The sequence below is a fragment of the Globicephala melas genome, chromosome 6, assembly GCF_963455315.2.
Source record: "Globicephala melas chromosome 6, mGloMel1.2, whole genome shotgun sequence".
Taxonomy (NCBI): domain Eukaryota; kingdom Metazoa; phylum Chordata; class Mammalia; order Artiodactyla; family Delphinidae; genus Globicephala; species Globicephala melas.
This window is the reverse complement of record NC_083319.1, coordinates 87,525,509-87,668,390: the sequence shown is the minus strand read 5'-3', so window position 1 is coordinate 87,668,390 and position 142,882 is coordinate 87,525,509. Positions and strand designations below refer to the sequence as shown.

The following is a 142,882-nucleotide window of genomic DNA, read 5'->3' as shown; positions in this document are numbered from 1 at the left end:
AATAAATGCCATTATTGTTTAAACTAGTCTTAGTTGTACTTGTTTCTTGCATCAAAAGCATTCTGTTACAGCATCTTGCTCAGATACATCAGTACCAACTTTTACTTTCCTTTAATAGCAAATGGAAAAGGAGCCCTTAATCTTAACTGTTGCCAGGTCTGTGTTTTATTCACTTATTCAACTTTCTGTCATTCCCGAGGAGGAGAACAGGGATGATGTCTGTCTTATTCATTATTACAACATATTCCCAGTGCTTAGCATTCTAGGTAGCTGTACCGTAGGTTCTCAGTAAATATTCGTTGAATGAAGATTTTAAGATATCTGGTCTTCTCCTTCTTGGAGTCAACAGAGGCTTATGATCAAAAGCCTATACTTGGGCTTCCCTGGTGGCACAGTGGTTGAGAGTCTGCCTGCCGATGCAGGGGACACGGGTTCGTGCCCGGGTTCGGGAAGATCCCACATGCCGCAGAGTGGCTGGGCCCGTGAGCCATGGCCGCTGAGCCTGCGCGTCCGGAGCCTGTGCTCCGCAACGGGAGAGGCCACAACAGTGAGAGGCCCGCGTACCGCAAAAAAAAAATAATAATAATAAGCCTATACTTTTTATCCAAAAGAATTGAGAGCAGGTGTTCAGACAAAAACTTGTACCTGAGTGTTTATAGCAGCACTACTCGCAAGAGCCAAAAGGTAGAAACCACCAAATGCACATCAGCTGATGAATGGATAAACAAAATGGGGTGCAATGGATTAATATTTGGTCAGAAAAGGGAATGAAGTACTAATACCTGCTACAACGTGGATGAACCTTGAAAACATTATGCAAAGTGGAAGAAACCAGACACAAAGGGTCACAAATTGTATGACTTCATTTACATGAAATGTCCAGAATTGGCAAATCCATAGAGATAGAAAGCAGATTAGTGGTTGCCAGGGGCTCAGGGGAGAAAGAATGGGGATTGACTGCTTAAAGGGCATGAGGTTGCCTTTTAGAGTGATGAAATTTTTCTGGAACTAAATAGTGGTGACGGTTAAATACCACTGAATTGTAAAATGGCGAAAATAGTAAACTTTATGTGTATTTGGCCACAACTTTTTTAAAGCTTATATTTTGGAGTTAGACCATGATTTGAATCCTGGCTATGCCACTAACTGACTTTGTAACCTTGGACATATTCCTTATTCTTGTGCTTCAGTTTTCTCATCTGTAAAACAGAGAAAATAATGGTACCTGCTTCAGAGGGTTATTGTGAGAACTGGGTCCAATAATGCATATGAAGTGTTCATCACCATACCTGGCACAGAGTAGATCCTCAGTAAAAGCTATTTGATAGTAATTATGATACCAAAGAGAAAAAAACCAAAACATGCACACAACCATACAACTCAGAAAATAAAGCATACCCAAAAAGCAGTGAAGTGTGGATGCTGAACGATACTACCGGCCCTTCCATAGCAGTTACTTATTGGCACCAGTGGAAATGCAGGGAAGTTTAACTACATACAAAATGTAAATTGCCTTGAGTTAATTAATAGGCAAATTCCACTAGGAATCATAAAATAAAATATACTAAAATCTTCCAGATTGACTTAAAATTCACAGAAAGAGAATTTACAAGCATGTAGCTTTGTTACCTTTGATTACATGCAAAGAGCAACACCTGGGTGAGGGCCAAGGCGGAGGGATCAGTCAGGCTATAAAGGGTGTGAGTTTTTGTGAATCATCATTCCATATACTCTGTTTTGCCACTGAATTATTACTCCCTCTTTGCTTACCTTTCTCCTCTGTAAAACTAGGATGATTAAAATTGGTCCTGTGTTCCGCATATGGTTGATGGGAAGATAAAACGAAAGAAGTAAATTTTAAAAGGTTAAAAAATTTCACATTATTTTACAGTTGTTTCTACTTGAATAATATATGCAAGAACAAAAATATTTTTCCCAACTCTAAGAGGATCTCATCTGTCTTTTGTGCCAGTTGAGTCAATTGTGATAAGATCAGTGAAATTATAGGTCCTGGTTTAGTTGTTACCAGGTGGAAGTGAATTTAAATTCAGTTTCCCACAGCAAATGAATAAAGCAACTACACAGTCTCAAAGTTAGGGGTTATAGAACCATAAATCATTAACAATCAGGATGCTGCAGGAGAACTTCCAGCAAGCCACATTCCATTTATGACGACCAGAAACAGAATATTTAAACCAGGAAAGGACCTGCACCCAGCCTACTAATATTTGTATTCTTGTTGTCACTGAGGTTCTTTCCAGCTTTTTTTTAAATTTCTTTATTTTTGGCTGCATTGGGTCTTTGTTTCTGCGCGCGGGCTTTCTCTAGTTGTAGCCAGCAGGGACTACGTTTCATTGTGGAGCACGGGCTTCTCCTTGTGGTGGCTTCTCCTTGCAGTGGCTTCTCCTGTTGTGGAGCATGGGCTCTAGGGCACGTGGGCTTCAGCAGTTGTGGCGCGCAGGCTTAGTTGCTCCGCGGCATGTGGGATCTTCCCAGACCAGAGATCGAACCCGTGTCCCCTGCATTGGCAGGAGGATTCTTATCCATTGCGCCACCAGGGAAGTCCTCTTTCCAGCTTTCTTATGTCAAGGTGTTACTGGCTACCACAGTGCTTTATATCCTCAAGGCACTCATGCCAATAGAAGAGTTTTTTATTCTCTCAAAATTCCTACTATTAAAATGTTGGTCTTGGTTGTAACGTTAATCAAGCCTGAATAAAATAATTTATTTTAGAACTTTTAAATTCTACATTTATTCTGGATCCTTCCAGTTGTGAGCAACAGAAAACCTAAAATTAAAACAAAGGATTTGTTGGCTCAAGAAAAAAGTCCGTGATTGAATCAGGCATAGCTGGGTCAGGGATAAACCATACCAGGACCTCATCTCTCTCTCTGCCCCTTGCCATCTCTTTGCTATATTTTCTTCTGTCTTGGCTTCCCTTTTATCAGTTTCACTTTGTAGATGGTCCCAGTAGTACCATATTTAAGCCCTTATAGTTGTAAGGCCAGCAGGAAAAGAAAGGGCCTTTCTGGCAACGTTAGCATAGGAATCCCAGAATTGAATCATTGCCTTTCTTGGGTCATGAGTACACCTTTGAACCAGTTGCTATAGCGAAGGGCATTTGATTCTCTGATCAGCCGGCCTAGTTCACCAGGTCATGCTGGAGTCAGCCCCCTCAACCGGGGCTGAGTGGAGGGAGCAGGTCCCCAAGGAAGATAAGGTTTCCAATACCAGCAGATAGGAATGGATGGCCGGGTAGGTAACAAACAGAATTCCCCACAGGTGATGATTAGCATGAACATGTTATTGGCACCCCTCTTGTAGTACTGGATTTGCTGTGCCCTGCATTATAATTCTTTCTCCTTACTTCTCCTCCCTAAGACCAGAAGTCATATCTAATTCATTTTTCCGTCCCCTCCTTCCCTTCTTTTTGGCTTCATCTTCAGTGCCTGCAAAAGTGCTTTTCATCCAGGAGATATTTGTTGTGTGAATAAATGAGTTTCTTCTTTGTATGCATGTGCTCCTGAAAATTTTGCATGTGTTACAAACAAAGTAAAAATGCAACAAACGAATTAATGTGTGTAAGTTAATTAATACATTTACATGATTAAATGGATGTGATACTGTTTCTTTTTTCTGAAAGATTCATTATTCCTCACATTTGCTAATAATCATAGCTGAATTTTATATAGGGCTTACTAGGTGCTAGCCATCATTCTAAGCATTTTCTGTTTGTTTAGTCCTTACAACAGCCTGAAGAGGTAGATGCTTCTACTGTCCCCGTGTTACAGTGCCATGAGGTGAGTGCCTCAGTAAGTGGTAGAGCTGGGATCATGAACTTGAGTCTACACTCCTAACCATAATGCCTTCCTGCTAAGTATTGAACTAACAGCTTTGGTGTGAGCAGGACATGGCTTCTCTCCTTAAAGAGCTATGCAAGGTGGGGGCAGACATTGTGCACATAAGGCACAGTTCTCAGAAGAGACCTAAGGGTCTGTAATTATATCACCAATAGAATTATGTTAGGGAGTGCTAACTGAGACCCTAGTGGGGGAAGTGGTATATTTAGATCCCTAAAAATATAATTTTGTGGAATGAAAGCTATAGTGTGTTCGTGCTAAGTTTGAATTGACTAAGATGTTGAAATAGGGCTGCTCTTCTGCTTAGATTATATTTCAGAAATGTTTTAAAAATAAGCTCACATCTAACTCTCTAAGGATGATCTGTGGGCCAGCAACTGCAAATCACCCAGGAGCTTTTTAGAAATGCACAATCTCGGGCCCACCACAGAGCTACTGAATCTGAATCTGCATTTTACAATATCCCTAAGAAGTGTCTGTGCACAGTAGAATTTGGGAAGCACTAAGCTAAAGTAAAAATACAAAGCCAGCAATGGGATCTGTTAGTACCACCTGATGGAAGCCTGGTCATCACTTGTTGTTGACTAGTTTAGTCTTATCTGGCAGCTGGTGAGTTTGAGGTGCTCAGCCTGGGACCCAGGCACCCAATGAAAAAGAGTCTGACCACCAAGGAAGGACAGAGATCCTGCACCAGCAGAGGCTCGGACCACCTCTTCCACTGCAAAGTCCTCTAGCTACATGTCCTTTGATGAACTTAATGCCTTAACACAAGGTTAAGGGGAATGAATTGGGAAAGGCTCTAGAAAGGAGGGCTTTGATGAATGATTAAGCCATTCCAGGGAGAATTACATGTGCAAACACCCATAGGTATAAAATTGGGAGCTTTGGATTAACTAGAATTTCTGTGTAGAATGGTAAAATATGAGGCTATACCAACAAGAGGGGGCCATACCCTGAATTACTTTATGTGCCGTGGTAAGGAGTTTGGACTTTATCTTTTAAATTTAGGGTGTATCACCAGAGTTTTCTGAGGATTGGGAGAAATAAACTTTATTGCTTGTGTGAAATTATACATGCTCACTGAAAGAAATTAAAACTATGAAAAGCACAAAGAAAGTAAAACTCATCTGAAATACCACCACCCACAAATTATCACTGCTCACATTTTCTAAGCATCCTTCTAGTCTTCTTCATGTATGTAAACATACATATAATTTTACATATCTGCTTCTTTCACTCCACAATGTCAGAGACGTAGTTCTGTGTCAATAAATACACAATGTCATCATTTTTTTTTTTTTTTTTTGCAGTACACAGGCGTCTCACTGTTGTGGCCTCTCCCATTGCGGAGCACAGGCTCTGGACTTGCAGGCTCAGCGGCCATGGCTCATGGGCCCAGCCGCTCCGCGGCATGTGGGATCTTCCCGGACCGGGGCATGAACCCACGTCCCCTGCATCGGCAGGCGGACTCTCAACCACTGCCCCACCAGGGAAGCCCCTCAATGTCATCATTTTAATGGCCATAAAATATTACACTGTATGTGATCTGGGTCCAATCAAAAGACAGAAACACGCAGTAATTTAAACAGGGAAGCTTAACATAAAGAATTATTAACTTATGATAGGAGAGTAACTATAAGGTTAGAAAAAGAATTCTAAAAGGTACCCTAGGACTGAGGAAGGGTATCCAAGGAAGGATAAAGTTGGAAGGGAGTTCAGACGTCACTGAGGAAGGTGTCGGTTATAGCCCATTGGATGGTTGAGAAGTTTTCTGGGTCATAGATGGTCCACAATCACTGGGAAAGCAGGAGCAGCACCCCAGGGCCTAGGTGACTAAAGGCTTATGGGGTAGGGGGGTGCATAAAGGGAGTCAAGTGCCACTGTTGACACTGCTGGAACCAGAAGCTGGGGCAATCACACTCTGTAGGAACCCAGCACACTCCTGTGTATCGCTTGGGATGAGGAGACTCTGGACACTGCATGGAACAAAGTTTGGCTGACTGGCCCATTAGTTGGCTAGCCTTTTGGGGCTCTAGTGTGTACACACAGGAGGCAGAGAAGAGGGTGCCAGGAGCAGTCACCTGGGCTGAGACACAGGCCCACGCATTCTGAGGCTCCTGGCTAACTGTCCATGTTGACAGCTGGGAAGAGCAGAAGCCCCGCAAACAGTACAGAAAAAAACACTTGGAGTTAGTGGAGAAAGAAGCATGCTCTGCAGGAGCCTGGTGACAATGTACCGCAGAACAAGGAAAAGAAAAGCTCTTTCTCTTCCAGTGTCCTTTCAGCACCTGCTACTACCAGAGTCTGACACCTTCCACTGGCAAAGGAAAATGATTTAAAGGACCTAGATCCATTTTTGTGGAGCAGGCAATGAAGGATGAATTGGCAGATGTGAGATAATAAATCAATAACTAGCATACTACAGTGTACTGAACCAGTTTTCTATTCATGGGTATTTTGGTGTTTCCTATGCTTCACCGTTTTCAATAATGCTGGCATGTAAGACTCTAGATACACATATTCTCACATTCAAGTAATTATTAGAAGAGAGTTTTAAATTGAGGAGTTGGACATGAGCTTTACATCCCATTCTTGGATTAGTCAATCAAAGCTACAGTTGGCTTATGGAAATGCTGTGGAAATCAGCTGCTGCCTGGATCACTCAGAGGTGATGAGGGGCTTCCTCTGGAGTTGGCACAGCTACTTTTCTAAGCATCACTATAGCTACCAGAGAGAACTATTTAAGAAGTCTTCATACACCGAAGCCTCATCTCCCATCTCTAAATTGTCATCCAAGCCCAAGCTCTGAGCCATTGAGGCCTCTCCCAGTGTAACAGACCTCTGTCCTGCCACCCCTAGGACCACCAGAGCTCTTTCAGCTCCTTCTTTTTCTTTAATTTTTTTTTAAAGAAGTGATTTTTTGTTTTTTTATTAATTTATTAATTTTATTTATTTATTTGTGGCTGTGTTGGGTCTTCATTGCTGCATGTGGGCTTTCTTTAGTTGCGGCGTGTGGGGGTTACTCTTTGTTGTAGTGAGCAGGCTTCTCATTGCAGTGGCTTCTCTTGTTGTGGAGCATGGACTCTAGGCGTGTGTGCTTCAGCAGTTGTGGCACACGGGCTCAGTAGTTGTGGCTCCCGGGCTCTAGAGTGCAGGTTCAGTAGTTGTGGCACTCGGGCTTAGTTGCTCCGCGGCACATAGGATCTTCCCAGACCAGGGCTCGAACCCGTGTCCCCTGCTTTGGCAGGCGGATTCTTAACCACTGTACCACCAGGGAAGCCCTCAGCTCCTTCTTTACTTGGCACCTGAGGAGTCCATTTTTCCCTCTTAGGAGATTAGCTTATTCTCCTTGGGAATATTTTTAAATTTGTTGTATTAGACTCCACATTTATAGATGTTTATAAATAGAACTAAAAACCCTCTAGGACCCAGTCTACTACATGGAAGGCTTGTCCTAATTTCCCCCACCCCCTGTACCCCCCAGTTCCTACTTAGAAATCCCTCAAATTCACCCTGTTGGTGTTCACTTCTTGTAGACATACTTCAATACATTAATCAGCTGAGCAATCATATTATGACTGGGAATCCTTAGAAGGATCTTGAAAGATAGGTGTTATTATCACCATTTTAACCATGAGGAAATTATAGTGAAAAAACTAAAAGGTCTGTCTGATGTCACAGAGGTAACAAGTCATAAAGCTGGAATTTGAAACCAGCCCTCAAGTCCAAGTCCAAGCTGCTTTCATATTTTAGAAAAAATATAATTACCCCAAAGGGAAAAAGCCCAGTAGGTTTGCTATCTTCTATATTGGCTCAAAGAGGCTCACCCTACCTCATGGTTTCCCAAGACCCTAACAGAAGTCCCTGCCCTGCCTGTTCTGGCCCTGGTGGCTGGCTGTCCTCCAGAGGCTCTTCCTGTGGATATCTGAACACCTTTCCATACACCCGCAGAGGTCTTTGCTTCTCAAAGTCACCGTCCTCTCTTTTGGAGTTCTCAGTCCTAGCCAGGGGTTACTGGCAAAGGGGCAGTGGTTCTTTCTGAGAGGATGGGCACTTCCCTTGTAGAGTATTTCCCAGAGACTTTATGCTGCCTGAGACTATTAACGAGCAGTGAATAGTTGACCAGCTTTTACTGAGCATCATCTGTGTGTCAGGCCTGCCATGAGACAGAAGTGCAGGGTGTGGATTCTGCCACCTTTGTCTTTGATTATTCATCCCAAAGATTTTGGCCATCCTTTATTTTTGTTTTTCATACATACTTTTTTCTGGTTATAAATTTATGGACACAGAAAATTTATAAAACTCAAACATCACCAAAATATGTGACAAAAATTCTCATAATTTGTCCATCAACCTCCCACCCTTTTCCAAAAAAATTCGTTATTAGATGTATGTAAGTCAAATTATTATGCTGTACACCTTAAACTTATACAGTGCTGTATGTCAATTATATCTCAATAAAACTGGAAAAAAATTTAAAAACATGAAAAGGGAGTTCCCTGGTGGCCTAATGGTTAGGATTCCAGGGTTTCACAGTCATGGCCCAGGTTTAGTGCCTGGCTGGGGAACTGAGATCCCATGTGCCATGCAGCACAGCCAAAACAATAATTTTTTTTATGGTAATAAATAAAGAGTGCAGGAAGAAACTTTTGGAGGTGATGGGTATATTAATGGCATAGATGTGGTGATGGAGTCATGGGTGTATACTTCTCTCTGAACTCATCACATTTTTATATTAAATCTGTACAACTTTTTCTATGTCGATCATACCTCAAAAAATGGTTTAACAAGTGAAATAAAATGAGTGGGAAAAAATCACTATTAACAGTTCAGCATTTGTTTGTATTTTAAAAAATTTTAGTAGACAGTTTTTTTCATATGGTTTTTATTCTTCAATTTGTTAATATGGTGTATCACATCGATTGATTTGCATATATTGAAGAATCCTTGCATCCCTGGGATAAATTCCACGTGATCATGGTGTATGATCCTTTTAATGTGCTGTTGGATTCCGTTTGCTAGTATTTTGTTGAGGATTTTTGCATCTGTATTCATGAGTGGTATTGGTCTGTAATTTTCTTTTTTTGTTGTATCTTTGTCTGGTTTTGGTATCAGGGTGATGGTGGCCTCATAGAATGAGTTTGGGAGTGTTCCTCCCTCTGCTGTATTTTGGAAGAGTTTGAGAAGGATAGGTGTTAGCTCTTCTCTAAATGTTTGATAGAATTCACCTGTGAAGCCATCTGGTCCTGGACTTTTGTTTGCTGGAAGAGTTTTCATCACAGTTTCAATTTCATTACTTGTGATTGGTATGTTCATATTTTCTATTTCTTTCTGGTTCAGTCTTGGAAGGTTATACCTTTCTAAGAATTTGTCCATTTCTTCCAGGTTGTCCATTTTATTGGCAGAGAGTTGCTTGTAGTAGTCTCTTAGGATGCTTTGTATTTCTGTGGTGTCTGTTGTGACTTCTCCTTTTTCATTTCTAATTTTATTGATTTGAGTCCTCTCACTCTTTTTCTTAATGAGTCTGACTAATGGTTTATCGATTTTGTTTATCTTCTCAAAGAACCAGCTTTTAGTTTTACTGATCTTTGCTATTGTTTTCTTTGTTTCTATTACATTTATTTCTGCTCTGATCTTTATGATTTCTTTCCTTCTACTAACTTTGGGTTTTGTATGTTCTTCTTTCTCTAGTTCCTTTAGGTGTAAGGTTAGATTGTTTATTTGAGATTTTTCTTATTTCTTGAGGTAGGCTTGTATTGCTATAAACTTCCCTCTTAGAACTGCTTTTGTTGCATCCCATAGGTTTTGGAACGTCGTGTTTTCACTGTAATTTGTCTCTAGGTTTTGGTTTTTGTTTTTGTTTTGGCTCAGTTGGATCTTTGTTGCTGCACGTGGGATTTCTCTAGTTGCAGTGAGTGGGGGCTACTCTTTGTTGTGGTGTGCGGGCTTCTCATTGTTGTGGCTTCTCTTGTTGCGGAGCACAGACTCCAGGTGTGCAGGCTTCAGTAGTTGTGGCTCACGGCCACTAGAGAGCAGGCTCAGTAGTTGCGGCTCACGGGCTTAGTTGCTCTGCAGCATGTGGGATCTTTCCGGACCAGGGCTCAAACCCATGTTCCCTGCATTGGCAGGCGGATCCTTAACCACTGTGCCAGCAGGGAAGCCCCTCTAGGTATTTTTTGATTTCCTCTTTGATTTCTTCAGGGATCTCTTGGTTATTTAGTAACGTATTGTTTAACCTCCATGTGTTTGTGTTTTTTCCCTTTTTTCCCCTGTAATTGATTTCTAATCTCATAGCATTGTGGTCAGAAAAGATGCTTGATATGATTTCAATTTTCTTAAATTTACTGAGGCTTGATTTGTGACACAAGATGTGATTTATCCTGGAGAATGTTGTGTGTGCTTGAGAAGAAAGTGTAATCTGCTGTTTGGATGGAATGTCCTATAAATATCAATTAAATCTATCTGGTCTATTGTGTCATTTAAAGCTTGTGTTTCCTTATTAATTTTCTGTTTGGATGATCTGTCCATTGGTGTAAGTGAGGTGTTAAAGTCCCCCACTATTACTGTGTTACTGTCGATTTCCTCTTTTAGAGCTGTTAGCAGTTGCCTTATGTATTGAGGTGCTCCTATGTTGGGTGCATATATATTTATAATTGTTATATCTTCTTCTTGGATTGATCCCTTGATCATTATGTAGTGTCCTTCCTTGTCTCTTGTAACATTCTTTTTTTTAAAGTCTATTTTATGTGATATGAGTATTGCTCCTCCAGCTTCCTTTTGATTTCCATTTGCATGGAATATCTTTTTCCATCCCCTCACTTTCATTCTGTATGTTTCCCTAGGTCTGAAGTGGGTCTCTTGTAGACAGCATATATACGGGTCTTGTTTTTGTATCCATTCAGCGAGCCTGTGTCTTTTGGTTGGAGCACTTAATCCATTCACGTTTAAGGTAATTATCGATATGTATGCTCCTATGACCATTTTCTTAATTGTTTTGGGTTTGTTTTTGTAGGTCCTTTTCTTCTCTTGTGTCTCCCACTTAGAGAAGTTCCTTTAGCATTTGTTGTAGAGCTGGTTTGTCTGTAAAACTTTTGATTTCTCCATCGAATCTGAATGAGATCCTTGATGGGTAAAGTAATCTTGGTTGTAGTTTCTTCCCTTTCATCACTTTAAATATATCCTGCCACTCCCTTCTGGCTTGTAGAGTTTCTGCTGAGAAATCAGCTTTTAACCTATGGGAGTTTCCTTATATGTTATTTGGCGTTTTTCCCTTGTTGCTTTCAATAATTTTTCTTTGTCTTTAATTTTTGCCAATTTGATTACTATGTGTCTCAGCATGTTTCTCCTTGGGTTTATCCTGCCTGGGACTCTCTGCACTTCCTGGACTTAGGTGGCTATTTCCTTTCCCATGTTAGGGACGTTTTCGACCATAATCTCTTCAAATGTTTTCTCAGGTCCTTTCTCTCTCTCTTCTTCTGGGACCCCTATAATGCAAATGTTGTTGCATTTAATGTTGTCCCAGAGGTCTCTTAGGCTGTCTTCATTTCTTTTCATTCTTTTGTCTTTATTCTTTTCCGTGGCAGTGAATTCCACCATTCTGTCTTCCAGGTCACTTATCCGTTCTTCTGCCTCAGTTATTCTGCTATTGATTCCTTCTAGTGTAGTTTTCATTTCAGTTATTGTATTGTTCATCTCTGTTTGTTTGTTCTTTAATTCTTCTGGGTGTTTGTTCTTTAATTCTTCTAGGTCTTTGTTAAACATTTCTTGCATCTTCTCAGTCTTTGCCTCCATTCTTTTTCCGAGGTCCTGGATCATCTTCATTATCATTATTCTGAATTCTTTTTCTGGAAGGTTGCCTATCTCAACTTCATTTAGTTATTTATCTGGGTTTTATCTTGTTCCTTCATCTGGTATATAGCCCTCTGCCTTTTCATCTTGTCTGTCTTTCTGTGAATGTGGTTTTTGTTTCACAGGCTGCAGGATTGTAGTTCTTCTTGCTTCTGCCGTCTGCCGTCTCAGTAGACAATTTTTTATAGCAATTTTAGATTCACAGCAAAATTGAGCAGAAGGTACAGAGATTTCCCATATACTCCCTCCCCCAACCAAGCACAACCTCCGCTACTGTCAAGATCCCCCATTAGAGTGTTTTATTTGTTACACTATAAATGCAGTGTACAAAATGTAGTCTATGAATCAGTGAACCTACATTGACACATCATTATCTCCCAAAGTCCATAGTTTACATTAGGTTCACTCTTGATGGTGTAAATTTTATGTATTCACACAAATGTATAATGACTTCATCATACTGAATAGTTTCACTGCTCTAAAAATCCTCTGTTCTCCACCTATTCATCCCTCCTTCCCCCTTAACCCATGACAACTACTGATCTTTTTACACTCTTCTTTTCAGAATGTCAGATAGTTGGAATCATACAGTATGTAACCTTTTCAAACTGACATATTTTTTTAGATTGTTTTCCCTTTGTACACAATATTATTTGCTTGCTTACTTATTAATTAATTAAATAAATAAGGATAATAACATATTGTTTATCATTTAGCAACTTTCTTCAGGTAACACTATGCCTTCAGTATATTTTATTATCAGTGTATATAAAAGATAACGATAGTAGTAACAATAATAGTTAAGTTTATTGAATATTAACTATGTGCTATGTATTGTTCCACTGTAAATGTTTCCTTCTGTATTATGGGCTGAATTGTGTCCCCCCCATATTCATTTCTTGAAGTCCTAAGACCTCAGAATGTTACTGTATTTGGAGATAGGTCCTTTAAAGGGGTAATTAAGTTAAAATGAGGTCATTAGGGTTGGCCCTAATCCAATATGACTGGTGTTCTTGTAAGAAGAAGAGATTAGGACATAGACATGCATGGAGGGAAGACCTTGTGAAGACAGAGGGAACAGACAGCCATCACAAGCCAAGGAGACAGGCCTTGGAAGAACCTAATCCTGCCCACACCTTGATCTTGGACTTCCAGCCTCATACTTCCAGAAGTATGAGAAGAGAAATTTGTGTTGTGTAAGTTTACTCAGACTGTGGTACTTCGTTATGGCAGCTCTAGCAAAGTAATACAATGTGTAACTCACTTATTCTCTTCATAACCTGGAGAGGTAGTATTATTATCCTCATTTATAGGAAGAAACTAAGGCACAGGGAAGCTAAATAAATTGCCCAAGATCACCCATGGTACAATATCAGGATAGAGCAAGATGTTTTGTGGTGACAAATAATCCCCGAATCTCAGCAGTGTAACACAACAAAGATTTACTTCTCACTCACACTTCAAGTCCAACAAGGTTTGGGGACAAAGCACTTGTTCTTCCTAGGTACTCGGGGGCCCAGGCAGATGGAGCCTCCATCTCAACACGTGTTTCCACAGTTCCTGAGGTGGGAGAAGGGGTATGTGATGAATCTCACATTGACTTCTAAAGCTTCTGCCTGCTCACCACTTCCACTTGCATTTCTTCAACTAAGGCAAGTCATAAGGCCATACCTATCTTCAAAGGGGGTAAGGAAGCACAATCCCACATTGTGTCCAGAAAGAGAAGCGAACCAATATATATTTATAAATAGTGCACGACAATGACAACCACATGGGGCAGACAAACCTTGGCAAACATGTATTCCAAAGTACAGATAGTGTAGTGTGTGCTGAGGAATTAACTTTCCCCGAAGAGAGGTCTGGCCTCTGACTTGCTTGGAGGTTCTCCCTGGAATGTCCTGCCTGATAAGTGTCTTTGTTTGCCTGTGAGCTTTGCCCATCAGACAATCTAATAATGTGATAAATGGTGAGGTGCTTTGGACAGGCCATATCAGTTCTGACCTCCAGAGGAGTTGGAGACTACAGGTCAGCCACACAAGTAGTATGTGATCAAGCCCCAGTAAAACTCTGGACACCAAGGCTCAGGTGAGCTTCCTGGGTTGACAGTATTCCATGTGTATTGCCACACGGTGATGCCAGGAGGGTAACATGTTCCTGAGGATATGGAAGCTTCACGTTTTGATCCTCCTTCTCCACAGATTCTGTTCTACGAGTCTCTTCCTTTGACTGGTTCTAATTTGTATCCTTTCACTATAATAAAACTCTAATGATAAATGAAGCATTTTCCTGAGCTCAGTGAGTCATTCTAGTGAGTTATCAAGCCTGAGTGTGGTTGTGAGAACCCCCAAATTTGTAGTCAGGTAGTCTGAAAGGAGGATGGCCCTGAAGACCTCCAAACTTGTGGCCAGTGTCTGAAGTGAAGGCAGTCTTGTGGGGACTGTTTCCTCTGACTTTGCACTTTGGCAAACTCATTGCAGTTGGTGTCAGAGATGGGCAGACTTGGCAGTCTGGAGATGCCCTTAAACTCCTTAAAACTTGGCTAACTCATTTGCAGGTAGAACCTATACTTTCTTGATCAAACTCCAGCTTTCCTCTCCATTTTTTTCCTGCCACCTCCTGTACCTTCTCGTATGCTCCTTAACGTATTTTGTTCCCCAAACATCCCTGGCTTCTTCATGCATCAGTGACCTCACACGTGCTATTTCCTCTGCCTAATCTGCCCTACCTGAGCTGCTCAAGGAGACCATTCATCATTCAACATTTAGCTTTGAAGTCTCCTTTCTTTCAAGGTTGTTTATTCCCTACCAGAAAGCATTGGTCATTCCTTTTTCTGTGATTGTATAACACTTTGTACTGCCATATCTTATAGCCTTTCTATTTGGTTATCTAACAGAAGTAAACACACAGAATGATAATGCAGGATGAGAAGGTGTTATAACTAGTCTCCAAAGATGGCTCTCAATGAACATCACTTGCCAGTATTCACGCACTTGCACAGCCACCTCCCTTATTGAATCTGGACTGGCTGTGACTATTAGGTAACAGAATACAGTAGAACTAATGCTGTGCCAATTCTGGGCCTAGCCATTAAGAAGAATGGCAGCTTCCATTTCCTTCTTGGAACTCTCCTTCTTGGAATCTAGCTGCCATGCTGTGAGGAAGCCCAAGCAACCATGTGGAAAAGCCACATGGATAAGAGAAGCCCTAAGACCAGATGGAGAAGGAGGAAAACTCAGCCATTCCTGCATCACCAGCAAGCTTCCAGATGACTTTAACCCCACCTACTATGTGACTGCAACTGCCTGAGATACATCAGACAAGACCAGCAGAACTGCCCAATTGAGTTCAGTCAACCCACAGAATCATAAGATAATAACATGGTTGTTGTTTTAAGTCATTGAGTTTTGAGCTTGGAGATCATTAGACTGTGAGTTCAGTAACACAAAGATACCAAATATCCTAGATATTTCCCTAGCATAGAGAAAAATATAAGAGGAAGGTACATAAGCATCCTGAGCAAGAAGTGTGGTTTTTGTAACACAAAGGGCAGTTCAGCACAACAAATGTCCACATAAAAAGACACCTCTTCTGGTTGTTTTCCCAGGTCAACTAAAATTTTCAAAAGCCTCATGATGTATAGCTTACATAAGCTCTTTAGGTAAAAATGCAATTTTTTAGGAAACAAAGACTAAAGACAGTGTCTATGTGGTGAAGACATGAAGATAAAAATAGATGAATAAATAAAATGGTCAGTATTTTCTTTTTTAAAATACTTGACATTGTTTAGGCAACAGAGACTTAGGTTTTACTATTTATTAATTTTTTATTTTAAATACAAGACACTGTTTGTACTAATTCTCCAACCATGGGGAAAAATTTGAGTTCTGAAGGCCCTCTATGGATCATTTAGGGAGGAGAGAATTAGTTCTCTCTTCTACATGTTTAAGAATGACAGAGAACCTTACACCCATCAGAATGGCTATCATCAAAAAGAACACAAATAACAAATGTTGGTGAAGATGTGGAGAAAAGGGAACTCTTGTACACTGTTGCTGGGAATGTAAACTAGTGTAGCCACTATGGAAAACAGTATGGAAGTTTCTCAAAAAACTAAAAATAAAAGTATCACATAATCCAGCAAATTCCACTCCTGGCTATATATATATCTGAAAAAAAAAGAAAACACTAATTCAAAAAGATACATACATCCCAATGTTCATGCAGCATTGTTTATAACTGACAAGACATAGAAGCAGCCTGTATCCATCAACAGAAGAATGGATAAAGAAGCTGTGGTATATACATATACATAATGGAATACTACTCAGTCATAAAAAGGGATAAAATTTTGCCATTCACAACAACATGGATGGACTTGGAGGGTCCATGCTAAGTGAAATGTCAGACAGGCAAAAACATATACTGTATAGTATCATTTACATGTGGAATCTAAAAAATAAAACATATTAGTGAATATAGCAAAAAAGAAATAGACTCACAGATATAGAGAACAAACTAGTGGTTACCAGTGGAGAGAGGAAAGGAAGGAGGGGCAAGATATGGGTAGGGGGGATTAAGAGATACAATTATGTATAAAATAAATAAGCTACAAGGAGGTATTGTACAGCACAAGGAATATAGCCAGTATTTTGTAACAACTATAAATGGAATATAACCTCTAAAAATAGTGAATCACTATGTTGCACACCTGTAACTTATGAAATATTGCACATTAACTATATTTCAATTAAAAATTGAAATAGAAAAGAATGACAGAATTTCCTCTCCTGCTCTAGGGCCTTTCTGTTTGGAGCTGTTTCTCCAGTAAGACTCACTCCATAAATTCTTTTACATCCCTGCTCAGACGTCTTCATATCAGAGACACTTTCCCTGACCAGCCCATTCTAAGCCCCATTTCCCACTGTATATTCCTCCACATCATCTTCCACAGTACATTCATTTGCTTGTTGTCCTTCTCCCTCCACTAGAGTGTGAGCTCTGAGAACAGAGACTTTGTTTTCTCCACTGCGTATCCTCATTGCTGAGAACTGGGATTGACACTCAATAAATATTTGTTGAATGAATTGGAGTGGAATGTCTAAAAACGTACTTTCAGCTAAATAGAAATGCTAAGCAATACAGTGTACTTGATTCCTTTGCTTAACATCAAAGATTATTGCTGCCATTGTAGAAAGTCTTTTAAAATGGCTGGGTTTCCTAAGTCACTATATAATTACCCTCTTAAGTCTGAGTGAGCATTTAAAAACACAATTGCTAAATTGTTTTGCCTACATAACATTGCTGTTTGTGACATCATTTAGCAAGCACTGAGATGGGGCATACCATTAAAACACAGCGTAGGAGAAGTCAGGCTGTGATGAGCACTGCAGCGTAAAGAGAAGAGGAGTGAAATTGGTGCCAGTCCTACCCCCTACCCTTGTCAGCCAGATGGCCTTAGCAAAGCTACTTAATCTCTTTGGGACTTTTTCTTTGACTGTAAAATGAAGACACCCTGCCAAGTCTACCTAAGAGAGGTATTTGAGGGTCAAATAAGAAAATATGTAGAAGTGCTTTGAATGTCAGAAAAGCATCATGAAAATGTAAGGTATTATCATTATGTCAAAGTAATAATCAGTCATCAACTTTTGGCACTGGATATAACCAGGAGACTCTGCCTATATTATGGGAGAAATCTGCATCTAAGTTCACAGAGAGGCTTTCCATTGAGTTGGAGGGATGAGGGGCTGTAGGCACATTGAAAATGTGCTCAACTAACTAATAATGCAATCATTTCCAAAATGTGCCTTGGATACAAATATAATTTTTAAAGGAATTGGCTGACTCAGATTGTATCTTGACATGTTAATTTCTATCAAGGAGGATGATGGAGCCATAGACTCCACATAGTAGACATTTACCAGTTAGAGATCACCCCTCTGTGTGCATGCATGCATGTGTGTCTATGTCCATTTTAGGCTTCATTCTTTTGTCCATATTGCTTTTTAAAAAATTATATAAGGAATACATGAATATTTCCACCGAAAAAGAAAAGGAATATAAAAACATACCAAGAAAACCAAGAAAGTCTCCTTTCATTTCTTCACCCATCATATTAGGTTTCTCTTAAGACACATTTTAATTGAATATCAACAAGGGACAATAACCAGAGAAATTTTTTAAAAATATATTTATTTATTTGGCTGTGCTGGGTCTTAGTTGTGGCACATGGGATCTTTAGTTGTGGCAATGTGAGATCTAGTTCCTTGACCAGAGATTGAACCAGGGCCCCCTGCATTGGGAGCATGGAGTCTTTTTTTTTTTTTTTAACATCTTTATTGGAGTATAATTGCTTTACAATGGTGTGTTAGTTTCTGCTTTATAACAAAGTTAATCAGTTATACATATACACATGTCCCCATATCTCTTCCCTCTTGCATCTCGCTCCCTCGCACCCTCCCTATCCCACCCCTCTAGGTGGTCACAAAGCACCGAGCTGATCTCCCTGTGCTATGCGGCTGCTTCCCACTAGCTATCTATTTTACGTTTGGTAGTGTATATATGTCCATGCCACTGTCTCACTTTGTCCCAGCTTACCCTTCCCCCTCCCCGTATCCTCAAGTCCATTCTCAAGTAGGTCTGCATCTTTATTCCCATCTTGCCCCTAGGTTCTTCTGATCATTTTTTTCCTTTTTTTCTTTTTTTAGATTCCACATATATGTGTTAGCATATGGTATTTGTTTTTCTCTTTCTGACTTACTTTACTCTGTATGACAGTCTCTAGGTCCATCCACCTCACTACAAATAACTCAGTTTTGTTCCCTTTTATGGCTGAGTAATATTCCATTGTATATATGTGCCACATCTTCTTTATCCATTCATCTGTTGATGGACACTTAGGTTGCTTCCATGTCCTGGCTATTGTAAAAAGAGCTGCAATGAACATTTTGGTACATGACTCTTTTTGAATTATGGTTTTCTCAGGGTATATGCCCAGTAGTGGGATTGCTGGGTCGTATGGTAGTTCTATTTTTAGTTTTTTAAGGAACCGCCATACTGCTCTACATAGTGACTGTATCAATTTAGATTCCCACCAACAGTGCAAGAGGGTTCCCTTTTCTCCACACCCTCTCCAGCATTTATTGTTTGTAGATTTTTTGATAATGGCCATTCTGACTGGTGTGAGATGATATCTGGTTGTAGTTTTAATTTGCATTTCTCTAATGATTAATAATGTTGAACATTCTTTCATGTGTTTGTTGGCAGTCTGTATATCTTCTTTGAAGAAATGTCTATTTAGGTCTTCTGTCCATTTTTGGGATGGGTTGTTTGTTTTTTTGATATTGAGCTGCATGAGTTGCTTGTATGTTTTGGAGATTACTCCTTTGTCAGTTGCTTCATTTGCAAATATTTTCTCCCATTCTAAGGGTTGTCTTTTTGTCTTGTTTATGGTTTCCTTTGCTGTGCAAAAGCTTTGAAGTTTCATTAGGTCCCATTTGTTTATTTTCGGTTTTATTTCCATTTCTCTAGGAGGTGGGTCAAAAAGGATCTTGCTGTGATTTATGTCATAGAGTGTCCTGCCTATGTTTTCCTCTAAGAATTAGATGGTGTCTGGCCTTACATTTAGGTCTGTAATCCATCTTGAGTTTATTTTTGTTTATGGTGTTAGACAGTGTTCTAATTTCATTCTTTTACATGTAGCTGTCCAGTTTTCCCAGCACCACTTATTGAAGAGGCTGTCTTTTCTCCACTGTATATTCTTGCCTCCTTTATCAAAGATAAGGTGACCATATGTGCGTGGGTTTATCTCTGGGCTTTCTATCCTGTTCCATTGATCTATATTTCTGTTTTTGTGCCAGTACCATACTGTCTTGATTACTGTAGCTTTGTAGTATAGTCTGAAGTAAGGGAGCCTGCTTCCTCCAGCTCTGTTTTTCTTTCTCAAGATTGGGGAGCATAGAATCTTAACTGCTGGACCACCAGGGAAGTCCCAAGAGAAATTCTAAAAAACCATACGGGACTTCTTTGCAGACTTCTATGCAAATACATTTGAAAACCTAGAGCAAATTGATAATTTCCTAAGGAAATTCAGATTAGCAAAATTGAGCTCATTAGAGTTGGAAAGCTTAAAGAGACCAATTTCCACAGGAGAAACAAAGAAAATTATTAAATAACTACCTCAGGGAAAAGCACAAGACATGGATAATTTCCCAGGGGAATTCTACCAAACCATTTATCTAAAGTATTAAAAAGGAAAGAAATCTTACTCATTTTTTTCTATGAGGAAAGTATAACACTGATATTAAACTAAATAGGGTACAAAGAAAGAAAACTATTGGCCGATATAATTCAAGAATATTGATACAAAATTCTAAACAAAATATTAAGTAAATACCACATTAAGTAAATAATACACAATGACAAAGTGGGTTATATTCCAGAAATGCAAATCTGGTTAAATATTTAGAAATCAATTAGTATCATACCTAACATTAATAAATCTAAGAAAAAGGATCATAGTATTACCTTCAAAGAAGCTAATGGGCAAACATTATAGGCAATTCTTCTAGGATTGGAAACAAGTATGTGCATTATCCATTACTATTCAACATTGTACTAGAGGTATTAGCCAATACAATTAGACAAGAGAAATAAATTAGAGGCATCAGAATGGGTAAAGAAGAAGTAAAAACATCTATATTTGCAGATGATATGATAGTATACCTGAAAACCCCCTCAAAAAATCAATGATAAAATTAATTTAAATATTAAAAGAATTCAGTGAAGCAGCAGAATATAACATTAATATATAAAAACCAATAGCTTTTACAATAGAAATAAAAGCAAAAATAAACAAATGGGACCTCATCAAACTTACAAGCTTTTGCAAGCAAAGGAAACCATAAACAAAACGAAAAGACAACATATGGATGGGGAGAAAATATTTGCAAAGGATGCAACAAACAAGAGCTTAATTTCCCAAATATACAAACAACTCATAGAACTCAATAACAAAAGAAACAAACAACCCAATGAAAAAAATGGGCAGAAGACCCAAAGAGACATTTCTCTAAAAGAAGACATACATATGGCCAATAGGCATATGAAAAGATACTCAACATCACTAATTATTAGAGAAATGCAAATCAAAACTACAGTGAGGCACCACCTCACACTGGTCAGAATGGCCATCATTAAAAAGTCTACGAACAATAAATGCTGGAGAGGGTGTGGAGAAAAGGGAACACTCTTACACTGTTGGTGGGAATGTAAATTAGTACAACCATTATGGAGAACAGTATGGAGGTTCCTTAAAAAAACTAAAAATAGAACTAACATATGATCCAGCGATTTCACTCCTGAGCATATATCCGGAGAAAACCATAATTCGAAAAGACACATGGACCTCCAATGTTCACTGCAGCACTATTTACAATAGCTGAGACACGGAAGCGACCTAAATGTCCATCAACAGATGAATGGATAAAGAGGATGTGGTACATATATACAATGGAATGTTACTCAACCATTAAAAAGAATGAAATAATGCCATTTGCAGCAATGTGGATGGACCTAGAGATTATCATACTAAGTGAAGTAAGTCAGAAAGAGAAAGACAAATACCATATGATATCACTTATACGTGGAATCTAAAATATGACACAGATGAACTTATTCAGGAAACAGAAACAAACTCACAGATATAGAAAGCAAACTTATGGTTACCAAAGGGGAAAGGGTGTGGGGGAGGGATAAATTAGGAGTTTAGGATTAGCAGATACAAACTACTATATATAAAATAGATAAACAACAAGGTCCTACTCTATAGCATAGGGAGCTATATCCAGTATCCTGTAATAGACCATAGTGAAAAAGAATATGAAAATATTATATATAATATATATATTATATAGATATAACTAAGTCACTTTTCTGTACATCTGAAACTAACATAACATTGTAAATCAACTATAATTCAATTTTAAAAAACTGAAAGCATCTAAATATCAAAAGATAATGTAAACAAGGTAAAGAAAGTAACAGATTGAAAGAAAACATTTACAATATGTGTAACTGACAACAGATAAATTTGTAGAGTACACAAATATTTCTACAAATCATTGAAAAAAGATAACTCAGTGGAAAAATACAACAAGGATATGAACAGGAAATTTTCTGAAGAAAAATATCAAATAGCAAACATATAAATGGGTGCTCAAATGCAACATAATCAAGGAAATGTAAATTTAAATAACAAATGATTTTTTTAATCAAAAGAGTTTGGTACTGGCACAAAAACACTAATATAGGTCAATGGAACTGGATAGAAGGTCCAGAGATAAACCCACACACCTACGGTCAACTATTCTATGACAAAGGAGGCAAGAAGATACAATGGAGAAAAGACAGTCTCTTCAATAAGTGGTGCTGCAAAAACTGTACAGCCACATGTAAAAGAATGAAAGTAGAACATTCTCTAACACCATACACAAAAATAAACTCAAATGGATTAAAGACCTAAATATAAGGCCGGATACTATAAAACTCCTAGAGGAAAACATAGCCAGAATACTCTCTGACATAAATCACAGCAATATCTTTTTAAATACACCTCTTAGAGTAATGAAAATAAAGACAAAAACATATGGTACCTAATTAAACTTAAAGCTTTTGCACAGCAAAGAAAATCATAAACAAAATGAAAAGGCAACCCACAGAATAAGATAAAGTATTTTCAAATGAAGCAACCAACAAGGGATTAATCTCCAAAATACACAAACAGCTCATGGAGCTGAATATCAAAAAAACAAGCAACCCAATCAAGAAATGGGCAGAAGATCTAAATAGACATTTCTCCAAAGAAGATATCTTTCTCCAAAGATGACCAAAAAGCACATGAAAAGATGCTCAACATCACTAATTATTAGAAAAATGCAAATCAAAACTACAGTGAGGCACCACCTCACACTGGTCAGAATGGCCATCATTAAAAAGTCTACAAACAATAAATGCTGGAGAGGGTGTGGAGAAAAGGGAACTCTCTTACACTGTTGGTGGGAATGTAAATTGGTACAACCATTATGAAGAACAGTATGGAGGTTCCTTAAAAAACTCAAAATAGAACTACCATATGATCCAGCAATTCCACTCCTGAGCATATATCCGGAGAAAACCGTAATTCAGAAAGATACATGCACCCCAATGTTCATTGCAGCACTATTTACAATAGCCAAGATACAGAAGTGACCTAAATGTCCATCAACAGAGGAGTTGATAAAGAAGATGTGGTACATGTATACGATGGAATATTATTCAGCATAAAAAAGAATGAAATAATGCCATTTGCAGCAACATGGATGAACCTAGAGACTGTCATACTGAGTGAAGTAAGTCAGACAGAGAAAGACAAGTATCGTATATCACTTATATGTGGAATCAAAAAGAATGGAAAAGGGCTTCCCTGGTGGTGCAGTGGTTGAGAGTCCGCCTGCCGATGCAGGGGACATGGGTTCGTGCCCCGGTCCGGGAGGATCCCACATGCCGCAGAGCAGCTGGGCCCGTGAGCTATGGCCGCTGGGCCTGTGCATCCAGAGCCTGTGCTCCGCAACGGGAGAGGCCACAACAGTGAGAGGCCTGCGTACTGGAAAAAAAAAAAAAAAAAATGGAAAAAATGACCTTATTTACTAAACAGAAATAGTCACAGATGTAGAAAACAAACTTATGGTTACCAAAGGGGAAAGGTGGGGGGGAGGGATAAACTGGGAGATTGGGATTGACATATACACACTATTATATACAAAATAGATAACTAATAAGGACCTACTGTGTAGCACAGGGAACACTACCCAATACTCTGTAATGACCTATATGGGAAAAGAATCTAAAAAAGAGTGGGTATATGTATATGTATAACTGATTCACTTTACTGTACACCTGAAACTAACACAACATTGTAAATCAACTATACTCCAGTAAAAATTAAAATAAATAAATAAATAAATGTATAACAAATGATTTTTGCCCAACAGCTTAGCAACAATAAAAAAAGATAATGTTCAGTATTACTGGTAATGTGAAAAAAGAGTTATTCTTTTATACTACTGGTAGGAATGTAAATTGTCATAGCATTTTGAAGAGCAATTTGCCTACATTTACCAGTTAAAATTTTCTATAGTTTTCAACCCAGTAATTTTTCAACCCAGCAACATTTTTGCACATGGGCATAGGGTGGCCTAACTAAAAATGTTCATTGCATTATTGTTTAAAATATTAGAAAAAAGTTAAACAATTGAAATGTCCATAGGGTAGAAGAATAATATGAAATAATATTGTCGGATAAACTATGCTTTTATATACCACAGAATACTATGCAGTAAATATGAAGGCTGAGGCAAAGATCAATGTACAACATAGAAAGATCTCCAGGACATATTTTTTGAAGTGAAAATGCAAGTCACAGAGCAAAAGGAACAGTTTAATCTCTGTGTTTTTAAGAAAACCACAAAATATACCATGCATCTTTATATGTACATGTTTATAAGTGCATTTATAAAGGCCTAGAATGATGCGACTTAACTGACAACGAAGGTTATGTCTGAGTATGGGTATGGGAACTGAATTTAAAAGAAGCCATTGGATTTTGCTACTGGGACATTACTGATGACTTTGGAAGATCAAGTCTCATGGGAGTTGTGAGACCAGAAATGAAGAAGTGAATGAATGGAGGGAAGTGGGAAGTGGAAATGAGCACAGAAAGAACCAAGATGCAAAGTCCAAGAGAAAATGGAATAGAAATGTACAAAGAACACAAGGCACAGAAGGGAGAGGCTTGGTGGTGTAGGCGAGCTCAGTAGACCAGCTGGTGATGTTTGAGGATAAAGGGATGCCTGAACTAGATTGCAGTCGGAATTCAGGATGAGTATGAGGAGTATTTGAGGTTCAGACTTTGCCTGTGTGTCAGCATGTTACAGTTGGTCTGGGTTGGTGGACAGGGAGTCCTGGGTTGACTTCATCTTGCCGTTGAAGAAAATTAGTGAAGAGAAAGAAATGTTTGCATAGAAAAGTATCAAAAATCTTGAGTCCAAGAATTCGGAAGTTATAAAAATTGTTACAAATCCTTGTTGATGGTATTTTATTTGGGAAGTTTAACTCCTTACCAATCGATTTCTGTCTGCCACCTGAGATAATTCTTTTTGGCAAGGTATTGTGAAATTTTAAAAAATATGTATATTAGTCTCTGCTCCTGGTTCCTGACACAAAGTCTCTAAAATCCTTGCAAATAGGGGTACTAGGAGAACCATTTGTTCTCATATTTGGTCTTTGACCCTGGTTCTTTTTTAAAAATTTTTTTTATTGTGGTAAAAGTCACATAATATAAAACATACTATTTTAACCATATTTAACTATACAGTTCAGTGGCACTAAGTACATTCACATTGTTGTGCAACTCTCACCATCATCCATCTCTCTAATTTTTCACCTTCCTAAACTGAAACCCTGTCCCCATAAACACTAACTCCCCATTCCCCCTCCCCACACCCCCACACCCCTGCCCCTGGCATCTACCAATGTATTTTCTGACTCTATGAATTTGACTATTCTACGGATCTTGTATAAATGGAATAAAACAGTATTTGTCTGTACCTACACAGCTTTCTCAAATCCCTTGGAATTTCCTGGGCAATAGCAGTGTCATTTGTTCTAATGAAGTGACTTCTGGTGGGCTCCTGGATGGGGGCTGGTCACCAGCAAGACCACACTATGATTATAAGCTTGGAATTTTCAGTCCCCCACCCATTCTTCAAAGAGTGCAGAGGGCTGGAAATGGAGTTAGTAATTGATTATGCGTGCATGATGAAGCTTCCATTAAAATTCCAATAATACGGGGTTCAGGAGTTTTCCAGGCTTGTGTATGTGTGGAAGTACTGGAAGAGTGGCAGGCCGAGAGAGGGCATGGAAGCTCTGTGCCCCTTTTCACATACCTTGCCCTACATATCCCTTCATCTGGACGTTCGTCTGTATCTTTTATCATATCTTTTTACAATAAACTGGTAAACAGTTAGTGAACTATTTCCCTGAGTTCTGTGAGCCACTCTGGCTAATTAACTGAACCCAAGGTGGGGGGGTTGTGGGAACCTCTGATTTATAGCCAGTTGGTCAGAAGAACAGGTGGCACCCTGGACTTTGGATTGGCATCTGAAATGAGTTAGGGGGGACAGTCTTCTGGGACGGAGCCCTTAACTTGTGGGATCTGACACTACTTGGAGATAAATTGACTTAAACTGTAGGGCAGCTAGCTGGTGTTGCAGAATTGCTTGCTGAAGGAAACACCCTCCCCACATACACACACGCATCAGGTGTCAGAAATGTTGTGAGCGTAATAGTAGTGTGGGAGTAAAGGAGAAACACAGAAGTTTTCTGAGTTCATACCCAGGTATGAACAAATAAATGAATGAGTGGACAACACACATACACAAATACACACACATTATAAGCTGGTTTTCTAGCTAGCTTCCCTCCCAAAGGTAGCTGCTGAGGGCTCAAGACACCCAACTTTCTGTTTTTACTCCTGCAGTATACTGAGCTCTTCTCAGCAGAGCTGATTCTGCAGGGCTCACCACCAGTTCTACCCAGGTCTGTCTAGTGCTGGCCCTGTAAATCTGACCTATCTGTGTTTTCTCCATAACCCACAGCAGGCTCTTGCTGAACTAATACATGATTTATTTGGAGGAAGCTGCAAGGGACTTCAATATAATAATTATTCTCTTTGTAACGGATCTTTGTTTCTGTCTGCCAACTAATGTGTTCATCATACAGCCTTTTCTTACTTCTAGCTCAGCAAAAACATCATACAGGGTTTAATTCACAGTATAAAAGTTGTTTCAGCACTAGGTATTTATTACCTAATGTATTGCGAGGAAAAGAGCTACCATTACTAAGAAATATGGCATACCAAGAAGATGAGCACAGGAAGAGATGCTCAATGTCATTAGCCATCAAGGAAATGCAAATTAAAATCACTAGATGCTACATCACACCTACTAGGAGGGCTATAATTAAAAAAAGAAAAAAGTATTGGTGAGGATATGAAAAAATTGGAATGCTCACATACTGTTAACATACTACACCATTCTACATTTCCACATACTGTGGAAAACAGTTTGGCAGTTCCTCAAAAATTTAACCATAAAGTTACCATATGACCCAGCAATTCCACTCTGAGGCATATACCCAAGAGAACTGAAAACACATGTTCACTCAAAAGCTTGTATATGAATCTTCATAGCACTATTCACAATAGCTAAAAAGTAGAAACAACCCAAATGTGCAACAACTGATGAATGATAAAAAAAAAATCTCTCAAATAATAAGACCTTGTATGTTATTAAATAGACTTCCAAAGAGATTTATTACTTTTATCTCTCTGAAGTCTTCCCTCTTCTTTTACGAAAAACATAAAGAGTGGATGTGAGCAGGGGGTGCAATTACTTGGTATACACACAGAGAGATAATGTTGTTAGTAGTAGAATTGGTCTTAGTAAAGTATCAAAAACTAAGCTTTCCAACTCTAAATTTGGGGACTGAACCTTCATGACCACAGCTTCCACCTTAAGAAACTAGAACAAGAAAAGCAAATGAAACCCAACATAAGCAGAAGAAAGAAAATAATAAAGATTGAAGCAGAAATCAATGACATTAAAATATGAGAAAGCCAATAGAGAATATCAATGAAATTTCTAGATATGAACAAAGAAAATCTTTGTGATCATGGGTTAGGGAAAAAAGTTTTGGTTATAACACCAAAAGCACAATTCATAAAATGACAAATTGATAAGTTGGACATAAAATTATGAACTTTTTCAAAATATGCTGTTAAGAGATGGGAAGAGAGAACCCTCCTACAATGTTGGTTGGAATGTAAATTGGTACAGCCACTGTGGAGAACAGTATGGAGGTTCTTTAAAAAACTAAAAATAGAGCTACCATATGATCCAGCACTCCCATTCCTGGGCATATATCTGGAGAAAGCTGTAATTTGAAAAGATACGTGCACCCCAATGTTCATTACAGCACTATTTACAATAATAGCCAAGACATGGAAGCAACCTAAATGTCCATCGAAAGAAGAGTGGATAAAGAAGATGTGGTACATATATACGATGGAATATTACTCAGCCATAAAAAAGAATGAAATAATACCATTTGCAGCAACATGGATGGACCTAGAGATTATAACCATACAAAAATAAAAATAGATAAATTGGACTACATCAACATTTAAAACTTCTGTACATTGAAGGACACAATCAACATCGAAAAGGCAACCTATGAAATGGGAGGGAATATTTGCAAATCATGTATATGAAAGAGGTTAATATTCAGAATATGTGAAGAACTTCACTACTCATCATCAACAACAAAACCCAAAAAAACCCATTAAAAAGGGGGGAAAGGACTTAGACGTTTCTCCAGGGAAGATATGCAAATGGTCAACAAATACATGGAAAGATACCCAACATCACTAACCATTAGGGAAATGCAAATTAAAACCACCATGAGATACATCCTCACACCCATTAGGATAGCCATACAGGAAATAACGTGTATTGGTGAGGATGTGGAGAAATTGGAACCCTTTGGCACTATTGATTGGAATGTAAAATAATGCTGCCACTATGGAAAACAGCATAGAGATTTCTTAAAAATTAAAAAAAAAGAATTACTATATGATCCAGCAATTCCACTTCAGGGTATATACTCAAAAGAATTGAAAGCAAGAACTTCAAGAGATATTTGTACATCCACATTCATAGCAACACTATTCACAATAGCCAAAATGTGGAAGCAACCTAAGTGTACATTGGTGGATAAATAAATAAACACGTGATATAAATACATACGTATGTATATATCTGTATACACACAATAGAATATTCATCCTTAAAAATTTAGGAAATTCTAGGAACTTCCCTGGCGGTCCCGTGGTTAGGACTTCGTGCTTCCAATGCAGGGGGTGCGGTTTGGTCCTTGGTCAGGGAACTAAGATCCCACATGCCACGTGGCAGGGCCAAAAAGAAAAAAAGTTAGGAAATTCTAATACATGCTACAACATGAGTGAACTTTGGGGGTATGCTATGTGAAATAAGCCAGTCATAAAAAGGCAAATATTGTACAATTCCCGTTAAATGAAGTACCTAGAATAGTCAAGTTCATGGACTCAGCTGGTAGAATGGTGGTTGCCAGAGGCTGAGAAGAGGGGAGAATTAGGAGTTGTTGTTTAATGTGTATAGGGTTTCAGTTTTGCAAGATGAAAATAGTTCTACAGATTGGTTGTACAACAATGTGAATGTACTTAATACTACTGAACTGTACACTTAAAAATGATTAATATGGTAAATTTTATGTTATGTACATTTTACCCTAGTTAAAAAGGAAAACATAGAGGTAAATCTTCATGACTTTGAATTTGCCAGTGGATTCTTAGATGTAACACCAAAAGCACAAACAACAACAACAAAAATAAATAGATAAATTAGACTTCAAAATTGAAAACTTTTGTTCTTCAATAGACACTATCAAGAAAGTTAAAGACAACCCACAGCATGGGAGAAAATATTTACAAATTATATATCTATTGATGGACATATATATAGAATATACTAAGAACTCTTACAACTAATAATAGAAGATAAGTAACTATTTTAAAATGTTAAAGTGTCTGAATAGACATTTCTCCAAAGGGGATATAGCATGGGAAGATAGACTAAATATTGTTAGTCAACAGGGAATTGGAAGCTATCACTGATAGCAACAATGAGCTATCACTTCATATCCACTAGGATGACTATAGTAAAAAATGTAGATAATAACAAGTGTTAGCGAGGTGTGGAGAAATTGGAACCCTCACACATTTTTGTTGAGAATGTAAAATGGTGCAGCCTCTTTGGGAAACAGCCTATCAGTTCCTCAAAAACTTAAACACAAAATTACCATTTGACCCAGCAATTTAACTCCTAGGTATATACCCAAGAGAAATGAATACATATGTCCACGCAGTCTTACACATGAATGTTCATAGAGGCATTATTCATAATAGCCAAAAAGTAGAAACAACCTAAATGTCTGTCAACTGATGGATAAACAAAATGTGGTATGTACATAAAATGGGTTACTAGTCATCCATAAAAAGGAATGAAGTACTGATACATGCTATACAGTCATCCCTAGGTATCTGAGGGATATTGGCTTCAGGACCCACCCTATGAATAAAAAAATCCACAACGCTCAAGTCCTTTACACAAACATTTGCACATAACCTGTGCACATCCTCCTGTACACTTTAAATCATCTATAGATTACTTATAATACTTAATACTATGTAAATGCTATGTAAGTATTTCTGGTGGGTGGCAAATTCAAGTTTTGCTCTTTGGAACTTTAGGGAATTGTTTTCAGATATCTTCAATCCACAGTTGGTTGAATCTGCAGATGTGGAACCTGTGTATACAGAGGGCTGACTGTACATGAATAAACCTTGAAAGATTATACTAAATGAAAGAAGTCAGTCACAAAAAATCACATATTATATGATTCCATTTATATGAAATATTCAGTATAGGTAAATCCATAGAAGCAGAAAGTAGATTAGTGGTTGCTTAGAATTGGGGAGTGGAGATAGGATAGAGGTTGGGTTGATAAGTAAAGGGGATGGTGTTTATTTTTTGAGGTTATTAAAATGTTCTAAAATTGATTGTGGCAATACATAACTCTGTAATTATAGTAAAAATCATGGAATTGCACATTTTAAATGGATGAATTTTATAATATGTGAACAATAATGCTGTTGCAAAAAAGGTTTATAGTTTTCAATGTACAAGTTTTGGACTTCCTTGATTAAATTTAATTGTTTTAATCCTTTTGATGCTATTGCAAATGGAATTATTTTCTTAATTTCATACTTTGTTCATTGCTAGAGTATAGAAAAGCAACTTATTTTTGCATATTTAACTTTTATCCTGCAACACTGCTGAACTTTTTAATTAATGTTAACAGTTTTGGTGTTTTTTGTGTGTGGATTATTTAGTGTTTTCTATATATAAGATTATGTCATCTGAAATGGAGGTAGTTATACTTCTTCCTTTCCAATCTTCTTTTTCTTGTATAATTGCTCTGGCTAGAACCTCTAGTATAATGTTTAATAGAAATGGGAAGAGTGAATGTTCATGTCTTATTCCTGGACTTAGGGGGAACACTTTCAGTATTTCATCATTAAGTATGATGTTAGCTGTGGGTTTTTCATAGATGACCTTTATCAGGTTGAGAAAGTTCCCTTCCATTCCTAGTTTGTCAAGGTTTTTTTGTTTATTTGATTGTTGTTGTCGTTTAACCATGAATGGGTGCTGGATTTTGTCAAATGCCATTTCTGTGTCTATCAAAAATCTGATCATGTGATTTTCTTTTCTTTCCTTGCATTCCTGGATTAAGTTCCACTTGATATTTGTGTATAATCCTTTTTATATGTTGCTACATTTAGCTTGATAGTATTATGTTGAGGAATCTTAAAGGAGTCAATTTTAGACAGCATATAGTTGAATAGCATTTTAAAATGCATTCTGCAGACCTCTACATTTTAATTGGAAAAATTAATTCATTTAGATTTAATGTAATTATTTGATAAGGTAAAATTTTCATCTGCCATTTTGATTTTTTTTGTATATGTCTTATATCTTCTCTGTTCCTCAAATCCTCAATTACTGCTTTTTGTGTTAAACAGTTTCTAGTATATCAACTCGATTCCCTTGTCATTTCTTTTACTATATATTTTGAGTTTTTTTAATTGGTTGCTCTGGGGATTAGCATTAACATCTTAATTTAGAAAAATCTAGTTTTAACTGATACTTCCTTAATTTCAAAACTATAGGAAAAATATGCTCCTGTACAACTCTGTCCCTCCCCCTTTAGGATATTGTTGTCAAAAATTATATCTTTGTATATTATGTGTCCATCAACATAGATTTATAATTATTGCTTTGTAAAGCTGACTTTTAAATCAGGCAGGAAAAAAGCAGTTGCAAGATAATACATTCTACTCTTTCTTTTTTTTTTTTTGTGGTACGCGGGCCTCTCACTGCTGCGGCCTCTCCCATTGCGCAGGCTCAGTGGCCATGGCTCACGGGCCCAGCCGCTCCGTGGCATGTGGGATCTTCCCAGACCGGGGCACGAACCCCTGTCCCCCGCATTGGCAGGCGGACTCTCAACCACAGCGCCGCGAGGGAAGCCCCATTCTACTCTCTTGAGTACTTCTTGTAGTGTAGGTCTGCTAGTGACGAGCTCTCTCAATTTTTGTTTATTTGAGGATGTCTTAATTTCTTCTTAAGTTTTTTTTTTTTTTTTTTTTTTTTGTGGTACGCGGGCCTCTCACTGTTGTGGCCTCTCCTGTTGCGGAGCACAGGCTCCGGACGCGCAGGCTCAGTGGCCATGGCTCACGGGCCCAGCCGCTCCGCGGCATGTGGGATCTTCCCGGACCGGGGCACGAACTCTTGTCCCCTGCATCAGCAGGCGGACTCTCAACCACTGTGCCACCAGGGAAGCCCTCTTCTTAAGTTTTGAAAGATCATTATGTCAGACATAGAATGCTTTGTTGACAATTTTTTATCTCACTACTTTGAATATGTCATCCCACTGCCTTCTGATTTCCATGGTTTCTAATGAGAAATCAGTCTTTAATGTTATTGAGTATCTCTTGCACATGATGATTTGTTTCTCTCTTGATACTTTCAAGATTCTTTGTCTTTGACAATTAAATTGTGAGATGTCTGGAAGGGGATCTATTAAACTTAACTGGAGTTCATTGAGTTTCTTGCATGTGTAGATTAATGTTTTTTAGTAAAATTGGCCATTACTTCCTCAAATATTCTTTCTGTCCAGTTTTATCTTTATTTATTTCTGGTACTCTACCATGCATATGTTGGTATGATTGATGGTGTCCCATGGTGTCCCATAATTGTCTTGGGCTCTGTTTAATATTTTTGTTCTTTTTTCTTTCTGTTTCTTAGACTGGATAATCTCAATTGACCTATCTTCAAGTTCACTGATTCTTTCTTCTGCCAGCTCATTTCTAGTGTTGAACCACTCTTGTGGATTTTTAATTTGTTATTTTACTTTTCAGCTCCAGAATTTCTATTTGGTTCCTTCTTATAATTCCTCTTTCTCTACTTGGTGAGACATCCTTCTCATACTTTCCTTTAGGTCCTCAGACAGGGTATCCTTAGGTCTTTGAACATATTTTAAATAGATTATTTAAAATCTTTGTCTAGTAAGTCCAATATTTGGGCACCTTCAGGAACAGTTTCTATTTTTCCCCCATTAATGGGCCATATTTTCTTGTTTCTTTGCATGTTTCTTAATTTTTCTTCAAAACTGGACTTTCATTGAATGAATTCAACTTGTAATATTGTGTAAGTTTGAGGTGTACAGCATGTTTCTTTGATACATGTATGTATTGTAATATGATTGTCAATGTAGTGATATATATCACATTACATAATTATAGTACAATATTATTGTCTATATTCATTATACTGTGCATTAGAGATCTATGGCTTATTTACTGCACATTACATATTTGTACTCTTAAACATCATCACTCTTATCATTCCCCCCTCCCATCCCTTGGTAACCACCACTTTACTCTCTGTTTTTTATAGGTTTAATTATTTTAGGCTCCATACATAAGTGATATCATACAGTACTTGTCTTTCTGACTTAGTTAGCATAATGTGCTCAAGGTCCATCCATGTTGTTGCAAATAGATGGATATCCTCCTTTCTCGTGGCTGAATAATATTCCATTGTGTAAATATACCATATCCTTTTAATCTATTCATCTATGGATGGACATTTGTGTTGTTTGTATATCTTGGTTATTGTAAATAATGTGGTAATAAATATGACAGTGCATATATTTCATCAAAATCTTGTTTTCATTTCTTTTGGGTATGTACACAGAGATGAAATCCCTGGATCATATGGTAGATCTATTTTTAATTTCTCTGACATTAAAAGGTCACTCACTGGACACCTGTGCAGTTTTAGGGTCAGTGGTCCCAACCAGTCTTAGCTGGCTTGAACTGGACAAGTGCTGACTCCAAATTTCTAGGCTATGTGAAGCTTAGAGGGCATGCAATTAAAAAAAAAAATAATAATTAAAGCAAGCTTGCTCAGTGAAGGCAGGTTACAAGTGGGGGGTTTTTTGTTTTTTTTTTAAAAAACAAGCTGTTCCCTTATCTGCTGTTCTGTAAGACAAGCTCAAGGATTTATGTTAGTCACCGGTTTCTGTTAACCCTATGGGGCATGGTTTCAATAAGGGGGACAACTGTATGTGCTGGCCACAATACCAAATGCTGAGAACACAAAGATATACAACCTTAGCTCTTAGCTTCATACTCAGCTGGGGTAAGAAAAGATAACTTGGAAGCTCACTTCCAGGAAGTGAGAAAGCACAGAAGTAGAGAGAGACTTGAGGGAGAGAGACTTGGGAGGAGGGTTTTATAAGGGTGTGAGGAGAAACAAATAGGGAAATGGCAGCAGGGATGAAAAGGAGGGGATAAATTCAGAAGACATGCTGGAGATAGGATCTGCAGGATTTGTAAATCCATTGGGTTTTGAGGAAAGAGGAGTCAAAGGTGAAGACATTGGTTATTTTTCTTTTCTCAGGGTAAAAGCAAATGAAAGGTTGATTCCACTTATGTGAGGTACCTAGAATAGGAAAACTCATAGAGACAGAGTAGAATAAGGGTTAACGGCCTGAGGGAGGGAGGAATGGAGTTCAGAGCTTCTGTCTGGGATGATGCAAATAGTGCTGATGGTTGCACAAAATTGTGAATGTACTTAATGCCCCTGAACTATACACTTAAAAATGATTAAAATGGTATATTTCATGTTATGTATATTTTACCACAATAAAAACTAAAAAAACAAGAAAAAACAAAACAACAACAACAAAAAACAAATGAAAGGAAATACATTTTAGAAAGACAATCAGCATTTTTTTACACAGGAGAATCATTCCTTTTTTTAAATTGAAGTATATCTGGGCTATTGTGTTAATTTCTGCTGAACAGCAAAGTGATTCAGTTATACATACATATTTATATATTCTTTTTAATATTTGTTCCTATTATGGTTTATCACAAAATATTGAATATAGTTCTCTGTGCTATACATTAGGACCTGTTGTTTATCCATTCTATATATAATAGTTTGCAAGCAGAATCATTCTGAATTGCAGAATGTATTGACATCATAAAGAATCTCACTTATATGACACACTGTATATTATTTCATAATTTTCTGACATGCTTTATATAATTAACTCACATGTGTTCATTGAAGAGTACTATATTCAGTGTTGTGTAGATTGTAAGGAAGTGAGTTGAAAAGAGGGTTAATTTCATTTTTAAAAGCTATTCATTGAGTACCAAATTTCACACACCTTGTATCATTTATTCCTCATACAGTCATGAGGTAGACACTAGATCCATTTTTAAATGTTTTTTGAGTATGGCTGGATTGCTTTAAATAAATCAGCATTTTCGGATTTGTCATTATAAATTGAAGTGCATAGCTACTGACTTTTTTTTTTTTTTTTTTGGCTGAAACCTTAAGCTTGTGAGATCTTAGTTCTCTGACCAGGGATGGAACCGACGCCCTCAGCAGTTGAAAGCACGGAGTCCTAACCACTGGACCACCAGGGAATTCCCATACTGACTCTTTTTTAAAATCAGTGATTTTCTACTGCATCTTTACATAGCTAATAAGAGTTTTTAGAGTTTCTAGCATGAAGACCATATTTCAAAGTTAAATTAATGGTGGTGTCTATTGATATCTATAAATTCTCTTTCCAAGTAGAAGAATTAGTGTCTTTTAATGTCTTGATCATTGACATGCCTCTTTATGGAATTCTTTGGTTTAATTTTTATTGTAAAGGTCTCTTTAAGCAGATGGTTTTCTCTTTTGCCTCTTATTATTGTGAATTTTGTGAAATACTTCTATTTTTCCCCTCGAAGCTTACATATTGCATATATATCCCTTTCAATCAATCTACTAAACGTGAAGAAAATTCTTAGAACCACTAAATAATAGTAACAGTGTTGTCATATAGTTTTATATCCCAGATACAGAAAAAAGACAATAGCGTAAGTCCTATTAAACATCAAACTTCTACTCCATGAAAGCCACACAAGTACTGGCCTTACAGACAAAGATCATTCAAAAAGAGCCAGGGATGTTCTTTTTAGGAAATAATTTTTCTTACTTTGGCATGTGCACATTTGAAAATACCCGTAGTTAAACTAACTTATTTGTAACATTCATTCACTTTATGCCTTCTAATTAGAGAATTTTGATATTTAATTCCTAAGATAAATTTAATGTTATAAGAGATCAGACATTTCCAAAGAGGTTCTTTTGAATGTCAGAGGCCTTTGGGTGTAGGTTAGCAAGGGAGCCACAAGACTTCAGGGGGTCAGCTATTGTTTTGTGCATGTCAGTCTTAGAAAAGTAAATATAACCTTTTAGAACGGGCAAGTTCATAGAAAGAAAGCAGATGAGTGGTTTCGAGGGTCTAGGGAGAGAAAGGGGAATGGAGAATAACTGCTTCATGAGTACAAGATTTCCTTTTGGAATGATGACAATGTTCTGGAACTAGATAGTGGTGATGACTGTACAATATTGTGGATTTACTAAATGCCACTGAATTGTTCACCGTCAAATGATTAAAACAGTAAAATTTATGTTATGTGTATTTTTTTTACAATAAAAATGTAATCTTATTACAAAATAGTAATTTGTAACTATAGATAATTTATACAAACACAAGAAGAAAACATTACCATCAATCTCACTGCTCAGATAGAACCAGTGTTGCCATTTTGGTGACTATCCTCCCAGTTATATCCCTATGCATATAATTACATTTCTGTTTCAGTTAAGGCTTTTTGGTTGCAAGTAACAGAAAATAGAAAACCTGGTGTCTTCTGGAAACCCTGGGCAGAAACGCAGCTGTGCCTCTGGGAGTTGAAGGGTCATTGAGAGGTCGGGAAGTTCATTGTACCCTTTCTACATCTCTCCTCTGTGGGCTCTGTGGGTCAGATTTCATCTCAGATTTTTCTTCACTTCTCCATTCATGCGGCTGATCGCTGCCCCACAGCTCCTCAACATACCTGCTGACGGTCTAGCTGCCCATAGACTGGCTGGCTCTCTCAGACCCAATTCCAAATTCTGCTCATGGTTCAGTCAGCTTTAGCAGGGGAGCTGGGGTAGGCAATATAAACAAGAACCAATTCAGATCACTTGCTTTGAAAAATGTTGAGATAGCTTCAAAAATATCCTCAGCTTTAGCCATTTTCCAAGGCATGAAAAAAATCATAATGATAATAACAGTTAACTCTAGAGGAGCTTTAACAACATATTATACATATACAGTTGAGGATAATTTTCTGTATTAGTAGATATGTCATAACCAATTGCAAAAGTGGGTGTAATTTTATTTATTTATTTATTTAAAAGTTGATGTGTATTATAGTTTCAGTTAAGTCATCAATTTGTCACTTCAAATGGTATGCTCTGGAATTAATTTTTTCTTAATTTCTTATCTGGTTGAAGGCTAGACAGTCTTAGGATGCATGTTCACATGAGTTTCGTTGATGATATGAGGGTTTTAAATAAATATTACTTCTAATTGAAAAGGGCAATTTGGGATTTTGTTCAAAAACAGTTTTATTGACATATAATTCACATACCACAGAATTCTCCTGTTAAGTGCACAATTCAGTTTAATTAGTTTACAAAATTGTACATTCATCACTACAATCCAAATTGGAGCTTTTCTTCTACCCCCAGAAGAGTCCTCTGCCCAACTGCAGTCAAGCCTTTTTCCGCCTCTAGCCCAAGGCAACCACGAATCTATTTCCTGTCTCTATAGATTTGTAAAAAGGACAATTTTATTTTATACAACAAAATATTTATGGTCTTTGTGGAGCACTCACAATGTCTTCATCTGTGAATAACATCCAATTTTCAAGTTGGAAAAACAATAACTTTTTATTTGATCTTAAACAAAATACGTAATTTGTTCACCAACATGTTTTTTCAACTAAACATTCAAAGTTATACATGCAAATAAAGTATACAAGTATATAATTTTAGGTGGGGATCTTAAGTCCTTCTGAGTTTCCCCCATTAGCTGTCCCTCCCTGCCCCTATCAGCTCTGTCTTTTGCCCTGCCAGTCACCATTTGGAACTCCTAGACTCTTGAATGGGATGCTGTTCTTCTCTACACAAGTCTAGGGAGACTGAGTGAGGAGCCAGCCAGACTTCCCTTTCTAACTTGTTCTTTATTGTTCATTGGACTACAACATGTGCCTCTAAGGATGCATCAGGCTTTTTAGAATGCTTGGAATTGTTGTGCAGGAGAGGAAAAACTCAAAAGTATACACTGAATATCACTTTCCTGAAGTCCTAGGTATAAAGTTCTCAAGAAGTTAAAGCCTCCAGAAGGACTCCTCATTCCTACCCTAATCTCTTGCTTCCCTGTCATCAAGGCCATGCTTTTCTTATGGAACTGCCTCCTTCTAAACCTGGTAATACAGGTGTCCCACTCCCCTGCTACTTTTCAAGAAACTCTAGTCCCTACACGTAAGAATCGCTCTTATTCTGAATCCATGTTTCTTTTCTTAGCAGCTTAAGCCCTTAAGTATGAGTTATTCAATCTAGATTAGAATAACACCCCAGGGAAGAGGGCCTGGAGAAGAAGAGTTGGTGGTGACTCTCCAGGTCCCACAGAACAGTTGGGCATGGAAGTGAGGGCAGACTTTGGTGCTCTGTTTCAAGAAGCAGTTTAGAATAGCTGTGGGTAACTTAAAATCTGGTTCTCTAGATCTCTTTCCAGTGGGAGTTCAACATATCTTTTTTTCTCTGGACTGCCTAGGCTAACTACTGAATAAAACACACAATACATAATCATGTTCATCATGCCATCTCCCAAGGACAAATTTTAATTTCCAGAAGTAGTGCAATGAACCCATGAGGAGAAAGAGAAGTATTTTCCTGCTTACTCATAATTTATAAGCCACTTCTTGATAAATGGAATCTGTCCTGTACATTATTTGCTGGACATTATAATATGAGACATATTGGTTCTTCCCTTCATTGCTCCTTCTTTGATCTCTGTTTTCACATTATGACCTCTCAGGCCTTCTAGGAAAACAAAGCAATCCTATTGTTAGCCCAATAGGTAAAAACTGTACCTTTTACAGGTAGCTCCCTTAGCTATATTAGACCTCGCTAAGGCTGTACTTATAAGTTCATATTAAATTCTTGGCCAAGGTCATACTCTGTCCAGGGAGGATAGGATGTCGTGATTTCATTCTTCTATTTATAAGCACATAAATTATTATATGCTCTCAATCTATGTGATTTCTACTTGCCCTATTTACTAACTCATGGATATAGTAGTATTTTGTCAGCCCTGTCTAGTGATGTCTCACAATTATCACGAACACAATCTACTGATAAGACAGCTGAGTTTATTGCTTACATTGGTAAGGAAGAACCACATCTCCTCAGAGTTTTGGCAGTTTCTGAAAGGGGGGAAGCTCAGGAGAGAACTTATTGAGAATTTGAAGTTTGTCTTAAGAAAGGTCTTTCAGTGTAGGGATTTGATTAGAATTGGGTAAAGATCAGATAAAACTGTTCAGGATTGGTAGAAACAACAAGGAATGGTTTTTGAGGCTAGGGATTCAAAGAATCTTAGGGCACAAAATGCCTGTGGATGTCTTACCTTGAAGGGTTTCTTTTAGGAAATTCCTGTGATGAACTGTCAATCTTTGCCTGGGAAAGAAACTCCCAGAAAAGTAATGTAGACAGAGGAATGAAGACATGTTGACGTAGATGTTAATGTAGAGGATGAGGTAAGTGGGAGTGAAGTAGTTTCAGTTCTCAGTGTCCGGGGTGAGTGGGGTGTACGGTTTTGGTTCTCAGCCCCTTTCCAAACACTTCAAGTGAATTAAGGTGACTTTAGCTGTTGAAACTGGTAGATTCCCAAATGTTTGATGGCTCAAACATGAAAGAACTATTTTTCACTCAGGTAAAGTCCAAAAGAAGCATACCTGCTTTATGGATGGTTTTCTTCCTTGGGGAGAGAAGGACTCAGGCCCCTTAGAGACTGAGCTCCATTATCTGTTAAGACAATGGCCCTCATATCTGAGCGTCATCAGAATCACTTGGAGGGCTTGCTAAACCATAGGTGGCTGGGTCTCATCCTCACAATTTCTGATTCTGTAGTTTGGGGGTGGGGTGGGGTAAGGTGGGGGGATGGGGTCCAATCACTTGCATTTCTATCAAGTTCCCAGGTGATGCTGACGCTGTTGGTCCCCGAGGCCTAGGCTTCATCTGCTGTATCCTCAGCATCACAGTGGGAGATGGGGAGGTGAGGGAGGAGATCTGTCAACTGCTTTGTAATCTCCTTGGCCTAAAAGTGAAGCACATTACTTCTGATCACATTAATTGATGATATAACTTGTCACACGACCCCCACCTAGATAACAGGGGGCTAGGAAATGTATTCCTTGGACTAAAAAAGAATCTTTGTAGAAAATGAACTTTTAGTGGTATTAAGTAACAAAATATCAACCGAGTACATTTTAAAGATCTATTTAGCTTTATTGGATGATTCATGAATAAGGCAGCATTCCATCTAGCAGGTAGAAAGAAGCTCCAAAGGGCTATAGAAAGAGAAAGTTCTTTAAAGGCAACACAGGGAAGTCATAAACTGAAGATTATTTCAGGTTTAGGTAACCTCCCCATGGGGACAGAAGGAGTCTGTGTGGTGGACACCTCATCTTCCTTTGTAGGATGAAGAGGGCCCATATGACAGATCACCTCATAGGTGCTGAGCAGAAAACTCCTGGGGGATGTTGAAGCTCCAGTTAGGTTAGGTATTAAGCCCTGGTTTGATGGCATGGCTTAGCATAAGGGAGCCCATTTTGGGCCCATGATTTTCTTTTTAACAGCGGACAGCTATGCATCTCCCCCAGGCCTCTAACCACCAAATTTCCAAGAGCACCCTTCTTCTCATACATAGAACATACTCAGTTCCTCCAAAGATCATCCAGTTTACTACATCCAGGTAATACACAGTCCTCTTTGCAAAGTACAAAGTGCCTCCTCATGGTTTCCCACCTATAAACCACAAAGCTCTCTGCCCTACAATATAATGGTGGAGCAGGGACAGGATAAAACACCCATTCGGACAAGAAAGAAATGGAGACACACAGCAGTCCTTAGTCCACAGAAATGACAAAATCCTGAAGGGCAGGCATTGAAATGGGGTGGGGGTGGGGTTTCATTGAGTGGATTCTGGTTATGCCTCTGGAAGAAACTCCCTTTGGTTCCCTGTGACCCCTGTGGTCAAGAATTCTTCGTGACACTTGGTAGGCTTCTGATCTATTTGCATCCAGGCTGTTCCGTGTGACTCTAACCACAACCTAGGCAGAATTCTGAGGCCTAATCTGTTTCTCTGCTTCTTTGCCCCCTATTGCTCTCTTAACTACATTGAAGCCCTATGAAACAATAGGTGAGAATCCTGCACTCTTGGTCTGATTGTTGCCTTAGCCATAAGTTTTGGTACCTAAACCTCTTTGGGTCTTATCTCTTACTGTTTGGAGCCTGCAAACAGCTTTTGCAACACCTAGAGGCCCAGTGTTTGTTTTTCTGTATTGCATTCCATTTCTGCTCTCAGGCTGGGCAGTTTTTTCCCCTGAATTCCACCTCTTGCTGGTAATAACTTGCTAAAAGCCGAAAGTAAACATCAGCATATGCTATCATACCAACTCTTACGAACTACTTCCTCTAAAGCTACTCAGTAGACCTCTGGTCTTCCTTCCTACCTACCAGTTAGACAGTTTTGTCAAATGTCCTGTGGCTGCATGACATGGGTCATTCTCTCTTCAGCCTTTGATATCAGTTTCTTTGCTACTTCCACCTGATAATTAACCCAGCTTTGCATATTGTTAGATTTCTGTAACATCAACATCTTACTTCTGATACTAATTTCTGTATTAATTAAGGTAATTCTGGCTGCTGTAACAAATGTTCCATGATGCTCTTAATGGCTGGTAGCTTCTCTCTTTGTGGTGATAGAGGGACACCTCTTCCTTTCAGATTGTGGCTCTGCTATCTCCTAAGGACTCAAAGTCTTTGGTTGGATTCTCTGCATCCAGCTGACGGACGGGAGATAGCACATCTTCCTCTTAACATTCCTGGTCTGCAAATAACACCTCAATTTTGCTCATATTACATTGCTGAGAATAAGTCACAGGGTGACACCCAGGTGTAAGGAGTGACAAAACAGTAGTCTCTACCTGTACTGTCCTTTTACAGGAAAACTCTACACTGTGAAAAGGAAGCTCATGTCTTTGGTGGATATCTAGTTGTGTGACACACCGGACCACTCTATCATTAGAGCCATTCTGTTGAAATCCAGCTTGGATATAGGTACTCTACCAGTTAGGAATGGCTTTGGGCCATTAGTGACAGATTCTAGAAATAAGAATGACTTAAGACCAAAGTTTATTTCTCTGTCACATAAAGGATATCCAGAACTGGGCCGTCTTAGCAGGTATGGCTGTTGCATCAAGTCATCAAGGACTCAGATTCCTTCTGTTTTTCTGCTTTACCATTCTTAACACTAAGCTTCAGTTTTTCAAATTGGCTGCTAAATCTCTAGACATCACATTCACAATTCGGGCTGGAAGAGAGAAGAAGGGTGAAAAGACTAAAGAAGCTTCCTGAGATACCACCTAGTAACACTGCTTAATAACTAATTGACAATGAACACATCTAGTTTCAAGGGAGGATGGTAGATGTAGAATTTTAGCTAGGTACAATGATGCATCAAAAATATAGGGATTTTATTATGAAGAAAGAAGGGGACCATACGCAGTCAGCTAGTGCCATAAGGTCCTCCTTTCTGAATACAGAAGGGAGGAACATATAGCTTCCTGCTACGTTTCAGGGTAATAATGATTCAGTGTGGCACATTGGGTACTTTATTCCCTGATTAACCACATGAACTGGGTAAATGCAAAAACTAAAAATATTGTATTTTTAGAGTCTTGTCCTTTTTCTGAGAATCAAATTCCAACTTATAGTCAGTCTAAATAATCACCAATTGTCATCACTATATGTGTGTTAAACAAATTTCATATACTTCAATGTGGTGTTTCCCAACCACATCACACATATACACTTATGAAGTTAGTCAGTCAATTAACAAATATTAATTTAACCTCTGTGATATGCTCTGCAATTTGAAAGCTACTGGTGAAGATGAAAAAGAGACAGGACATAAGTACATTGAATTCAGGGCCCATCAAATGGGATATATAAGATCAAATAATTTTCTAATACATATCAAAAGACTTAAAAGTTTTGCAAACTTTTGGACCTATCAATTCTACTTAGAAAAATATTACCTGAGAAAATTATCATGAATGCAGGCAAAGATTTAACTATATGCATGGTCATTAAAGTATTGATTTTAAAAACAGAAAACTAAGAAAACAATTTGAAAAGTAGAGGATAGTTCAAGAAGCTATGGTGCTCCCATGCAACTAAATACAATGTCACTTAGATCACTGAGAAAGAATACTTATGACATAATACACGTTCATGATTTACTGTTAAATGGAAAACACACATCTCTTTGGAAAAGATGTACTTTTTGCATTTCTAGTACTATCTACAAGCCATCTCCCTCTTCTCTGAGAACTGTTCTTCAGATCATAAAGATCCCAGCCCACCTCTTTACTACTGGATTGTGCCTGCTGATTGCACTACCTGATCCAAGCTGGACAATCAAATTCTACCTCTTAATAATTTGAAGTTGAGCTTTGCAAAGGCCAATCTGTTTCTTCTGGTGGCTTGAATACAGCATAAACAACTCAGAGGCTGGTGTATCGTTGTGTATATTTAGCCATTTACTCGGAAAAGCAAAGAAACGTGTCTTCAGAGAGGAAAGAATGAAGCACACCTACAGATAGAGGAACTGAGGCCAGAAACCATGTGTCCCCAGAAGGTTCTGAAGACCAGTTTCAGGTTCTAATCCTGACTTTGAAGTCCATTTGACACCCCTGTTTCCTTTTAATAATTCTGTCTTCGTTTTCTAAACTGGCCTGACAGGCTTACTCTTACTTGCAACCGAAGTTAGATTGCGTATTTGAAAGCAAAAGAGCTATTTCTAAGAAAATTAGCAATAACATCATAATGAGATATTTGGGCATTTGTGATGGTAGATAGGCAAATCAATGTTAAAAATGTTTCCTTATACTCTTAACTTGATGAAACTCTCATTGCACAAAGTTTTTGGAAAATATTTTGGGGAAAGCTCTTTTGAATGAAAAACATACCTGGTCTATGTAGATATTTTCCTGTTGATAGAGCTTAAAACTCCCACTGAAATACTATGGGGAACCATTTCCTCCTAGATTTCTTTCATCGTAAGAGGGCTTTTTGGAACTCAGCTTTGAGTCTGCTGCCAAACAGAACATGGAGAAAATTATTTTGGATAATTTTTATGGTAAAATATCTTCCTGTTAATCATCTCAAAAGAAGTGATCAGGCATTTTTATCCCATTTCATCTACATTTATTTGCAAAGCTGTTTTATCTGCACTTTTAGCTCTGAAGACAAATCACTTAAAAGGATTTATGTTATGCTCAGTCTCCCACATTAACCAGAAGATTTTGTAGCAATCAAGCAGCTTCAAATGCTCTTGTTGATATTGTTTTCAAAGTGAAAAAAATCTTGCTTTTTTACTCAGATTGTATCTTGAAACTTTAAAATATATTTTAAAAAGAGGGTTTGAGGTATATATCTTTATCAGAATAGGCCTACATTTTTAACAACTGGAAAGACTACTGTAATAATATAGTAAGTATCCTTAGATGGGTTTTAGTATTCTGGGATGTTGACTCTGCCTAGGGCAGAACAAAGACATCAGAAATATGATCCACACACTTCAGACAGCTTCCTAGTTGCATGCAAATGGAACCAAACAAGCAGATCTTGCATGACCTCAGCTCTGCTCCTAGAATCACCCTCTGCCCACTTCATACATTCCTGGCATGTCTTTCATTCTCTTGTGGCAGAGAACAAGTGGAGTTGCCAGCTTACTGTTGATGAAGAGTAATTTTTAGAAGCAGAAAGTCAGTGTCTTGGGTCTGAATGACTCATCTTGAACTCTGGGGCATGTTAAACAGTAACTATTGGTGCTTAATCTGTTGGATCTTACTCAACCCATAATTTGAGAGTCCAAGATGGATATATCACTTTTTTCTTTTCAGTGTTTTTCAAGTACAAAATAGATGGATTATAGTTTCCTTCTAATGGACTCACAAGTATGTGGTGCAGTCATTTGGCATAAAATTGTAAAAACAAAATGAGTTTAATTAAGTAAAATGAGAGACGAACTTTCAACTTTCCACATCAGCTATTTATTAAAATATCAAATTGGTTTTAACCTCTAAAACCTGAAAGTTCTAGAACATGAGAAAGAGGTCTCAGAAATGTGGGGTGCCCATTTTTCAGCCACTTCCTCCTTTTGTTCAGCAGACTCTAAGGGGTATACTCCATAGGCAGTTTTCAGAGCCATCCTTACAAAAGATTTTTATCGAGTTAGGTGACCTTGGACAAGCCTGAAATTTCCTCATCTATAAAGTGGGAACAGTAATAACTACCTCACAGAATTGAGAGCAGTAGAATGTAAGTGAAGCTACCAACCATATTATTGTATATCAGTAGATATATGCTATTATTATACTAGGCCTCCAGGAGATGGTAGCTACATACTATTGTTTATTTATTGCAAAGATATTTTCACTTGTTTCAATGTACAAAAGATACAAAGAGTTATATGTTGTATCTTTTGAAATCTTTCAATTTCTGTTTCCCAGCCATATAATTCCCCTCCTTGGGGTCAACTTATGTATCAGTTTCTTGTGTATCTTGCTAGTATTTTGCATATATAAAAGCAAAAACGTATGTTTATTTTCCACCTTTTTAAAAAGGTGAATAAAATCATACTAGTCCATTAAAAAAAAAAAATATTTGTCTGCACCGGGTCTTAGTTGAGGCACGGGGGGTCTAGTTCCCTGACCAGGGATCAAACCCAGGTGGCCCTACATTGGGAGTGAGGAGTCTTAACCACTGGACCACCAGGGAAGTCCCCATTTTTTTTAATCACTTAAAAATGTATCTTAGAAGTTGTTCATATAAGTTAAACTTGTTTTTAAACACTTGTGGCATAGGTGTGTGTGTATGTGTGTGTGTGTGTGTTGGGGAGAGAGAATACTCAGCTATTATGCAGGTCTGTTCTAATTACCAATCCTAATCTTAAACTACCAAATATTCACTCATTTATTCAACAAATATTTATTGAAAGTCTACTATGAGTCAGGCTCGGCCCTGGCAATAAACCAAAGAACAAAACAAAACACAGTCACTTCTTTCACATTCTAGTGAATACGAGGCTGGACATCCCATTTTGCCCCCATCCCCTTCCGAGCCCACACTGGCCCTCGGTGGGTGACTGTTAGACTTAGACTCCGGTCGTTCAGGATCCCTCTGGTGCGGGGTGGGGTCCTTGAGGCGGGGGCGGGCAGAGCTGGGAATGACCCGAACCCTCCGGGGCACCCACAGCTCAACGCCCTTCCAGACGGGGGATGAAGGGCCGGCCCCGGACGGGTGAGGAACCACGGCGGAAGGGCGGGGAGTCCTCTGGCGTCTTTGGGGCATCCGTCCCGGGTGTAAGAATGGACACACGCCTGTGTTCGTGTCCCCTCCGAGCCGCGAGCAGCACACGGGGACCTCAGAGACGACTTCCTTAACTACCCCACTTTACACAAATGGGAAACCGAGGCCCGGGGAGGCGAAGGCTGGGACTGATGCCCACCTCAGCCTTGGGGCGAGTAGGGGGGGTGCGGAGAGGGTCAACTCACAGCGAGTCCAACAGCTGGGCAGATGGGAACCATTAAGAAACGACGCACCTTTTGGTGTCTACTAGAAACTGCAGTAAGAAGGCCTCGGTTCCCCTAGAGCTGGTGGCGGGAGCCACGGACGGGGGCGGGCAGCCCGGGCCCCAGCCCTTTAAATTCCCAGCCGCGCGGGAACTACAGCCCAACAGCCACAGGCGGGAGGGGCCGCCAGACGAGCGACCCCGCCGGCCAACTACCACCCCTGGCCCGCCCCCTCTCTGATAACTTTCCAATCAGCAACTCTCTTACCGCCCGCCCCTGCCTGTCGCCCACAGCGCGCCTCCAACCCTGACTAACCGCGCGGAAGGACGGCAGGGGCGGGGCTACTGGAGGGTGTGTCTGGGCGAGTGCAGACGTCGCGCGCTCCCCCGGAGTTTCGAACGCTGTTGGCTCTTCAGGCAGAAAAAAAATACAAGAGCCGCGGCCAATAGCGTGGCAGAAAGGACCCGCGCGCAGGTCCGGCTCCGCCCTGCTCTAGCTAGAAAGAAATCCAGGCACAGCTATTGGCTCGCATGTGCTGTCACTCGCCGCTGCGGCCAGCGGGCAGGGGACTGGCGGTGATTGGTTCCGCCCAGGCGCGAAATGTAACGCGGGAAAAACTGGAGCAGGGACCCCGGCGGCAGGTTGTTATTTTCGGGGGCTCGGCGCTGCGCGTCCTGCTTTCCTGTCATCGCAAGGCAAGGCGCCCGCTGCTTCCCGCCGCTGCAGCCTGCGTTGGGGAGCACAAAGAGTGGAGGGCGGGCTTGACCCAGGGTTGGGGTCCGGCCCTGGCAGCCTGGTGCAGGCCGAGCGGCTCTGCTTCTTCGCTGGCCGCCGCGCAGGAGGGTTCCAGGAAACGTCCGCCTGCCATGAGCCAGCGAGACTGAGAGCCGGCGACTCCGAGCAGCGCGGGCGAGCGGAGCAAAGGGCCAGACCCGGGCTCAGGGAGTGCGGCCCACGGCCGCCGGAGCTGCGGATCGGGGCCGGGCAATGATCCGGGGTGTGGAGGCGCCGATGGCTGACAACCCGCCGCAGCCGCCGCCCGTCATCTTCTGCCAGGACTCCCCGAAGCGGGTGCTGGTGTCGGTCATCAGGACGACCCCGATCAAGCCCACATGCAGCGGCGGAGGGGAGCCGGAGCCGCCGCCACCGCTTATTCCCACCAGCCCCGGCTTCAGTGACTTCATGGTGTACCCGTGGCGCTGGGGTGAGAACGCGCACAACGTGACGCTCAGCCCCGGAGCCGCCGGGGGCGCCGCCTCAGCTGCCTTGCCCGCCGCCGCCGCAGAGCACCCAGGGCTGCGGGGCCGGGGCGCGCCCCCGCCCACCGCTTCGGCCGCCGCCGCCTCAGGAGGTGAGGACGAGGAGGAAGCGAGCAGCCCGGACAGCGGCCACCTCAAGGTAAGCGGCGCGGGCGGGGCTTGGGGCAGTCGCGGCCCGTTAACGGCGCGGCCCGGGAGCCGGCAGCGCCCGCAGACACGGCGGGCGGGGCGGGGCCGAGTTTAAAACGCGAGGTCGCTCTGGCAGGGGCGGTGGCGTTGGCGGGTGACAGGACGCTGACGTCACTGCCGCGCGCCAAAAAACTGCCCCGGGGGCGGGGCTAGGTTTTAGTCACGTGACACCGCCCGGGGGGTGGGGCAGCACAGCAGACCGGAGGCCACAGGCCAGCAGGTGTAGTAGGCGGGAGTGTGGCCTTGTTGTCACGGAGGGGGACGGTCAACCCGCTCTGCCAGTCGTTCGGCCCACCGCTGAGTCTTTTCTGGCGGGAGAGGGCGGGAAGGACCGCAGTCCTTGAACTGTTCCTCTGGGTGCGGGGGGAGGGGTTGCGCAGTTTCTGCCTCACCGCAGATACCCCGCCCCTGCTAAAGATGCCCTGTAGAGATAGCCGAAGAACAAGAAGGGACTTAGGGGAATCTTCCCCACCGGGAGTTGAGCCCTCGCTGTCTTTCACGCATCCAGCGTACTACTTTGCTAGGTTCTGAGAGCTCAGAGTGGAATGGGACGCTGTTGTCACCAACCTCGAATTGCTTGGAGTCTCAGACTGTATTAGAGCTGGAAAGGTTTCAAACCTACAATTTACGGATCAGGCAATTGACGCTTAGAGGGATTGGTGAAGGGAGCTCCCCAAGGTACACAGCTAGGTAGCGGGAACGCTGGTACTGTAGTTGAGTTTTTGTGGCTCCTAGTCCTGAAGCATGTGTTGGAGGTGCCTCCCTGCTGACATATACTTACCTCTATAGACTGTAAGCTCCAGGAGCGCCGGGACAATTTCTCTCTGGTAGACTTATTTGACTTTAATACCTTATACTCTGTAAATGCTGAATAAATGTGCTCAGTTAAGTATTTGTGTAATGAATGGTGCTAATATAAGGTTAATATTCAGATTCTATTTGTTAAGTGGCTATATAAGCTAAGCAGTTTGCTAAAGATAAAACAAGTAAATCACCTTGTTGATAAGTACGTCTATATTGGCAAATATTATAAAAATTGAAACAGGTTTTATCATCATTTTACACGCAGTAGCAAAGATGTTGAAACACTGTGTTGAGCCTTAGGAAATTGATACATTTTGTTACTAATGGCATTGTTATTAAAGAACTATAAATTTATACAGCTATATGCCTTGACACACTTCAACTCTTGAAGCTGCACTTCAGTAAAAATTTGAAAGAAGAAGCAGTAGAAATATTTATATTAGTGCTGAGTTTGTGGAGTGAACAATCACTGTGTGCTGTCTCTAGGTAGCCCTTAGTAAGATGGCTGGGTATCCTAGATATTTTTCCGTGTTAACATATTTACATGTTTAGTACTTAAAAAAATATATATGTAGTAGGTTATATGGTTGAGCAACATAAAGACATATATGCACAAATTACTTATAGAAGATTTTGCATCTGTTATTTTATTCTTAATTATAACTGAATCTAATTTTGGATTATCCAAGAAGATTAATGTTATAATAGATAAGTGAAATCTATACTTTTTTTGGGGGGGGCTAAAACAGTTTTATCTTCATATAAACCTTTTAGAAAACATTCTTAATAATGCATAGGTTTGAATTTTATTTCCACTTTGTCTTTCTCTTTTCAGAAGTAAAACATAACACAAGTTATGAAAAACATTTAAAAGTGAAAAGGCTGTTATATATTTCACTTTTTTTCCTCCTCACCATCTTTCATACCATAACTTTCATAAATTAGTTCATAAATTAGTAGACAAATTGATTTTAACGTGTCCTTTTATCAATGAAGCAATCCAAATACAGCTCCAAAAATTCATTCATTTAGTTTTTGCAACTTGAGGGGGAGCCTCAAGCCTCCATATTTTATGCCGTCTGGAATATACTTTCATTTAAGGAAGTTACCTAGTTTGATTTGTGATCAGTACATTCTAGACTAAAGGTTGGGAATTCCAGCCTCCTTTACTTTGTTTTGCTTCTCTAAAGTACTCATAGTTCTTTTATCTCCATATACTCATAGGTGAATCATGCTGGCTGAGTCTGCTCACTTTTTGGGAAGACAAGTTTGTAATATAGTTGGTGCCAATAACATGGCACCAACTTCTACTCCCTTCGCTCAGTATGTGGGTTAGAGGCAATAACAGCTTTGGGTTTGAGAACAACTTTTGTGTTCATTTACTGTCTTTTGATGCCACCTTTCCCATGGGAGGTGTTACATCTGAGTCCTACACACCTGGTGTCAGCTTTTGCTTGCTTTCTTGTTTGTTTCTGCCCAACACTGCCTCCCCGCCTGTGAGGAGAACATCCATCTAATACCAACTTATTTTGGCCCCTCATCACAAGATTGTTTAGCACAATTGGGATATAGTTATATATTAGCACTGTCTCTTCCCAGGTTGTAGAATTCTGGGAAGGAAGGGAGAAGGTCTAATTTTCATCTGCCAAATGATATTCCAAGCCTCCATATTTTGTGCCCTTTACTCAGACTGCATTCATGAGGTTACTTCTCCACTTTGGGACCTGTGTAGTTTGGCTTCTCTGCACATCCTCAGATACCACTTACCCTTCAGGACCTGCCAGCTGCCTATCCTGTTTCCCCTTTCTATCACCAATCACTTTAAACATCTAGAATGCACATAGCCTTACAAACAGCTGATTAGTACACAGTAGTTTTTGATAACCACCATGTTTAAACATAACGTCATGTTAACGTGTTAACGTGAACATAGTAGCCACCATTTGTTATTTATTGCCTTGCAGAGCAAACCACCAGACTCTGTGTTGATTGTATTGAATTCTTTTAATTAATTTACCTTGTTTACCTGATGAAAAAGGATGAATTAGAGAAGTCCCCAAGATTAAGTTAACATTATATAAGTGGCAGAACTGATTGGAACTTTTTAGAGCCCTTACTCTTAATCTGTACCTGATACTGCTTCTGTGTTTATCATGTGTGTATTGACTTTAGGGGTTTATTTATTTATTTTTAGTATTAAGAAGATGCAAGTAGGGAATTCCCTGGTGGTGGTCCAGTGGTTAGGACTCTGCGCTTCCACTGTAGGGGGCATAGGTTTGATCCCTGGTCAGGCAACTAACATTCCGCCAGGCAGCATGGCCAAAAAAAAAAAAAAGAAGATGCAAGTAGACTTATGAAATAATACACACTATTCATAACTGCCTATATCTCGATTGAGATGCATCATGAGAATACACACAGTACAATAGATAGATGCAAATTAAGACTTAGAAAGTGGTCCAGATAGGTCAAGGTGGGGGATAGAGTTAGGAAGCAGATATGCAAGCCATAGGAAATTCGGATCTAAATCTGAATTCGAAAAGGAAAATAAGATCTATTTACATTTTCTCATGAAAGTGAGAAGGTACACACGTCTCCCTCTGAGAACTGTTTTTCTTTTCCTTCCATGTTGTAGCTGTATAATTTATTTGAATTTTACTTTGTATAAAAATGTGTTGAGGACTTTTAGTTTTTTTAGTAATCACATGAATATAAAGTTTGAACATAACTTTTTCTAAAGCTTAGGTAAATGTGTACATTATTCTAAGTGGCTTGAGAAATAACTCCAATTTTATTAAATAACTTTAAAGTTATTGACATTGAAAACAAAACATTTACCATGAAATATTTTAGAAAACACTTTCAAAATCACTATCTTCTGGAGGTACTGAGATTGTTTTAAAAATTAAACCTGCTGAAGTATGCAAACATTTTGGCGATTTACTCATTTTTCTTCTTTCTAGTAGCTTATTTTGCAGCAGTTGCCATATAATAGCAATAGGATGTCTAAGAGTTTCTTTTTTAACTTTACTTTTTTTTTTTTTTTTTTTTTGCAAATCATCAAGCAGTCTTGACAAGATTTCTCTCTTAAGCTACAGGTACACTTAGTTGCTGATGAGTTAACTCTATTATTGTCAAAATGTACATAGATACATGGTTTTCTTATTGCTAAGGCTAAAATGAAAAAGGTCCTCTTTAAGTGACACTGCTCATTTTTGTATATATGGTTAAAAGATGCTATTTATTCATTTATTTAGGGTATTAGATGATTACTTGCCTTGTTTAATTTTCTTAGTTGAAAGAATGCACTTAGTGAAGTCTTACCTGTATATGGCTGGGATGTTGTATTATGTTGCATTTTTCAGCTCTTTATTTCTCACTTGGAAAATGCAAGTATGATTTGCATTTTCTTGTTTCTAGATGAAACAAGATCTTACAGTTACTGGGAGGCAGCCAAATAGTTAACTTAAAAAAAAAAATCTTCCCCCACTATTAAACATGCTTGATAATTTTTTTTTTAACCAGAAACAGAGAAAATAGTAATGGATAATCTTAAAATTTTGATACTAAATAGTATTTGATACTAAATCAGTTATTTCAAATTGTAATGGAGTCAACAATATGTTTTTATGTATTTAAAAAATATTAGGGGGGGGCTTCCCTGGTGGCGCAGTGGTTGAGAGTCCACCTGCCGATGTGGGGGACACGGGTTCATGCCCCGGTCTGGGAGGATCCCACGTGCCGCGGAGCGGCTGGGCCCGTGCGCCGTGGCGGCTGGGCCTGCGCGTCCAGAGCCTGTGCCCCGAGGCGTGAGAGGTCGCAGCAGTGAGAGGCCCGCGTACAGCAAAAAAAAAAAAAAAAAAAAAAATTAGGGGACTTCCCTGGTGGCGCAGTGGATGAGAGTCTGCCTGCTAATGCAGGGGACACGGGTTCGAGCCCTGGTCTGGGAGGATCCCACATGCCGCAGAGCAACTAGGCCCGTGAGCCACAGCTACTGAGCCTGCGTTTCTGGAGCCTGTGCTCCGCAACAAGAAAGGCCGCAATAGTGAGAGGCCCGCGCATCGCGATGAAGAGTGGCCCCCGCTTGCCACAACTAGAGAAAGCCCTCGCACAGAAACAAAGACCCAACGCAGCCAAAAATAAATATAAATAAATAACAAAGATTTGTTGAGAATCACTGACCCTATACTTTGCAATACTATACATTAAATGTATTTAAAAAAATTAGGGAAATTATCCTTTCATGGCAGAGGAGTTGTATTACTAAGGTTTTTAATTAACCTTATTTCACGTTCCATTTCTTTCTTAACAGAACAAATCATCTGCTGTTTTTATGGATCATAGATGCTGTGTTTGTTTTTCATTTTTAAAACTATTTAAAACAATTATTCATGATATGATCATAACCAGCAACAATTTATACAATTATTGTGGAGAATTGATGAGATCTTTATCCCATTAACAAATATTTATTAACAATGTGCCTGAGTCAGGTAGCTTAGGCTAAACCATGCTGCCGAATGAACCTCAAAATCTCAATGTCAACCTAAACAAAGCTCGTGTTATGTATCCTGTGAGGGTTAACAGCAGGTGTGCTCTTCATCCTGTTCATTCTGGGACCCAGGAGGAACATCCCCTACCTGGGACATGCGAGTCTCAAGGCAGAGAGGAAAGAGAGATGGTAGAACCTTGTGATGGCTTTTAGAGCTTTTGCTCAGAAGTCACACATGTGATTTCTATTCACATTTCATTGGTCAAAGCAAAGTTATATGGCCAAGTTGGCCTCATTGGGGCCCACAGTGCGGAAGGAACAGTGAATATTTTAACAATATTATAATCTGCCACAGTGCTTTCTCACATTCTTTTCCATTATTATTATTATTATTATTATTATTATTATGGCTGCATCGGGTCTTAGTTATGGCACATGGGATCTTTGTTGAGGTATGTGGGATCTTTTTTCATTAAGGCACGTGGTCTCTTCGTTTAGGTGCTTGGGCTTCTCTCTAGTTGTGGCTTGCAGGTTTTTCTCTCTCTAGTTGTGGCGTGCAGGCTCCAGGTCATGTGGACTCTGTAGTTTGAGGCACGCAGGCTCTCTAGTTGAGGCATGCGAGCTCAATAGTTGTGGCTCCAGCTTAGTTGCCCCCCAGCATGTGGGATCTTAGTTCCCTGACCAGGGATCGAACCTGCGTGCTCTGCATTGGAAGGCAGATTCTTTACCACTGGACCACTGGGGAGTACCCTCACATTTTTTTTCTTTTTATACTTTTGTGGCAGAAAACACATAACGTAAAATTTACCATCTTAACCATTTTAAAGTATTAACTATATGAACATTGTTGTAATAGAACTCCAGAACTCTTTCATCTTACGAAACCAAAACTGTACCCATCTCGAGCTCCCCCTTTCTCCCTCTCTATGGCCCCTGGCAACCACTATTCTGCTTTCTGTTTCTAAGTTTGACCATTTTAGATACCGCATATAAGTGGAATCATGTAGTATTTGTCTTTTTGTGACTGCCTTATTTTACTTAGGATAATGCCCTTAATATTCATCCATGTTGTAGCATATGGCAGAATTGCCTTCTTTTTTAAGGCTGAATAATTTTTCATTGTATATATCCCATTTACTTTATCCATTCATCTGTCAGGGGACATTTAGGTTGCTTCCACCTCTTGGCTGTTGCAGAAATAGGTTTTAATATCTAAGAATTTTTTAGACATGACTTATAAGATAACTCATCCATGTTGAGATTGAGCTTTTCTTTCAAGGTGAAAATTGATTGAAGGGAATTTTGCTGTGGCTTATTATCAAGGTTTCAGGCTGATGTTTTTAAGCTTTGGGAAGGCTTTAGGTTTTTATATTGACAGCAGTAAAAACATCTTCAGTTTGGATGTAGGTGTTTTTTATGTTTTTCTTTTCTTTTTTTTCATTTAACTTATATGTGTAAAAATTTAACTTACCTGGAAAGAAAGTTTTTTTCTTCAAGGAAATGCTTATTTTAGATTAGTTTTACATACATAGAAATGTTAAGACAGTACAGGGAGTTCCCATCAACTACATATCCAGTTTCCCCTATTGCTGATGTCTTGCATTAATATGATATATTTGTTACAATTAACGAACCAAATTGGTACATTATTAACTAAAGTCCATAGTACGTTCAGAGCTCGTTAGTGTTTCAAAAAATTGAGCAGAAATTCACATAGCATAAAATTAACCATTTTGAAGTATAATTCACTGATAGTTAGTAATTCACAATATTGTGAAAACACCACCTATATCAAGTTCCAAAACATTTTCATCGCCCCAAAAGAAAGTCCTGTATTCATTAAGTAGTCACTCCCTTTTCCCCTCTATAGGCAGTCTCTGGAAAACACCAATCTGTTTTCTGTCTGTGGTTTTACCTATTTTGGACATTTTATTACATGGAATCATAAAATATGTGGCCTTTTGTGTCTGACTTCTGTTACTTAGTATACTGTTTTTGAGGTTCATCCACCTTGTAGCATGTATCGTTTCTATGGCTGAATAACAGTCCATTGTATATGTATATGTACATATGTATATGACATTGTATCACACCGTCAAACTTTTCCATAATGGCTAAAACTTTACATTTCTACCAGCAATGTATGAAGTTTCTAGTTTCTGCACATTCTTGACCAAAAAAACACCTTATTTCTACTTTTTTCCTGTTTTTTTTTTTTTGAGTATAACTAAGTTGGTGTGAAGTCGTATCTCACTGTGTGTGTGTGTGTGTGTGTGTGTGTGTGTGTGTGTTTAATCTTTTTCCCTTCAGGCTTTACTGAGATATAATTGACCTCAATTGTAGTTTTGATTTGCATTTCCCTAATGACTAATGATGTTGAGCATCTTTTCATGGGCTTGCTGCCCATACATATAACTACTTTGGAGATATGTCTATTCAAGTCCTTTACCCATATTTTATTTGAGTTTTCGTTGTTGTGTTGTAAAGGTTCTTTATGTATTCTGGATACTAAAACCTTATCAGACATATGATTTGCAAGTATTGTATCCCATTCTGTAGGTTGTCTTTTCACTTTCTTGATAATGTCCTGTGACACAAATGTTTTTAATTTTAAGTCCAGTTTATCTATTCTTTTGTTGCTTAGGCTTTTGGTGCCACATCTAAGAATCCATTGTCAAATCCAAGGTCATGAATATTTATCCCTGTTTTCTTTTAAGAGTTTTAAAGTTTCAGCTCTGACATTTTGGTGTATGATGCATTTTGAGTTAATTTTTTATATATTGTGTGAGGTATAACTTCATTCTTTTGCATGTAGAAATCCAGTTTTCTCAGAACTATTGTTCTGAGAACAATATTGTTCTCAGATTGAACGATATTGTTGAAGAGCTATTCTTTCCTCATTGCATGTTCTTGGCACCCTTGTTGAAAATCAATTGGCCATAGGATAAGGGTTAATGCCTTGATTCTCATTTTGTTTCATTGGCCTATGTCTTTCCTTATGCCAGTACTACACTGTCTTAATTGCCATTGCTTTGCAGTAAATTTTGTAATAGGGAGGTGTGAGTACTACTTTGTTCTTTTAAAATATTGTTTTGTCTACTTGGAGCCTCTTGCAATTCCATGAGTAGAGGATTGCTTTTTCCATTTCTGCAAAAAAGGCCTTTGGGATTTTAATAGGGATTGCACTAAGTCTGTATATCACTTTGGGTAGCAGTGGTATCTTATATTAAGCCTTCCAGTCCTAGAAATGTATCCCATAAGTTTTGATATGTTGTGCTTTTATTTTCATTCATGTCAAAGTATTTTCTAATTTCCTGTGTGATTTCTTCTTTGACCCATTGGCTGTTTAAGAGTGTTGTTTAATTTCCACATATTTGTGAATTTTCCAGTATTTTTTCTGTTATTGATTTATAGTTTCATTCCAAGTATGTCAAAGAAGATGCTTTGGATGATTTCAGTCTTTTAAAATTTATTGATTCTTGCTTTGGGCCCAACATATGGTCTATCTTGGGAAATGTTCCATGTGCGCTTGAAAAAAATGGATATTTTGCTGTTTTTGTGTGGAATGTTCCTCATATTCTGTTAGGTGTAGTTGGTTTATAGTGTTGTTCAAGTCTTCTATATCTTTGTTGACCTGTCTAGTTGTCCTATCCATTAATTGAAAGCGAAAGTCTCCAGCTATTTTTGAACTATGTCTTTTTATTTTCAATTCTGCCAATTTTTGCTTCATACATATTGGGAGCTCTGTTGTTAGGTGTGCATGTGTTTATAATTGTTATCTCTTTTTCCATCCTTTCACTTTTTTTTTTTTTGCCGTACGCGGGCCTCTCACTGTTGTGGCCTCTTCCGTTGCGGAGCACAGGCTCCGGACGCGCAGGCTCAGCGGCCATGGCTCACGGTCCCAGCCGCTCCGCGGCATGTGAGATCCTCCCGGACCGGGGCACGAACCCGTGTCCCCTGCATCAGCAGGCAGACTCTCAACCACTGTGCCACCAGGGAAGCCCCATCCTTTCACTTTTAAACCTATTTATGTTTTTGGCCCTAAAGTGAGTTTCTTGTAGATACCATATAGTTGGTTCATTTAAAAAAAAAATCCATTCTGCCAATCTCTGCCTTTTGTTTGCAGAATTTAATCTATTTACATTTAAAGTGATTACTTACAAGGAAGAACTTCTCCCATTTTATTTGTTTTCTATAGTGTTATACCTATTTTGTTTATCAATTCTTCAATTACCGCCTTCTTTTGGGTTTGATTTTTTTGTAATGAACTATTTTCTTTTCTTTCTTGTTTCCTTTTCTGTTTTTTCTTTTTGAATTAATATCACCTTAGCACCAATAGTATACAAAAGTTCTGCTCCCATATATTTCTGTCCCTCTCCCTTTTTGTTGTTGTTGTCATAATTACATCTTATATTGTGTTCCCATTAACAAAGATTTATTATTTTTTAATACATTTTGCATTTATCTTTTATATAGGAAAGAAAAGAAGAGTTATAAGCCGAAAGTGCAATACTTCTGGCTTATGTAGTTACCTGGTGTTGTTTATTTCTTTGTATGGCTTTGAGTTATTGTCTAGTGTCTTTTCATTTCTGCCTGAAGAACTAACTCCCTTTAGATTTATTGTAGGGCAGGTCTAGCAATGAACTCTCTTAGCTTTTGTTTGTCTGGGAATGCTTAATTTCTTCATTTTTGAGTGATAGTTTTGTTGAATATAAGATTATTGTTTGATTTTTTTTTTTCCTTTCAGCACTTTAAACATGTCATCCCACTGATTTGCGTAGTTTCTCCTGAGAAATCAGCTGTTAATCCTATTGAGGACTGGTATGTGTGATAAACTGCGTCTTTCTTGCTGCTCTCAAGAGTCTCTGTCTTTTGATAGTTTGATTATATCTCCATGTATATCTCTCTTTGTGTTTATGCCATTATTTCTTCAAATATTCTTTCTGCCCTAGTCTCTCTTGCCTTCTGGATCCCCGATTGTGTGTGTGTGGGTATGCTTGATGCTGTGGTGTCCCCCAGAAATCGTGTGTTGAGATCCTGACCCCCGAAGATGATGGTGTTAGGAGGTGGGGGTCTTTGGGAGGTGCTTAGGTCATGGAGGTGGAGCCCTCATGAATAGAATTAGTGCCTTTATGAAAGAGGCCCTGGAGAGCTCTCTTGCCCCTTTTGCCATGTGAGGACACAGCAAGAAGGCACTGGGTATGATCCAGGAAGTAGTCCCTAACCTGACCATGCCAGCATCTTCATCTTGGACTTTACAACTGCCAGAACTGTGAGAAATAAACTTTGGTTGTTTATAAGTTACCCAGTCTGTAGTATTTAGTTTTAGCAGCCCAAATGGACCCATAAGACACTTGATGTCCTACTGGTATCATAGGCCCTGTTCATTCTTTTCTCTTTCTGTTCCTCAGACTGGATAATTTCAGTTGACCTATCTTTAAATTTGCTGTTTCTTTCCTCCTGACCGTTTCAAATCTGCCATTAAGACTCTGTAGTGAATTTTTTTCATTTTGGTTACTGTATTTTTTAGTTTCAGAATTTCTATTTTTAAAAATAATTTGTGGGCTTCCCTGGTGGTGCAGTGGTTGAGAGTCCGCCTGCCGATGCAGGGGACATGGGTTCGTGCCCTGGTCTGGGAAGATCCCACATGCCGCTGAGTGGCTGGGCCCGTGAGCCATGGCCGCTGAGTCTGCACGTCCGGAGCCTGTGCTCTGCAATGGGAGAGGCCACAACAGTGAGAGGCCCGCGTACCACAAAAATAATAATAATAATATTTTGTTTCTTTTTTGACATTCTCAGTTTGTTGAAACAGTGTTCTCCTGGTTTTCTTTTGTTCTTTGTCCATGGTTTCCATTACCTCTTTCAGCATATTTAAGACAGTTTAACATCTTTGTCTAGTAAGTCCAATGTCTGCTTCCTCATAGGAGAAATTGACTCCTATGTATGGGAGTTAATATTTTTGTTTCTTTGCATGCTTTGTAATATTTTGTTGAAAACTGGGTATTTTGAATATTATAAAGTAGTAACTCTGGAAATCAGATTCTCCTCTCTCCTCAGAGTTTGCTTTAGTTGTGTGCTGTGGTTTGTAGTTGTTTGGTGACTTTTCTAAACTATTTTTGTAAATTCTATTCTTTATTGTGTTTGTTCTTTAAAGTCTGTTTCTTTAGCTTTAGTCATCTCATATTTTGAGAGAGATCTTGAATGCCCCCCAAAAAAAAAACCCAAAAAACAAAAACAGAAAAGAAAAGAAAGGGGGGAAAAAACCCCTTCTAACTTTTCAGAATGGTCTGTGCTGTAGCTCTCCTTCTGTACTTAGCCAGACTGTTTACAAGTCTGTCTTAGCCTTCATTTCTTGTTTGTGCTGAGCCTAAGGATCAGCCAGAGGTGAAAACTTATGTTCTTTTCAGGTTTTTTCTGAGTATGCTTCCTGCGCTGGGCAGGCAAGTGTGTGGCTTCCTAAATTCCTGTCTTTGGGATATGTGGGCACTTTCCAGTGCCCTAATTTCCTGAGGAAATTCTCTCCCCAGCTTTTCCTCCTAGGCTTTTGGTGTGTTTGTGTGCCTTCATTGAAATCTTTTCCCCCAGGGGGCAGCAAGTTGTTATTGACCTTACAAGGTTTTTGAGAGATGCCCTCTGTGTAGCCACTCTTCTGCCCAGAGAGAGTTCTAAGTTAGCAAAACAAAGACAAGCATCTTGTTTCAGACCTTCAGGTAGCCCCCAGGCTGGGCAAAACAGACAAACAAAATTCTTTCAGAGTAAAGTCTTCTCTGTTCTTTCTTGAACCAGGGACTAGATTCCTACACTAAGAATGAAGGCAGTAATCTTCAAAGACCACTGAGTGAAGGGGTGGGGCAAGGGCTGTAAAAATTGCTGCAATGCTTTCCTACTGTTTTACATTTCTTGTTTCTTGATTCATTGTTCTCTGAGTTGCTGTAAGTTTCTCATCATTTTCTGGAGTTGTGACAAAGCTGATTCTGAACAGTTTTTGCTTGACTTTTTAGTGATCTGTGGAGGGGTGGGCCCTTGGAACTACCTACTCTGCCATTTCACTGATGTCACTCAAGAAAGGTTTCAAAAAATTATTTACAGTTATACCTTTGAGATATTGTGGGTTCAGTCCCAGACTGCTAGTCACACAAGCTTTTGTTTCCCAATGAATAAAAAGTTATGTTTACACTATACTGTAGTCTCTTAAGTGTGCAATAGCATTATGTCTAAAAATTACCTCAATTAAAAAACACTTTTAGGGCTTCCCTGGTGGCGCAGTGGTTGAGAGTCCGCCTGCCGATGCAGGGGACAAGGGTTTGTGCCCCTGTCCAGGAAGATCCCACATGTCGCGGAGCGGCTGGGCCCGTGAGCCATGGCCGCTGAGCCTGTGCGTCCGGAGCCTGTGCTTCGCAACGGGAGAGGCCACAACAGTGAGAGGCCCGCGTACCGCAAAAAAAAAAAAAAAAAAAAAAACACTTTTAAAAAATATTTCTAAAAAATGCTAATCACCATCTGACAACACAGGGTTGCCACAAACCTTCAATTTGTAAAAAACGCAGTATCTGCAAAATGCAATAAAGTGAAGCGTAATAGAGACTCTGGGAGGGCTCATGCCAAGGAGTACTTCCCAAAACTTCTGCTGCCAGTGTCCTTGTCCCCACGGTGAGCTACAGCCACCCACCGCCTCTGCAGGAGACCCTCCAACGCTAGCAGAAAGAAGTAAGAACTTGATTATCTGGGCAACAGTCAGCTCTACCCAACACCAGTCCCTTCCATCAGGGAACTTGCACAAGCCTCTTAGTTAGCCTCATCCACCAGAGGGCAGACAGCAGAAGCAAGAAGAACTACAATCCTGCAGCCTGTGAAACAAAAACCACATTCACAGAAAGATAGACAAGATGAAAAGGCAGAGGGCTATGTACCAGATGAAGGAACAAGATGAAACCCCAGAAAAACAACTAAATGAAGGGGAGATAGGCAACCTTCCAGGAAAAGAATTCAGAATAATGATAGTGAAGATGATATGGGACCTCGGAAAAAGAATGGAGGCAAAGATTGAGAAGATGCAAGAAATGTTTAACAAAGACTGAGAAGAACTAAAGAACAAACAAACAGAGATGAACAATACAATAACTGAAATGAAAGCTACACTAGAAGGAATCAATAGCAGAATAACTGAGGCAGAAGAAAGGATAAGTGACCTGGAAGACAGAATGGTGGAATCCACTGCTGCAGAACAGAATAAACAAAAAAGAATGAAAAGAAATGAAGAAAGCCTAAGAGACCTCTGGGACAACATTAAACACAACAACATTCGCATTATAGGGGCCCAGAAGGAGAAGAGAGAGATAAAGGACCCAAGAAAATATTTGAAGAGATTATAGTCGAAAACTTCCCTAACATGGGAAAGGAAATAGCCACCCAAGTCCAGGAAGCACAGAGAGTCGAATACAGGATAAACTCAAGGGGAAACATGCTGAGACACATAGTAATCAAAGTGTCAAAAATTAAAGACAAAAATTATTGAAAGCAGCAAGGGGAAAATGACAAATAACATACAAGGGAACTCCCATAAGGTTAACAGCTGATTTCTCAGCAGAAACTCTACAAGCCAGAGGGAGTGGCATGCTATACTTAAAGTGATGACAGAGAAGAACCTACAACCAAGATTCCTCTACCTGGCAAGGATCTCCTTCAGATTCGATGGAGAAATCAAAAGCATTACAGACAAGCAAAATCTAAGAGAGTTCAGCACCACCAAACCAGCTCTACAACAAATGCTAAAGGAAATTCTCTAAGTGGGAAGCACAAGAGAAGAAAAGGACCTACAAAAACAAACCCAAAACAATTAAGAAAATGGTCATAGGAGCATACATATCGATAATTACCTTAAACGTGAATGGATTAAATGCTCCAACCAAAAGACACAGGCTTGCTGAATGGTTACAAAAACAAGACCCATATATATGCTGTCTACAAGAGACCCACTTCAGCCCTAGGGGCACATACAGACTGAAAGTGAGGGGATGGAAAAAGATATTCCATGTGAAGGGAAATCAAAAGAAAGCTGGAGTAGCAATACTCATATCAGATAAAATAGACTTTAAAATAAAGAATGTTACAAGAGACAAGGAAGGACACTACTTAATGATCAAGGGATCAATCCAAGAAGAAGATATAACAATTATAAATATATATGCACCCAACATAGGAGCACCTCAATACATAAGGCAACTGCTAACAGCTCTAAAAGAGGAAGTCGACAGTAACACAATAATAGTGGGGGACTTTAACACCTCACTTACACCAATGGACAGATCATCCAGACAGAAAATTAATAAGAAAACACGAGCTTTAAATGACACAATAGACCCAACAGATTTAATTGATATTTATAGGAAATTCCATCCAAAACCAGCAGATTACACTTTCTTCTCAAGTGCACATGGAACATTCTACAGGATAGATCACATCTTGGGTCACAAATCAAGCCACAGTAAATTTAAGAAAAATGAAATCACATCAAGCATCTTTTCTGACGACAGTGCTATGAGATTAGAAATCAATTACAGGGAAAAAAATGTAAAAAACACAAACACATGGAGGCTAAACAATATGTTACTAAAAACCAAGAGTTCACTGAAGAAATCAAAGAAGAAATCAAAAAATACCTAGAGACAAATGACAATGAAAACATGATGATCCAAAACCTATGGGATGCAGCAAAAGCAGTTCTAAGAGGAAAGTTTATAGCTATAGAAGCCTACCTCAAGAAACAAGAAAAATCTCAAATAAACAATCTAACCTTGCACCTAAAGGAACTAGAGGAAGAAGAACATACAAAACCCAATGTTAGCAGAAGGAAAGAAATCATAAAGATCAGAGCAGAAATAAATGAAATAGAAACGAAGAAAACAATAGCAAAGATCAGTAAAACTAAAAGCTGGTACTTTGAGAAGATAAACAAAATTGATAAACCATTAGCCAGACTCATCAAGAAAAAGAGTGAGAGGACTCAAGTCAGTGAAAAAGGAGAAGTTACAACAGACACTGCAGAAATACAAAGCATCCTAAGAGACTACTACAAACCACTCTATGCCAATAAAATGGACACCCTGGAAGAAATGGACAAATTCTTAGAAAGGTATAACCTTCCAAGACTGAACCTGGAAGAAATAGAAAATATGAACATACCAATCACAAGTAATGAAATTGAAATGTGATGAAAACTCTTCCAACAAAAGTCCAGGACCAGATGGCTTCACAGGTGAATTGTATCAAACATTTAGAGAAGAGCTAATACCCATCCTTCTCAAACTCTTCCAAAAAATTGCAGAGGAAGGAACACTCCCATACTCATTCTATGAGGCCACCATCACCCTGATACCAAAACCAGACAAAGATACTACAAAAAAAGAAAATTGCAGACAAATATCACTGATGAACATAGATGCAAAAGTCCTCAACAAAATACTAGCAAACAGAATCCAACAATACATTAAAAGGATCATACACCATGATCAAGTGGGATTTATCCCAGGGATGCAAGGATTCTTCAATATAAGTAAATCAATCAATGTGATACACCATATTAACAAATTGAAGAAGAAAAATCATATGATCATCTCAATAGATGCAGAAAAAGCTTTTGACAAAATTCGACCCCCATTTATGATAAAAACTCTCCACAAAGTGGGCATAGAGTGAACCTACCTCAACATAATAAAGGCCATATATGACAAACCCACAGCAAACATCATTCTAAGTGGTGAAAAACTGAAAGCATTTCCTCTGAGATCAGGAAGAAGACAAGGATGTCCACTCTCACCACTATTATTCAACATAGTTTTAGAAGTCCTAGCCATGGCAGTCAGAGAAGAAAAAGAAATAAAAGGAATACAAACTGGAAAAGAAGTAAAACTGTCACTGTTTGCAGATGACATGAAACTATACATAGAGAATCCTAAAGATGCTACCAGAAAACTACTAGAGCTAATCAATGAATTTGGTAAAGTTGCAGGATACAAAATTAATGCACAGAAATCTCTTGCATTCCTATACACTAATGAGGAAAAATCTGAAAGAGAAATTAAGGAAACACTCCCATTTACCATTGCAATAAAAAGCATAAAGTACCTAGGAATAAACCTACCTAGGGAGACAGAAGATCTCTATGCAGAAAACTGTAAGACACTGATGAAAGAAATTTGGATTAATGGAGAGATAGATCATGTTCTTGGATTGGAAGAATCAATATTGTGAAAATGACTATACTACCCAAAGGAAGGTACAGATTCAATGCAATCCCTATCAAATTACCAATGGCATTTTTTATGGAAGTAGAACAAAAAATCTTAAAATTTGTATGGAGACAGAAAAGACCCTGAATAGCCAAAGCAGTCTTGAGGGAAAAAAATGGAGCTGGAGGAATCAGACTCCCTGACTTCAGACTATACTACAAAGCTACAGTAATCAAGACAATATGGTACTGGCACAAAAAGAGAAACAGATCAATGGAACAAGATAGAAAGCCCAGAGATAAACCCACACGTCTATGGTCAACTAATCTATGACAAAGGAAGCAAGGATATACAATGGAGAAGACAGTCTCTTCAATAAGTGGTGCTGGGAAAACTGGACAGCTATATTTAAAAAGATGAAATTAGAACACTGCCTAACACCATACACAAAAATAAACTCAAAATGGATTTGAGACCGAAATGTAAGACCGGACACTATAAAACTCTTAGGGGAAAACATAGGAAGAACACTCTTTTTTTTTTTTTTTTGCAGTGCGCGGGCCTTTCACTGCTGTGGCCTCTCCCGCCGCAGAGCACAGGCTCCAGACACGCAGACCCAGCAGCCACGACCCACGGGCCCAGCTGCTCCGCAGCACGCGGGACCCTCCTGGACCGGGGCACGAACCCGTGTCCCCTGCATCGGCAGGTGGACTCTCAACCACTGCGCCACCAGGGAAACCCCAAGAAGAACACTCTTTGACTTAAACCACAGCAAGATCTTTTTTGATCCACCTCCTAGAGTAATGGAAATAAATAAATAAACAAATAGGACCTAATGAAACTTCAAAGCTTTTGCACAGCAAAGGAAACCATAAAAAAGACGAAAAGACAACCCTCAGAATGGGAGAAAATATTTGCAAACGAATCAATGGACAAAGGATTACTCTCCAAAATATATAAACAGCTCATGCAACTCAATATTAACAAACAACCCAATCCAAAAATGGGCAGAAGACCTAAATAAACCTTTCTCCACAGAAGACATACAGATGACCATGAAGCACATGAAAAGCTGCACAACATCACTAATTATTAGAGAAATGCAAATCAAAACTACAATGAGGTATCACCTCACACCAGTTAGAATGGGCATCATCAGAAAATCTACAAACAACAAATGCTGGCGAGGGTGTGGAGAAAAGGGAACCCTCTTGCATTGTTGGTGGGAATGTAAATTGATACAGCCACTATGGAGAACAGTATGGAGGTTCCTTAAAAAACTAAAAATAGAATTACCATATGATCCAGCAATCCCACTACTGGGCATATACCCAGATAAAAACATAATTCAAAAAGACACATGCACGCCAATGTTCATTGCAGCACTGTTTACAATAGCCAGGTCATGGAAGCAACCTTAATGCCCATTGAGAGACGAATGGATAAAGAAGTTGTGGTACATATATACAATGGAATATTACTCAGCCATAAAAAGGAACGAAATTGGGTCATTTGTAGAGATGTGGATGGATCTAGAGACTGTCATACAGAGTGAAGTAAGTCAGAAAGAGAAAAACAAATATCGTATATTAATGCATATATGTGGAACCTAGAAAAATGGTACAGATGAACCGGTTTGCAGTGCAGAAGTTGAGACACAGATGTAGAGAACAAATGTATGGACACCAATGGGGGAAAGCAGTGGTGGGGGGTGGTGGTTGTGGTGTGATGAATTGGGTGATTGGGATTAACATGTATACACTGATGTGTATAAAACTGATGACTAATAAGGACCTGCTGTATAAAAAAATAAAATTGAAAAATTGAAAAAAAATGAAGCGTAGTAAAGTAAGGCATGCCTGTATTATGATATTTTGTTTTAATGAGTGGAGTCCAAGAAATTATATTAATGTTTATGCACATTGTTAACAGGATGGAATCCGACGTGGTAGACCCAGAGCAGATACTGTACGGGATTTAATAAATGAAGGAGAGCATTCGTCCAGCAGAATACGTTGTAACATCTGTAATAGGGTGTTTCCACGGGAGAAGTCACTCCAGGCTCACAAAAGGACTCATACAGGTAAGTTGAGCAAATTTTAGAGAATGCCAAAAGTGATACTTAACTGAAAGCTGATTTGATGTTTGGGCCTATAAATTAATTTTTAGTTACCTTCCATTTCCTTATTGTAAAGTTTTAAAAACAGGCACTGTATAGTCAGCTTCTCTTTTGGTGGGGAGGGATAGTTTTCTGAACATTGATACCATGTGATTTCTAAAGTTATCATGGTAATTAATGTAGTTGTCACAGGAATGTTATTACTAAATTTGGTTCTATCCTTCTATGTACCCGAATTTTACCTGATATGCCCTTAAGTTGTCTGTATAATTGTTAAAACTGATTTGTAGGCCAAATCCTAAATCAGTTATAGTCAAGTTTTTAATAGAATTTCTAGAATCCTCAGGGTATTTGACCTAACTATTAAATCTAAGGTGAAGTATAATTTTTCGGAATTAAGCGTATTATAGGTAGCTATCCCAAGACTATCATGTATCTTTATTTGTGTAGAGAAGTTATACTTGCATTTAAAATACCATAAAAATACCATATAAAGAGCAACAAGATAATATAAAGAGGGCCTTGTTCTTTCCATAGAGAAAGTTGGTCCCACCCAGAAGGAGCCATATGGTTCTAATAATGATATCAAATAATTTACAGATGAGGAAACTGAGGCACAAAAACACCCAATTACCACTGACTTACAACTTCTCATACCCTTAAGTCTAGAACTACACTGACCAGTATAGTAGCACATGTGGCTGTTGAGCACGTGAAATGTGGCTAGTCTAAATTGAGATGAACAGGATGTTTAAAATACACTTAGTATGAAAAAAAGAGAGTAAATGATATCTTTAAAAATTTTTGATAATGATTACAAATTGAAATGATAGAATTTTAGATATATGGGGTTAAATGAAGTATATTATCAATTAATTTCACCTGTTTCTTTTTACTTTGTTAATGTGGCTACCATAAGTGATTCTCATTCTATTTCTGTTGGTCAGTATGGGTCTAGAACTTGGGCTTTTAACCCTTAGTCCCCTGTTTGTTCCACTATGTTTATGGTCATCACCTGTTTCTTTTTTCTTTCCGTTTTTGAAAAGATATATTTTAGTGGTATGCTAGAATACAGTTTTCTTAGCTAAATCCCTGAAAAAGGGTAAAATTTTAATTTTGAATCATTATAAACTAAGGTGGCCAAGATGTTTTGACTTTAGGTATCATTCAGGAAAACTATTATTGAATGAATATCTGATTTTGAGAATTTTTGTATTTTTTCAATCTACTTAGTCTGAAATAACCCCAAATAACTGGTACACAGCTGTAGAGTACATTTTGCCAGTGTGAAATCAGTTGCTGAGATTCAAGACCATGCGGCATCATAAAAAGGTGCCTGAGTCCCAGTCCCGACCTACCACTAACCCATTGTGTGTCACCCAGTACTTCCAGGCTTACTACACTGTATGCCAGGGAACAGAGCTGAAGATCTCCATGCTATAGTTAAGCTCTAATAGTATATGCTTTGTAAAAAGCTTTTGTCTTACTTTATCCTATGTTTATTAACTTGTGTCCAACTGTCACATTCGTCTAGTACATTTCTAAATAATGAGAAATTTAGGGAAGACTCATTACTGTTCTTTGAGTCATATAGGAAGAACCAGTATATAATTGTTGACCAAAGAATGTTTATTCAAGAAATAATAAGTTTAATTATGATTGAAAAACAACCTTTTTGAGCGCTTTCTTTAGCCTAGCACTGTGTTGTATATAGGAAATGAAATGGAGTACAAGGTGTTACGTATCTTTGTATAAGGAGAGTACCATGATACATAAACAACATAGGACACTAAGTTAGTGAAGGGATATGTAGCTTAATATTTGGAGGTGGGTGTTGGGGGGTAGGGAGGAGTTTTACTGAGACTACAGGATTGGGAAGATTTGAATGGGCAGAAAAGATAGGGATTTCAAAGAGTAGAAGATGGGGAACTGCCTCGTGGCTGGAATGAATCTCCAAGAGGGAAGTAAAGATAAACCCTGCTCCCTAACGTAGTAGCTATAGTGCAGGTATTAGAGGACCATTTAAAAGTCAGCAGATAATCTTCAGTTGTTCAAGGAGTATAGTAGGGTTTGGGGTAATTTTAGAGGGTATTTGCCTGGCAGCTGTTCTGGAAGTGCTGTGCAGGTCAGAGACTAGAGGCCTGCCAGGGTTCATTCTAGGTGGGAGGGGCTACCAGTCTGACCAGGGGAGGTGGCAGTGGGAAGGCAGGAGCGGCAGACATGTTCAAGAATCAGCAAGAGCTAGCGATTTGGATTGTGGGGCGAAAATATGGAATAAGTTGAAGATGATAACTTTAAGGATTTGAACCTGGGTACCTAAAAGCTCAACGCCTAAAGAAAATATTGTGCTTCCAAGTGGATAGATGCTTCATATCATCCAAGTGTGCCCTTAGCACTTCCACTTGCAGCTCTGCAGAGGCTGTGACATGTTTTATTGTTGTTTACAGTTGTAACTTATATAAAGGTTGATTCTCTCTCCGTGCCCCTTCCCCTTCTCACCTTATTGTCTCAGAAATAATATATAACATCTGTCTACTTAGGTGAGAGACCCTATCTGTGTGACTATCCAGACTGTGGAAAAGCCTTTGTTCAAAGTGGACAGCTCAAAACCCATCAGCGTCTTCACACCGGAGAAAAACCTTTTGTTTGTTCAGAAAATGGTATGGTGTTAGGAGTTAAGTTTATGGAATAGCTAGTTGGGAGTTAAAATATCTTTTGCTTGAATTTTTGGGAAGCGAGATTTTTGATAAAGATTTAAATCAAACCTCATAAGTTTTCTTCCTTGTTAATTGTGATCCATGCTCAATTTCCAGGAAATGACTGATTTTTAAATAAAGTATTCTTTTTAGGTGAAAATCTTAAAGGGCAATTAAAAATGCTATATCTAGTTGTATGCTGTAGAAAAATCTATACCAAGTAAATACAGCCTGTAGAGTAGGCTTTTACTTTGGTTTTAAACTTTTTAACTGTTAAACTGAAAGAAGCACATTATTGTCGAAATTTTCAGTCCAGGAGGAGCAGGGGTGGGGTGGATTTTACCAGCTCAACACTGCTACTGTTGGTAATTTCATAGTTTCTTAAGCTGTTTTTCTTATGTACATTTTTACACAGTTATATTTGAAATTCAGTACAGTTTTCTTCTGTTGCTCCATGGTTTTCTTTTTTTCTTTTTTTTTAATAGATCTTTATTGGAGTATAATTGCTTCACAATACTGTGTTAGTTTCTGTTGTACACCAAAGTGAATCAGCCATATGTAAACATATGGCCCCATATCCCCTCCCTCTTGAGCCTCCCTCCCACCCTCCCTATCCCACCCCTCTAGGTCATCACAAAGCACCGAGCTGATCTCCCTGTGCTATGCTGCTGCTTCCCACTAGCTAACTATTTTGCATTCGGTAGTGTACATATGTCGATGCTACTCTCACTTCGTCCCAGCTTTCCCCTCCCATCCCGTGTCCTCAAGTCCATTCTCTATGTCTACATCTTTATTCCTGCCCTGCCACTAGGTTCATCAGTACCATTTTTTTTTTCGATTCCATATATATGCGTTAGCATATGAACAATGATTGCCTCAATGTTAGTTACTAAATATTTAATTTGTTTTTAAAATTTGCTTGTTATCAACAAACATGAGGGGCATGTTTTCCTACTTAAACTTTTGTTTACCTTTGGGATGTTTTTTTATGATAGAGTCCAAGAATGAAATTCCTGGGTCAGAGATTTTGAACATTTTTATGACTTGTGCTAATAAATCACTTTCCAGTGGGGTTGAATGCATTTACATTGCGATGACCAAGGTGAAAGAACCGTCTTCACATTCCTCTCAGTGGCATTGATAATAGCAGCTGAGGGTTATTTTTTTTTCTCCTCAAGTTATAGAATGATAAATTTCATCATCTTAATTTACTTTTCTCGGATACCAGAGAAACTGAACATTTTCCATGTCTGCTGGATGTCCAGATTCTGATAACTGTTTCCTTCTGTGTTTTGAAGGCTGCCTAAGCAGATTCACCCATGCAAACCGCCACTGTCCGAAGCACCCTTATGCCAGGCTGAAGCGAGAGGAGCCCACAGATGCTCTCAGTAAGCCCCAGGCTGTGGACAACCAGGCTGCCGCTGAGTGGTTGGCAAAGTAAGGCTCTCTCTGGAGTCTACTGCAGAACACTGCCCAGTGTGTGGGTTGAAGTTGGGGACTTTGACAGTTCTTTCAGTTTAAATAAGTTGCTTTTCTACATATTTTATAAAATAACTTGAAATGGCACTTTGTTTCCTGAAACCACAGAATTGTTAGGAGTTTTATTTGGATCTGTGTGATAGAAAACTACTATATGATATTAATTAGTCTGAGTGCTCAGACCACAATTTATTTTAAAAGCAAGAGTTTACCCCATTTGAAAAGAATGTTTTTTATGTATTGTATTTCATTGGTCATTAATGCAGTCCCTCTTCATTTTCTTTATATTGGTTTTAGCTACGTGTTGATCATTAGAGGGATAGAGACTAGATGTTATTCTAAAGTAAAATTCCAAAAAGCACCCAGTTTAATTTTTTTTAATGGCAACAAGGGGACCAGTATAAAAACATTTCTCTAGGGATATTTTGATTTAAGGAGTCATCTATCACATACACATCGGCAGCAGCTGACTGTGCCGCTCCCTAGCTTCACTGGCTTCCTCTGTACTGAGGATAAAGTCTAGAATCCCTAATTGTGTTGCTGTGGCTCTGCCTCCCTCTAGCAACACAGCTGTCTCCAGTCACCCGGGCTCCTTGTCTCTCAACAGCACTATTGCTGTTGTTTCCAGGCCTTTGTGCTCACTTCCCTCTTCATTTAGCCACTCTGCTCATCCTTCATTCCTTACTCAGGTTAAACACCACTTCAGGAAGTTCTTCCCTAACCTGCCCACTAACCCCCCAAACAAACAAGGTTAAATCCACTTAATAGATGCTTTTATAACACATTGTATTTTCCCTCTCAAAACCTCCTTCACACATTTACTTGTTCAGTGGCTATCTTCCCTGCTGGATCGTAAGCTCCACAAGGGCAGGGAATATGTTTGTCCCGAGTACTGCATCACTTCCTTCCTCCCTCTTCCTCCTGCCTGGCCCCCACTGCCCCATTATATCTAATTTTGCCCAAGCCAGAAACTTATTAGTCATCCTTGTGTTTATCTTCTTTTTCTCCCATCTACTCAGTGACCAACCTATGGATTCTACTTCCTTAACAATTATCAGATTCAGCCACTTCAGTCTTCTCAATCCATTCTCCATGCCGCTGCCAGAGGAGTCTTTCTAAAATGCTAATATGATGCTCAATATTAAGTCTAAGCCCTTTATTATAGCATTCAAAGCCCTTCGTTACACAGTCCTTGCTGACCTTGCTAAGGTATTTTGCTATTTTGCTATTTTCCTTTTTTAGTTGTCCTTCAAGTGATACTGAACTGTTTGCATTTCTCTTTTTATTCTTCTGAATATTTCCAAAACTTTTCTAGTTTGAGTAGTCTGGATTTCCTGAAATCTGGTCATTGTATTTTTTTTGTATGTAATTTTAAAAACAGCTTTATTGAGGTATAATTGGCACACAATAAATTGTACATATTTAAAGTGTATAATCTGATGCGTTTTGACATATGTAGACACCTGTGAAACCATCACCAAAATCAAGATAGTGAACTTACCCAGCACTTTCACAGGCTTCCTCATGTCTCTTTGTAATCCACTGTCCCTGCATCTCCCTGCCCTCCTCCACCCCAAAGGACACTGACTGGTCTGCTTTCTGTCACTATAGTTAGTTCACATTTTCTAGAGTTTTATACAGATGGAGTCATATAGTATGTACTTGTTCGTCTGGCTTCTTTCAGTCAGCATAATTATTTTGAGAGTCATCATGTTGTTGAGTGTATCATTTCATTCCTTTTCATTGCTGTGCAGTAATCTGTTATATGGATGCACCTCCACTTATTTATTAATTCACCTCTTGATGGGCCTTTATGTTGTTTTTGGCTCTTACAAATAAAGCTGCTATGAACATGAATATACAAGTCTTTGAATGGACATTTTTGTAGGTAATGGTACTGTCATTTAAATATGCCTTTCTTTGGTTATCAAAAAAGATGGAACATTTGTATTTTTTCTTGTGAATTATCAGTTGGCTACGTAATAGAAAATGATGGTGCTCTTAAATTCTTGAGTAAGCTCTAGGTGTTACACATATTAATCCATTTGTCCCATTTTGTGGGTTTAAACTTTCTCATAGTTAACTCTGTCAGAAGCCATCATCCCTCTGTGGATAGAATAAATGGGTTTCTAATGCTTATTCTACTGTTTCTATATTTTATTCTAGTCCATTTCACATATGATCTTTAAGGCAGCTATAGTTTAATGACAAAAACACGTGACTAGAGAGTTGAGTATAAGACCCAGAACTGCCACTTGTTGATTTTGTTATTCTGAGCAAGTCCTTCAACTTCTTGAACTTGAATTTTTTCCTCTGTTATGGAAAAACATGTAATGTATTCGAAATCACTTTATAACTTTATAAACTGAAACACAAAATAATACTGTAGGAAAGACCCCCCTTTTTATTTTCTTTAAAGGAAAGTGAACATTTGAGAATGTTATATATACTGTATAAGTAATACAGATGCATTTCGTATAGGTACTGGGAAACACGAGAGCAGCGCACTCCCACCTTGAAAGGAAAGCTGGTTCAGAAGGCAGACCAGGAGCAGCAGGACCCTCTGGAGTACCTTCAGTCTGATGAGGAGGACGATGAGAAGAGCGGTGCCCAGCGGCGTCTGCAGGAGCAGCGGGAGCGCCTGCACGGAGCCCTCGCTCTCATCGAGCTCGCAAACTTGACGGGAGCGCCGCTCCGCCAGTAGCCAGAACACTGACTCTTTCCACTGTACAAAAGTACTGCCCAGCATACTTAAAAAGTAGACCCTTGGGCATAAGCTAAGCACCTTATTTGCTTATCATAGGCTGCTATTCTGTAGAAATTTATGAAGAATGTCATTGCCCCAGAATATGGGGTGAGAGAGAATTGCACTTTTTTTATATGGTATTGGATTTCTTGTAAAGTTTAAAATATTTTGTAAATATGGGACTTCTAGTACAGGGTAGAAAACTACATTTGTGGGAAGCTAGATTTTGCAAGTTTAATGCATTCATTGGAAGCAGTTCTCACAGGAAGCACTTTCTGAATAAGACACTTGTATGAAAAAAAGAAAAAGAATGGTACATGTAGCCAAAGAAGGTTTAAATAGATTATTTATAAGATCATTTTTAACAATGTATATTAGTATGTTTAACAATACTGTAAACACTGAAACAAGCAAGAAAGTATAAGATGTGTGTAAGATATATATTTTTAAATTGCAAAATAGTGTGCCTAATAAGACTAGAGAAATGGAAAACTGACTATTTCGGAAGACTTTCTAACTTACCGACTTTGGAAGAAAATAGGTATTTGAAGATCTTGGTAAGATGAACAGTAGTTCAGAATTTTCAAAATTGGAGTAAAATCAGTCTTATTCTATCTTTCTGAGGCTTTACAACTCACTGTGATATTTAGGTTTGAAAGCACTTGTCACCCTTAGCTTGTTAACTTGGGAACTTTTGCACATTTCATGTTTCTCATTTGCTGAAATTGAATGATTAATCTTGCAAAGTCTAGGTAACTCGGTAATTGGTATTTTTAAAAAATATTATGGGCCCTGTCATGAGATTTGGAAGTTGGATTTTTTTAATAAAAGGGACATCTACAGGGTTGTTTTGTAATGAACTGTTTTAGATCCTTTGTTAGCAAACACTAAATTTAAATGTACTGCTTGTTTAGAATTATTAGCAAATGGAAGCCTCCTATTTATATTTTCAGTGCATAAAGCCACCTTCTTGCTTTACTTCAGAATAACATGCCAAGCTATTTTGTGTTCACTAAATTTAGCTATCAGTTAAACACTGCAGAAAATATTAGCAACTCAAATAAGTAGGCTTCTGGAATAGTTTTAACTGCAAGTGTGTTAACTTGTGTGGTGGTTTTAAATCATTTTTTCCAAAATAGATGAAGTTTTTAAACACCACTTTATGTACTGAAGCATGAATAGAAAAAATCAAGAGCTGAGTAGTTCACCTCCTTTATGTAGGCATAAGCCTCCATCATTTTAACTTGTTTTAAGCAGAAACTAAATAACATCATAGCATGGTAATTTCATAGATTGCTTAATTGGAGTAAGCTTCAGAATAAGAGAGTGAAATATAGGCTCTTCAGCGCCTTTTGTTTCTTTTTTGTATTGAAGTAGTAGCCTACAGATGTAGTTTAAACATTATCTAAAATGTAGGCTTCTTTATCTCAAAATCCCAATGTGTTGCAGTACACAGATAGTTTAAAATATGTAGCCACGGGGAAGGGGAGGTATGTAAATGTCTTGAAATGGAGCAAAAGTATGAAAGATGATAGTAACAAATAATGTGTATGATGAGGACATACTTTAAAAATGTAATTCCTCTGTACAGTAAATTACAAATCTTGAGGGATTTTTTTTTTGTAATAAGAGAATTTATATTTGTAATGGTTTAAGAATTTTGTTTGTTATCTGGTATATAGAATTTTAACTTGGAGCACTTATGAGCAAGTAAGAGAGACTATAGTATCTGAATTTTCTTGGTTTAGGTTTCAACATTTTTCTCTAGAATTTTTCCCTCAAATATGACTTAATGAATTATAAAAAGTGTCGTCAGTCTTGGGAAATTTAAAATTTGATGAACTTACCTAAAGAAGGAAGTGCAGTATGAATTTAAAAGATACAAATACTTGCCAGTTCACAGATAATAAAATTCAAGGCCTTCAAAAGTAAGAGTTTTTGTTTGTTTATCCTGTCAGCTTTTGCCAACTATAATAGTTATATTCACAAACTTTTCATTTGTATAATTGGAAGTTTTAAGAAATTATTACAACTATTTACTATAGAAATATTTAAAATGTTCTTTTTTTGATATAAGCTGTATACTTGGACAAAATACATTGGCATCTAAAATTTGAGGTGTGTTAACACTGCTTTTTGTTTTAAAAATGTGGTTTACATTCAGATTTTTGAAGTGTTTTATGCTTCATATGGCTAAGTTGTAGTTTGGCAGAGTTAACAGCATAAGAATAAACATGCTGTAATTTTAAAAAATGCTTTGAATAAAAACTTATTTTAATTTACAGTTTAAAGTACATGTTCATTCTTAAACCCTTTACAATTTGTTTTTCTTTTTAAAAATATAATAGCCATAATATAAAAATCTAAAGATGGAAAGAAATGTCAACTATAGCCATACATTCTCCCATCATTATTATTTTGGTGCATTTTATATTTCATTCCAGTCTCATTCGAGGCATCATTTTAGCATAGTTAGAACCATCATGTGAATTACTTTTTCTTACATTAAAATTATGGCCTTTTAGAATATAGATATTCATTTAACGTCCTCATCTGTTTCATTATTACAGTGTTAAAAATACTGGTGTAAAAAAGTATTAAACTATTGCCAGCTCTATCCCAGGCTTTATATTAGGGTAATCAGCAACTGGGATTTCATTTCACTTGTATCCAGGATGTGTTGAATCTGGGGTCAAACCCATAGAATCCACTCAGGGCCTGATTACTTTTCTGAGTCAAGCAAATTTAATTTTTTTATTAGTTATTTTTGGTAGATCTTTAGTTGTTTATTTGCAATGGCAAGGTTCAGCCTGTCCAGGCTTTGTGCAAAAGAATTTCACAAGCAACTCTTGAGTGTGAGTTGTGGTTTAAACAAAGTAAGGATGAGATTTTGACAGTGACTTAAGTTCCTGGAAGTATGTATATAGAAGCGAATTAAATGCAAATATGGTTAAGGCTGTCTTTAAAAGTGACTTTAAAATAGTCTTAGACTTCCCTGGTGGTCCAGTGGTTAAGACTCCGAGCTTCCAATGCAGGGGGCTCTGGTTGATCCCTGGTCTGGGATCTAAGATCCTGCATGCTGTGCAGCATGTGTTTGTGGGGTGGGGTGTGGTGTGGTGGGGGGGAAGCAGGACTGTTTTGCAGCCAAAACTTATTTGGAGACTCACTGGAAACATAGTTGATCTTTTTGAGGCAATTAACCAAAATGACTTCCAAATTCAGATTTTTGGGTTCAACTTGAATATGAATTTATTTTCTATTTTAAACAGTCTTATGTGTGTTTGTTCCTTTCCTGTTTTGGGTAATGTAGACTCTTCCTTTCTGGCTCTTTTAGTGCTAGTTATTTGTCAGAAGTTCTGCTTTAGTTCTTATCAGTACTGAAAATGTTTTTGGTTGTTCAGTGACTCCAAAAGAAAACCATTGCATGGCATCGATATAGTTAGGCTCAAATATCTATTTAACTTGAAATCTTTAGCTTTTCTAAAAAGTTGAAATTTCAGATGTTTAAAATTAATTATTTAGAATGAAAACATGGGACATTTAATTGAAAAAATGCTAGACCAGGTAGACTGGTCAGAGTAGGCAGTTCTGGGAGGCCCTCCTTCAGTTAACATGAACAATAACCTGATGTTTAGATGCACCCATGTAGAAAAGAAATGGGTAGGGGGAGAACCTGCCTTAAAGCACCCAGAGGCAAGAAAAGCCTGGAGACTTTGCACCCACTATACCCCTAGCCATTCCACTCCTAGGTATTTCCCGAAGATAAATGAAAATATACGTTCACACAAAAAAACTTGTACACGAATGTTCATGGAAGCATTTTTTTGGTAATAGCCCTAAACTGGAAACAACCAAACATGCCCACCACCTACCTAGTGAATGGATAGACAAATTGTGGTACTACTCAACAATGAAAAGACTCGAACATGGGTGAGTCACAAAAATAATAAAAGCGAAAAGAGCCTTGAAAGAGTACATGCTCATTTATACGAATTTTCTGAAAAGGCAAATCTAACCTAGGGTAGTAGAAATCAGAATGAAATGGGGGGGGTCGACCAGTGGGACACAAAGGGCACTTTTTGGGGTGATGGAAATGTTCTATGTTTTGACTTGGGTGGTTACACGGGTGTATGCATTTGTCAAAACATCGACTGTGGACTCGTAAAATCTGCATTTCATTGTATGTAAATTGTCAGTTAAAAATATTGGAAAAAAAGAAAGCAAAACAAACCCTAAGTCTTAACGCTTCTCACCAAGGCAGCAGTTTGGAGGAAGGTAGGGTCTTTAAACTCTCCCAAACCCGTCTCTGTTCTCCTTTTAGACACAGAGAGTGGTGCTTTTGAGGACGAACTGCAGCCGAACCCGCTCCTCCCGCGCCGGCAGCGTGGGGCGCCCGGCAGGGCTCTCGGGCTTGCAGGGTTCCCGCCGTGGCCCTTCCTGTTTCGGCCGCGCCCTCTCCAGCGCCTGCCGGGGGCGGGGGCGGGGACGGAACTGGGGCAGCGCAGGCCGGAGTGCGGCCGATACTGGCAGCTGCGGGACATGACGGCAGGCCGCCAGGCCGAGGGTGCGGGTACGGACCACGCCTCCGCGCGGCTGCCCTCCCGGGTGGCCAAGCTACTGTCTGCACTCTTCTACGGGACCTGCTCCTTCCTCCTCGTGCTGGTTAACAAGGCGCTGCTGACCACCTACCGGTGAGGCGGGCGCCAGAGGTCCGGGCGGAGTCCGCGGGGGCCCCCGGCTGCTCCGCGGCGACCTGTCCCGGGACCTTCCCGTTACGGCGCCGCGCCGTCCGGCGGGAGCTGCCCCGACCTCCGAGGTCCCCGGGTGGGGGAGAGCGGCGGGGCTGCCCCTGCCCTCGGTGCACCTTGGCCGCGCCCTGGTCAACGGGCGGGCGGGAACAGCGAGCGGGGAGCCTCACTGCTGACTCCCGTGCCAATGTGGGCGGCTGTGTGCTCGGCACATGGACCACGTTTTCACAGGGTCGGGACCTTCAGTGTTCTGAAAACCAAACCACAACCTAGCAAAGTCATTCTACTCTCAGTGGGTGCGGGCACACCTCACCGCCACTTACTGCTGTAGGACATTCCACGCAACTGTGCTTGTAGAGCTACCTCCCAGTGCTTTCACAAGTGCCGGTGAGCTGGAGCAAGTGATCTGAATGTGTTCTTCAAATGTGACTGTTCTTTATACAAATCAAGATGTTCAACCATCAGAAAAGTCCTGAGTGGATAAGTTTATTCGCATTGTTTGACCATTCATTCTCAGATTATCAGCATGTTCATGGAAAAATGGGGAAAACAATTAAAAATTCATATTCTATACTTTTTTGGATGAATGTGCAGTAAACCAGCAAATTTGTAGTTCCTTGAACCTATTTGTAAAGACTAGAAAATCCTATTTAATTCTCCTTTCGTTGTATTGGCATTGAAAGAGCTGTGAATTTAGACCCAGCTCCACCATTTAATAGCTGTGCCTCTTAGGCCAGCCTCAGAGTCGTTTTTTCAGATGCAAAAGCTGGATAATTACAACTCTGAATTACCTCCCAGATCTCTGTGCGAGCTGTCAGAAGTGAGGGCTCCTTGTAAACTGTACTGTGCTGCAAAAATGTAAAATCAGAATTTTATAAAGAGCCCAAAGAGACCTTAGAGTATCTTCAGCCCAAAGAGACTGTCAAGAGTATCTTCTTTTTATTTTATACTTGCAAAAGCTGAGACCTACATGAGCTTGGCTGGTTCAACCTCTAACAGATATTTACCAAGCACCTACTATGTGCCAAGCCCATCACTGGCACCAGGGAAGCAGCTGTGAAAAACGCAAAGCTCCTGCTGTGGAGATTCCATATCAGCGGTAGAGACAGAAAATAAACAGGTGGGCTCATGAATAAGCAAGGTGATTTCAGGTATGCCATGAGAGTGCCTGGGGTGGAATGGTTGGGGCTAGAGCATTACACACAGAAGAAAATGTGCTGAAGTGGGCATGAGCTTCGCCTGCTGGAGGAACAGAGAGAATGTCATTCTGGCTAGAATGAGCAAGTGGTAGAAGGTAGGAAAGACAACGTGGAGGTAGGCAGGGAAGGCAGAATCAGTTCCTTCATTCATTCAGTAATATTCACTAAGCACCTGTTATATGCCAGGCACTGTTCTAGGCATTTGCGATACAGAAGTGAACAAAGCAGATCAAAATTCCATATGTCGTGAAGCATCCATCCATATTGCTGGAGCGTACCCAGAGCCTTCTAGTGGATCAGTAAATAAACTGGTAGAATTTATATTAAGTCAGATGCAGCTGTGTGGTCAGGAGAAAAAAATAAGGAAAGGGAATTAGGGACTATGGGCATGGGGAAGAGTTTTCAGTCTCAGCATGATCAGTGAAGTCTCATTAAGGAGGTGACAGTTGAGCCAAGGGATGAATAATGTGAGGGAGATGGGGGAAGAACATTCCAGCATGGAAGAGGAAGGAGTTTAGGTGGGAATGGTACTAGATAGGGTCCCAGGGTAATGGATTTCTAGATTGTGTAGGGCCTTTGTGGCCACTGCGGAAGCTCTGAGGGAGCTTCTGGAAGGTGTCAAGCAAAGGAGTAACATGATCTAACTCCCTCTAGCTGCTGTGTTGAGAGCAGATATTGGGAGACCAGGGTGGAGGTAGAGAGACCATGATAAATAGTTTTCATTTTAGTCTAAATGCAATTGGGAGTCCCTTGGAAGGTTTTAGCATGGGTAGTGACATGGCATCATTTGTATGATTAACAAGATTTCTTTGGCTCTTGGGTGGGCGAAAAACTGATGGTATTGGAGCCAGGAATGGATTGTAATATTCTAGATAATTTTAAGTGGTGGCTTGGACTGGGGTGGAGGGTAGCAGTGGATATGGAGGGAAGGGATGGATTTGGGTTAGTTTCTGGTGTTCCTAGGGCTACTGATATTCTTCAAGGTCTATTCGTGTGTTGCAGCATGCTTGCTGGTGTCTGTGGGGAACAGAAACCCTCCCTCAAAGAAATTAGAATGAATAGATACATAAACATGGATCATTTCATATACAATGCAAGCAAATGAAAGAAAAAGAAAACTTAAACACCTACCGTAAAAAACAAGAGAATGCTATTATAGGCTTTGGGGGAGTGTTGACAGTTACGTCAGTTGAAGTCTGAAGATAAGTCTCTGCTTTCTGCTCTTGACTAAGTAGTGTGCTCGCTGACCACGGCAGTCAGTGCCTCCAAAAACATATGTCTTCTTGTTGGAAGCAGGACCAGTGAACACTGGTTAAGTGCTGGGAAGATGAAGGATAGTGTCCGACCAGAAAGAATTTATATGAGACATCTCATGCTCTAGCCTTTTCATCTTTAAAATTTTGAGTTCCATGATTGAAGGAGGAAGTTGAGTTTTTATCTCAGCAAGCCAAAGCCCCTTATAACCTTATAAGCAGATATTTCACATTTCCGTAATGTAATATACAGTTGGAGGGCCCTGTTCAAAAAACATTGTTTATTCTCTCATTTCAAAATAGTTTAGGAGCACGTTTTTGAGGGGAAGAGGGTTGGGGTGATTTGGTTATAACAATAAACCATGGAAATCTGATCCAAACATTAGCTGTTTGAGGACAGAATGTTGTGTTGTAGGATAGAAGGAAGGACCTTTCTGTAGTCACCTAATCTGCAGGATTACGGGAATGTAGCTCAGGGGATGTTTTTTTCTCTTACAGTTTGAGTAGATTGTGTCTGGTTGGGGTACAAGATTGATGGGTGGTCTTAGTTATTTGTTAGTTTTAGGTCGTTGAGATGCTAAATTTACCTGGCTGGACAGAGAGAGCCTTTGAAGGACTTGGACTGTCAGACCCTGTTGGGGTGAGACGGAGAAGCACGAATCTGTGGCCACTTGGTGACACTAGTGGTTCTTCGGAATCACATTCATGAGGGTTGTGCAGGCAGTCTGGAGTTGTTATTTTTGTTGCTTTTTTTTTTTTTTTTTTGTGGCACGCAGGCCTCTCACTGTTGTGGCCTCTCCCGTTGCGGAGCACAGGCTCCGGACGCGCAGGCTCAGCGGCCATGGTTCACAGGCCTAGCTGCTCCGCGGCATGTGGGATCTTCCCGGACCGGGGCACGAACCCGTGTCCCCTACATCGGCAGGCGGACTCTCAACCACTGCGCCACCAGGGAAGCCCTTGTTGCTATTTTAATACTGTTCTCTATGACATGTGAAGATTTACTAATGATGCTTAATAAAAAATATAAACTTAGCTGTATTCAGTTCAACAAGTATTTGCTCCATATTTGCTGTGTGTCTACTTTTATGCAATCGAAGGCTTTAGGATCATTTCACACAGTGGTTTCCAAACTTGCTTGGTAATGTGAATCACTTGGAGAGTTTTTTTTTTTTTTTTTTAAAGATATTGAATCCGATTCTCCAGTGGTGGGTGCTGGAAGTCTATATTAAAGAACAAAAACAACCCTAATTTTCTCTTACTCTGATGAAAACCGGCTCTCTCCTGAAGATGCTGTTCCATTTGACCCCTGGAAAGGAGCTGGATCCTGTTCACACCCCAGGTGTGGCCAGGAGGTGGAGTTGAGTCCTCGTAGCTTCCCACTGCCCCTGCTCTGTGGAGAGTCCAGACTCAGCACTCACTTTCTGTCCTCTCTGTAATGGCTCCTGAGCTTCTGTGGCTCGTTTAGTGGAGTCCTGGTATTCCTCTCCACCCAGACTCGCATAAGCCTTCAGGACTTTGGGATACGCACGCTGAGCCATCACAGCCCGCCTTGTCCCACATCCCGTGGTCACTCCTAGGGCCATGTGCTCAGTGTGACCCTGCCAGCCACTCCAGTCCCTGTGCAGGATGTCCACACTCCGCGCTGCAACCCAGCTCATTTCTGCCACATCACCCTTCAGGCATCCCTTCCCTCCTGGTCCAGCAGGAGGGCCCCTGCGCTGGAAGCCACAAGGCTCCTTTCCAGCTCCCGTCTTGGCTGGTACTTGTCCTGCACAGCCTACCTTCTGCATCCTTCCTTCAGCATTGAGCAGCTCCGACTGTCCTGGGAGAAAAAACACTTCCGGGCTGGCTGGGTTGATGTTGAATTGATGATCACAAGCTTCAACCGGCTCTAGTACCACCTGCTAGTTTCTTCTGGGGGATTGCTTTCCTTGTCACGGAAAGGACTCCTGCCCACTTTCTCTTTTACCCTGAAACCTCCCACACCCCCATCCTCCACTCTCCTCTGACACTTCATTGAGGAAATTGAAACCGTCAGACGATGTCCCCTTTCTGCTGTGATGGAGGGAGCCTCTTGTTCCTGTGGAAGGTCCAGCTCCCCACTTCTGGATGTCCCCTTCTGCCGGCTCCTTTCATTATCCTCCTCTATTCTGCGTCAGCAAGCTCTCTCTACCGGCTTAAAACATGTTTAGGTTTCTCAAGCAAAAATAACCCTCCCTTGGGTTATTAACCCACCCATCCACATGGGTGCTCATTTCTCTGTTCCTTTCAGAGTCCGACTCTTCAAAGAGTTGTGCACACACACTGTCTTTACTTCCTTGCATTCACTCCTAAAATAATTCAGTTAAAATTGGGAGTTATTTAAATACAGAAATGTACGAAGAAGACAGTAATAATATTGCATAGTCCCACTACCTAGAATCAATATTTTTTTAAAGAAAAGTCATTCTGTGTGATCATGATAAAGAATTCAAACAAAAGAAAAATATTAGGGTAAAATTTAAAAAATTACTAAATTGACATTAGGTGATAACTTCAGACATCTTTTTAGATAGATGGATGGATTGGAGAAAGATTAATAGACTGAATTACTTTTTATATAAAGTATATATTATAGATGCTGCTTATTTACTCATTTCTTTATAAATTGTTTTCTTTAATCCAAAAAGGAGTGGGAAATGGAGTGTGGGGGGCTTTTATTTATTTAATTTTTTGAGGATCACCTAAGTCCCTCCATCACTTTTTATTATGAAAAGTTTCAAGCACACAGAAAAGTGGAAAGCAAAGTACAATGAACACCCATACACATACCACTGAGGTTCAGTAATTAACATTTTGCTATATTTGCATTTTCCCCTGAATGATTGAATATAAGCTGCATACATCATGACACTACACTCAGATATTTCAACATGCCTCTCCTGAAATATGGATATTCTCCTACGTAGTATCCTTTTTGTTCTTAACAAATTTAACAGTAATTTCCTAAAATAATCTAATACCAAATCTATAATCATTCCAATTATTCCCCAAGATTATTATTATTATTTTTTTTTTTTTTTGCGGTATGCGGGCCTCTCACTGTTGTGGCCTCTCCCGTTGCGGAGCACAGGCTCCGGACGCGCAGGCCCAGCGGCCATGGCTCACGGGCCCAGCCGCTCCGCGGCATGTGGAATCTTCCCGGACCGGGGCACGAACCCGTGTCCCCTGCATCGGCAGGCGGACTCTCAACCACTGCGCCACCAGGGAAGCCCTCCCCAAGATGTTTTTATGGTTGTTTTAAACATTTGAATTAAGATCCAATCAAAATTCATGCAACGCACACAGTTATGTCTTTTTAGTTTATTTTCATCTAGAAAAGTCCCCCGTTCCACCTCTTTCCCCTGAAACTGAATTTGAAAAGCCTGGGCCAGGTGTGTTGTAAAGTGTCCCATATTATGGGTTGTCTAATTTATTTTTTGAAGTCTCACTTAACTTACTCTCTGTTTTTTAAACTGAAAGTTAGATCTAAAGGCTTGATTACATTCAGATTAAACAGTTTTTGGCAAGACCACGTTATAGCCGACCCTGTAAACTTCAGCTTGCATCATATGAGGGACTGTGCTACCATTAGTCATGCTGGCTGTGTTTGAAGGCTTACTTAAGGTGAGGACTGCAAGTTGCATGCACGTATGAAATGTAGTTTAACTGAACTGAATGGAGAAAAGAGAAATTAGAGTTCAACAAAAAGAATTGTTGACGTTCAAATATATATATTTTTCAATTTCTGATGGTATATATGGCTTCTCTGCTATGAATGATGACGTTTGCATACTTCTTCCCATGTTTCCGCCCCTCCGTGTCTTCTTTTACAGTGTAGCATCCTATTGTGTAATTATAATCCCACAGTTGTTTGAATCTGTTCCATATTAAATGGATACAGTAGTCAGCACCCTTTTATCACAGTGTCTCCATTCCAGAGTTCATTATTTTGATTTGATTCCTAATTGGTTGATTCTGATGTATGGTAGTATTTTTATGGAGAGTTCATGGCTGCTGTATTAATCGTGTTGAATATTCTTAACAGCTTTTTCTACAACAAGTGTGCTCTTAGATCTGGAGAGTTTACTTATTCTCCCCATGTCAAGGAAACAAATTTGCCTTTTATAGTTTAATCATTTTCTCTCTTTACTGAGAGAACAGCACAGCAATTAGCCCTCTCTGCTGGTATCTATCTTCTATATCTGTTTATGTTTGAGAGTTTGTCTTTTCCCTACTCATTCACTGTGATTACCTCATCTTGGTAATTCAGTTTAAAGCAGTGGCCACTTAGTTCTGTGTTGTTTCTAAATGGTTCATGTGGCAGTTATGTGTGTTTTTTCTTACATCTTTATTGGAGTATAATTGCCTTACAATGTTTTGTTAGTTTCTGCTGTATAAAAAAAGTGAATCAGCTATATGTATACATATATCCCCATATCCCCACCCTCTTGCGTCTCCCTCCCACACTCCCTATCCCACCCATCTAGGTGTTCACAAAGCACTGAGCTGATCTCCCTGTGCTATACGGCTGCTTCCCACTAGCTATCTATTTTACATTTCATAGTGTATATATGTCCATGCCACGCTCTCACTTCTTCCTAGCTTAACCTTCCCCCTCCCCGTGTCCTCAAGTCCATTCTCTACATCTGCGTCTTTATTCCTGTCCTGCCTCTAGGTGCTTCAGAACCTTTTTTTTTAGATTCCATATATATGTGTTAGCATACAGTATTTGTTTTTCTCTTTCTGACTTACTTCACTCTGTATGACAGGCTCTAGGTCCGTCCACCTCACTATAAATAACTCAATTTCGTTTCTTTTTATGGCTGAGTAATATTCCATTGTATATATGAGCCACATCTTCTTTATCCATTCATCTGTTGATGGACACTTAGGTTGCTTCTATGTCCTGGCTATAGTAAATACTGCTGCAGTGAACATTGTGGTACTTGACTCTTTTTGAATTATGGAATTCTCAGGGTACAGGCCCAGTAGTGGGATTGCTGGGTTGTATGGTAGTTCTATTTTTAGTTTTTTAAGGAACCTCTATACTGTTCTCCATAGTGGCTGTATGAATTTACATTCCTACCAACAGTGCAAGAGGGCTCCCTTTTCTCCACACCCACTCCAGCATTTATTTGTAGATTTTTTGATGATGGCCATTCTGACCGGTGTGAGATGATATCTCATTGTGGTTTTGATTTGCATTTCTCCAATGATTAGTGATGTTGAGCATCCTTTCGTGTGTTTGTTGGCAATCTGTATATCTTCTTTGGAGAAATGTCTACTTAGGTCTTCTGCCCATTTATAGATTGGGTTTTTTTTTTGATATTGAGCTGCATGAGCTTCTTGTATATTTTGGAGAGTAATCCTTTGTCAGTTGCTTCATTTGCAAATATTTTCTCCCATTCTGAGGGTTGTCTTTTTGTATTGTTTATGGTTTCATTGCTGTGCAAGAGCTTTTAAGTTTCATTAGGTCCCATTTGTTTATTTTTGTTTTTATTTCCATTACTCTAGGAGGTGGGTAAAAAAGGATCTTGCTGTGGTTTATGTCATAGAGTGTTCTGCCTATGTTTTTCTCTAAGTGTTTTATAGTGTCTGGCCTTACATTTAGGTCTTTAATCCATTTTGAGTTTATTCTTGTGTACGGTGTTAGGGAGTGTTCTAATTTCATTCTTTTACAAGTAGCTGTCCAGTTTTCCCAGCACCACTTATTGAAGAGGCTGCCTTTTCTCCATTGTATATTCTTGCCTCCTTTATCAAAGATAAGGTGACCATATGTGCATGGGTTTATCTCTGGGCTTTCTATCCTGTTCGACTGATCTACATTTCTGTTTTTGTGCCAGTACCATACTGTCTTGATTACTGTAGCTTTGTAGTATAGTCTGAGGTTCAGGCGCCTGATTCCTCCATCTCTATTTTTCTTTCTCAAGATTGCTTAGGTTATTTGGGGTCTTTTGTGTTTCCATACAAATTGTGAAACTTTTTGTTCTAGTTCTGTGCAAAATGCCAGTGGTAGTTTGACAGGGATTGCATTGAATCTATAGATTTGCTTTGGGGAGTATAGTCACTTTCACAATGTTGATTCTTCCAATCCAAGAACATGGTATATCTCTCCATCTGTTTGTATCACTTTTAATTTCTTTTATCAGTGTCTTATAGTTTTCTGCATACAGGCCTTTGTCTCCCTAGGTAGGTTTATTCCTAGGTATTTTATTCTCTTTGTTGCAATGGTGAATGGAAGTGTTTCCTTAATTTCTCTTTCAGATGTTTTCATCATCAGTGTATAGGAAGGCAAGAGATTTCTGTGCATTAATTTTGTATCCTGCTACTTTGTCAAGCTCATTGATTAGCTCAGGTAGTTTTCTGGTAGCATCTTTAGGATTCTCTACATATAATATAATGTCATCTGCAAACAGTGACAGCTTTGCTTCATCTTTTCTGATTTGGATTCCTTTTATTTCCTTTTCTTCTCTGATTGCTGTGGCTGAAACTTCCAAAACTATGTTGAATAATAGTGGTGAGAGTGGGAAGTCGTGTCTTATTCCTGATCTTAGAGAAAATGGTTTCACTTTTTCACCATTGAGAACAATGTTGGCTGTGGGTTTGTCATATATGGCCTTTATTATGTTGAGGTAAGTTCCCTCTGTGCCTACTTTCTGGATGGTTTTTATCATAAATGAGTGTTGAATTTTGCCAAAAGCCTTTTCTGCATCTATTCAGATTATCATATGGTTTTTACCTTCAGTTTGTTACTATGGTGTGTATCACATTGATTGATTTGTGTATATTGAAGAATCCTTGCATTCCTGGGATAAACCCCACTTGATCATCCTTTTAATGTGCTGTTGGATTCTGTTTGCTAGTATTTTGTTGAGGATTTTTGCATCTATCTCATCAGTGATATTGGCCTGTAGTTTCCTTTCTTTGTGACATCTTTGTCTGTTTTTGGTATCAGGGTGATGGTGGTCTTGTAGAATGAGTTTGGGAGTGTTCCGCCCTCTGCTATATTTTGAAAGAGTTTGAGAAGGATAGATGTTAGCTCTTCTCTAAATGTTTGATAGAATTTGCCTGTGAAGCCTTCTGGTCCTGGGCTTTTGTTTGTTGGAAGATTTTTAATCACAGTTTCAATTTCATTACTTGTGATTGGTCTGTTCATATTTACTATTTCTTCCTGATTCAGTCTCAGAAGGTTGTGCTTTTCTAAGAATTTGTCCATTTCTTCCAGGTTTTCCATTTTATTGGCATATAGTTTCTTGTACTAATCTCTCATGATCCTTTGTATTTCTGCAGTGTCAGTTGTTACTTCTCCTTTTTCATTTCTAATTCTATTGAGTCTTCTCCCTGTTTTTCTTGATGAATCTGGCTAATGGTTTATCAATTTTCTTTATCTTCTCAAAGAACCAGCTTGTAGTTTCATTGATCTTTGCTATTGTTTCCTTCATTTCTTTTTCGTTCATTTCTGATCTGATCTTTATGTTTTCTTTCCTTTTGCTAACTTTGGGGTTTTTTTGTTCTTCTTTCTCTAATTGCTTTAGGTTTAAAATTAGGTTGTTTATTTGAGATGTTTCTTGTCTCTTGAGGTAGGATTGTATTGCTATAAACTCCCCTCTTAGAACTGCTTTTGCGGCATCCCATAGGTTTTGTGTCACCGTGTTTTCATTGTCACTTGTTTCTAGGTATTTTTTGATTTCCTCTTGATTTCTTCAGTGATCTCCTGGTTATTTAGTAGTGTATTGTTAGCCTCCATGTGTTTGTATATTTTACAGATTTTTTCCTGTAATTAATATGTAGTCTCACAGCATTGTGGTCAGAAAAGATACTAGATACGATTTCAGTTTTCCTAAATTTACCAAGGCTTGATTTGTGAGCCAAGATATGATCTATCCTGGAGAATGTTCCATGTGCTCTTGAGAAGAAAGTGTATTCTGTTGTTTTTGGATGGAATGTCCTATAAGTATCAATTAAGTCCATCTGGTCTAATGTGTCATTTAAAGCTTGTGTTTCCGTTTTTATTTTCATTTTGGATGATCTGTCCATTGGTGAAAGTGGGGTGTTAAAGTCCCCTACTATTAGTATGTTACTGTCGATTTCCCCTTTTATGGCTGTTAGCGTTTGCCTTATGTATTGAGGTGCTCCTATGTTGGGTGCATATATATTTATAATTCTCATATCTTCTTCTTGGAATGATCCCTTGATCATTACGTAGTGTCCTTCCTTGTGTCTTGTAACAGTCTTTATTTTAAAGTCTATTTTATCTGATATGAGTATTGCTACTTCACCTTTCTTTTGATTTCCATTTGCATGGAATATCTTTTTCCATCCCCTCACTTTCAGTCTGTATGTGTCCCTAGGTCTGAAGTGGGTCTCTTGTAGACAGCATATATACGGATCTTGTTTTTGTATCCATTCAGCTGGTCTATGTCTTTTGGTTGGAGCATTTAATCCATTTACATTTAAGGTAATTATCAGTATATATATTCCTATTACCATTTTCTTAATTGTTTTGGGTTTGTTTTTGTAGGTCTTTTCCTTCTCTTGTGTTTCCTGCCTAGAGAAGTTCCTTTAGCATTTGTTGTAAAGCTGGTTTGGTGGTGATTGATTCTCTTAGCTTTTGCTTGTCTGTAAAGGTTTTAATTTCTCCATTGAATCTGAATGAGATCCTTGCTGGGTAGAGTAATCTTGGTTGTTGGTTTTTCCCTTTCATCACTTTAAATATGTCCTGCCACTCCCTTCTGGCTTGCAGAGTTTCTGCTGAACGATCAGCTGTTAACCTTATGGGGATTCCCTTGTATGTTATTTGTTGCTTTTCCCTTGCTGCTTTTAACATTTTTCTTTGTATTTAATTTTTGATGGTTTGATTAATATGTGTCTTGGCATGTTTCTCCTTGGATTTATCCTGTATGGGACTCTCTGAACTTCCTGGACTTGACTGACTCTTTCCTTTCCCATATTAGGGAAGTTTTCAACTATAATCTCTTCAAAATATTTTCTCAGTCCCTTTCTTTTTCTCTTCTTCTTCTGGGGCCCCTATAATTTGAATGTTGGTGTGTTTAATGTTGTCTCCGAGGTCTCTGAGACTGTTCTCAATTCTTTAAATTCTTTTTTCTTTATTCTGCTCTGTGGTAGTTATTTCCATTGTTTTATCTTCCAGGTCACTTATCCATTCTTCTGCCTCACTTATTGTACTATTGATTCCTTTTAGAGTGTTTTTAATTTCATTTATTGTGTTGTTCATTATTGTTTGTTTGCTCTTTACTTCTTCTAGGTCCTTGTGAAACGTTTCTTGTATTTTCTCCGTTCTATTTCCAAGATTTTGGATCGTATTTACTATCATTACTCTGAATTCTTTTTCAGGTACACTGCCTATTTCCTCTTCCTTTGTTTGGTCTGGTGGATTTTTACTTCGGTCCTTCATCTGCTGCCTATTTCTCTGTCTTCTCATTTTGCTTAACTTACTGCATTTGGTGTCTCCTTTTTGCAGGCTGCAGTTTCGTAGTTCCTGTAGTTTTTGGTGTCTGCCCCCAGTGGGTAAGGTTGGTTCAGTGGCTCCTTGAGGCTTCCTTGTGAAGGCGACTGGTGCCTGTGTTCTGGTGGATGAGGCTGGATCTTGTCTTTCTGGTGGGCAGGACCACGTCCGGTGGTGTGTTTTGGGGTATCTGTGAACTTAGTATGATTTTAGGCAGCCTCTCTGCTAATGGGTAGGGTTGTGTTCATGTCTTGCTAGTTGTTTGGCATGGGGTGTCCAGCACTGGAGCTTGCTAGTCGTTGAGTGGAACTGGGTCTTTGCGTTGAGATGGAGATCTCTGGGAGAGCTCTTGCCCATTGATATCATGTGGGGCCAGGAGATCTCTGGTGGGTCAATGTCCTGAACTTGGCTCTCCCACCTCAGAGGCTCAGTCCTGAGACCTGGCTGGAGTACCAAGTGTCAGCCACATGGCTCAGAAGAAAAGGGAGGAAAAAAAGCAAGCAATCAAGAAAAAAATAAATTAATAAAGTTATTAAAATAAAAAATTATGAAAATTAAGAAGGTAATAAAAAAAGAAAGAGAGCAACCAAACCAATAAACAAATCCACCAATTATAACAAGCATTAAAAACTAAATTAAGATAATCATAAAAATCGGAAATTAGTCATTCACATACAGCAAACCCCAAGTGTACAGTTGCTCCCAAAGTCCACCTTCTCAATTTGGGATGATTCGTTGTCTATTCAGGTATTCCACAGATGCAGGGTACATCAAGTTGATTGTGGAGATTTAATCTGCTGCTCCTGAGGCTGCTGGGAGAGATTTCCCTTTCTCTTCTTTGTTTGCACAGCTCCTGGGGTTCAGCTTTGGATTTGGCCCCGCCTCTGCGTAGAGGTCATCTGAGGGCGTCTTTTCTTCCCTCAGACAGGAGGGGGTTAAAGGAGCGGCTGATTAGGGGGCTCTGGCTCACTCAGGTTGTGGGGAGGGTGGGGTATGGAACGTGGGGTGAGCCTGAAGCGGCAGAGGCCGGCTTGACATTGTAACAGCATGACATTGTAACTACTCTGGCAGTGGTGGGCTGCACAGGCTCCCGGAGGGGAGGTGTGGATAGTGACCTGTGCTTGCACACAGGCTTCTTGGTGGCTGCAGTAGCAGCGTTGGCGTTTCATGTCCGTGTCAGGTGTCCACGCTGATAGCTGTGGCTTGCGCCTTTCCCTGGAGCTTGTTTAGGCGGTGCTCTGCCCTCTGTGGGCAGACAGGCAGGGAATCCCCTCTAATCCCGTACCCGGAAACAATGGTCTCTTGCCTCTTAGGCAAGTCCAGCCTTTTTCCCGGACTCCCTCCTGGCTAGCCGTGGCACACTAGCCCCCTTCAGGCTGTGTTCACGCCGCCAACCCCGGTCCTCTACCTGCGATCTAAGCCCCGAATCCTGAGCCTCAGCTCTCAGCCCCCACCCGCCCCTGCAAGTGAGCAGACAAGCCTCTCAGGCTGGTGAGTGCTGGTCGGCCCTGATCCTCTGTGCAGGAATCTCTCCGCTTTGCCCTCTGCATCCCTGTTGCTGCGCTCTCCTCCCTGGCTGCGAAGCTTCCCCCCACCCCCACCCCCCGTCCCCACCAGTGAAGGTCCTTCCTAGTGTGTGGAAACTTTTCCTCCTTCACAGCTCCCTCCCACTGGTGCAGGTCCTGTCCCTATTCTTTTGTCTCTGTTTTTTCTTTTTTCTTTTGCCCTACCCAGGTGTGTGGGGATTTTCTTGCCTTTTGGGAAGTCTGAGGTCTTCTGCCAGCATTCAGTAGGTGTTCTGTATGAGTTGTTCCACATGTAGATGTATTTTTGATGTATTTGTGGGGAGGAAGGTGATCTCCACGTCTTATTCCTCCACCATCTTGAAGGTCCTCCCCCAGTTATGTTGTTTTTTTTTTAAAGAAGATGTTGAGGGTAGGAGTTTGTTAATTAATTTATTTTTGCTGTGTTGGGTCTTCGTTTCTGTGCGAGGGCTTTCTCTAGTTGTGGCAAGCGGGGGCCACTCTTCATTGCAGTGCACGGGCCTCTCACTATCGCGGCCTCTGTTGTTGCAGAGCACAGGCTGCAGACGCGCAGGCTCAGTAGTTGTGGCTCACGGGCCTAGTTGCTCTGTGGCATGTGGGATCCTCCCAGACCAGGGCTCGAACCCGTGTCCCTGCATTGGCAGGCAGATTCTCAACCACAGCGCCACCAGGGAAGCCCCCAGTTATGTTGTTTTGATCCTCAGTTGCTTTCCTTAGATCTGTAGGTCCCCTTTTCATCTCACTTGATTGCTTTGTTATCTCAATTTTGAGCTCTTGTTTTATTGATATCTTCTTATTAAGGTGTTCCGTAGCTGGAAGCAATTACAAAGGGTGCCTTCTCTCTCTGTGTTATATTCTCTTCTAGGCTGATCTCTTTGTCTTCCTTCTGTAAGCCTTTTGTTGTTGTTGTTTGTTTATGTTATGGTTTTATTATTTTGCTTCATGTTGCAGGTTGTATTACTGGGCAAGGAGACTCTCAGGTACAGGGGAAGTATACTGGGTGGAGCTCTTGGGACCCACCCCTGTTGGGGAGTGAGGGAAGCAGGATTAGGTAGAGGGAGAAGCTGGGCTGTGCTTTATCACAACAAAGCCTGATCCCAGGCCCTCTGGAGCTGGAAGGGCTCTACAGAGTTGTCTTGAATTGGGGTGAAAGCCCCTGGCTTTTATATCCCTGCACAGACACACAGGCTTGGAATACAGGCTGCTCTCAGGGAGTGGGGGTGCTATTGGCAAGGCAGCTTTCTTCAGCTGAGGTTGCTCTTGAGCGACTGGAGAATGAGTGCTTCAGTCCAGAAGAGGGTGTCTGGGTGGCACATCTGGCATCCATTAGAGTTCATTTTATTCTCACAGTGGTGCTGTCCAGACAGTCATTCAGTTTTCTCTGATAAGGTAGGTTGGTTCTTTATTCTTTTCTTACCCTATCTGAAATAGGTATGTTTCCCTTTGACATACAGATTGAGGGCTGAGGTGTTGCTGTTGGTGGTGGTGGTGGTGGTTTTTTAGGTGATATTCCCCCTTTTTTAGTGGCCTGAGAGAATGACTGGGAGCCAGTGAAGGGCTGGAAAATGAGTGAGCCCGGTGAAGTGATGTGCTGCCTTGTTAAGTATGGTATGTGGTAGGGGTTAAGATTCTGATTCCAGTTACCTAGGGCCATTTCCCTACTGCTTGCATGGTCATCTTTGTCATGAATCAGGTTTCCATAAAGCTATGTATCTGTCCCCATCTGTGTTCTCTTGCTTTGTCCTGTTACACTATCATTGTGCAAATACTACACTCTCTCATTTATTGTAACTTTAAAATGAATCCTGGGGACTCCACTGGTTGTCCAGTGGTTAGGGCTCCGTGCTTCCACTGCGGGGCACAGGTTCAGTCCCTGGTTGGGAAACTAAGATCCCTGCATGCAGTGTGGTGCAGCCAAAAATAAATAAATAAAAGAATCCTGGCATCCAGTAGAGTCATTCCTCCAACTTTGTTTTTCTTCAGGATTATCTTGGATCATGTTTGCTTTTTGCCTTTGCATTCAGTCTTAGGATCAGTTTGTCAGTTTCCACAAAATACCTGCTCGTGTTTTTACAGAGAGATTTGATTTTATAGGTCAGTGTGTGGATAATGGTTCACGGCAATATTGATTCTAATCCATGAAATTTATTTAGGGCTTCTTTAATTTTTTAAATATTGATTTATAGTTTTCTATGTAGAGGTATTTCTTGGAAATCTTTTATTAGATTTGTACCTGGGTATATTATTTTGAAGAAAGGAAAACCGTATAATGGATCTCCATGTAGCCATCATCCAGTTTCAACAACCTTGTTAAATTTATATCACTCCTCCTCTCAATCCCAACCTCTCCCCCAAGATTATTTTGAAGCAAATTAAAAATGTATTGTCATATGCATTTCAATATGAATTTCTGAAAGATAAGAGGGACTTTTTTGTTAAAAAAAAACCTACCACCCCAATATTATTTCATGCCTAAAAAAAGTAAAAATAATTCCTTATTACCATAAAATACCCAGTTAGTGTTATTTGATGTTTTTTGGGTGCTATTGTAAATGAATACCTTTAAAATTTTATGTTCTTTGTGTTTTTATGATATATAGACATAGAAATGATTTTTTTCGTGTGTTCATCTTGTATCCAGTAACCTTGCTAAAGTTATTTATTATTTCTAGTAATTTATCCCCAGATTACTTTAGCTTTCTACATATACAATTGTGTTGTTTGTTAATATGACAGTCTGCCTCAAGGGGCAATAGAAGTTTGCCAAGTTTAGCAATGATCAGTTTAAAAAATGGAAAAGAAATGAACAAATTTGACAATTTCACTAAGACTGAAAAAAAAGTCTAAGACTTTTTAATAACTCCTATCATTATGTGTTGTATATTGTCTTCAACTTTTTTTATCAGTTGCTAATATTATTTGTTACTCTATATTTTTTGTAGTTTCCCATCACCAATTGTTCTTGGAATTGGACAGGTAAGTGAAAAAAAAAATTACCCTCTTAATTAGTTGTCAGTACACATCATGAAATTTTAAGTGCTTTTGTTTAAGACTGTGATTTACGAATTTGTTCAGCTGGCAGAGGACCATGGTACTTTTGGTGAAACAACATGAAGTAGTGACACACATCTTATTTCATTTTACAATTTAGGAGCAGTTGTATTTGTAGGAAAAAGCAACTAATTTTAACTTCCTTAATAGAATTTAATTACTCTAAAGCAAGGGGGCAGCAGACTGAAAGCCTCCAAGGTCTGCTGGGTAACAGATGAGTGTGCACAGTTTAAGCCACTGTGCCTGAGAAGAAAAAGGTTAGGGAGATGAGGTGAGGCCCACTAGGGATCAGAGAAATCTAATTTTTACATCAAACCCCCTAATTTGTAAATGGTGGCAACAGATTCATATTTTCATAAAACTCTCTACAGGCCAAACAAAACATGTTTGCACTTTCCTTCCTGAAGTTTGTGATGTTTGTTCTCAAGTGTAAGGATAAACTTGGATAAACTTTCAAACAATTTTCCGTTAATTTGTGGCTTTTTTACTTTTTTGGTCATATGCTGATGATTTCTAGTAGGCACGTGGTAACACAGGCACCAAAGTTTTTTTGTTTTCGTTTTCCTTTAGTCTATAAGGAGAAAAACTTAAAATTATAAAAATTGTATCTGTTAACTAAATTTTAAATTGTGAATCTGGAATTTATATGATTAAACATTATTCTAGTTAAATGTTTTGCTAATAAGGTACTCTTTGCACATCATTTTAGGGAGACAAAAATCATGAGGGAACAATATCTTTCCTTAAGGTCAAAAAATTGATATCTTTATGGTGCAGTGTGAAAATATGTTAAAAAGTACTTTAAAAGATCAATAATATGTGGTAATGTGCCCTTTGTAATGCCCAAGGCAAATAAATTCACTGGATTGTACTCAATTAAGGTAAAAACGTTTATGATTTGCAATTTGTGGGGGAAGAAGCCAGCAGACCAAATTTTAAAAGTCTGAATTGCAGAATATTTTAAACAAGTGTTGGTATATTTCTGTAAGAATTATAAAGTAAGTCATATATACAAACTACAATTATAATTCAGGGTGGGCTTGTGTTATATAAATCTATTATAAGTATTAAGTTTGTACACTCGGGCTCAAGGTTTAGGATGATAATCATTTTGAAGGAGACCTTAAATTTTTGCATCCTAATGTGGAGAAAAGTAAGTTCTAAAATGTGTGTAGAAAGATGATATTAAAACTTTTTATTTTATAATAATAATCTGGAGTATTTCTGATATACCTGGTGTAATCCAGATTAATAACATTTGAATGAGATGTTTTTGCAACACCGGCTAGATTGGAGAGAAAAATAAATCCCTTTTAAAGTTGGTTTTCCTCTTAATTTGACTTTTGTGTTATAGAAATATTATACTTTACAAAATATGTTTATGTGTGGAGTTTGCCTCCCTTCCCCCTTCCTTTCATCCCCACACTTACTTTCTGGGGTAAGGTGACCATATGCTCAGTACATAGGAAGGATGGTCTAGGATCAACAAGCAGCCTCACCGACTGTGGTCACTCTGGTCAGTTTTGGGGACACAGTTCCTTTTTCCCACTGTTGTCGTTCCTTGAGCCCCTTGAGATAGCGCATATACGTTATATTTGATGTTATACTTTTTGCCTATAGTTCTGGTGCAATCTATACGGTGGCAAGAAAAACAATTTTAATATTTCAAGGAATAATAGGTTTTTTGGAACCTAGAAAATGGACTTTTCAGATATATATATATTTTTCGTGAATCTCTTTTCTTTTGATGATGTGTTTGTACCTCAAATAGTCTTTCCAGATATTTTGCTGAAGTTTTTCTCTTCCCTTTTCTTTAGATGGCAGTTACCATAATGATACTATATGTGTCCAAGCTAAATAAAGTAATTCACTTCCCTGATTTTGACAAGAAAATTCCTATTAAGGTATGTGATGGAAAGTACATAAAGCTATGATGGAAGATGTAGAAATGCTATAGAATTACAAAGTGATCTTAAGAGTACAGGTCCGTTTCTATACACATGTGCTTCCTGCTGGCAATGGGTAGAAACTTCTTAATAAAGTTTTCATATCATTCAGTGGTCCACTAATGTAACATAATAATAGTAAAAGTATGTGCTTAGCAATGGATATTAAATAAATACTATGTGTCTTCTGAAATGACAAAGCTTTCTAATAGGAATTAGCAAGCTTATCTGGTAAACGACCAGATAGCAATTAATTCGGCTTTGTGGGCCAGACCATCTCTGCTGCAGCTCTTCAGCTCTGTACCATGAAAGCAGCTGTAGATGATACATATATACATGAATCGGTGTAGTTGTGTTCTAATAAAACTATTTGCATGAATAAAAGATGGGTTAGATTTATCTCTTGGGCCCTCCCAATTTGTTGATCCCTGTTTTAAATTTTCTTTTTAGCTTGGATTGATAACAGTTGTGAGTAGAATGACGAATAAACACATTTTGATATACGTAGGTTTTTTTCCACGGTGGAACTAGAAACATGAGAACTGCCATTCCTTCCTGGGAATGTGGAATGGAACTAACTTTTTTTTTTTTTTTGCGGTACGCGGGCCTCTCTCACTGTTGTGGCCTCTCCCGTTGCGCAGCACAGGCTCCGGACGCACAGGCTCAGCGGCCATGGCTCACGGGCCCAGCCGCCCCGCGGCATGTGGGATCTTCCCGGACCGGGGCACGAACCCGTGTCCCCTGCATCGGCAGGCGGACTCTCAACCACTGCGCCACCAGGGAAACCCGGAACTGACTTTTATTGTACAGTTGCTGGGTGACATGCATGAGGCCAGACATTTCATTCCTAGAGCAATCCCATACGACAGGTGGTATTAAATCGATCATGGTGACATTTTTTGATTTAGGGAGGTTAAATCAGACTGCAGTTCCTAGAGAGTGAGGACCTCACATGGTTTGTTCACTGCCATGTCTCTCAGGCCTGGAAAAACACTGGCATCTAGCTCTGGATTATTCATCAGGTCGACTAAGCACACGCTTACTGCATCAATAATCAGGGACATCCACAAAAAGAGAAAAACAAAATATTGAAGTATAGGAAAGATATTAACCCAGTCATCAAAAGAAAAATCAGAGTATTGTTGGGCTTGCTTACACTTAGCTTATGATATAATTTTTAAATACTTTGAACAATTGTGAAATATGATCTAGACATAGGAAAAAAGGCATCATACATGACTGTGTAGTTGAATGAATAATTACCCTTGTAATCATTACCTACGTCATGAGATGGGATCACAAAATCCTTCTTTACCCACTATTCTGACTTTTGTATTAATAATTTTCTTGCTTTCTTTGTAAGTTTTCTAAATTTGTATGTATCCTTGAATTCTGTCGTTTAGGTTTGCCTATTTTTGGATGTTATATAAAGAGAATTAAACTCTATATATTCTTTTGTATCTTGCTTCTTTCACTTAATATTATGTTGGTAAGATGTTGGTAAGATTCATCCACATTGTTGTAGCCGTATTCTTTTATTTTCATTGTATAAATATATTACAATTTATTTATCTGTTTTACTGTTTATGGTAGTTGGGGTTGTTTCTAGTTTGGGCCCTAGAAAAATAAAAAGTACTGTTCTGAACATACTGATAGCTGGATCTTGGTGCACAAGTATTAGTCACCTAAGGCTCCCATAACAAAATACCACAGACTAGGTGGCTTAACAGAAGTTTATTTTCTCACACTTCCGGAGGCTGGAAGTCCAAGATCAAGGTGCCAACAGGGTTGGTTTCTGATGAGAGTTCTCTCCTTGGCATATAGACAGCTGTCTTCTCACTGTGACCTCATGTGGCCTTTACTCTGTGCCTATGCACTCCTGGTGTCCCTTCCTCTTCTTATCAGGACACAAGTCCTATTGTATTAGGACCCCACATTTATTACCTCATTTAACCTTAATTACCTCCTTAAAGGCCCTATCTTCGCATGCAGTCACCTGGGGGCTAGGGGTTCAAAATGTGAATTTCGAGCAGATACAATTCAGTCCGAAACAGCACATGTGCGTGAGTTTTTTGGGAAGCTTATCAAGAAGTGAAACTGCTGACTCCTAGGGTGAGCATATTGTCAACTTGAGTAGATAATGGCAAACTCTTCCCCCAAGTGGTTGTACCAGTTCCTACTCCTGACGAAAGTGCATGAAGGTCCCTATTGCTCCTCATTCTTGCCAATCCTTGGTATGCCAGTCATCTTAAATTGTGCTGATCTGGTGGGTGCATAATGACATCTTCTTGGCTTTTATTTGCATTTGCCTGTTTATTAATGAGGTTGAGTGCCTTTTCATTTTTTAGTGCCCATTTGGATATCCTCTTTTGTGAAATACTTGTTCAAGACTTTTGCCCATTTTTCTGTTGGGTTGATGTCTTTTTCTTACTGATTTGTGTAGGAGTTTTAAAAAATATATTAATGATAGTCCTCTTGTTAGTTATATACAGCATTACAAATATATTTCCCCGCTCTGTTTCGTATCTTTTTATTTTCTTTATTATTGTATTTATCTTGTATTCCTTTATCATGTATTCCTTATCATGAAAAGGAATCTTAATTTTAAAATAGTTAAAATTTATCAGTCTTTTCCTTAATAATTAATCACTATTTTTCTTATTTAGGAAATTCTTCCCTACTCTGAGGTTATGAAGATATTTTTCTAGATAAAAGATATATTGTTTTTCAGAGTTAGGTTTTTAATCTGCTTGGAGTTGATTTTTGTGGATGGTGTGAGGTAATGGTACAATTTCATTTATTTTTTCATTTGTCGCAGACTCAACTGAAAAATTTATCCTTAATATTGTGCCACTTATATCTTGGTACTATTGTTCACATATATTTCTAAGCTCTCCATGCTTTTTCATTTGTCTATTTGTGTTTCTGCACCATTACCTCACAGTCGTAATTACTATTGCTTTATGCAAAGTCTTGCTATCTGGTAGAGCAAGTCTTTCCTCCTAAGTTCTTGGTTCTTCACATTTTTATGTGAATATTAGAAGCAGGTTTCAAGATTCATGAAAAATAACCTTTTGGGATTTTGACTGGAATTGCATTGAAGCTCTAAAGCAATTTGGAATGAGTTGACATCTTTAAAGTATTGAATCTTTCAATCCATGTACATGGTGTGCATACCCCTTCTTTAACTGCCCTCAGTAAAGTTTTATAATTTTCTCTATAGAGTTCTAACAGTTTTTGTTAGATTTGTTCTGAGGTACATCTTTTTTTTTTTTTGCTATTGCATGTATCGTTTAAAAACAGGGGAATTCCCTGGCGGTCCAGTGGTTAGAACTCCACGCTTCCATTGCAGGGGGCACAGGTTTGATCCCTGGTCAGGGAACTAAGATCCTGCATGCTGCATGGCACGGCCAAAACACCCCCAGATTATTTGGAAAGTTAGAAGTATATCCACTAAAAAATTATTCACAATGTGAAAGTTGAGAGTTATGTTTTATACGGCGGGAACTTTTAGTACTTCAAGCCTGGGAGGCAGCATCTCAAGTAACTGTGAGAGAAGTGCTCTGAGGAGGTGAGGTGAGGAGCCAGGACATGTAGGAGTTTTGCAACAAAGGGCAGGTGGTCTGAACATCAAAAGATTATTGTTAATTAAAGAAAACCAGATATGTCAACTTAAGGAATTTAGAGCTTTTCTATATATGGGAAGATGCAAGAGTCTGGGCTCACTGAAATCATTCCTTTGAGATGCATCTCAGCTATCTGGGACCAGTATCTTGTGTTTTCATAACCTGAGTTTCCTCAGGGCTCACCAGCTCACCATAGGCTGTGGCTGCAAAGGTGGTGGCTGCAGTGGCTGGTGACTGTGACATCCTTTGTTTACTGATATGGCAGGACATATTCCACTTCTCAGGTACATATTTTTATCTTTCTTTTGTATATTGTCTTTGTATCTGCAACATTCTAACTTTCACTTCTTTTAGTTGCCATACCATATAGCACAGGACCTACAGTGCAATGTTGATAGAAATGGAAATGGCATTTTTGTCTGATCTTAAAGGGGAAACGTTTACTATTTCGTCATTAAGTGTATTGTTTGCTGTAGGTTTTTTTGAGATGCCTTTTTTCTGTGTTCCAGTTGCCTTTTGCTGTAGGGACATAGACACTACCTCTGGATGGAAGGGAGTGTCAGTCACATTTTAAGAGTATGTGAGAAGAGAGATATTGCTATAGCCATTATGTCTGATTATGGATTTGTCTATTTCTCTTGGTATTTCTGCCAGGTTTTTTGTTCTGTTTTATGTATTTTGAGGCTGTATGATTAGGTGCCTAATTTTTTTTTTTTTGATTGCACCTCGCGGCATTCGGGATCTTAGTTTCTCGACCAGAGATAGAACCCGTGCCCCTTGCAGTGGAATTGCAGAGCCCTAACCACTGGACCGCCAGGGAATTCCCATAGGTGCCTAAAATTTTAAATTAGTTAAATCTTACTGGTGAATTATAGTGTTTAATTGTGCACCATGGAACTCCTCTGTTTCAGTTCTTTTAGTGTTCCCCTGGAATTCAAAACAGGCATATCTAACTTATCAAATTATAAAGTTGATTAATTAATGCATTGATTAATCAGCAGGGGAATTAGCACAAATAATTTAGCCCGTGGTTACCAGAAACTAGAAGTCAGTACTGTCTTTATTTTGAATGGTATATGGAAATAGGGGCAACTGATTCTCTTCAACACCTAAGAACCTCTAAAGTTGTAATATCACCAGCTGTGTGATTGTTGAGTCAGTTGTACACTGTTAACCAGAATGTTGTTGACTGAAAAAAAATGTGCAACGTAAAAGTTGAGAATTATGTTTTATTTTGAGAACAAAACAAGGACTTAAGCCCAGGAGACAGTCTCTCAGATAGCTCAGGTGGCTCGGAGGGACTGCTCTAAAGAGGTGAGGGAAGGGCCAGCATATACAGGAGTTTTTGCAAAAAAGACCTGGTAGTTGGAACTTCAAAAGATTACTGTTAGTTAAAGAAAGCCAGATAGTATCTCAAGCTAATGAATTTAGTGCTTTTCTATGTATGGGAAGATGCAAGAGTCTGGGCTCATTGAAATTATTCCTTTGATGTGACCTTAGCTATCTGGGACCAGTATCCTCTTCCTTTCCATCCTGAGTCTCCTCAGGGTGCACCATGGGGGTGACTGCAGTGACTGAGGGCTTGGCAGTGGGCAGCCCATTTGTCTCCATCCTGAGTTCCCTCAGAGCTCACTTTCAGGGGGGCTGTAGTGGCTATCAAGCCATCAGGCTGCAACATCCTTTGTTTACTGATATGGCAGGCCCAAACATTTTTCATTTACAATGTTGATGAATAAAAGGGAAGGTCCTGGATCTATTATCTTGCTTATGTTTCTTGAGCAAATTTCCTAATAAAGAAATTCTGTAACTTTTTTGCAGATGACACATAGTATTTAAAAATCTTTCAAAAGGGGCTTCCCTGGTGGCGCAGTGGTTGAGAGTGCGCCTGCCGATGCAGGGGACACGGGTTCGTGCCCTGGTCCAGGAAGATCCCACATGCCGCGGAGCGGCTGGGCCTGTGAGCCATGGCTGCTGAGCGTGCGCGTCCGGAGCCTGTGTTCTGCAACGGGAGAGGCCACAACAGTGAGAGGCCCGCGTACCGCAAAAAAAAAAAAAAAAAAAAACTTTCAAAAGATATCTGAGTTGCACGCTTAGTGTCTTTTTAGTGGAAAAAGAAATGTTGGACTCATCTTGATAGCTATGGAGTATTATATTAGTTAAAAAGTTCTTAAAAGTTATCATATGAGCTTATGAAGGGTTTTTTTTGTTTGTTTATGGAAGACTAGGTGTTACATTTTGTCTCTTTTTCAGTGTGTTCTGAATAATATTTCTCTTAACAATCAGAAAATAATTCAGGAGCTCAGAGCTCGGTAAACCTAATTCAAGTACAAGCTACATTGTTTAACCTTGGTAGATATTTAATTATTCTAGGCCTTTAAAGCAAACAAAGTAACTCCAAAGTAATGTGGCCAGTATACACAACTTTTTGAAAGTGTCACCAACTGTGTGACACATCAATGGGATATAGACCTTTGCCTTTGTCCAGAAAAGTGCATATATGCATAGATAACAGAAGTTTGCACACTTTTTCAATGGCCTTCTGAATCTCATTCATAAACTATATTTATATAGTTTATAAGCGATAAACACCCATCCTCAACTCACCAACCTGGCTAGGGGTCTCCACCTAAGAGAAGTGCTTGTTCAGAGCTTTCTTTTAGGGAAATAGTCTACTAATGTGGGCAAGGTCAAGATTTCCATTTCTATCCAGCCTCCACACCACCACCATGATTATGGATATCACTTCCTACCTAACTATTTTTTGATCACATGGAGAAAGTCATGATGTGTTCTGGATTCTGGAAAATATAGTCATTGCAAGGAAAGGAACTCAGAATGATTTGCTTACTGATGCGGAGTGAATGTCACCATTTTTATATATGAAAGAAAATGTTATTGGAGTACTAACCAAATATTCTTTCTTTTTTTATTGAAGCTGTTTCCTCTGCCTCTCCTCTACATTGGAAACCACATAAGTGGATTATCAAGCACAAGTAAATTAAGGTAGAGTGCAGGATAATGGTTGATGGGAGTCTTCACTCGTTTGCTTTTAGTGTCACAAAGACCAGCTTTGATTTTTCAAGATATTGCTTGGGCTACATATAGAAGACAATAATATTCCATAATTTAAGAAAATAAGGTAGAGTTTTGAATTTAATTTGATAATGCTTTAGAAATGTTAAAAAGCTGATATATTTTTCTTTATGTTCAAGTCTGAAGATAGAATGTGAATCTATAGAAATCAAGATAGAGAAGGTTTGATTTATTCAGGAAGATTCATTTATACGAATATGGTTCTGTGTAACTTTTGGTTTCATCACAGTTTTATAAAAGCAGGAATAGGGCTTCCCTGGTGGCGCAGTGGTTGAGAGTCCGCCTGCTGATGCAGGGGACACGGGTTCGTGCCCCGGTCCGGGAAGATCCCACATGCCGCGGAGCGGCTGGGCCCGTGAGCCATGGCTGCTGAGCCTGCGCGTCCCGGAGCCTGTGCTCCGCAACGGGAGAGGCCACAACAGTGAGAGGCCTGCGTACTGAAAAAAATAAAAAATGAAAAATGGTCCACGTCAAAAAAAATCTTTCTTTAAAAAAAAAAAAAAAGCAGGAATATTCTGTCAGATTTGGTGTAGGTCAGCCTTGGTACAAGGAAAAATAAATGACAGACGTTATTTTCACGTATGTGATATATACTTCTGAAATCTGCATTTGCATTTATTTTATGGTCCTTTGACTACTCTGTTAAAAGTCACTGCAAAAATGAAAATAGAAGTGTACAAAGACCAAGTCATCCTATAAATTGGAAAACGTGGTGTGAAATATGTAGACTAATGAACACACATTAGGGTGACAAACCTTATGAAAAAGATGTGAATAATGGGAAAATAAAGTCTGACCAAAGGGTGACAGAAATGGAAGGAAACCTGTTTGTATAGGGAGAGAAAAAAAGTGGCAGGTAGGAGGTAGACCAGAAGGAGAAAGTACATATAAAACTGAGAAATGTGAAATTAGGCCTGTTGTCTTTCACTCTTGTTTGGAAAGGACAGATTGTGGTTGTTGTGAAAAACAAAATGTCCAATACTGTTTTTAGTTACATATTTTAGTTGTTTTGTTGTTTCCTTCTGGGATTAGGACAGTCAATTTTCCTTAATTGTCTTAAATTTGTATTAAAACTCCCTGTGGTAGGTGCTATTGCTGTGTTGCTACATATCCTCTTGCCCTGTCTCTGAGCCCACCTGCAGCGTGGGGATGCCTTCAGTTACCCCCATAGCTGTCCAGCCGCACTGGGGGTCTCTGCCTCGCAGATGAGGCCTTCTTGTTTTAGTGATCTTACAAACATCTTTATTACAAGTGTTCTTCAACACTTCTCTACATGCATAGCAGAAGAGGTAAGATGAAGGCTTTCAGCAAGTGAGACTGAGGAGGAAGGCTTTCAGCAAGTGAGACTGAGGAGGAAGGAAGGAAGATTGCTTATACGTGGTGTCATGTAGTATGTTTCTCTCTCTCCCCTATTTTCCATAAACTGGTAGTTGGTCCTAGAGGCTTAATCAGATTCAGATTCAATTTTTCAGGCAACATCAGTTTATTGGTGATGTTGGGTTCCTTCTACTGCATCACCTCATGGGATACACAATGTTTTATCCCACCTTTAATGATATTTAATGGATCAGTTCCACTTTTAATGATTTTAAGGGGTCAGTCTTGTCCCTTTATCAGAATGTTTCCCATCAATTTTTCCCCTAATGGTTTTAGCCTCTTGATGATCATTGTCTAGATCCATTATTTCATTTCAAATTGAAAAATGATGATTTTCTAACTATATCACCCCTTCTACATTAATTGTCTAAACTCCCTCAATAAATACAAACTTTCATTCACCATATCATGCAGGAAAGGCAGGATAAAGCTTTATTTATAAATGTTCAGAGTAATAAATTAGTGTCCTGTCACCTTCAATAGTGAGTTGTTGTTTATTGTTTGTTTTGTTTTTTACCATCATTATTAACTCATGCATTTTCATTTATTTGAAACAAGTCCCTCATGAGATATGCATTTTGCAAATATTTTCTCTCAGTCTATGGCTTGTCTTTGCATTCTCTTAACACTGTCTTTCAGAGCAGAAGTTTTAATTTTAATGAAGTTCCACCATCATTTTTTTCTTTCACAGATTGTGCTTTTGGTGTTGTATCTAAAAACTCATTGCCAAACCCAAGGCCGTCTAGATTTTCTCCTACATTATCTTCCAGAAGTTTATGTTTTACATTTAGGTATCTGATCCATTTTGAACTTAATTTTTGTGAAAGGTATAAGGCCTGTGTCTAGATTCAGGTTTTTTTACGTGTAGATGTCCAGTTGTTTGAGCACCATTTGTTGAAAAGGCTAGTCTATCTCCATTGAATTGTATTTGCTCCTTCGTCAAAGATTAGTTGACTGTATTTGTGTGGGTATATTTCTGGGCTCTCTATTCTGTTCCATTATTCTATTTGTTTCATTTACTTAATGTTTTAATTCATTATATAAATACTTCTTTTGATGTTCAAATTATATCATCTCAGGTTAGTGGGAGCCTCTTTGAGTTGACTCCTATGTTCTAGAGCCCCAGTAGTCTTTGATTACTTCCTTGCTTCCTGGTACATGATGTCCCAGATTTATTTGGACTTTTCCTGCCATTTCTCCAAGGATCCCCTGGTTATTTTTAGTGTGAGGTTGAGGCCATAGTCTGGGTGCTGGATATATTTAGAAGAAAGGGCTAACACAGTATCCTGATGAATAACATGTAGGGTATGAGAAAAAGACCAGGATGCCTTCATGGTTTTTGGCCTGGTGAAGTGGAAGAACAGAATTGCTATTGATTAGGTCTATACCTAGGAGTAGGATTGCTGGGGGTATGGCCATTCTGTGTTTAACATTTTGAGGAACTGCCAAGCTGTTTTCCAAAGTGGCTGTGCCATTTTCCTTTCCCACCAGCAGTGTACGAGGGTTACAATTTCTGTACATTCTTGCCAAATTTGTTATTGTCTATCTTTTTGATTATAGCTATCGTAGTGGTTGTGATGTCGTATCTTATTGTGGTTCTGATTTGCATTTCCCTGATGATTAATGATATTGACCATCTTTTTATGTGCTTATCGGTCATTTATATAACTTCTTTGGAGTAATGTCTATTCAAGTCCTTTGCGCATTTTTTAACAGGGTTATTTATCTTTTAATTATTGAGTTTTAAGTCTTCAGGTATTCTAGATACAGGTCCTTTATTATATATATGATTGCAAAATTTTCTCCTATTCTGTGGATTGTCTTTTTACTCTCTTGATGGTGTACTTTGAAGCACAAAAGTTCTAAGTTTTTAAAAATTCAATTAATAATTAAGGTAAAATATACATAACATAAAACTCACCATTTTAACTATTTTTAAGTGGACAGTTAAGTGTCATTAAGTATATTCACCATCTTGAGCGACCATCACCACTATCTATTTCCAGAAATTTTTCATCATCCCAAACAGAAATTCTGTACCCATTAAACCGAATGCCCCATTCCCCCATCCCCCTGGCCCTGGTAAGCTCTATTTTACTTGCTATGTCTATGAATTTGCCTATTCTAGATATTTCATACAAATGGAATCATACAATATTTGTCCTTTTATGTCCAGTTTATTTCAGTTAGCATAATGTTTTTGTTTCATCCATGTTGTAGCATGTATCAGAATTTCATTCCTTAGTAAGACTGTATAGTATTCTATTGTATATACCTATCACATGTTGTTTATCTATTTATAAAAGTTTTACATTTTGGGGAAGTCTGATATATTTATATTTGTTATTGTTGCTTGTGCTTTTGGTATTGTGTCTAAGAGAATTTTGCCTGACCCAGGGTCATGAAGATATAATCCTATTCTTTCATCTAAGAGTTTTATAGTTTTGGCTCCTACATTTAGGTCTTTGATATATTTTTACATAATTTTTTCTATATAGTGTGAGGTAGGGGTCCAAAATCATGCTTTTGCATGTGAATGTTGAGTTGTTTCAGCATTGTTTATTGAAAAGACTGTTCTTTCCCCATTGTATTGTCTTGGCACCCTTGTTGAAAATTAATTGACCGTAATTGGAAAGATTTATTTCTTGATTCTCAATCTTATTGCTTTGATTAAATGTTTATCTTTAAACTAGTACTAGATAATACTGATAATTGTAGCTTTGTAGTGAGTTTTGAAATTGGGTCCACCAACTTTGTTCTTCTTTTTCAAGATTGTTTTGGCTTTCTGGTTTTCTTGCATTTCCACATTGATTATAGAATTAGTTTGTCAATTTCTGGGGGAAAAAAAGCCAGCTGAAATTTTGATAGGACTGTGTTGAATCTATAGATTTATTTGGGAAGTATTTCCATTTTAACAACATTAAGCCTCTGATCCATAACATGGAGTGTCTTTCCGTTTAATCTTCTTTCACCTTTTAACAATATTTTGTAGTTTGTAGCGTATTACAATTCTTACACTGGTTTTGTTACGTTATTCCTAAGAATTTTGTTCTTTTTGATGCTATCATAAATGGAATTGTTAATTTCCTTTTTGGATTGCTCATTGCTAGTGTATGGAAGTCCAGTTGATTTTTGTATATTCATTTTGTTTCCTGCACACTTAACTTCATTTGTTCTAATAATATTTTTTAATGGATTTCTAGGATTTTCTCTGTATATATCATCTGAAAATAGAGACAACTTTCTTTTCTTTTTTCCAAACTGTATACTTTTTTTTTTTTGGCCTAATTGTCCCATCTAGAACCTAAACTACCATGCGGAATAGATGTAGTGGTGTGAGTGGTCTTATTCCTGATCTTAGGGGGAATAACATTCAGCTTTTTACCATTAAGTATCCTTATCTGCTTTTATTTTTTTATCATTTTTTTCTTCTTGGCTATGCTGCATGGCTTATGGGATCTTAGTTCCCCGACCAGGGATTGAACTCAGGCCCTCGGCACTGAGAGCGCAGAGTCCTAACCACTGTACTGCCAGGGAATTCCCCTTATCTGCTTTTAAAAGGCATCATCTAAAAATACTTTTTGAATTTAATGGAAAATAATAAGACTTTTTTTTTTTTTGTCTTGCTTTGAAAAAGGCAGTTCAGACCAGTCTCATAAGACATTTTTAAGTGAAGTTCCTGAAAATTCTTTCTGCACTGCTCTCTGGTTGTAGTGTGAAACCCCTCCTCAGGTCTGGTCAGGAGGAGCTGCCCACCCCACCCCCCAGACGCTGTGGTTCTGGCTTTCCTTTCTTTGGTCACCATCTTCTCAGGGTCACATTGGAAGCAGATGGAGGTGGGTTTTTCCAGCCCTGGCAGTCTGTGGCTGTGCATTGAACTGTGTCCTGGAATCTCTGGGTTTTGAGAGTGGGTGAAAGGTTCATAAGTATTTTTGAAAGGCAATGAATGTGGTCTCATTACATAAAGTTTTAGGGAAAAATTACCCATAATTTTATCCTCTAACATACTATTTTAAATACTCACTTTCAGTCTTTTTCCATATACAGAATGTATTTTATTACAGTTGCAGACTCTACATAGTTTTGTCACCTCCTTGATTTATTTAACATTCGTTTTCGAAGAGTGGTAACGTTTTATATTATAGAATTAATGTATAATGTTCCCTCAAGTGGATTTATCATAATTTATTTAATCATTGCCTTGTCTGATATTCAGGTGGTTTCTGATGTTTTTCCCAAAGACAGTACTGCAATGAACATGTTTGTGCACACGATTTTTTTCTTTCCTTTGGGTTATTATCTTAGGGTAAGTTTCCCAGCAAGAAGTAATTAGGTCCTAGGTTAGGACCGTTTAATGACTGTCCATACATAGTCCCAACTTGATTTGTCAAAGGCTGTATTGGTTCACATTGCATATAATCTTTTAGCACAAACTTTGTAGTAGTTGGATAGTATGATGTTTTGAATTGCTAGTAAGTAAAAGTGGCATGAAATTATTAAATCTCCATTTCTTTTTATTATTTAATATGACTTATTAGTAGCATGTGTGATAATTAAGGTTAATTCCTTATATTTAATTTGGAAAATTAATAGGCTTAATTAAAAATGTAAGGCATTAAAAAAGTACCTGGTGTCTGATGATATTATACTTGAATCTTTTCCTGACAGCTTGCCGATGTTCACCGTGCTCAGGAAATTTACCATTCCACTTACTTTACTCCTGGAAACCATCATACTCGGGTGATTTTTGTTTTTCTTCTTTTTCTCTGGTGTCCTCTCCCCACACCCCCACATTATCTTTACCTAGCAAATTCTCAACATCTAGTCATCTTTTCAAATAGCTGATTTGAAGTGCTAGTAGCAATAACTTAAGGGCAAATGGTTTGTTCACTTAAAAGCAGTCTCCTATTTCCATGATTCCCTAAGAATGTAATGAGTGTTTTCTAAAACCATTATAATTTTACATTAGATAAATAAAATGTGTGTGGTCAAAAATTATTTTAAAAAAAACCCCAGCAACCCCAAAACAGATGTAAATCTGTTTCCTGAGCCAGATGGAATATACACTGATTTTGGAATGTAGAGGAAAAGTTGTCCACGTATATAGTATAGAATAGGAGTAGCAGAAAATCAGGGAAATTCATTCTGATGCAGTAATTATGATGTAACATCAGAATAAATTAATTTTTATAATGTTGGTTTAAAAATTTCTCATAAAGATACTCAGGCTGACATCTAAAAAGGTGATTCTTGATTTTGCTGTGGAGACAATTTAATGATGAAATTTGGATGATGGCCCAATGTTTTAAGTTTTACTATTGAATTTTATCTTAATCTTTGGATGCTTGATAAAAGTACATACCAACTAGACCCACCAGCAGGAGCTCTTCTGCATTTTGTCCCAGCGTCTTTCTAGTGAGAACAGAGAAATACATTTGTAATTAGATTAAGACAACTACTTAAGAAATAAAGTAAATTTGGTCTGATTTCCTAATCCATTTAAGGTACCTTTAGTACTCTTTTTACATAAAGCATTGTCCATTAGATTTTAGCTATAAAACTGTTAACAATGTCTATTTGCAGTTTATTTAAAAATATAATCTATATTTTTTCCTCTCCTCCTCCTTTCCTTATCTATCTATCTATCTATCCATCTATCCATCTGTCTGCCTACCTATCTATCCATCCACTATTTATTTATTACAGGAAACAGTATTCCTTGAACATCATTGTCAGTGTCTTTGCCATCATTCTTGGTGCTTTCATAGCAGCTGGGTAAGACTTTGGACTATTTCTGCTCAATAACTCCTTTGTGTCTTTGACAATAGGCCTGGCCCCCTCCTCATTTTTCATTTTCCATCTGGCTGCAGTTGAATTGAGTAGCCAAGAGACAAATCTGTTGATGTTAGTGGAATCCCCATGTGTTCCTGTGAAAGTCAAACTGGGTTCCAAGTTGGCCAGAACATTTCTGAGAAATATATAGAGTGAGCATTACAAGGTATTAATACAGCTTTTCTTCATAAAAGGAGTAAACTGTATACTTTTATTACTGAATGTTTGTCTTCAATATAAAAATTTTACAAAGAATTTTGAAAAGTTCTTAGGCATTTGACTAAGAAGAATAACAGATTTATAAAGCCCTTGTAAGCTGATTTGTTTTATCATCCTGTGATGCCTTATTGGTCAATATTTCCAAGGATGGAATACGCTCATTAAATGTTTGGGACATGAGCCAATACCAGTGCATGACTACTATCTTATTCATTAATATACCTGACCAGGAATAAGGACTCCAAGTTTGCATTTGAAAGCAGGCGCTCGGACTCCTTTTATAGCATAGTGGTTAAAGCATGTGTGCAGTTACCTTCCTTGGTTTGAAACTTAACTTCTGTCAGCTATTTCTTAGCCTCTCTGTGCCTCAGTTTCCTCATTTATAAGGTAAAGGATACAGTTGGCCCTGTGTGTCCAAGCCTTCTGCATCTGTGGATTCAACCAACCATGGATCGAAAATATATATTTTTTAAATACCAGAAGATTCCCCAAAGCAAAACTTGGATTTGCTGTGCACTGGCGACTATTTACATAGCATTTACATTGTATTAGGTGTTATAAGTAATCTAGAGATGATTTAAAGTATATGGGAGGATGTATGTAGGTTATATGCAGACGCTGCACATCATTTTATATAAGGGACTTGAGCATCCGTAGATTTGGGTACCTGCATGTAGAGGGCGTGGGGGTGTGGGGTACTGGAACTAGTCCCCCGTGGATATGGAGGGACGACTGTAATAGAAAAGAAAAACCTATGTGAATGAAAGGAAGAAAGAAAAAGTTGGAGGAATTTCAGTTAAACTAGTTTCATTAACTCATTTAGAAACAAGAGTTCTGGATCATTAATTGCAAATTAAATAAGGTGTGGGCTACAGAGCCAGGATGTCTGGAACCCTATTCTAGTCTCCTCACTTACTGGCTCTATAACCAAGGACAAGCTATTTAACCTCTCTGTGCCCCAGTTATTTTGACCGTGAAGTGCAGATTAGAATATCATCCACCTAATAGCATCACTATGAGAATTAAATGAGATAATAGTAAACCAGGATTTACACTAGTTCATGGTCAAGTTCAACAAAAACATGCTGAAGCATTTACTATATGCCAGGCATCATTCTATGTGCTGAGGAGTCCAGCAGTTAACAAGACCGAGAACAATCCTTGCCTTCATGGAGCTTTCATTCAGGTTGGTGGAAACAGATAATAAGCAAAAGAAATTGATTAAAGATATAGCATGCCAGCTGGTGACAGATATTAGCAATAATAATGGTGTTTATTATTGTTATAAATGTGTTTAGTCCCTTGCCTAGACCAGGGTTTATTATTTGCCTTTTTTATCTGTAACTTCCTCTTCTCCAATTCTAGCTGTGGCTGAGCTCATCCCCCTTAAAGGTGGCCTGTTTGGTTTCAGTGCTGTGTTTCATGCCTGATATGGTACTGGTACAGACATTAAGCAGCTACACTTAGAGCCTGTTTTGATCATGAAGACTTTTGTTCAAACAAAACATATGCGTGAAGTAGCTAAAAAAGGGAGGTGCTCTGTTAAAAGTGCCTTCCTCCCACAGGGCTGAGGTCTCCCCAGGGACACCTCTCTCTTCTAGGTTTCTTGGAGCTCAGTTTGAAAACCACTAACTTAGAACCAGTTGAAGACTTGTACAAAAATTGGTTTATAAAAATGTAAGTCTTTGATGAGGCGTGGCACGTCAGACCCTGTGTGTATGAAAGCACATCTCCAGAAGCAGTTAGTAGGAATTCAGCTCATAGGTGATACTCTAGTGAGCTGAAAGGGTAAGTAGTGTTTCCCAAAACATCTGACTTTTACCCAAGAGCCAGCTTGGAATAGTAATTCTCGGCTTTCCCCTTCCTCAGCACCCACAGAATGGAAAATATCCCTGTGGGTAACAAGCACAGTTCTTAGCTGCAGCCCAGCTGTCACCGCACCCTTCTCTGCTCTCACTCAAATTAACTCATCAAAGGCAGGTAACAGATGAGCCAGTTTAGGCAGCTGTAACAAATAGCCCCTACATCGTGGTTGTTTAACGTACCAGGTATATTCTGCTCACACTCCAGATGCATACTAACATCAGTGAATGCTGTGGGAGTGCTCTGCCCATTGTAGCTACTTAGGGACCCAGGGGGATGGAACCTCTGCCTTAAAGGGGGTTTCCTTGCTCATCCAGAAGGGAAGAAGGCATGTGAGGAATTGTCTGCTGGCTCTCCAAGCTTTCCCCCGGAAGTGACGTGTTACTTCTTCTTACATTGTATTTGCCAAAGCAAGTCACATGGCCAGGAAAAGTTGAAATATAACGTCTGCGAACAGCCCTAAATGACAATCGCACGGGTTGACCATGAATCTGCTCCCATTTATAACACAAGTAAATTCTTATCAAACGTCTGTGCTTTCACTACTGGCCTAAACAAATGATGTTGGGAATTCCTGGCCCCCTCAAGTAGGAGACCTGAAAACTCCAAGAATTCCCCTTAGGCTCCCTGAGGAAGTGAGTAACACTTCCTTTCCATTCCTCTGGATGGAAAGGTACCTCACTTTTTTGCTCATTCATCTCTTTGCCATCTTAGGGAATGGCAGACACTTCTTAACACTGAGCGGAATGTGGGTAGGAAAGATCTGGAAAACCCTTATTTTCAGAGATTCTATTGTGATTGAGCCAGAGAATTATGATTTATGATGATCTAAAATTAATTTATATTCTCACAAATATATTTGTAGGTAAATAATGCCAGTGGAAGCCTCAAGCAAAATCTGGTTTAATTTGCATTCAGATTTTGATGCAATTTTTACCTATTTCCTTCTCTTTGGTTAGAAATAATCTTATTTTGATACTGAAGGGGATAAGGATATGCCACTCCAATATATGCCACTTTGGCATAAACATTATTTTGAGTTGAAGGCAATTGAGAATCAATAGATGTGGGAAGAGTTCTCTGCCCTCCCTTTTCTGCCTAAAAGTAGACCATAAATTTGCCTTTGTGAAGGTGTCCCTTGGTCCTGTACTTGAAATAGGAAAGCAATTCTTATCACCAGAGACAGAGAGTAAGCATCTAGATGAATCTGCATAAACAAACCTTATTAAAATAACCCTTATCTTCCATTAGTTTCCCCTATGTATTTCCTAGTCCCTTTCCCACAATTTATTTGTTCCTTAACACCCAAACCCTCTTTTTTGTTAAAATGGTATCTAAGCCTCAGAGTCTGACCACTTCTTTGAGTTTCATTTCTTTTCTGTGAACTCCTGTGCATGTAAAATATTTAAAACAATTTGTATTTTTTTCCCCCGTTATTCTGTCTGTTGTCAGTTAAATTCACAGGCCCCCAGACACTGACCCAAAGAGGGTAAAGGAAACCTTCTTGACAATATATACTTATGAATTTGGACATGGGTGTGGTACTGTTTGCAAGATCAAGTGCAGGTGAATGCATCACATCTGGGCTTAGCTGTTGTTCACTCTCTCCTCCCTTTGCCATATTCCCCCCAAACATTTTTATACTAGTGTTATTTATTTAAAATGGAAATTGAAGAGAAGATGCTTCAAAGAATGGGAAGAAAGGGGCCTTAGAGGAGTTGCAGAGAAGGAATGGATCCCTGCCTTGCCTTTTTGATGGACAGGCTAGTGGGGGTGCTAGTGGATGACGTGAGTGGGGACCAGATGGAGGTGTCAGTTCCTCATTTGACCTCTTTACCATGTCACTGCTCAGCTGTCCCCAGAGGGCTGTACTCTGGGGAAGGCCCTATTTACTACAATAAGCCACAGGTGGGTTGAACAAATCATTCCTCTTTACCAGTTAGCAAAAGAATGGCTTTGCAGTCAAAGGAAGATGGTTAATGTCCCTCTGGTTTTAAGCGGTTGTGATTAAGTTTAAGCCTCCTGAAGGCCTGGTTTTGTTTTTGTCTGGGGACAGGGCAGAAGAATTAACCATTCATCACCATACAGGGGGAAAATATGCCAGAGAAAAGGTAGTTACTAGCATCACAAATGGATTTGATTAGGAAAGATGAAACAGAGAGTGTCTGAGGCCAAGTTGTGAGTTTCTGAATAATCATACTCCTCTGTGTTCTCCCTCCCAGTTCTGACCTTGCTTTTAACTTGGAAGGCTATATTTTTGTATTCCTGAATGATATCTTCACAGCAGCGAATGGTGTTTATACCAAACAGAAAATGGACCCAAAGGTACCAGATCTTCACTCCTTTAGCTTTTAGGCTTTGTCATCTGGCCACTGAAATTACATGAAAAAATGAACTTGTAAAGATGACATGTAATTTAATTTACATGTTATGATCTACAGATTACTAATTTCTTTTTAATTATCTTGTCTGCATAGGTTCTTGTTACTCCTTGTCTTGCAAAGTTTGGGTGAAAATTAGGTAGGAAGGGAAAAATGGGCACTATTTTAGATGCAAAGTCAGAATACTATATAGAAAGGGGATTATTTTGAAAGGCAAATTAAAATTAGAAGAAGTTTTTTTACCATCATCATCAGTGACCAATGTGAAGTCAGGAGTATTCTGAAAGCAGCTGTAGTTTGAGAGTCTGGAGATGTGGGTTACAGATTCAAGTTTTGCTGCTGACTGGTTATTGTGACCTGGAACCTTCACTTCTCCAAACCTCAGTTTCCTCATCTGTGGAATGAGATGATTGGAATGGATAATTTATAAGGTCCTGTCACGAGGGGCGGGTGGGCGTATGAGCTTCCCTTCCTTGTGGCTGCCCTCAGGTCAGAGCTCCCAGCCCTCACCACGCCCGCCCCCCTCCCCAGGCTGTGCAGGAAGCTCTGGAGGATGGGCCAGGCACATGTTTCTTTGTTCCAAGTTCTTTGTGTTGAGTGAGGGTGTTCCCTCTGATGGACAGGCTTATTCCTATGAGCTGTTTTTTATCTGCGCTGTATTTTTCTGCACTACCATTTGGTTTTTAATGGTGGCAGTTTTACAAAACTGGTTTTGCTGTCTTTTGAGAATCACAGTGTGTCACCCTGTATGGAAAGTGGCGGATGTAGCCTCTAATGAAAATTAAATTTATGCAAGCTTGGAAAACAAGATACCTGGTGTTTTAACCCTGCTGTTCCTTAATGGAAAGAGCAGATGTTTTGAAGGAGTTCTATTTATATTAATATTGTTAATGCTGTTTACTTTGTTCCACATTTCCCATTTTGAATAGCATGCTTTTAAAAAAAGAACAATTAGAATGTCAGAGATGGGTGGAACCTCAGAGTCCATCCATCTCCATCCACTTTATCTGTCATTTTTTGGATAAAGCAAATTTTTTTTTGGAAATCACAGTACACTTGAAATGAAGCATTTTACATCAGAAATTTGCTGAAAATATTCCAATACAGAGCTGGTCAGAATGCATGTTCTAACTCTGCATAAGTACATGGTTGTATAATTAGCTTCAGGGGAAAATAAAATAAATGGCTCCAGGAAGTCTGATGCTTCATATTTCTAAAATTGAGTGGAGTTTTCTTGGTTTTTGCAGGAGTTAGGGAAATATGGAGTGCTTTTCTACAATGCCTGCTTCATGATTATCCCAACTCTTATCATTAGTGTCTCTACCGGAGACCTTCGACAGGTGAGCTGATGACAGTCATTCATTCTTACTTAGCAGTGTTTAAAATTTTAATATTTAACCTGTGGTACTTACTGAAATAAAAAGTGTATAAAGGTAACTAGGATTTCCGAAAGCAAGATGTTTGGTACGCCCAGTAATACCTTTGACACTTTCCTTTTCTCGGCATTTATCTTTAGAACTGTGGGGAGTAGCAGGAAGTAGTCAAAAAAACTCTGGTCTTGAAGCTTTTTGCAAAACAACAACAAAAATCTGAGTTTGAGTCTCCCTTTCCCCTTTGTTGGCATGGGGATCCTGAGAAAGCTAGTTAACTTTGAAGGGGATTTTGATAGTTTTAAAAAATGGATTTACTTATTTATTACCCTTGTTATGGACATTTGGAAAAATACACACAAAATAGAATAATTGAATGAACTCTCATGTACCTATCACACAACTTCAACACTTTTTGGCATTTCACCCTTCTTATTTCATCTATCCTCATCTGCTCTCACTTTCCCCCCGCCCCCGGAATATTTTAAAGTAAATCCCAGACATCATGGCATTTGCCTCTAAATATTCCAGGATCTACATTTGAATTTTGAGAAGGTTTTGTTCTTTTGGTATTTGCCCTGTTCACCTTATCTGCTGTACACCTGTCAGAGACAAATAAAATGAAAAGTTAGTAGAAGGATGGGAGGCCCAGTTGGGAGGTGGGTATCTCTTAGGAAGAGTGAATATTCACCCCATAACATCCGCATGGCTACCTTGAAATGTGCGGGCTCAGAAAGTTACCAGACAAACCACTTTAAGTTCATGTGAGAAACGAGGTATGCTGGGCAAAATCCTGGTCTAGTGTGGCCTCTGGCCTCTCCCACAGACGTCCCCCTCCACACCATGGGCTGGGCATTAACCTTCATTAACCCTGTTGTTGTTGCTGGGCCGGGGGTGGGGTTCACAGTCCCCCACCGTCGCCCCCACCCCAGCGGCAGACGTTGACAGCATTTCTGTATTTAACAGTCAGCATGGTTGTGTGGTGCACACGGGTTGAGCGTCAATCCCATTTGTCACCTTTTAGGGTTTGAATGACTTTAAAAGCTTTCAGATTCCGGGGACTCCTGGGGTGAATGTCAGGGCTTGTTGTTCTTTCTCAGAACTATACTTTCTCCCTTGTACAGTTCCTTTCTCAGAACAAGAGAAAGGTTGACGGCTTAGCAGCAATGTCCCCAGGGGTAAACATCCATTTCCATATGTTTATATTGAAAACTACGAAGAAACCCCAGTTTTGATTAAAGGGGTCTCAGTGTGTGAACCTGGGCCTCACTGTTAGTTCAGAATATTGGAAGTTAAAGCAAGCACCCCGTATACCTCTAGCAATGATGAACAGGGCAGAATATCTAAAAGCACATTATTTATTTTTCAGCTACCATCAATTAAACCAATTTAGTGTCAGCAGTATTACATAAACAAGGTGAAATTATGAGTCCTCAACGTCCTACCGGCTTGTCTCTTTTCATTATCATAAAAATGAGTTTTTCTTTTGAGTCTCTGGAGTTTATCTGTTCTGAGATTCTGGTACTTTATAGCCTTTCAGATATATATTTATTTCTAGAAATAGAAATCTAGAAACTTCTAGGAACTCTTAGAACACCTGATTGAAACTAAAAGCACATTTCCCTATGGGAACAATGTTATAAATGGCGTAGTGACCAGAAACTGAATTTTAGGTACCTTTTGAAAATAGACTACATGTATTATGTTAATAATTTATAACAGCATTTCAATAGGAATATGTATTTCCACATTTAAATCGTTGACTTACAAACTTATAGCATGGTGCTTTCAGAAGTTGCCACCTGCTTGTAATGATTACCATGCAGAATTATTATACTTTCTCAAGTAATAGTAAAAATAGCTAATAATTATTGAGGAATTATTCTATCAGACGTTGTTTGAAGTATTCTACATGAACTGTCTCATTGCATTCCCACAGTAGCTTGAGGAGAAGGTACTATTATTATCCTCATTTTATAGACAAGGAATCTAGGGCACAGTGTTTAAAAAACTTTCCAAAGACAGTAAGTGATAGATCCAGGAGGCTGTCTGGCTCTAGAAACACATCATCTGCTGTAATCTCAATTTAAAAAAAAATTTTTATTTATTTATTTTTGGCTGCATTGGGTCTTTGTTGCTGCGCACAGGCTTTCTCTAGTTGTGGTGAGCGGGGGCTATTCTTCCTTGCAGTGTGCAGGCTTCTCATTGCGGTGGCTTCTCTTGTTGCGGAGCACTGGCTCTTGGCTCATGGGCTTCAGTAGCTGTGGCACACAGGCTTCAGTAGTTGTGGCTCACAGGCTCCAGAGCACAGGCTCAGTAGTTGTGGTGCACGGGCTTAGTTGCTCTGTGGCATGTGGGATCTTCCCGGACCAGGGCTCAAACCTGTGTCCCCTGCATTGTCAGGCAGATTCCCAACCACTGCACCACCAGGGAAGCCCCTCAATTTTTTAATTTGTATCAGTATATGAAAAGTGTTTCTTTCCTTCACATATGATAAAAACTATAACCTATCACTTATAGCTTAGAAAGTATAAGAGGCCTAACATTTACCTTAACTTATTCAATCCTGGTGTTCTAGGAGAATATTATGCTCCTATTCTGCCTTTCGATGCTGGAATATCTCAGTATTTACCCATCTAGCCTCTTCCATTTGATCAGTCTCTTAAGATTTCAAACAGAAGTTACTATAGTTACCTGAGAGCCCCAGCAATGATAACTATTCACTGAAATTTCAGATGGATCAGAGCTAAATATATGGATTTAATTTAAAAGTTTATAAGAAAAATTATAATCAGAAAAATATATTTATTTTCTGTAAGAGACTGTAAGAGAAGGCTTTCTATAAGATGACAAAGATACGAAAACCATAAAGTTAAAAATTTGGCTCTAATTTAAAATTATTATATGATAAGAGATGCCAAAAGAGATAACACTGTAATCAGTAATTTTTAAAACTCTGTAGGAAAAAATAGTAAGATTTTTCACTACTAATGTTGTTTTGCTCTGTGTTCATTGAATCACTATGAATTTCTTCCAGTTGGTCACTTTTAACCATGGCTGAATCCATTTTAGACTGTGAACCAAATACAAAAAAGTAGTGAACTTACATAATTAGGTGTGTTAGTCTGCAATATAAAATTGCATTTTATTTGCCAAGTTTGGTTTGATTGTATTGAAAGTTAATTGAGGAATTCGAGTGAAAGGTTAACTTCTCTTGTTAATGGAAGGAGTACTTTGATGAGTCATTATTCCCGGTTGACTGTAGGGGGTCAGAGATTGTGTTAAGACTCGTGTGTGTGACTCACTGTACTGGGGGTTCACTCTTGGACCTTGGACTTACACAGTCATCGACTTAACACAGTCAGCAGATCTGGTAATAGCACCTCGATTCTATCTGTGATTGACAAAGTCAGTAATGCCAGCTCCTCTTGTTAACAAATTAGGCCCCTGGAAAATAGTGGGTGAACTTTCTTTAGTTATTTGAATCATTGCAATAAGTTCAAGGTACATTTAGTGTGTTGCAGTTGATGAATAGGGGTAAATAATAGGACTTTTTTCTGATTAAAAAACACATTAATGAAAAATGAAAAAGATTCACACTCCAACATATCTTCATAGCAATAGTGAGTCTAAAGGAGGAAGTACTTAATATTGTTACTCATCTTTATTTTCTATGTTTTCAAATAAATGTCATGCCACATGACTTTTTAAAATGCCACCAGCAGAGCCTCATGATTATTAAAGAAACAAAATAAAACTAAAATCTATCAAAATTTAGGCTGGCAATGAATCCAAGTATTTTTATGAAAATTACTACATAGCTCTCAATGGTTTATGTGGTATCAAGAATATATAGTTTTTGTATACTGTTTTCATAAATACTCCCAGTTCTTTGAGTAAATAAGTGTTTTCCTACCTTTGGTTTGAAGTTTGGGGCATATGCTTTTCTCTTATTCACAATCTTATTTAATTTTTCAGACACAGAATGTTTTCCATAAGTTTCTGTTTGGTTTTGATCTTTGACTCTCTTGGTATAAACTGTCCTGGATGTTTTATGACCCTTTGATCAGCTTGGGGCTTGCCAGTAAGACAGATTTATATTTATTATATTTTTTTATTTCACAAGTAAGTGTTAAAAAGAAAGTTTTATTATGAAAACTTTCAAACCTGTTCAGAAGGAAAGAGAATAGTATAACAAATCCCATGTACCCATCAACCATGTTTGGCAGTTATCAACATTTAATGTGTATTTTTTCATAAGAGGTGGTCAGAGTGTTACTAATGAAACAGTGACAGTAAAGTGTAATCAGAGAAGAGAATTCCATTTTAATTGGTTTAAAAATTTGAACTATAAACTTAAGAAAGATTTAAATAGTTTTAAATCTACAAAGTTACTAAAACTTGGCTAACAAAGTATTGCTTAATAGAAAGTGAATAGAATTTATATTTAATCATGTTATTCAGCATGTACTTACATATAGTCTTGAGTCACCGTAAAGTCATTTTTGGATGCAGGCAAGGGACAAATCATGAATAAAATACTCCTTTTTATTGTTACCTGAAAAGGGTTTTTATTTTCTCACTTAAGAGCAGAAGCTGTCTTAAACTTCTCTGTCTACCAGCTCCTCTACCCCAATTACTTGATTGCTTTGTAAATAGCACACAATAGTTTATTTGTTCATGATACTTCCTAAGCATTTGCAAATTCTTTTTTTTTTTTTTTTTTTTTTGGCTGCTCTTAGTTCCCCAACCAGGGATGGAACTGGGCCCTGGCAGTGAAAGCTCTGTGTCCTAACCACTGGACCGCCAGGGAATTCCCATTTTTTTTTCCTCTTGTGCAAATTCTTGAAAACAGTTTATGAACTTTAAGTTTTCTTAGTCTTGCCAGCATTATTAAATTTATAATAAGCTTTCTTTTAATATTATTTATTAAAAACACAACGCTGATCTTATGACTACAAATTAGTAAAGATTTAACGATAGCCATAGCAATAATAGCTGTCATTTTGCTCTTGCCACCTGTAAGTTTCTAAACAATTTCATTAAATCCTCACATTGACCTTCTGAGGAAGTTTTTAAAAAAATAATCCCCATTTGTAAAATGAGCCTGAGGTTCAGGGAGGAAAAATAATTAGCCCAATGCCACACAGCTAGTATTACCCAGGATTTTTGAAACTGTATTTTCTGTTTGCGAAACTGGAATTTGTACTAGAGTGTACACACTGGTAAAACCAGTATTATTAATCTAACCATTAGTTTTCTTTCTTTTTGATAATAGGCTACTGAATTCAACCAATGGAAGAATGTTCTATTTATCATACAGTTTCTTCTTTCCTGTTTTTTGGGGTAAGAAGCCATAGATAAGAAGAAGCTTTGGTCTGTGGTATCTCTTAACAAGTCAAATCAAAATATACATTCCGTCTGCTCTGTCAAAATCCCTTTTTGCTTCTCCAACTTCTACTGAAAAGTAGCACTGCAGCAGAGGAGTGGATTGGGACCCATGCTAAATGTGACCTCCAAAATATGATGTTGCATATTGATTTCTGAAAGTTAGTTTGAAATAAAATCAGCAGCCCTATCAAATTCAAATGTGTTTTTTGTCTTTGTCACAATGTCCCAAGGTTCCCAAGGTTCTCACCTCACATAAATATTTGGAAATAACCATTTTCTGTAGTGTTGTACCTGTTATATTCAGGGTGTTTTCTGAGGAGAGATGCCCAGGCCATTATATTGCCCAATAATTTTAGGCTTTTGTTCTTAAAATTTCCCTTAGGTATAGCTTCCTGTTGAGTGGCCATGCAGTTTGTCTTTTTATATGTTCCCCAAACTTGTAAAGTCCTTTTCATAAATAGATAATACATACAACTAGTAAATAATACAAAAGCTACAAAAGGATGCATAGGGAACATAAGCCACCTTCCCTTCTTCCCTGCCTTGTGACACTGCAGTTTTCCTCTCCAGAAGCAACTGCTGTTTGGAGTATCCTTCCTGGACTGGGCTCCATGTATACACAAGCACCTGTGTCTTATCCCATAAGAAAGGGTCTTTGAATGACTGTCTTGGAATTATTTGTCAAAAGATTTTTCCTGTGAAGAAAGATGAATTCCCCCTTATTTTTTTACATTACTAGTACTGTAATTTTCATTGTGTGTAAATGAACTAAGACAATTCATGAGTCTTTGATCAACACTCTTCAATTCTTAAACTTGATCTTAGTTGCAGTAACGTAATCACATCAGTAAAAGTATTTTTATGTATATCCTCAAGTTCAGTAATTCTCTCTTTAGCTGTGTCTGATTTAATGTTTAACCTGTTTCTTGGAGATTTTTTTTAAATTTATTTTTTATTGAGGTATAGCTGATGTACAGTATTATGTGTTTCAGGTATACCACATAGTGATTCACAGTTTTTAAAGGTTATATTCCATTTAGAGTTATTATAAAATATTGGTTATATGCCCTGTGTTGTACTGTATATCCTTGTACCTTACTTATTTTATACATAGTACTTTGTACCTCTTAATCCCCTACCCCTATCTTGCCCCTCCCTGCTGGAGTTTTTGATTTTAACAATTTTTACTTTATTTGTAAAAGTTCCACAGTTTGTTTTCAAACTTGTCTGTTCATTCTTAACATTCTTTTGTGGGTCATCTTTGAGACTGTACCTTTTATTTCTTTAGATATTACACACATAGCTATTCTGTATTCTGCATCTGATGATTCCAATATCTGCAGTTCTTGAGAATCTGAATATGTCGTTGGTTGACTAAATATGTAGTTTGTGAGTATCATTATGGTTTGCTTTCTTGTGTATTTGGTGACCTGTGAGCATATTATTTAATCTTAATCAGTCCTGTGGACCGAAAATAGGAATTTGAGAAACTTCCCTGCAGGGACAAATTGTTTTCAGTCTAGTTGGTAGCCAGGTGTGCCCCTGACCTGGACCACTCTGGCCTTTTTGAGGGTCTGGCCTCAGTGGGCTAGTGTCCCTTCTCACTTGGGGTTTGGCCCAGGGCTCAGTTTACAGACAGTGCTGTTTTGCAATGGCCTCTGCCCTGAAGCACCCTGATCCTGTACCTATTGTCCGCTGCTCTGATGCCTGCCTGGCTCAAATGCCCTTACTCTGTACCCAGTTTCTCTCTTTTCCAAAGGAGGGATATTAGGCAATCTCTTGTGCCTCTTTCAAAACCAGTAGTCTCTCAAATAATGTGTTCTTTCAGGCATTGGTTGTTTGGCAGTGGGTGAGTACTAAGTGCTGTCAGTACTTAGGCAGCCATTGTTGGATGCCTAAGTGTAGTAAGATATTTGTAGTTTTCCCAGTTGTTGACTGAGAACATGTAACTTTGAAAAAAATCTACTAAGCTGTGTTTGTGAGTTACCCTTGGTGAAATCATCCTTTTCCCCCCATTACAATTAAAAAAAAGTCAACCCATATCACACAAACTCAGACCAGCACGTTTCCTTGCCTAAGCCCATGTTCACCTGTGAACAGCAGAGCCAAGTTCTAGTTTTATCTCATGTCATTATAAACTTGATAATATTTTTGTTTTGTTTTGTCTGTTTTTTTCGCTTGCACTTTACTATTTAACCATTCCATGAAGGAAATCAAGAAGTAAACCTTTTTTTTTTAAATTATTTTTAAAAATTTTATTTTGGCTGCGTTGGGTCTTCTTTGCTATGTGCGGGCTTTCTCTAGTTGTGGTGAGTGGGAGCTACCCTTCACTGTGATGCGTGGGCTTCTCATTGTGGTAGCTTCTCTTGTTGCAGAGCGCAGGCTCTAGGCACGTGGTTTTCAGTAGTTGCAGCACGCGGGCCCTAGAGCACGCGGGCCTCAGTAGTTGTGGCACGCAGGCTCAGTAGTTGTGGCGCATGGGCTTTGTTGCTCCACGGCATGTGGGATCTTCCTGGACCAGGGCTCGAACCTGTGTCCCCTGTATTGGCAGGCGGATTCTTAACTACTGTGCCACCAGAGAAGTCCCAAGAAGTAAACCCTTTGACGTCAGCTGTCTGCAGTGCGTGGTGGGGTGGGCAGTGCCTGAGCTGGCACTTCTGGGGCTTCTTTGTCAGAATCTTGACCCTATTGATCTACAACTACATGCCTTTTTTTCCAATTAATAATGTGCTTCCTAGAAAACAAATACTCTCTTGATAAAAGTTCTTAATCAGTATTTTATCAGTAGTCATTTTGCATGTAAAAATGTCATAAAGGCATAGTAATTAAAAATAAATCAGTAAATGATGAAAACATTAATATTTCAGATTCTACAACTTTAAGGGTAAAAACTAGGTAGGTCTCAGTTTTTTAAGTGGGTCTTTTGAGGACACTAAAATCATGGCATCATTCTAACAGGTGCCTGTACTCTGGAATCAGATGGCCTAGATTTGAATCCTGGCTTTGCCACTTTTTAGCTCTGGGTCCTTGGACAAGTTATTTACCCTCTCTGAGCCTCAATTTCCTTATCTTTAAAATGGGAACAATGATGTAATGTAGCTAATTTATAAGGTTATGTGGATTGAATGAGTAAAGAGCCCTTAGTGTAGACATACAGAAAATGTTCAGTAAGTGTTAACTATTGTTTTTGTTGTTAATATTTCTATTTCTGAGCCCAGCCTGTTCAGTTTGACTGTCCTTTTTCACCCCAGACAGATTTGGTTCTGCCTATGGCCCATGACTTCAATAGTTTTTCTTCTGTTATGTCTGCTTCATCTTCAACCACCATGTTTTAATTCTGAAACTGCTCTAGAAGGAAACTTCCATTTTGGCATGGTGCATTTTTCAGAATCCTGCTTTCTTACAGTTTCTCACTCAGAGGACACGATGATTAGGTCACTTGCTTCTTTGCAGTAATAGAAACCATTGTAAGCTTCTGAGCATATCCTTGCTTTTCAGAACAACTGGAACTGGCTGTCCCTTCTCTTCGGTTCACGCTCAGGGAGCCTCAGGACTAACATGTGCGTGTTCTAACCCTTGACTCCAGAGAACTCTCTCTCAGCTTCTTTCTTATTTTCACTGCTTTCAAGTTTGCATTTCAAACTTGCTTTCTTTGACCACCAACCCTCTATCCGGAGTTGAAAATATAATTTAAAAATTATAACACTTTAGAACTGTATGTTAAGAAGCCAGTGGAATGGTGAAAAGAGCAGACTTTTCTTCTGAGTCATGGTGAATGATTCAGCTTTAAGAAATGCTATTTGTAATCAAGAGTTTGTAAATAAAGCATATGATGAAGTGAAATTGCATCAGGCAGGTAGACTGGATTGTGGGAGACACGATAATTTAATGCAGGTAGAGGTAAAATAAGACTGAAATGTAAGTTGACAAACTAGATTTTAAAAAGCTAGTTCTGCTGTTCTTTTTAATCTTGCCGAGAAGTGACAGGTTCTGGTTCATTCACACCAGCATCTGGCACCAGCCCCTAAGCCCTGGAGGCAATTATCCTAATCTGTTTCTGCCCTAGTAGCAGCCTCTTTGATCTCACTGAAGCAGTAATATATTCCTTAATAGAAACACAAATGTATCAATTTTCCCTACTCACAGCATAAAAAATGTTCTATTCTTTGAACCTTCACTGATCCTGCCAAGATGTAGGGTCCAAGACAAAATAGGATTCTGCTGATTGCTTGGACACAGGAGTGACAGAACCTTCAAAGAGTGTAGATATTTCCATCATTTCCCAACAAACCACATTGTAGCGTAAAATCGATGCTCCAGGAAAATAGATCATATTTATCCCATGACTTTGGCTTCCCTGGCACACCACTGAGGTCTGGGGTAGGAGAGAGTTCTTACCAGAGATGGGCAAGATGAGATTGCTTGAAATTCTTTGAAATCTGAAATAAGAGAGTCATGTGCTTGGGTACAATTGTGGTTGGTGGAAGGAGTGTAAAAGTAACATTTTATTATTTGAACATTTGTGTTGGACTTCTATGTATGCGTGTACATGGAATGGTAACCAGCAACAAGTTGTAAACAAGGCCATTTGAGTTCTGCCTGTGACTCCCACGAATGTGCCGTCCAACTTTGGGTTAATCAGTTATTTTTTGTGTTATTGTTCAGAAACAGGAAGAAACCTTTGAGCAAGGGTTCTGGTTCAGGGGTTTTCACATGGGTACCTCCATCCCTTGGGGCCCTACAAGCCAAAACACCAGCTGGTATCTGTTGTCTGAATAAATGTGTATCTTTTGTATGTGCCATTAGTTTTCAAATGTACACAGATGATAAGTACGATTTTATAAGTACGTAATGGCAGAAATGTACTGAGAATTCAGCAGTGCTTTTAAATATCTTTACATTTTATTAATTCACAGATGCTAAAATCAAAACTGTCATGTGGAGGTTGACATTTTTGGTGTTAAAAGTGGTTTCCTTTGCATTGAGTTAATGGAGGGTCTTTTAATTCAGAACCTTGGTCTTAGCCAAAGGACAGTGTAGGTGCATATTTGCGTATAGAAATAAATAATTTTTCTTAGAAAAAGTTTTAATACACTCCTTTGATCCTCGTCATTTTATAGTTACCCTCTCTGGGGACACCCAGGTGGTATACTAAGAAGTGCAGCCTTTCTGTCTGCAGAAAGTGGCTGTTCCTGTGTCAGATGCCATCTGTCACTTAGGAGGACTGCCGCTAATTCAAACTCCCCCAGGAGGCTGGAGACAGGGACTCCTCCCCTCGCTCAGCCCAGCTGCTGGGTGAGTGTCCTAGTGGCCCACACTCATGCTAGATGGATATTGGCCAAGGTGGTTTCGCTAAAATGTGGAATGAAGAAAACATTGCATGATTGGAAACCCTGGAGTAGGAAATTTTAAGCAAAAATAGGACATAAAGGATATTCATGACTGTCTAAGTTTAAGGCCGCGCTCCAGTTTAGGAAGCCTGCAGGAAGCTTTTCTGTGTCCTGGAAATTGGGTTGGGCCCCTCCTGGGAGTTGTGATCTCTGTTATTTTATTAGACTCTTAGCTCCTTCAGGGCAGATGCTGTGGGTTTATATACTCTTACTACCCAGGCCCAGCAGAGCAGGCACCAAGTAACACCAGGTTGAGTTTTTTAATCTTTTCATTTTATGCATAAGTTGGATTATTTATAGTTCCCTGGGACTCTGAATTAATGTTGAATTTATTAAAATTGTAAAAATTTTTAAAAAACTTAGATTTTCTTAAGCCAATTTATAAATATTCTTGCTCTATTTATAAAGCTAGTAATTTTTATACTAACATAAGAATATTTACTTTCATTATTTGATTAATGGTTTGTTAACCCAAGTTTAACTGATTGAAATCTCCTAAATAATTTACTGTAAATCAGTCTTGTTTACAACTTAGTGAATTTTAAAAAATTAAACATTTAAAATGTGATTTACAAATGTAATTTACCTGATTTTTCCAGCAATTCCAAGCCTTAATAAGGCCCTAGAGAAGCTGATGGGCCAGATTGCTTTACAAGCCTAGCAACTCTTTGAAATCTAATAAACCAAACTTGGCAATGTGGTAAATCAGCTTCTTTTAAACATTTGAATACTGTGTACAGACTTAGATTTTCTTATCCCATTCAAGTGAAAATTGCAAATTTAATATCAATTGCACATTTTAAATACAAGCCACAAAGACCAAGATGTTGGATTCTCTAACTTGCCAAATTATTGTAATTACCTTAATAACAAAGACAGACATTATTTTGAAGATTACAGAATTTGTTTGTAATTGAGTTTATTCCTCAGCTTGATGTATGTTATCTCTAATATTTTTTCTCTATCATCCCGGGTAATGAACATAACTCAGGACAAAAACGGTTACTGTTTGTGATCTAGATTCTGTTATTAACAATCAGAAGTTTGGTCCTGGACCTGCGACTGGGTGCTAAATTGCCCCAGGGGGAGTCTCCCTAATGCTTAGGGGCTGAGCCCTTTCTTAGAGTACAATTCCCAAGCTCATGCCTTCTAACTGGTGTTTAGCTTTAAAATCCAATACATCTTACGCTCTCTCAGTATCTTTCCAGTCTCATTCTCAACCAGTTTTTATTGTAACCTCTTTCAACATTTAATCACCTGATTCCAGTGGATGAAATTTTGCACCCCACCTAGGTTACAGCTAATTTTCGTTACTACTTGAGTGAAATGAATATATTTCTTTATCTCTGATTGAATTCTACATTCCTGTGTATATGTATATTTTCTTATCGGGTGTTTGGTCATGATTCTGTAGTCATTTTGTTGACAAGTGCCCATATACTGGTCAGTGTTGAATGCCTGTCAGATTAACTTTAGTAATAAGGTACAGGAGTACCACTGGCATGTGGAATCCATTATTTAAATCTTCTTTGTCCAAAGCTAGCAATCATTCAGCTGGTTTTCCCTGCTAACACCAGTGGTTCTCAGAACTGGCTGCACATTAGAGTCATCCATAGAGCTTTGATATGGCATATGGCTGGGTCCCCACCTCAAACCAGTTGGAGACCCTCTGCCGGGCATCATGGTGTTAAAAGTGCACCAGGTGATTCTGATGCAGAGAGAGGACTGAAACCCAGTGTTGTAACATCTGTTAAACGAAAGATTTCAGATCATTAAAAGAATCTCATTGTCCTTATCCCCTTTTTGTGGAAACACTGATGGAAAATGCACAGACAAAATGAAAAGGACACCTAAGGTAGACAGTTTGGCTAATGCACGACTGGACCATTTTCCTGAAAATATCGAATTATTGAGATGTTTTAAGATGTAGGTATTTTTTAATCTTTATGGTGTGTTTTTCTTTTTCATTTGTTTAAAATGCCTGTGTGGGTCACTTACTGGCTCTTCTTAATCTGTTTATTACCCAGACCAGTAAGGCACACTCAAGTGTTTTCTTCGTTGCCCCAGGTTTCTGTTGATGTACTCCACACTTTTGTGCAGCTATTACAATTCGGCCCTGACGACGGCGGTGGTTGGAGCCATCAAGGTAAGTGGTTGAAGCCTTGAAATGCACAACCAAATTGGGGAATTGACTGTTTGATTTTATTGTTGTTATTATCCGTGCTGTAGTAAGAATGAAGGCTTGTGATATTTTCAGCTGTGCCTGGGTAATCCCTCCTTACGTCTTCTAATCTCCTAATCCACAAAAAGAGGGAAGACTTGCTCAGTTAAAAGGAAGAGACAAATTATGACTTAAATTGGGAATGGTGGGAAGGGATGGTCTGGGAAAACCAAGTGAAATAGCTGAAAAAAACCCCCAAATTTCTGTGCTAAGATACCTTGTGATCTACAGTTTGGTTTTCTGGGAGAACCTTGCTGACTAAGAAAGGGAATTCTTGTGAAGAACTGTTTTCGGCCTAGATCTATGCTCAGTTATAAGGTGATTAACTCTGGGACTGGTGTGTATACTGTGTGTGTGTACATGCATTTGAACACACACTAATGAACAGGAGGGTGGAGGTGTTCTAAATTCTGTTCTGCAGTTGCTTTGTGTTTCTGTTCACGTGAACTCCTACCGTGAGTGAGTGCTTCAACAGTAGACTTCTGTGTTGGCTGCCCAAGGGCCTCTGAGAATACACTGGACAGAGTACTGCTTGTAATTTATCAGATGTCTTAGTTTGTTCAAGTTTAGGACTAATATGATTAAAATTCACTACCCAATGATGGTAAAGAGATGAAATCTGGAAAGCTGATTACAACCCAACTCTTACATCTTCTTCCTATGTATTAACTGGAAGAGGGTATGGATAATGCAGTTTCTGTGATTATGGTGCTGTAGTTTATTTCATTTTCTTTATAAAGCCATATGTAATGGTTTTTATCCACTTATTCAATATTCCATGAACCCCTGCTATATGCGAGTCTCTTTGAAAAGTAACTAAAATATTTAGTTTCAGGTTTCACTATATGTATGAGTTTTCCCCCTAAAGCCTTTACTTTTAAAATCATTAATCCTCTCTTTTTCTGCAGAACGTATCCGTTGCCTACATTGGAATGTTAGTAGGTGGAGACTACATTTTCTCTGTATTAAACTTTGTAGGGTTAAATATTTGGTAAGTGGGATTTTTAAATGAACTCATTTTAGTAAAATATGAATTTTTAAAGCCTGATTAGTCTGTTATAAGTGAAAGAGCAGGAGGTGTTTTGACTTTACAATTTCTAGGATAAAATTTACTTAAATCATTCAGTTCATCTCTTTTTATGACATACTCTTTCATGTGGACCATGGGGCCATGTAATGAAAATTCAAAGGGTTGAGATCTAGTTTTCTGTTTCCTCCTCTCAGAAAAGCCCTTAAGTTGTGTGTCTTCCTTTTGTGAATGGGCCTCACTAAATCTGTGTTCCATTGAAGCACCATGTGCTAAGGATATTGGGAGGAGTGACTAAGATACTTTTGAAAGGCATTTTGGGGCCTCAGAGGTGGGACACTATTTTAGGATAATACTGTATAGTTTATTCAAGTAATAACCAAGGGCTTATTTTTTCTCCAAGTTTCTCTATTAGACTTGATCTGCTCTTTTTCTGCCCCCACAGATTTGTAAATAAGAGGGTTAATTCTCATCGATCAATACACAAATTTGAGGAAGTAAAACAGGGGGCTCAATAATTCCCTTCAAATTAAGCTGACTGCATTGTAAATCACCTATACTTCAATAAAATAAAGAAAAAGAAACAGCCAAGTTATCAAAAAAAATTAAGTTGACTGTATTTGTAAAGATGTCAGTAACTGTTGGTTGTACCATCTATGGAATTTATTTTCACTCTTTTTTATTCTCCTTTCAGCATGGCAGGGGGCTTGAGATATTCCTTTTTAACTTTAAACAGCCAGTTAAAACCTAAGCAACCTGTGGACGAAGAAAACATCCCTCAAGATTTGAAGGGCTAGAACCTGGGGCAGAATTGCAGACTGGCTTGCAGACTGGGGGGAATGAGGGAATATTCCCAGCTGTTTTGGTTGTGGCGCTCACCCCTGGTTAAGGCACAACAGGAATGTCTGCAAGATGCAAAGAGAATCTACATCATGTGCTGCACGAGGAGCCATCATCAGCCCTGAGAAATGTATCCGGGCAAAGCCTTACCAGCTGAAAGTGAATCTTCTCAAAATAAACCACTGGTGAAAGGGATTGTTTCCAAGGCACTTGCGTGGACCGCACATCTGTGTGCTGTTCCAGGTACTGCGAGTGCTTCAAAGGAGGCCGATGCTGTGAGGGTGCTTATCAGCACCTTGGCCTTAATTTCAAAGGTCCCAGCCAAAGCAGAGTGCCAGCGGCAACATTTTTTTGGTTTAAACAGACATGTCTTTATTTTAATAAAATCAGCCACTTAACTGCCAGTAGAGTTATTTGCTAGCTTTGATTTGATCTTATATGTTGGTATCTTTTCCCAATCATCAAAGTAAAATAAAAAATAATTTATATGCATACCTCATACTGTGATATTATTGTAGACAGGCAGGAAAACAGTAGGTCATTTATTCAGCCTGCCTTGAAGGGTAATATTCCTTTCAAGGCTCATGTTGGGAAAAATTACAAAATAACTCAATGGAAAAAACAATACTCAGTGTGCCCTGTCAGCATTTAAGTTGGTCGTATTTCTCTCCTCTTCTCCTTCCAGGTTTGTTCAGGGGCTTTGAAATTCAGATCATATATGGACTTTAACCAAGGTACATTTTTTTCCTGGGCTTGCCTGACCCCCCAGACCAGTGGTGTGTGGGAAGGAACCCCGGTTTGGATGAGAGCTATTATGATCTCCATCAAGAAATGGACTGTCCCCATCGGGGTCGTGGTGCAGGGTAGGGCCCCAGTCTGGAGGGGGCCAGTCAGGAGCTCTTCTTTCTAGTCTTGTCTTCACTGCTAACATACCAAGACCTTCACAGGTCACCTTGCCACTGTCGCCTCCATTTTTTAATCTTTAAAATGGAACTATGTCTCCAAATCCCTGCCAGCTCTGACGTTCTAAGTTTATAGAAGCTGAGCCAGATGGACAGGGCAGCAAATGAAGGAATGATTCTGTTGACATGTTTCAGTTTACTTTAAAATTAAAAAAATTTTAATTGTAAATACACATAACATAAAATTTACCATCTTAACCGTTTCTAAGTGTACACTTCAGTAGTGTTAAGTATATGCACACTGTTGTGTAGCCAATCTCCAGAACTTTTTCATGTTGCAAAACTGAAACTCTATACCCATTAAACAATAATTCCCCATTCCTCCCTTTCCCCAGCTCCTGGCAACCACCATTCTACTTTCTTTCTCTATGAATGTGACTACTGTAGGTACCTCATAAAAGTAGAATCCCACAATATTTATCTTTCGGTAGCTGGCTTATTTCGCTTAGGATAATATCATCAAGTTTCATCCATGTTGCAGCATGTGTCCAAATTTCTTTCCTTTTTAAGACTAAATAATATTCCATCATATGGATATACCGCATTTTGTTTATCCATTCGTCTGTCAGTGGACACTTGGATTGCTTCTACCTCTTGGCTGTTTGTGTATAATCCTGTTATGAACATGGGTGCACAAATATGTCTTTGAGACCCTGCTTTCAGTTCTTTCAGATGGTAAAAGGAAACTTGTTTCCTCTATACACAGAGCACTTCTGATGCCAAATGTGTGGGATCTTTCCCTCACATTAAGCAATTCTCCAACTCTTTGGACACCAACTAGGGGTCCTACAATTAAATGCAGACTCTAAGTACCCAGAGTTAGCACAGACCCCACAGGTTAAGGGCTTAGTTCCCCAAGACTGCCCCCTACTTCAGATGCCAAACCCAAGTCCCAGGTTGTGACTGGTGCTTCTGACCAACTAACCATCAATCTGGGGTCTCCACACCCCCTTCCTCGGGTTTAATAATTTGCTAGAATGGCTCACAGAACTCAGGGAAGTGCTCTACTCTCTATTGCCAGTTTATTATGAAGCATACAACTCAGGAACAGCCAAAGGAAAGAAATGCATAGGACAAGGTATGTGGGAAATGGTTTGGAGCTTCCACGACTCCTCCAGGTGTGCCCCGCTCCCAGCACATCAGTGTGTTCATGAACTGGAAGCTCTCCAAACCCCATCGTTTGTTTTTCACGGTAGCACATGGACCACAGCTGCACCATTTTATATTCCCACCAACAGTGCATGGGGATTCCAGTTTCTCCACATCCTCACCACTTGTTTCCTTTTTTTTTTTTTTTTTGGTAGTAGTAGTAGTAGGTGTGATATCTCACTGTAGTTTTTTTTTTTTTCTTTTTTTTTGCAGTACGTGGGCCTCTCACTGTTGTGGCCTCTCCCGTTGCGGAGCACAGGCTCCGGACACGCAGGCTCAGCGGCCACGGCTCACAGGCCCAGCCGCTCTGCGGCATGTGGGATCCTCCCGGACCAGGGCACGAACCCGTGTCCCCTGCATCGGCAGGCGGACTCTCAACCACTGCACCACCAGGGAAGCCCGCTCATTGTAGTTTTGATTTACATTTCACTGATGGTTAGTGATGTTGAGCATCTTCTCATGTGCTTGTTGGCCATTTGTACATATTCTTTGGAGAAATGTCTATTCAAACTCTTTGCCCATTTTTGAATAGGGTTGTTTGTTCTTTCGTTGAGTTGTAGGAGTTCTTTATTTTTTCAGTTTATTTTTAAATTGGGGTATAATTGCTTTACAATGTTGTGTTAGTTTCTGTTGTACAGCAAAGTAAATCAGCTATATGTATACATATATCCCCTCTTTTTTGGATTTCCTTCCTGTTAGGTCACCACAGAGCACTGAGTAGATTTCCCTGTACTATACAGCAGGTTCTCATTAGTTATCTACTTTATACATAGTAGTGTATATATGTCAGTCCCAATCTCCCAATTCATCCCACTCCTCCTTTCCCCTCTTGGTGTCTATACGTTTGTTCTCTACGTCTGTGTCTCTATTTCTGCTTTGCTGATACATTCATCTGTACCATGTTTCTAGATTCCACATATATGCCTTAATATACAATATTTGTTTTTTCTTTCTGACTTACTTCACTCTGTATGACAGTCTCTAGGTCCATACACATCTCTACAAATGACCCAATTTCATTCCTTTTTATGGCTGGGTAATATTCCATTGTATATATGTACCACATCTTCTTTATCCATTCATTTGTTGATGGATATTTCAGTTGCTTCCAAGTCCTAGCGGTTGTAAATAGTGCTTCAGTGAACATCGGGGTGCATGTGTTTTCTTGAATTATGGTTTTCTTAGGGTATATGCCCAGTAAGGGGATTGCTGGGTCATATGGTAGTTCTATTTTTAGTTTTTTAAGGAACCTCCATACTGTTCTTCATACTGGCTATATCAATTTACATTCCCACCAACACTGCAAGAGGGTTCCCTTTTCTCCACACCCTCTCCAGCATTTATTGTTTGTAGATTTTTTGATGATGGCCACTCTGACTGGTATGAGGAGATACCTCATTGTAGTTTTGATTTGCATCTCTCTAATAATTAGTGATGTTGAGCATCTTTTCATGTGCCTCTTGGCCAACTGTGTGTCTTCTTTGGTGAAATGTCCGTTTAGGTCTTCTGCCCATTTTTTGATTGGGTTGTTTGTTTTTTGATATTGAGCTGCATGAGCTGTTTGTATATTCTGGAGATTAATCCCTTGTCAGTTGCTTCGTTTGCAAATATTTTCTCCCATTCTGAGTATTGTCTTTTCCTCTTGTTTATGGTTTCCTTTGCTGTACAAAAGCTTTTCAGTTTCATTAGGTCCCATTTGTTTATTTTTATTTTCATTATTCTAGGAGGTGGGTCAAAAAAGATCTTGCTGTGATTTATGTCATTGAGTTTCTTCCTATGTTTTCCTCTAAGAGTTTTATATAGTGTCCGGTCTTACATTTAGGTCTTTAATCCATTTTGAGTTTATTTTTGTGTATGGTGTTAGGTAGTGTTCTAATTTCATTCTTTTACATGTAGCTATCCAGTTTTCCCAGCACCCCTTATTGAAGAGACTCTCTTTTCTCCATTGTATTTTCTTGCCTCCTTTGTCATAGATTAGGTGACCATAGGTACGTGGGTTTATCTCTGGACTTTCTACCCTGTTCCATTGATCTATACTTCTTATGCCAGTACCATACTGTCTTTCTTTTCTTTTTTAATTTATTTATTTATTTATTTTTGGCTGAATTGGGTCTTTGTTGCTGCACGTGGGCTTTCTCTAGTTGCAGCAAGTGGGGGTTACTCTTTGTTGTGGTGCACGGGCTTCTCATTGCAGTGGCTTCTCTTGTTGTGGAGCATGGGCTCTAGGCACACGGGCTTCAGTAGTTGTGACCACTCGGGCTCAGTAGTTGTGGTGCACGGACTTAGTGGCTCTCTGGCATGTGGGATCTTCCCGGACCAGGGATATCCCATGTCCCCTGCATTGGCAGGAAGATTCTCAACCACTGTGCCACCAGGGAAGTCGCTACCACTGTAGGGATTTTGATCACTGTAGCTTTGTAGTATAGTCTGAAGTGAGAGAGCCTGATATTCCTCCAGCTCTGTTTTTCTTTCTCAAGGTAGCTTTGACTATTTGGGGTCTTTTGTGTTTCCATACAAATCGTAAAATTTTTTGTTCTAATTCTGTGAAAAATGCCATTGGTAATTTGATAGGGATTGCATTGAATCTGTAGATTGCTTTGGGTAGGGTACTCATTTTCATAATATTGATACTTCCAATCCAAGGATGTGATATATCTCTCCGTTTGTGTCATCTTTGATTTCTTTCATCAGTATTTTGTAGTTTTCTGAGTACAGGCCTTTTGCTTTCTTAGGTAGCTTTATTCCTAGGTATTTTATTCTTTTTGTTGCAATGGTAAATGGAATTGTGTCCTTAATTTCTCTTTCCGATCTTTTGTTGTTAGTGTATAGGAATGCAAGAGATTTCTGTGCATTAATTTTGTATCCTGCAACTTTACCAAATTCATTGATTAGCTCTAGTTGTTTTCTGGTAGCATCTTTAGGATTTTCTATGTATAGTATCATGTCATCTGCAAACAGTGACAGTTTTGCTTCTTTTCCGATTTGGATTCCTTTTATTTCTTTTTCTTCTCTGATTGCTGTGGCTAAAACTTCCAAAACTATGTTGAATAATATTGGTGAGAGTGGACATCCTTGTCTTGTTCCTGATCTTAGTGGAAATGCTTTCAGGTTTTCACCATTGAGAATGATGTTTGCTGTGGGTTTGTCATATATGGCCTTTATTATGTTGAGGTAGGTTCCCTCTATGCCTACTTTCTGGAGAGTTTTTATCATAAATGGTGTTGAATTTTGTCAAAAGCTTTTTCTGCATCTATTGAGAGGATCACATGGTTTTTACTCTTCAATCTGTTAATATGGTGTATCACACTGATTGATTCGTGTGTATTGAAGAATCCTTGCATCCCAGGGATGAATCCCAGTTGATCATGGTGTATGATCTTTTTAATGTGTTGTTGGATTCTGTTTGCTAGCATTTTTGTGTATATGTTCATCAGTGATATTGGTCTGTAATTTTCTCTTTTTTGTGATATCTTTGTCTGGTTTTGCTATCAGGGTGATGGTGGCCATGTAGAATGAGGTTGGGAGTGTTCCTTCCTCTGCACTTTTTTGGAAGCGTTTGAGAAGAATGGGTGTTAGCTTTTCTCTAAATGTTTGATAGAATTTGCCTGTGAAGCCATCTGGTCCTGGACTTTTGTTTGTTGGAAGATTTTTCATCACAGTTTCAATTTCATTACTTGTGATTGGTCTGTTCATATTTTCTGTTTCTTCCTGGTTCAGTCTTGGAAGGTTATACCTTTCCAAGAATTTGTCCATTTCTTCCAGGTTGTCCATTTTAGTGGCATATAGTTGCTTGTAGTAGTCTCTTAGGATGCTTTGTATTTCTGTGGTGTCTGTTGTAACTTCTCTTTTTTCATTTCTAATTTTATTGATTTGAGTCCTCTCACTCTTTTTCTTGATGAGTCTGGCTAATGGTTTATCGATTTTATCTTCTCAAAGAACCAGCTTTTAGTTTTATTGATCTTTGCTATTGTTTTCTTTGTTTCTATTACATTTATTTCTGCTCTGATCTTTATGATTTCTTTCCTTCTACTAACTCTGGGTTTTGTATGTTCTTCTTTCTCTAGTTCCTTTGGGTGTAAGGTTAGGTTGTTTATTTGAGATTTTTCTTGTTTCTTGAGGTAGGCTTGTATTGCTATAAACTTCCCTCTTAAAACTGCTTTTGCTGCATGCCATAGGTTTTGGGTCATTGTGTTTTCATTGTCATTTTTCTCTAGGTAATTTTTGATTTCCTTTTTGATTTCTTCAGTGATCTCTTGGTTATTTAGTAGTGTATTGTTTAGCCTCCATGTGTTTGGTTTTTTCTTCTTTTTTTTTAGTTATATATTTTTTATTTTTGGTGTGTTGCATCTTCGCTGCTGCATGCGGGCCTTCTCTAGTTGCGGCAAGTGGGGGCTACTCTTTGATGTGGTGCATGGGCTTCTCATCATGATAGCTTCTCTTGTTGTGGAGCATGGGCTCTAGGGCACACAAACTTCAGTAGTTGTGGCTTGCAGGCTCAGTAGTTGTGGTTCGCAGACTCTAGAGCGCAGGCTCAGTAGTTGTGGCACACGGGCTTAGTTGCTCAGCGGCATGTGGGATCTTCCCAGACCAGGGATAGAACCTGTGTCTCCTGCATTGGCAGGTGGATTCTTAACCACTGCGCCACCAGGGAAGTCCACACCTGTCATTGATTTCTAATCTTATAGTGTTGTGGTTGGAAAAGATGCTTGATATGATTTCAATTTTCTTAAATTTACCAAGGCTTGAGTTTTGACCCAAGATGTGATCTATCCTAGAGAATGTTCCATGTGTGCTTTAGAAGAAAGTATATTCTCCTGCTTTTGGATGTCCTATAAGTATCAATTAAGTCTGTCTGGTCTGTTGTGTCATTTAAAGCTTGTGTTTCCTTATTAATTTCCTGTCTGAATAATCTGTCCATTGGTGAAAGTGGGCTGTTAAAGTCCCCTACTATTATTGTGTTACTGTCGATTTCCCCTTTTATGGCTGTTAGCATTTGCCTTATGTATTGAGGTGCTCCTATGTTGGTTGCATAAATATTTACAATTGTTATATCTTCTTGGATCAATCCCTTGATCATTATGTAGTGTCCTTCCTTGTGTCTTGTAACAGCCTTTATTTTAAAGTCTATTTTATCTGATATGAGTATTGCTACTTCACCTTTCTTTTGATTTCCATTTGCATGGAATGTCTTTTTCCATCCCCTCACTTTCAGTCTGTATGTGTCCCTAGGTCTGAAGTCGGTCTCTTGTAGACAGCATATATGTGGGTCTTGTTTTTGTATCCATTCAGCCAGTCTATGCCTTTTGGTTGGAGTGTTTAATCCGTTCACATTTAAGGTAATTATCAATGTGTGTTTTCCCATTACCATTTTCTTAATTGTTTTGTGTTTGTTCTTGTAGATCTTTTCCTTCTCTTGTGTTTCCACCTAGAGAAGTTCTTTTAGCATTTGTTGTAAAGCTGGTTTGGTGGTGTTGAATTCTCTTAACTTTTCCTTGTCTGTATAGCTTTTTATTTCTCCATCGAATCTGAATGAGATCCTTGCTGGGTAATCTTGGTTATAGGTTTTTTCCTTTCAACACTCTAAATATATCCTGCCACTCCCTTCTTGCCTGCAGAGTTTCTGCTGAAAAGTCAGCTCATTATCTTATGGGGATTCCCTTGTATGTTTGCTTTTCCCTTGCTGCTTTTAATATTTTTTCTTTGAGTTTAGAGTTTAATTTTTGTTAGTTTGGTTAATATGTGTCTCAGTGTGTTTCTCTTTTGGTTTGACATGTATGGGACTCTTTGTGCTTCCTGGACTCGGGTGGTTATTTCCTTTGCCATGTTAGGGAAGTTTTCAACTATAATCTTTTCAAATATTTTTCAGACCCTTTCTCTTTCTCTTCTTTTTCTGGGACCCCTATAATTCGAATGTTGGTGCATTCAGTATTGTCCCAGAGCTCTCTGAGACTGTCCTCATTTCTTTTCATTCTTTTTTCTTTATTCTGCTCCTTGGCAGTTATTTCCACCATTCTATCTTCCAGCTCAGTTATTCGTTCTTCTGCCTTAGTTATTCTGCTATTGATTCCTTCTATTGTGTTTTTCATTTCAGTTATTGTGTTGTTCATCACTGATTGTTCTTTAGTTTTTCTAGGTTCTTGTTAAACATTTCTTGTATCTTCTCGATCTGTGCCTCCATTCTATTTCCGAGATTCTGGATCATCTTTAGTATCATTACTCTGAATTCTTTTTCAGGTAGATTGCCTATTTCCTCTTCGTTTATTTGGTCTTATAGGTTTTTACCTTGCTTCTTCATCTAGAACATATTTTTTTTGTCATTTCACTTTTTTTTGATGAGTGGGGCTGTGTTCCTGTCTTGCTGGTTGTTTGGCCTGAGATGTCCAGCACTGGAGTTTGGAGGCAGTTGGGTTGAGCTGGGTCTTGGTGCTGAGATGAGGACTTCTGGGAGACCTCACACTGAATAATATTCCCTGGGGCCTTAAGTTCGCTGTTAGTCCAGTGGCTTGGACTCAGTACTCCCACCACAGGAGCTCAGGCCCAACCCCCAGCCTGGGAGCCAAGACCCTGCAAGCTGCATGGCACAGCAAAAAAAACCCGACAACAACAACAAACAAAAAAGAGCAGAATGATAACAAAGAATAAAAAATAAAGTTAGAAAAATTAAAAATATATTAGAAAATATAGAAATGAAAATGAAATAACAACAAGAAGGCAAAACAGAACCACAACAGCAAAAAATAAAATAAAAAGTTAAAAGATAAGAATAAAAAAAATAAGAAAAAAAACATTCCCTGGTGCCTCTGCTCTGTGTCCTTGCCCCCATGGTGACACACAGCCAACCCCCACCACCCCAGTAGGCCCTCAAAGACCTCTAGTTAGGCCTCAGGACCGGACACGTCAACCCATCTCTGTGCACATTCCTTTCACCAGTGTCTGCTCCTGAAGCTGGCCTGGAGCACACGTGCCTGCACGGGCCAGCTGGGGTGCAGGCCTCCACAGGCATGCCCGCAGGGGCCAGCACAGCAGGAGGAGCCTTGGAAGGGGGACAGCGCTTGGCCCTCCTGGACCTGTAGAGCCAGAGGAGGCCTTGGTGGGGGTGGGGCTCAGGCCTGGGACTTGTGCTGCCAGAGGGTGCTTTGAGGGGGCCTCAGGCCCAGGACCCATGTGGCCGGAGTGGGCTTTGGGGACACCCAGGCCTGGGACCCCAGCAGGCTTGCTGGGGCCTAAGCATGCAAGGGAGATCCTGGCCACTTTCCCGTATGATCCCATGATCCCTCAAAGGTCCCTCTCCATTCCTGCTGATCCCCTCACTGTGAGTGGGCCCCTCTGAGTAGGGGAATATCTCTTCTCCTGCAGTCCCTCTATCAGGGGCACTGGTCCAATCCTGCCTCCACCCTTCTTCCCCCTGCTCCTTCCCTTCCACGTCCTACCTGGTTGCATGGGGATTCCTCCCGTCCCTTTAGGTGTCCAAAGTCTCCCACAAGTGCCCAGTAGGTGCTTGCTTGGAAGGCTGCCTGTGAGGAGATAAAAACTCCATGTCCTCCTACTCTGCCATCTTGACTCTGCCCCCTGTTTCAGTTTACTTTTTTTTTTTTTTTTTGGCGGTATGCGGGCCTCTCACTGTTGTGGCCTCTCCCGTTGCAGAGCACAGGCTCCGAACGCGCAGGCTCAGCGGCCATGGCTCACAGGCCCATCCGCTCCACAGCATGTGGGATCTTCCCGGACCGGGGCACGAACCTGTGTCCCCTGCATTGGCAGGCGGACTCTCAACCACTGTGCCACCAGGGAAGCCCTCAGTTTACTTTTAAAAGGCTTCTAGAGTATTACCTTGGGGCTCCCAAACTGTGTAACCACCTTCTCTTGCATCATCAACATCATTTCTGAAACCCAGGGACCAAAAGTGCTAAGACTTGAAAAATTTAAACATCAACTCATTTTTTTCAGTGACAAAACAAAAACAGGGACTTCCCTGGTGGTCCAGTGGTTAAGACGTCACACTCCAAATGCAGGGAGCCTGGGTTCATTCCCTGGTCAGGGAGCTAGAACCTGCATGCCCAACTAAAGATACCTCATGCCTCAGCGAAGATCCCACGTGCCGCAGCTAAGACCCAGCACAGCAAAATAAATAAATATTAAACAAACAAAAACAAGATTTGCTTTCTTGCAAAAATATTTTTTCTAATTTTCATTTTTAGAATTCTTAAAGGAAGATGCTTTTGTGTTTTTCTAAAGTCTTAACATGGTCAGTCTTTTGTTTTAATAGCCAGAATGCCTTGGAATGGGGTTCTTACTTAAATGTTTTTCTTTTGCAGTCACTTCAAATACTTGGCCTTAAATGACCCTTTCTTTTTATCGGTGTGGAAAGACTTCTGCTTCTATGTGTGGCCAGCAGAGGGCACCCTAAGAACAGCCCGGCAGTCCTTGCAGCTGGGTTGAAACTTGCAGTTTCTGCTCTTCCTCTACAGAACCAGATTCCCGTGGTGGGAGGTTGATGGTAGTGCCAATCTGGCTTTTGAATTAAGGTTAGCTGAGAATGCTGGACGCAGAGAGGTGTTGCAAAAGGGATCCATGTGTTCCAAGGAGGCTAAAGAAGAAATGTAGCCCAGTGCCCCAGGTCTCTGGATTTCTTAAAAAAAAACAAAAACATAAAAACTATTCTGGGGCTTCCCTGGTGGCGCAGTGGTTGAGAGTCCGCCTGCCGATGCAGGGGACATGGGTTCGTGCCCCGGTCCGGGAAGATCCCACATGCCGTGGAGCGGCTAGGCCCGTGAGCCATGGCTGCTGAGCCTGTGCTTCCGGAGCCTGTGCTCCGCAACGGGAGAGGCCACAACAGTGAGAGGCCCGCGTACCGCAAAAAAAAACAACAACTATTCTGGATGGAACAAGGAAAATTAGTTTAATATTCTTGATATTTTGCTTACGTCTGGCTATTTTACTGCTAAAAACAGTGACATTTGTTAACCTGGACTTTTTCTTGCTGTTTTAATATTTTTCTATATATTAGATATATAAGTACAAGTACAGGGGCACTGGATTTTTGTGACAGCTAAATTTGCCTAAAGAATGAAACCTAGTTTAGAGAAGAGTTATATATGTTATATATTATTATTATTGTATATTTA

General features: G+C 39.1%; 2 protein-coding genes across 3 annotated transcripts; both read left to right on the top strand.

Annotated features, from left to right (window-relative positions):
- The first annotated feature begins 47,203 nt into the window (after window positions 1-47,203).
- ZNF367 (zinc finger protein 367) lies at window positions 47,204-76,075 on the top strand. 2 transcript variants are annotated; one of them, XR_009564371.2, is made up of 6 exons: window positions 47,204-48,177; window positions 66,684-66,834; window positions 69,411-69,530; window positions 70,865-71,003; window positions 72,065-72,254; window positions 73,527-73,652. XR_009564371.2 is itself a non-coding variant. In XM_030832892.3 (5 exons), exons 1-5 carry the CDS (start codon window positions 47,767-47,769, stop codon window positions 73,747-73,749), a joined length of 1,044 nt encoding a protein of 347 aa, XP_030688752.1. In that variant the 5' UTR covers window positions 47,228-47,766; the 3' UTR covers window positions 73,750-76,075. The 2 variants fall into 2 exon arrangements, 1 of the variants encoding a protein (XP_030688752.1); XM_030832892.3 differs by lacking the exon at window positions 72,065-72,254 and having other exon boundaries at window positions 47,228-48,177; window positions 73,527-76,075.
- Window positions 76,076-78,330: 2,255 nt separating this feature from the next.
- Window positions 78,331-132,076, top strand: SLC35D2 (solute carrier family 35 member D2). The gene is made up of 12 exons (XM_030832889.3): window positions 78,331-78,482; window positions 94,965-94,998; window positions 96,891-96,977; window positions 103,581-103,648; window positions 109,784-109,855; window positions 110,822-110,890; window positions 115,252-115,354; window positions 116,658-116,750; window positions 122,059-122,126; window positions 129,629-129,707; window positions 130,691-130,773; window positions 131,504-132,076. Exons 1-12 carry the CDS (start codon window positions 78,331-78,333, stop codon window positions 131,604-131,606), a joined length of 1,011 nt encoding a protein of 336 aa, XP_030688749.1. The 3' UTR covers window positions 131,607-132,076.
- Window positions 132,077-142,882: the final 10,806 nt, after the last annotated feature.

Bases quoted from the DNA above. Each gene is read 5' to 3' on its own strand.
- ZNF367 (XM_030832892.3), top strand. From the start codon at position 47,767: ATGATCCGGGGTGTGGAGGCGCCGATGGCTGACAACCCGCCGCAGCCG. The intron at 66,835-69,410 runs GTAAGTTGAGCA...CTGTCTACTTAG, and splicing joins TCACAAAAGGACTCATACAG to GTGAGAGACCCTATCTGTGT. The intron at 69,531-70,864 runs GTATGGTGTTAG...TGTGTTTTGAAG, and splicing joins TTTTGTTTGTTCAGAAAATG to GCTGCCTAAGCAGATTCACC.
- SLC35D2 (XM_030832889.3), top strand. From the start codon at position 78,331: ATGACGGCAGGCCGCCAGGCCGAGGGTGCGGGTACGGACCACGCCTCC. The intron at 78,483-94,964 runs GTGAGGCGGGCG...TATTTTTTGTAG, and splicing joins GCGCTGCTGACCACCTACCG to TTTCCCATCACCAATTGTTC. The intron at 122,127-129,628 runs GTAAGAAGCCAT...TCGTTGCCCCAG, and splicing joins CTTCTTTCCTGTTTTTTGGG to GTTTCTGTTGATGTACTCCA.